General features: G+C 49.0%; 1 protein-coding gene across 2 annotated transcripts; it reads left to right on the top strand.

Annotated features, from left to right (window-relative positions):
* Positions 1-79110: 79110 nt before the first annotated feature.
* JUP (junction plakoglobin) lies at positions 79111-142278 on the top strand. 2 transcript variants are annotated; one of them, XM_075350196.1, is made up of 15 exons: positions 79111-79191; positions 118315-118535; positions 121321-121571; positions 121699-121937; positions 122032-122233; positions 124441-124585; positions 125927-126030; positions 129087-129425; positions 129623-129778; positions 131024-131143; positions 134413-134563; positions 134643-134764; positions 134902-134941; positions 137664-137812; positions 140265-142278. In XM_075350196.1, exons 2-14 carry the CDS (start codon positions 118322-118324, stop codon positions 137795-137797), a joined length of 2217 nt encoding a protein of 738 aa, XP_075206311.1. In that variant the 5' UTR covers positions 79111-79191; positions 118315-118321; the 3' UTR covers positions 137798-137812; positions 140265-142278. The 2 variants fall into 2 exon arrangements, with proteins under 2 accessions (XP_075206311.1, XP_075206313.1); XM_075350198.1 differs by lacking the exon at positions 79111-79191 and adding an exon at positions 98159-98177.
* Positions 142279-144179: the final 1901 nt, after the last annotated feature.

Genomic DNA, 144179 nt, shown 5'->3' with positions numbered 1-144179 from the left:
ACACACACACACACACACAATACATCCCCCCCATCACCTGCTACACACACACAAATACAATGCACCCCCCATAACCCCCTACACACACGCACCCACAATACAATGCACCCCCACTACTCCCCACACACACACACACACACACACACACACACACACAATGCACCCCCATTACTCCCCCCACACACACAGACACACACACAATGCACCGTCCATCAGCCCCTACACACACACAATGCACCCTGCATCACCACACACACACACAAAGCACCCCCTCATCACACCCCACACACACACAAAATGCACCCCTCCATCTCCCCACACACACACACACACACACACACACACACACACACACACACACACACACACAATATACATCCCCCATCACCCACTACATATACATATATACACACACACACACACAAATACAATGCCTCCCCCATCACACCCTACACACACACAAATACCATGCACCCCCATTACCATCTCCCCACGCACACAATACAATGCACCCCCCATCACCCCCTACACACACACACACACAATACAATGCACCCCCATCACCTCCTACACACACACACACTACAATGCACCCGCATTACCCACACACACAATACACGCTTCGTTACCCCCCCACGCACAATACATCCCCCCCATCACCCGCTACGCACACACACACAAATATAATGCACCCCCCATCACCCCCTACACACACACCCACAATACAATGCACCCCCACTACTCCCCACACACACACACACACACACACACACACACATAATGCACCATCCATCAGCCCCTACACACACACAATGCACCCCGCATCACCCCCTACACACACACACACACACACACACACACAATACAATGCATCCCCCATCACACCCTACACACACACACACACACAATGCACCCCCCATCACCCCACACACACACACACACACAATACAATGCATCCCCCCATCACACCCTACACACACACACACACAATGCACCCCCCAATCACCCCCTACATACACACACACATACAATACATCACCCCCTACACACACACACACACACACACACACAATACATCCCCCACTACACACACACACACACACACACACACACACAATACCATGCACCCCCCATTACCATCTCCCCACGCACACAATACAATGCACCCTCCCATCACCCCCTCCAAACACACACACACACACACACACACTACACACTACACGCTCTGTTACCCCCCCCACACACAATACATCCCCCTCCATCACCCACTATGCACACACACAAATATAATGCACCCCCATCACCCCCTACACACACACCCACAATACAATGCACCCCCACTACTCCCCACACACACACACACACACACACACACATAATGCACCATCCATCAGCCCCTACACACACACACAATGCACCCCGCATCACCCCCTACACACACAAACACACACACACAATACAATGCATCCCCCATCACACCCTACACACACAAATACCATGCACCCCCCATTACCATCTCCCCACGCACACAATACAATGCACTCCCCCCATCACCCCCTCCAAACACACACACAATACAATGCACCCCCCATCACCCCCTACACACACTACAATGCACCCGCATTACCCCCCCCACACACACACAATACACGCTCCGTTACCCCCCCACACACACAATACATCCCCCCATCACCCGCTACGCACACACACAAATATAATGCACCCCCCATAACCCCCTACACACACGCACCCACAATACAATGCACCCCCACTACTCCCCACACACACACACACACACACACACAATGCACTGTCCATCAGCCCCTACACACACACAATGCACCCTGCATCACCACACACACACACACACACACACACAATGCACCCCCATTACTCCCCACACACACACACAATGCACCGTCCATCAGCCCCTACACACACACACAATGCACCCTGCATCACCACACACACACACACACATACACACAATGCACCCCCTCATCACACCCCACACACACACAAAATGCACCCCTCCATCACCCCACACACACACACACAATACATCCCCCATCACCCACTACATATACATATATATACACACACACACACACACACACAAAAATACAATGCATCCCCCATCACACCCTACACACACACACACAAATACCATGCACCCCCCATTACCATCTCCCCACGCACACAATACAATGCACCCCCCATCACCCCCTACACACACACACACACACACACACACAATACAATGCACCCCCCATCACCTCCTACACAGACACACACACACTACAATGCACCCGCATTACCCACACACACACACAATACACGCTTCGTTACCCCCCCACACACAATACATCCCCCCATCACCCGCTACGCACACACACAAATATAATGCACCCCCATCACCCCCTACACACACACCCACAATACAATGCACCCCCACTACTCCCCACACACACACACACATAATGCACCATCCATCAGCCCCTACACACACACACACACACACAATGCACCCCGCATCACCCCCTACACACACACACAATGCACCCCCCATCACCCCCTACACACACACACACACACACACACAATGCACCCCCCATCACCTCCTACACACACACACACACACACACTACAATGCACCCGCATTACCCACACAATACACGCTTCGTTACCCCCCCACACACAATACATCCCCCCCATCACCCGCTACGCACACACACAAATATAATGCACCCCCATCACCCCCTACACACACACCCACAATACAATGCACCCCCACTACTCCCCACACACACACACACACACACACATAATGCCCCATCCATCAGCCCCTACACACACACACACACACACAATGCACCCCGCATCACCCCCTACACACACACACAATGCACCCCCCATCACCCCCTACACACACACACACACACACACACACAATGCACCCCCCATCACCTCCTACACACACACACACACACACTACAATGCACCCGCATTACCCACACACACACACACAATACACGCTTCGTTACCCCCCCACACACAATACATCCCCCCCATCACCCGCTACGCACACACACAAATATAATGCACCCCCCATCACCCCCTACACACACACCCACAATACAATGCACCCCCACTACTCCCCACACACACACACACACATAATGCACCATCCATCAGCCCCTACACACACACACACACACACACACAATGCACCCCGCATCACCCCCCACACACACACACACACACAATGCACCCCCCATCACCCCCTACACACACACACACACACACTACAATGCACCCGCATTACCCACACACACACACAATACACGCTTCGTTACCCCCCCCACACACAATACATGCCCCCATCACCCGCTACGCACACACACAAATATAATGCACCCCCATCACCCCCTACACACACACACACAATACAATGCACCCCCACTACTCCCCACACACACACACACACACACACACATAATGCACCATCCATCAGCCCCTACACACACACACACACAATGCACCCCGCATCACCCCCTACACACACACACAATGCACCCCTCCATCACCCCCTACACACACACACAATGCACCCCTCCATCACCCCCTACACACACACACACACACAATACAATGCATCCCCCCATCACACCCTACACACACACACAATACAATGCATCCCCCCATCACACCCTACACACACACAATGCACCCCCCAATCACCCCCTACATACACACACACATACAATACAATGCATCACCCCCTACACACACACACACACACAATACATCCCCCACTACACACACACACACAATACCATGCACCCCCTATTACCATCTCCCCATGCACACAATACAATGCACCCCCCCATCACCCCCTCCAAACACACACACACACACACACACAATACAATGCACCCCCATCACCCCCTACACACACACACACAATGCACCCCCATAACCCCCTACACACACAATGCATCCCCCATCACACCCTACACACACACACACACACACACACAATACAATGCATCACCCCCCCCCACACACACACACACACACACACGATACATCACCCCCTACACACACACACAATACAATGCATCACCCCCCCCCACACACACACACACGATACACACACACACACAGTACAATACATCCCCCATCACCCACACAATACAATGCATCACCCCCTACACACACACACACACACAATACAATGCATCACCCCCTACACACAGTACAATACATCCCCCATCACCCACTACACACACACAATACAATGCATCACCCCCTACACACACACACACAATACATCCCCCCATCACCCACTACACACACAATACCATGCACCCCCCATTACCATCTCCCCACGCACACAATACAATGCACCCCCCATCACCCCCTACACACACACACACAATGCAGCCCCCCATCACTCCCTACACACACACACACACACAATACAATGCATCACCCCCTACACACAGTACAATACATCCCCATCACCCACTACACACACACACACACACAATACAATGCATCACCCCCTACACACACACACACACACACACACACACACACAATACATCCCCCCATCACCCACTACACACACACACAGACACACACAATACCATGCACCCCCCATTACCATCTCCCCACGCACACAATACAATGCACCCCCATCACCCCCTACACACACACACACAATGCAGCCCCCCATCACTCCCTACACACACACACACACACACAATACAGTGCACCCTCCATTACCCCTCCCCCACATACAATACAATGCACCCTCCATTACCCCCTCCCCAGACATAATACATTGCACCCCACATCACCACCCCCTGCAGACACAAATTACACTACCCCATCACTACACACTCCTGCCTCCCCCCCCTCCCTTGGAATACAGTACTCCTCCTCTGCCTGTCACAAAGCTGTGTCTCCTTCACAAATGTTCCCCGTTATGTGTCCTCAGCCCCTCCCCACACATCTCCATTAATTACACCTGTCTCTTCGGCTCCTCCATGGAGCGCTCGCTTCCTGATGAATCCAGTGTGGTGCCCGCAGCACTGTGATGACGTCAGCAATGTGCTGATCTCATCACGTTGCTGCACGTCGGGGGCGGGGCCCAGTCCTGGCGCGCTGTTCAAATGTATTTACGTCTGAAAGACGCAGATACATTTGAACAGGAAGAAGCTGCGGTCACCGGCACCGGCGCGCTCCTCATCAGTGTGTGCATGTCAGGCACACAGCAGGGCTGGAACAGCACAGCGCGCTGCCTCCTGCTCCTGCTAGTGTGCCCGGCATGCACACACTGATAGATACAGGCAGGTGACTGGTAAGAAGAAGAGCCCCCCCGCACATACTCCCGGGGCCCCTGCTCGCTCCCCGGGGCCCCTGCAACCCCCCCGGGCCCCCGCACATGTTCCTGCACCCCCCCCCCCGGGGCCCCCGCACACCCCCCTCGGGCCCCCGCCTTCTATACTCACGCGCTGCTGCTCCTGCAGCCTGGCCTGGGGCGACGCCGGGTCCGTCCTCCGCAGCGCGATGCTGCCAGCACCTGCACAGGAAGGAAACAGTCATCGCTCTGAGACTGCCTCCTCCTGCTGCAGTGTTGCTGCTCAGATGAGTCAGAGCCACGCGGCACTGACAGTGACAGCAGGCAGAGCAGGGAGATCGCTCTCCCTGCTTGCCGCTGCAGAGGGAATGGGATTGTCACTAATCATATCGGCAATGTGCCAATATGATTAGTGAAATTACCGGCCGGGGGGGCCTCTCACACATATCCATAGGGGCCCAGGGGCGGTAGGGGGCGGGGCCTAGGGGGCGTGGCCATCAATAGCAGGGGCCCACCGGGGGTTCTCCCGACCTCCTGGTGGGCCAGTCCGCCCCTGCTCACCATAGACAAATTTCTGCATCTCCCTGACATTATGAACCACAGCAGCCTAGGCTGAAGCTATTAGATATGGCCTAACTATTCTCTCTCTCTCAAAAAAAAAAAATACCCTGCATCCAGTTTCCCACTTGCTCGGTAAGGCTACTTTCACACATCAGTTTTTTCCCATCAGGTACAATCCGGAAAAAAAAGGGTAAACCGGATCCGGTATCGCATCCGATTTATCCCCATAGACTTGCATTGTAACCGGATTGTACCTGATGGCTTTGCGGTGCATCCGTTTTTTTCCGGATGCGGCAAAATAATTAAATGCGGCTGCCGGATAGAACGTTCCATGTAACGTTTTTTTGCCCCTTAAAAAAAACGCATTCTGCCGGATCCGGCACAATGCGGCATTGTATACAATGATTGTTTATGCATGCCGGATCCGGCGCGATGCGGTTTAAACCGGATGCGGTCACCGCATCCGGTTTGGTAAACAGAGCATGCGCAAATTTTTTTTTTTCTTCATCACAAAACATATAAAAGTCTTCTGCACATTCTACACACTTCCTGCCGTTCGTTCCTGCCTTCAAGTTCTGCTGTCCTCCAGTCCAGTGCTCCAGGGAAGAGGTAATGTCCACAGATCACTGTTCTGAGCTGCGTACATGTACTTAGACATTATTTTTTTTTTTTTTTACAGGTGCAGTGTTGCGGTCAGCGAATATTCTGGTCCAGCCAGTTGCTGTTTCATCGCGTTCTGTCCTGTCCCGGTGTGCGTTTGGGGGAGTACAGTGTTCCTGAGGTAATGTCCACAGATCACTGTTCTGAGCTGCGTACATGTACTTAGACATTATTTTTTTTTTTTACAGGTGCAGTGTTGCGGTCAGCGAATATTCTGGTCCAGCCAGTTGCTGTTTCATCGCGTTCTGTCCTGTCCCTGTGTGCGTTTGGGGGAGTACAGTGTTCCTGAGGTAATGTCCACAGTACTGTCCACAGATCACTGTTCTGAGCTGCGTACATGTACTTAGACATTATTTTTTTTTTTTTACAGGTGCAGTGTTGCGGTCAGCGAATATTCTGGTCCAGCCAGTTGCTGTTTCATCGCGTTCTGTCCCTGTGTGCGTTTGGGGGAGTACAGTGTTCCTGAGGTAATGTCCACAGTACTGTCCACAGATCACTGTTCTGAGCTGCGTACATGTACTTAGACATTATTTTTTTTTTTTTTACAGGTGCAGTGTTGCGGTCAGCGAATATTCTGGTCCAGCCAGTTGCTGTGGAAGCGAGGCCTATAAAAAAAAAAGAGATGTCGTCTTCTGGTAGCCCTCCCTCCTGTTCACAAACTGAGGTATATTTTTTTTTTTTTTGGTGTTTTTGTTTTAAAAGAAAAAAAAAAGTTTTAAAAAAACTAAATTTACACAGGTTGCAGAAACATCACAGGAGATGCTGCCAGAAGTGGACGAAAGGGGTGGAGAAATCCACGGAGCGGGCGGTCATAGTGTAAGTTTCATACAGGAATTGTTTACCACAGCACACCAAACACATAAGTAAATAATGTTTTTTTTTTTTTCTTCACTAAAGGCTTCAACTTCTAGGGCTCACGATAGAGCTCCTCCAAGACCGTCCCAGGGTCGTCGTCGAGGTGGCGGTGGTCATAGTGTAAGAAAATGTTTTTTTTGTTTTTTTTTTCATGTCTGTGTGAATTGCTGTCTAATTTTTTTTTTTTTTATTTCTTTTTTCTTTCTTTGAACAGGCATCACAGCATGCTCCCGATTCTGACGGTGAGGAGGCCGGATGTATCAACATCGACCTCCTCATCGATGAAGTTAGAGAGAGGGAGCCGCTGTGGAACATGGCTGACCGCCGCCACGCTGATACTATCGTAACCCGTCGACTCTGGGACGAGGTATGCCACGCAGCGATAGAAGGTTGGGGGGAGCTCAATTCTCGGGGCCAGAAGAAAGCGCGTAAGTATTCACAGTTCAGTAGGTTATGCTGCAGGATTTAATGTGTTGTATACTAACCACTTTGTGCTATCCACTTTCAGGTGACAAACTTCAGAAGCAGTGGCGGTCTATCAGGGATCGCTTCAAAAAGGAGTTGAATCAAGAGATGCAGGCCCCGAGTGGATCCGGAGGACGCAGATCGAAATACCGTTATTTTAGAGCGTTGTCGTTCCTCCGGACAACTATGGTGTGCAGAAGGTAAATATTCCCCACAATATGTACAAAGTATAATAGTTTGTCTGATTTTTTTTGCCTTTTTTTTTAGTCAGTGCCAATGTATAGCAATTAAATTAATTATTGTTTTGTTTTTCCTCTTTTTAACAGCACTGTCTGCAGCACTCGGGAGCCTGCATCGAACCCGTCAGGAGCGATCCCTGAACAGTCCGCCACTGGGGAACACAGGCACAGACCCCACCCATCTGAATCTTCCCTTTCATCTACATCTGTCCCATCCACCTGCGCTGGAGCTTCCGGTGAGACTTCATTACCTGAAGCTGCTGGTGACGAGATAGCTTTTCCCCTACCCCACCCCTCTGACACTGCTGCCCTCAGTAGAACACCTTTGGGTTCTGGGCGTCAGCGTCATAGGGGTCAGGAAAGGAGCTATGCGCCCGAGTTCTTGCATCTAAATGCAGCCTTCCAGAACGCCATTAAATTATTAGCAGAACAATCTAGTTCTGGTTTTAGCTTCATGAAGGCCTCTATGGATAAAAATACACACGAATTGTGCACGCGTCTGGACAGGCTGCATTTAGATGCAAGTAAATCACCCAATCATTGTTTTTTTCAAGCCGTACTCGAGCGCATGGAAAACCTATCTCCTGACCAGCAGATGCATGTAATGCAAGCCACACAGCAGGCTCTGGCGCAGGTTTCCTCCCAACCACCTCCACCCACCCCTCGTCCAGCACCTGCCCCCCCTCCAGCCATTGTCCCTACTCCCCCTTCTGCCCAGTACCAGCCTTCTGCCCAGTACCAGCCTTCTGCCCAGTACCAGCCTGCTGCCCAGTACCAGCCTGCTGCCCAGTACCAGCCTGCTGCAGAGTACCAACCTGCTGCCCAGTACCAGCTCCCAACCACATCTGCCCCTACACTTCCTACCCACTACCACCTCTCGCCTTCCACACCCATCATGACCCCAACACAAGCCTCTAATTCACCCGCCACCTCTTCTGTCTCCCAATCCCTGCACTCAACCCCACAATCCTTAACACATCCCATCCCATCTCCTGGTTTCCCTCTTGGTTTCTCAACCACACCTTCACCTTCTGTTACTTCCCCACCACCACCACCAACACCACTTTCCACCCTCCATACTCCCACTGTGCATGTGTTCCCATCTGACAGCCCCTCCAGTACTATCTCCACCCCAAGCCCAAGATATACTAATTTATAATTTATTTATGTATGTAATAAAAAATAAAACATTTTTGTTGAAATGTATTTATTTGTTCTTGTTTTTTTGGGGGGGGAATATTATTTTGCAAGTTCAGTTAATAATAAGGTAATACAAAAACATAACATGTTATAATTTGACGGTGTAAAAATTACAAATTTTTAAAGATATTCAAAGATTAAAATTACCAAGGTTAACAAGATATTTTTTAATTTATTTTTAACTATTTTTATTTCTTATAAAACTAAAGATAAATCTTATACCATTTGATCTTGCCAATCTACTCTACCTTCTGGGGACACAAAATAGTCAGCATATTTGTCACGGATTGTTGAACAGGCAACACTACTCCTAAATCCAGGACTGGTGTAGTCAGTCAAAGAGGTGGATTCCAAACTCTGGTCATCCAAGGACAAAGGTTCCTTTGTTAAAACAAAATTGTGTAGTACCACACATGCTTTCACTATTTCATCAACAGTTTCAATGTTTAAATTAATCGCTGTTAACAACACTCGCCATTTGCTGGTTAGTATCCCAAAGGAGCATTCCACCATTCTTCTGGCTCTGGATAATCGGTAATTATATATATTTTTTGTGTTTGCGTCAATCCACGGCTTGCATATGGCTTTAATAGATGTTGGGAGAGTTGAAAGGCTTCGTCGGCCACAAAAACAAAGGGCATTGGGGGCTCACATGTGCCAGGAAGAGGTCTTGCAGGAGGGAAATCAAAAGTATTCCCATAGATTCGCCGACCCATTGGGGACATTTTAAAGACCTGAGAGTCATTGGATCTCCCATATGCGCCAATGTCCACTGAGATAAATTTGTAGTCCGCATCCGTTATTGCCATTAGGACAATTGAGAAATACTTTTTATAATTGTAGTATTCAGAACCCGAAGCTGCAGGTTTCACAATTCTTATATGTTTGCCGTCCACTGAGCCAAGGCAATTTGGAAACTGACAAATGTTGTAGTATTGTTCGGCAATTGCAAGCCATCTGTCCCTGGTGGGCTGGGGGATGAAATCCTCCTGGAGGCAATCCCACAAGGCTCGGCAAGTGTCTCTAATGATTCCCGAGATGGTGGAAATTCCTAGTCGAAACTGGTAGTGAAGGGACGAAAGTGACTCTCCAGTTGCAAGGAATCTGTAAAGGAAAGACAATAATTAAAAAAAAATAATAGCAAACACATTACAGTTAAAAGTCAATTTAACAGGAGGATACAATTAAAAAAAAAAAAAAAACTTACCTAAGCGTAACCAGCAAACGCTCCTCGGGTGTTATAGAGTAACGGCAGAAGGTGTCCGTTTTACGTATGTTGTCCGCAACAAGGCCAAGGAGGACGTCAAAATTATTCACTGCCATCCGGACATAGCTTGTGAATTTTTCATGGTTTCCACGGAGCTCCAGGTATAGGGTTGAAAACACCCCACGTGTCAGTCTCTGGGCAGTCAGGGGATGGATCCAAAAGCGTCGATGTCGCTGACGCCTCAGTCGCTGTCGCTCCTTTTCTCTGACGATGATACCCAAGCGATTTGCCTCAAATGTAAAATCTGCAGTGATCTTTGTGATCTTTTCAAGAATAACATCCATGGTTTCTGCTTCTCTCTGTCTTCATTCTGTCATATATGCTTCAAAATACTGTATATATACCATATTTTCCCAATAGCCAATCAGAATACGGAACGCATTAATTGTTTGTTTAGTGTTTAAAAAACGGATCCGTAAAAAAACGGACAAAACGGATGCAAAACGGATGCAAACCGGACCCACCGGATCCGTTTTATTCCGGATCCGTCCCAACGGATCCGATTAAAAACGGATCCGGTGGGTCCGGTTTGCACGAAAAAACCGGAAACGTTGGATACGGAAAAAAAAAGGACTGTACCTGAATACATAAAACTGTGTGTGAAAGTGTCCTCAAGCACAGTATGATACCCCACAGTGAAATTTTACTCAGCACCCTCTAGACACATAGTTTGATGACCTTATATTACCCCCCAACCCCGCAAAGTGTGATATTTCCACAGTCAGCCCAACGCAGAATGATAACCCTCTACACAGCCCTCCATACAGTATAATAGAACTTGCACCACTCCACACAGTATGATGGCACCTCCATATTGTATAATGGCCCATACACAGCCCTGCAAACAGTACAATGATCCCCATAAAGCCACTTCAAACAGTAAAAAGGGTCCTACATAACCATCCAAACAGTATAATTGACCCCAACACTGCCCTTTAATGGCCCACACATAGCCCTCCAAACTGAATACTTGCCTTGACATAGCCCCTCTAAATAGTATAGTGACCCCACACAATCATCCACACTGTATAATGGCCCCTACATAGCCCTCCAAGCAGTATAATTGGCCTGCTCAGACCTCCACATAGCCCTACAAATAATGCCACCCCACCTTCACAGCCCTGCAAACTATTTTAGGGACCCATTAATATTCACCTCTGCCAATTCCATCACACTCTAGTGTCTCTAGCACGTGGTCTGCACTGCTCAGCACAGTCGCTAAACTTGACATCCCGCCTCCACAGCCCCCAATCCTCCTGCTGTCATCCAGAGCCTCCATTCCTCTGTAGAGTGGCGCGAGCAGTTAGTTGAGGGTGAGGGATTGACTCCAGATGCCCCGCCACGCTACATGAAATACCTAGTCCTGGCTGGGTGTGTGGACTTTGGATGTGTGGGCTGTGAACCCCTGCAGGCCACATATTGCCGTTTGTTGGCTGGCTAGAATCGAAGTCACTCGCACAAGGAAAACCAGATGTGCACTTTAAAACACAACTCTTTACTCGACTGTTCAGTGTTGTTCCCATTCCAGATAGCGGGCATATATCTTCCAGAAAGTTATATTGGGTTGTGTCCAATCTAACTGGATCGGTAAGTCCTAGTGCAACCCAGTCAAGACTTACACTATTTTAAACGTGCTGAAGGGGAAAAAAAAAGGGTTTTACCCAAAAACAGAGTGAAAATAAATAAGGGAATATGCTCCCCTTAAGAAGTTGTGTATCACACAACTAGATATAAAGCCTGTAACCAGCTGCTGCAGAGTCCACTTGCAAGGAAAGCCCAAAAGCCGCTCAGGAACACTGTAAAAAGTGGATCTACCACTGCGCTGCTGGAGATACGACACACGTCCAGGAGAAGTATAATATAAGGTGGTTTCATTTGACGCATTTCGAAGTGTAGCCCACTTAATCAGAAAATCCCCCAGAATGACCTTTTCGCATTCTGGTGGATTTCTTGATAAAGAAGTGGGGTACACTTCAAACCGCGTTCAATTAAACCACCTTGCATTATATTTCTCCTGGAAGTGTGTCGTATCTCCAGCAGCGCAGTGGTAGATCCACATTTTACAGTGTTCCTGACAGTGCACACCCTGACATCACCATCCCTTCTTGCAGTTCCATGTCAAGGGGCCTGGATGCAAGGAGTCCATCCTACAATTCCTATAGCCTGAAGCCAGTGTCCAAGGATCGGCCTCTGGGGGGGACGACCTTATGACCTTATCATGGTCATTTCATCTTGTACCTGGGACTTGCTTCTTGTGGATACCACTATGTTTGATTTCTAACGTGTACGGCATTTATGGTTCTTCGCTTGTGTGAAGCCCCACAAGTGTTGTGTCGGTGCATTACCTTCAGGGACTCCACGCAGCTGGATCCTGTCACAGGTAGGAAATCTTCTATCTAGGATTGTCGTGACGCCACTCTCAGAATTGCGGTCAGTGGAGACCGCCACTGCAAGTTAGGGGTGCCTGGGGCTGATGGTAGGTGCAGTCAGTTGTAGTAGCCTCCTGAGAGTGAGGCATGCCCCAGGGTCCCGTGTAGGTGTGTAGAACCACAAGACGCAGAATAACTCAACACAAGCAGGATGTCTTTCAGGGGTTTTACTCACGGAAGGTGGCAGGGTGAGTAACCCGGGCGTAGCTGGGATGAACCAGGCTGGAACCAGGTGTCCTTCAGGCTGACTGATGAGGGTGGCTACCGACTCGCCTTCCTTAGCCCTTTACGTTTTGGGGTAACCCCGACTTTTAGTCCCTATGGGGGTCACCCAGGGAAGTTGCTGGCGCCTCTCTCCCCTTCTTTTTGGCCCGTTTGCTTGTAGCCTGGACCAGGACACTCCAGCTGCTTGCCTCCTGTGAACTATGGGCCCTAACTGTGGCTACGTGGCTGCGGACTCTGTAGTGTTGTCTTGGGGGTGTAAAGTGCCCCCTCATGCAGGTTTGGCAAGGGAAAGGTGGATCTATCCCTGCACTGGGACCTGCTACCCGTTGGGCCTGGTATCTCCCTGACAGTCTCCTTACTTTCCACTCCGTTGCTCTCTCTTTAGCTGTGTGTGGATTTCGGGTAGCACTCCCAGGTGACCGTTCTCCCCCGTCGGTAGTCACTGCGCGGACGCTGTTAGACTGCCACAGCCCCAGGGTCTGCTCCTCACGTCTGCTTTCCCTGAGCTGCACACTAAACCGGCTCACTCGTGGGACCTGCACTGCTGCTCCTGTCTGAGCTCCACTTCCATGCTCCTCACTCCTCCACACTCTGCTTCAGACTGCTCTTCTCCTCCTCCTTCCTCTTTTCCCTTTTGTGCCTGCCTACGCCACCTAACAACCAGGCTCTCTACCACACCCCTTGAGTGGAGATGGAGGCTTCGCCCCCTCCACCCCTCGAGTGGAGATGGAGGCTTCGCCCCCTCCTGGGATCCCCAGGGGTCCTCTCAAAGGTACATGTGTGAGACCTGATCACTATGCGCCTGTGTAGTCACACCTCGGTCAGCCTTCTGGATTACCTGTGTTGTACTGTCCCCAGCATGGGTGCAGTACTCAGTGGTGCCTGACCAGGTCAGGGGCGCCACATTCCCCCTTAGTTATCACCAGCACGTCCTCGGGCTGCAAGACAACATTTTAAAATGCGTAAAACATTAAAACATGGTAAAACGTTTTAAAACCATCAGGTACCATACATCACCACCCTCCACCCACAAGTCCGTTAACCCACCCTAAACCCTCTCAGGCGGCAGGTCACCGGTTTCTTTTGGTAACCATCTGCCTCTCCCGTTGGCCGCACCTTCAGCCACTTCTGGCAGGATGTAGAGGCGGCTTTCATGGTCTGGTGGTTTTCAGGGTATACCTGGCCTGATGGAGCCGCGCCTTCAGCCTCTTCTGGCAGGATGCAGAGGCGGCCTCCACAGTTGGTGCTGACCAGGTACCCTCTTTGTGGTGGAGAGCCAGGCCCCATAAACAGGCGTGCTCCCTGGTTGCAGGCGAGCCAGGCCCCTAAACAGGCTGGCTCTGGTGGTGGTACCTCTGGGGTAACTATTTACACTGCGAGAGTTTGTGGCTGTAGCCAGTTCATAGCCTTAAGGTTCATGGGTTTCTCACATTAGTTCATGTGGGCACATTTCTTGAACATGTAAACGTTGCAAAACTTCAAACTTTAACTTCTGTACTTTACTTTACTTGCTTTACACAGATTCCTCCTTACCAGGGCTTGGGCCTGTAGGGCTGCGGCACCTGTTGCTTTCTCCATCTCTGTCATCATCGGTAGTGGTCTCATCAATGGGTTCTTTGTCTTTTCTTTCCTCTTCTTCTGTGTCTGTTTCTTTTTCTGTGTCTGTTTCTTTTGCAGGATTACTGTAGGGACTTCTGGGACATGGTGTAACATCCAGTGCGTACCATCCGCGTTCTCCTTGGTGCATGGTGAATTCCACTGAGTCTCCCATCTGTAAGTTTCTTCCTGGATGTCCTCTGGGTAAATGTGCTCTAACATCCCTTCTGTTCACAAAGATGCCTTCTTTCATTCCAGGTACAACTATAAAGCCATATCCTGATTTTAAACTAAAGTCTTCCACAACTCCACGACAAAGTGGGCCTCTGACCTGTGATTTGGCTCTTCTTAAAGACCGTTTCTCTTCCAAGTCTCTGGCTGTTACTTCATCTTTTCTATTCGGAGATTGCTGTGCAGGGGAAAACTTTGTTCTGCTGCGGCGCCGTGTCTTGCGGGCTGGATTCTGCTGGGTTGCTACTTCACTGCTTGCAGGCTCCCAGGTGAGGTTTCTGGACAAATCTTCCTCAGCGGAGGGTGTCGGGCTCTCTTCATCCCAGCGGGAATATGGCAACATCTCTGGCTCTGGGGATGGATCCCCTGCTGATGGCTCTGGGGTCAGCTCCTCAGCCTTCTGTCCTCCTCTCCCCCTTAGTTCTTCTGAGCACTCCTGTTGTGGCAGCGCTGGGGATGGGTGTTCATCAGCCGGCCAGGGCAATGGACTTTTTGGCGTGGATATTGCCGGAATCCTCCTGGGGGTGTGCGGAAGGAGCAGATACCGGTCCACCATCTCCTGTGGGAACTGGGCCTCTAGGTCAGCCTTCAGCTTCCAGTATTCGGGGTCCTCCCCTATCAGGGACTTCCTAGCAGGGACTTCCTTAGACTGGGGAGCGGTGTCTGCTCTGGCCTTGCAGGCCGGAGTAAACAGTGGTACAGTCTTGTCTTGGCGGGCCGCGCCTGACATGGCGGCGGCCTGGTCTTGGCGGGCCGCGCCTGACATGGCGGCGGCCTGGTCTTGGCGGGCCGCGCCTGACATGGCGGCGGCCTGGTCTTGGCGGGCCGGGCAGGGCCTCGCTGCGGCGGCCTGAATTGGCGTCGCAGCTGTGATGGGATCTGTGCAGGCTGGGCTGGGCGTCGCTGCAACGATCTGGGCTTGGCGGGCCGCACCTGACGTGGCTGCGGCCTGGTTCAGCACCTCACTTGCGGCGCGGACGAGCGTCGCTGCTGCGGTGGGGTCTTGGCGGGCCGGGCCTAGCATGGCGGCGGCCTGGGTCAGCGTCGCACCTGCGGCGTGGAGGAGGGTTGCGGTGGCAGCCGGATCTTTGCGGGCCGGGCAGGGCATCGCTGCGGCGGCCTGGGCTTGGCGGGCCGCACCTGGCGTGGCTGCGGCCTGATTCAGCGTCGCCGCGCCGGGCGCCTCTTCAGGGATCGCGGGCGTGGCAGCAGGGGTCAGGGCACTCGCGCTGGCAGGGGCAACACTGGACTCACCCATCGGTGGCATCATCGGGGTCTGAGTCGTCGCCGCTCGGTCTGGCACTCGTCGCGTGGCTCTCCCCTCGTAGGCCTGAACCGCCGCAGCCATCTCCAGAAGCTCCGTGCGTCCCTCTCTGATCTGCTGCACGATCCTCGCCTCCAGTCGGTCACTGAACTGGGAAAGCTCCCGGGCCCACCAGGCAGCGGAACCCGGCTCTGGGCTCCTATCTTCAGACGCCATCTTCACCACGTCGTCGCTGCTCTCCAGGTCTTCTCTCAGCAGCAGACTTCTGACTTCTTCTTGCAGCCGAAGTGCCAATTCCTTCACTTCCTGCAACTCCTTTCCCAGCAGCAGGCTTCTGGCTCCCTTTCTGTCCCGACGTCTCTGAACGCCTCCGCTCTCATCACTTGCGAGGTCAGGACTCTGCAGGGGATCTCTGGGTAGCCACACCTCTTCGTGGGCGGTAACTTCTCCCAGCGCGGGCTGCTGTTGTTTTTCAGCGCGCTTTTCATGGTGGCAATATGGCGGCGCTTCCAATTTTCCAAGCGGACCGCCCAGGCACATGGTCACCTGTCTGGACAGGTCTAGTCCTTATCCTGTTCGTGACGCCAGATGTGAAGCCCCACAAGTGTTGTGTCGGTGCATTACCTTCAGGGACTCCACGCAGCTGGATCCTGTCACAGGTAGGAAATCTTCTATCTAGGATTGTCGTGACGCCACTCTCAGAATTGCGGTCAGTGGAGACCGCCACTGCAAGTTAGGGGTGCCTGGGGCTGATGGTAGGTGCAGTCAGTTGTAGTAACCTCCTGAGAGTGAGGCATGCCCCAGGGTCCCGTGTAGGTGTGTAGAACCACAAGGCGCAGAATAACTCAACACAAGCAGGATGTCTTTCAGGGGTTTTACTCACGGAAGGTGGCAGGGTGAGTAACCCGGGCGTAGCTGGGATGAACCAGGCTGGAACCAGGTGTCCTTCAGGCTGACTGATGAGGGTGGCTACCGACTCGCCTTCCTTAGCCCTTTACGTTTTGGGGTAACCCCGACTTTTAGTCCCTATGGGGGTCACCCAGGGAAGTTGCTGGCGCCTCTCTCCCCTTCTTTTTGGCCCGTTTGCTTGTAGCCTGGACCAGGACACTCCGGCTGCTTGCCTCCTGTGAACTATGGGCCCTAACTGTGGCTACGTGGCTGCGGACTCTGTAGTGTTGTCTTGGGGGTGTAAAGTGCCCCCTCATGCAGGTTTGGCAAGGGAAAGGTGGATCTATCCCTGCACTGGGACCTGCTACCCGTTGGGCCTGGTATCTCCCTGACAGTCTCCTTACTTTCCACTCCGTTGCTCTCTCTTTAGCTGTGTGTGGATTTCGGGTAGCACTCCCAGGTGACCGTTCTCCCCCGTCGGTAGTCACTGCGCGGACGCTGTTAGACTGCCACAGCCCCAGGGTCTGCTCCTCACGTCTGCTTTCCCTGAGCTGCACACTAAACCGGCTCACTCGTGGGACCTGCACTGCTGCTCCTGTCTGAGCTCCACTTCCATGCTCCTCACTCCTCCACACTCTGCTTCAGACTGCTCTTCTCCTCCTCCTTCCTCTTTTCCCTTTTGTGCCTGCCTACGCCACCTAGCAACCAGGCTCTCTACCACACCCCTTGAGTGGAGATGGAGGCTTCGCCCCCTCCACCCCTCGAGTGGAGATGGAGGCTTCGCCCCCTCCTGGGATCCCCAGGGGTCCTCTCAAAGGTACATGTGTGAGACCTGATCACTATGCGCCTGTGTAGTCACACCTCGGTCAGCCTTCTGGATTACCTGTGTTGTACTGTCCCCAGCATGGGTGCAGTACTCAGTGGTGCCTGACCAGGTCAGGGGCGCCACACTTGCATCAGTATATGATCATTTAAGCTTATTTCTCTGTACATGTGTTCAATCTCAGCGTGGCTGTGGTCACACTGCTGCTTTGCTTTGGTGCTTTTCCTTATTATTGTTGTATTGTAGGCAATTTTTTCTGAATACATACTCCTTAAAGGAAACCTGTCATGTAGAATATGCGTTCTGACCTATCAGCAGACGCATGTGTGCCCTAATTACACCTTCTTACCCATCCCTATATTATAAAATTGTGTAATATGAAAGTAATAAAAATTGTTTTATTACTTCCATATTTCCTATGTAAATAGCAGAGCTCGTCACCCTATAGGCGTCACATTGCCCTGTGGGCGTGTGCATACTTTCCATGTTATCACACCCCTGTGGGCGTGCTACCATGGATTCACATGAGTGACCTCCCCAGTCATTCCTTCAGATCCCGCATGTGCGCACTTACCATTCCTGCAGCCTTTTCCGGGTTTTCACTCGCTGGCTTCAGACGCGCTCTGCGCATGATCAGAAGAGTCTGATCATGCGCAAAGCGCGTCCGAAACGGACAACGAGCACCCGGAAAAGGCTGCGGGAATGGTAAGTGTGCACGCGTGGGATTCTGAAGGAGCGACGGGGAACGTCGCTCATGTGAATCCATGGTATCACGCCCACAGGGGTGTGATACCATGGAAAGTATGCACATGTCCACAGGGCGATGCAACGCCCATTGCGCAACGAGCTCTGCTATATACATAGGAAATATGGAAGCAATAAAACGATTACTTTCATATTACAAAATTTTAAAAAACACAGGCATGGATAGGAAGGTGTTATTAGGGCACACATGCGTCTGCCGATAGGTCAGAATGCATATTCTACATGACAGGTTCCCTTTAAGCCATTTCTCTGTGGGGGTCTATAACATGTTCCATGGTATTATTTATCTGAAATAAAGGGGGTTTTTTTTGGGGGAGGTTATCATGCCTTATTATATGCAAGCCCCATTGTGTGTGGGGTTTTTTTTTTTCTCACTTTTTGGAGTGTTTTAAATGTTTAATAGAATTTTGGTGTTCATGTAAATAAAGGGATTTTGTAATTTCTGCATAACGCTTGTTGATCTAATTTTTCGCACACCACCTTTCTCTGTTTCTTGGATCAAGGATCGACCTCTAGTTACAATGCTGTTCACAACCTATGTCTCTGGCCTTCCTTGAGAATCAGGCTATATTGCTCACTACGCCTTCACTGATACCTTCTACATCACAATTCAAATGGCACATACACATTGTAATATATATTATATATATTACACACACACACACGGGGCGATCCAAAAGTAATGATAATCAATAATAAACACAATGAATATATTAAAAAAAATATATATATATATATATATATATTTTTCTACATAGTCTCCTAACAAGTCTATACATTTAGTCCATCTCTTTTCTAAACTTAGAATTCCCTTCGAAAAAAATCTTGATCTTGACCCTCAAAAAAATCCCCACCAGCGGTTTATCTCGTCGCTATTGTCGTCAAATTTCTTGCCCCGGAGGTGTTCCTTGAGGCGAGGAAAGAGAAAAGTCACTGGGGCTAGATGGGGGGGGGGGTTCCACCAGTTCAAAGCCCGCTTCTTGAATGGTTGCCATGGCAACTGCAGCTTTGTGAGCCGGCGCGTTATCTTGGTGAAACAGCACTCCAGCCCGCAGTTTGCCGAGCCTTTTCTCCTTGATAGCCTCCCGCAATCTTATTTGTTCTGCATAGTAGGAGCCCGTAATAGTGGCTCCCTTCTCCAAATAGTCCACCATAATAATTCCTTCAGCGTCTCGAAAAACGGACGCCATAACCTTCCCTGCTGAGCTTGACACTTTGAATTTCTTCGGCGTCGGTTCGTCGGCTCGTTTCCATGTCATCGATTGTTGTTTAGTTACGGGATCAAAGTGGTGGATACAGGTCTCGTCCATGGTCAAAAAATGTGACAAAAAAATTCTCCTTGTCTGCTTGGAACTTTCCGAGATTTGCTATTGAAATGTCAACTCGTTTCTTCTTTTGCTCGTCGGTTAACATTTTTGGCACCCAACGCGGAGACTTTTCTCATATGCAATTCTTTTGCAAGGATTATTTGAATACTGCCATGTGACATCCCTGTGACCTAAGCTACATGCCTGATAGTCACTGTTTGATCTGCAAATACAAATTCAACTTTTTTCACGTTTTCTTCATTGAGGGACGTGGATGTGCGTCCTTCACGATGTTCATCTTCCATTGATGTTCTTCCCAGCTTAAATTCCTTGGCCCAGCGTGCAACTGTGGAATATGGAGGAGAAGAGTGCCCCAATGTTTCCACCAAGTCGCTGTGTATGTCTTTGGTAGTCATTTTTTTCAAGCAGAGGTATTTGATGACAGTTCTGAGCTCGTTTTTTCCATTTTGATGTTCACTCCTAGGCAGTTCATATTCAAATGAATGTAGCTCCCGGGAATCGTGGCCTATTTAAGTGATTTTTTTTTCCCTGGAATAGTGGGTACCTAAGAGAGAAGAAAACATTTTATTTTAATTTCTGTGTGCAATAGAAAAAACCGATCATTACTTTTGGATCGCCCCATATATTTATATATAATATAATATAATATATACATATACACACATACATACATATCAGGGTGGATAAAAATCAATGTTTTTTTTCAAAAAAAAAAAAAAAAAAAAAAAAATCGGATTTTTTTAATTTAAAATCGGATTTTTTTCAATAAACTGCTTTTTGAGGAAAATATTTTACCATCCAAAGGTTCTTCCATCATGAGATAAAGCTGAGTTGTTTAACTCAGTAGAATAAAGGCTGTATATATGTAACATTCACAATGCCATGCTCTTCCAGAGGTTTCTGTAGGATTAGTGGGCAGTTTCTCTCCTATATCACAGACGCTCGCTTTACTTACGCAGTTCTCAAAACTGAATTTGACTCCGCAGAGGTCCCAGCCTCTTCTTCACGGCAAAAATATTACAACATGAACAGAGTTGAGAAAAAGACCTTAATCCTATTGTTCTACAAACCTATGAATACAGAATCAACCCCTTCAGTGCCAAGTCCAAGAAGTTAGACAATATGTTTCTGATTGTTTGGAGTGGAATAGATCTGCACAACACAAGAAGAATGTGAATCTAAGTGTGAGGAGGAGAAAGGGCAAGCAGACAAGAAAATTAAAGTAAAACTTTGAGCACAATACTGCAGCATAGCCACAGACAGACAAGTCTGGATCTGTTTGTGTGTACGATCTGAGGTTTATTACATTCTTTCCTTATAATGGCAGCAGGCCGTAAAAGAAACCCAGTTTGGGAATATTTTAATGAAGCTCCTTCGCCTATCGGTAAGGCAGGCATGCGTGCAAAATGCAAACGATGCAACAAAGAGATGCAAGGTGGCGCGAATGAGGCAACATCATGAGAAGTGCGGTGATGAAGATGACCAAAGAAACACTTCTGAACAGGCAGGATCTTCAGGTTGGTAAACATTTTTATTGAATCCTATTTCTAAAGACTGAACTGTCATGTGTGAGAAAAATTATATTTCTTATTATTACTGCATGTTACTGTCATTTGGTACAGTTATGAAGAAAAACAAATATTCATTTTGGGCAGGGGCAGTGATGTGTTGTGTACAATAAGCAGAAATTGTATAATAAACAATAAAATAACAGCATTGACTTTTTTTTGTTTAGGGGAATTCATGGATTCTGGAAACTATCCACCTCCAAGATCACCATCATCCTGTTCTACAGTTTCAGAGTTATCCATCCAGGATAGTGCTTCATTAGCAGCAGCATCATCATCAGACACCCACAGCCACATATCACCCAAAAGGAAGAAAAAACCTTTACCTCCTGGAACCACCATAGATAGGTTTGTGATAAGAACTAGCAGATTAGAAAAAGAGTTGATTGATGAAAAAATTGCCCAGTTTATTTATGCAACAAACTCTTCTTTCCGTCTGACTGAGAACCCACATTTCATTAATATGGTTCAGTCACTAAGACCAGGATACAGTCCACCCAGCAGAGCCGATGTTGCAGGGAAACTGCTGGATCAAGTGTATGACAGAGAAATGGAGCAATGTGCAACAGCTCTGGAGGGTAAAATTGTTAACCTAAGTATTGATGGGTGGAGTAATGTCCACAATGATCCTATTGTATGTGCTTGAATAACAACAGAAGAAGGTAAAGTCTTCCTTGCACAAACAACTGATACGTCAGGAAATGCACACACAGCAGAATACTTACAAGAAGTGGCAGTAAAAGCTATAACGACATGTGAGCAAAAATTCAAATGTCTAGTACGCAGTTTGGTCACTGACAATGCTGCAAACATATCCAAGATGAGAGATTTAGAAGAGCAGGGAGGGAATACAAAGCTGCTAATAACATATGGTTGCAGTGCTCATTTGCTGCACCTCTTAGCAAAAGACTTAAGTGTTCCAGAAATAAAGGCTAATGTTGTTGAAATTGCTAAATACTTCCGTAATAATCATTTTGCTGCAGCAGCTCTGAAAAGGATGGGTGGAACCAAGCTAACGCTCCCACAAGATGTTAGATGGAACTCTGTGGTGGACTGTTTTGAGCAGTATATCAAAAACTGGCCTATTCTGATGACACTTTGTGAAGAAAATCGAGATAAAATAGATGGCACTGTCACGGCCAAAATCCTCAACATTGGGCTTAAGAGAAATGTTGAACATATGCTGAGCTTCCTGAAACCCATCTCTCAAGCTTTAAACAAAATACAGAAAAATAGCTGTTTTATTGCGGATGCTGTTGAAATTTGGAAGGAACTGAGTGAACACTTAAAAACAGAACTACACATGGACAGAATTAAATTACAAGCAGTAAACAAACGAATGGGACAAGCACTGACTCCAGCTAATTTTTTGGCAAATATTGTCAATATCCAATATCAGGGTCAAAACCTAAGTGCTGAGGAAGAGGAGTTAGCTATGACATGGGTATCCAGCAATCATCCATCTTTAATGCCAACTATAATAAACTTCAGAGCTAAGGGGGAACCATTCAAGAAATATATGTTTGCTGAAGATATTTTAAGGAAGGTCACACCAGTAAACTGGTGGAAGTCACTTAAGCGCTTGGATTTAGAGACTGTTCAAGTAATGATTTCACTTTTAACAGCAGTAGCTTCTTCTGCAGGCGTTGAAAGAATATTCTCTTCCTTTGGACTCATTCATTCTAAATTGAGAAATCGGTTGGGACCCAATAAAGCATGAAAGCTTGTTTTTCTTTTCCAGATTATGAATAGGAACAAAGAAGAAGATGATGAAGATGACGACAAGTGAGCTACAGCGGACAGCAGGGACAGTAGTATTTAAGTTTTTCATGTGTCGGCTGGGCTGACAGTCTAAGTTTCTTAAAATATATATATATTTTGTTTAGCCAAATTAGTTAACAAACATGGATGTTTGTTTAAGCAAATAACTTATGCTGTAATGTTATTGTTTCAGTTGAATAAATCTATTTAAATTGTTATTAAGGTCAGGATTATTTTTCTCCTTCCTAAGTACAACAGAACAGTGGTGTCCAAATATGAATGATTAACCCATTAAACTGGGGAGAAAAAAGTAATATAAAAAGTGATTCTAAAAATCTTCATCTACTTGCATGTTAAAGTAGCAAGAACTAGTTTAGGTAGAAACTTTGATTTAAATCACTGATTTAAATCAAGCCTTACTGACTAGTGATTTAAATTGTGATTTAAATCAGTTAGATTTAAATCAACTCCACCCTGAAACATATTACACACACACATACAATTTTAAATTACAATACATCGAGGTGTTGGTGTCTTCATGGGTAGGAATGCGGCCTCCATGAACCCACACTCTTAGGCTATGTGCCCACGCTACAGGATTTAACGCGGATTTGACGCGGATTTTGACGCGGATTTAGCGCGGATTTGCCGAAAATCTGCAGCACAGCTACTCCCCAGCCATTTCAATGGCATTTTGGAAATGCTGTGCCCATGCTGCGGATTTTTCCGCTGCGGATTTTGCCGCGGATTTTGATGCGGAACAAACTGCAGCATGTCAATTGTTTGGTGCAGTTTTGGTGCGGATTTTCTGTTTTGAATGGGGGAAAAAAAAAAAATGAAATCCGCATCAAAATCCGCGGCAAATCCGCGGTAAATCCGCGGTAAATCCGCGGCAAATCCGCGGGTGCGGATTTGCCGCGAAAGTTGCGGGTTTTCAGGCAAAAAAATCCGCATGGACATTCTAGCGTGGGCACATAGCCTTACACCTTCAGCTGCCCTCCCGCCTCAGGAGCCTGCGCTCCACCAGTTACCCTCCCACCTCAGGAGCCTGCGCTCCCCCAGCTGCCCTCCCGCCTCTGGAGCCTGCGTTCCTTCAGCTGCCCTCCCGCCTCTGGAGCCTGCGCTCCTTCAGCTGCCCTCCCGCCTCTGGAGCCTGCGCTCCTTCAGCTGCCCTCCCGCCTCTGGAGCCTGCGCTCCTTCAGCTGCCCTCCCGCCTCTGGAGCCTGCGCTCCTTCAGCTGCCCTCCCGCCTCTGGAGCCTGCGCTCCTTCAGCTGCCCTCCCGCCTCTGGAGCCTGCGCTCCTTCAGCTGCCCTCCCGCCTCTGGAGCCTGCGCTCCTCCAGCTGCCCCCTCCCATCCCTGAAGCCTGCGCTCCTCCAGCTGCCCCTTCCCACCCCTACAGAGTTCATTGCTCCAACCAGTTTGCCTCACTGCAGGAAAGTCATTAGTCTGTGATGCATTAAGACCACTCACCGGACAAAAGGCTCTGGAGGATCTGTAGCGCCCCTGAAGCCATGAGGGAGCTACAAGGTTCTGCATCCCCACCAAGATGCAGGACCTACCCCCTAGGGCCCCAGAAGACCAGTGCCGGTCACACACAAATACTCCAGGTAATCCCAGTTGTCCTTAACAATCCCCCATACAATAGTGCAAAGCTAGGGTCGGACCAATGACTGGCCGCCTAAAGGTGGAGCCAATCCAGTCCACTAGTTGACCAGGTGGGAGGGGCAGACAGTGGACAGTTGGTCAGAGGAGCGGGTGGAATGAGAGGAGTAAAAGGTGGACGTGAGGCGATGCACTGACAAGGAGTTGATAGTAATCTGGTGCCCAGGAGGGTAGTTGCCGATGGAGTACTCCCAGAACTATACACCAACGGGGTACTGGACCCTAGGTCAGGCATAAAGCTCCAGGCAGGCCTGAGAACACCTGCACAGCGAGGGGACCAGCAAGGACCTCACTGACCCTAAAAATCTGAGACTCAGTAGCAAAGAGAGAGCCAGGGACAGGACCAAAGGCTCCAACCCCACAATGTTCACACTACCGTCATACGGAGAGCAGCAGAAAGAAAAACCACCGGACGGGTACCCCCAGTTGCTCTACGCCAGGGGTGAGGAACCTCTGGCCCGCGGGCCGCATGTGGCCCGCCATGACCTTTTATGCGTCCCCCGGGCAGATTCCCGTGGGAGGCAGTGCTCGTGCTGTCACCGCAGTTTTGCAGGCCGCCGGCCCTTTAAATCCACACATTGCTGCTTGTGATCACCAATGTGTTCTCCCGTTGGCCAGTGCCAACATGATCAGGACTTACTTTGTGGGTGGGTCCCACAGCAACCTCACAGCTTCCAGCTTTGTGTGCCCGCCCCCTGCCCTCCGGAGCGGAGTACCCACCTTGTCCTTCTGATGCTGAGTGACTGCCCCCTGCCCTCCGGAGCCGAGTGTCCGCCTTCTCCTTGTGATGCTGAGTGACCGCCCCCTGCCCTCCAGAGCTGAGTGCTTGTCTTCTCCTTCTGATGCTGAGTGCCGGCCCCCTGCTCTCCGGAGCTCTGTGCCCGCCTTCTCCTTCCAATGCTGTGTGTCTGGTGCCTACACTCCGGTAATGTGAGTGCGATGCTGCTGTGAGTCTAGCGCCGGCCCTCTGCTGCTATGTGCCGTGCCCAATGCGTTGTTCCTCCCCACCCCAGTTCTGTAAACCCTTTCCCCCAGAGTTGCATGAAACGCTCAGCGCAGTGTGCCCCCCAATGTCCTGTGTGCAGCCCATCTCCCAGTCCTGTGTGCAGCCCATCCTCCAGTCCTGTGTGCAGCCCATCCCCCAGTCCTGTGTGCAGCCCATCCCCCAGTCCTGTGAGCAGCCCCCCCGTGATGTCTGTGCCTCCCCCACAGTGATGTTTGTGCTCCCTCCAGTAGTGTCTGTGCCCCCAGCCCCTCTTGTGGTGTCTGTGTGCCCCCAGCCCCTCTTGTGGTGTCTGTGTGCCCCCAGCCCCTCTTGTGGTGTCTGTGTGCCCCCAGCCTCTCTTGTGGTGTGCATGCCCCCAGCCCCTCTTGTAGTGTCTATGCATGCCCCCAGCCCCTCTTGTGGTGTGCATGCCACCAGTTAATTGTTTCACCAAATATAGCAGGGTCATTTTGTCGCGGGCGGAGGAGGGGACGCTGCGCTCTCCCACTGCTCGGGTCCGGCCGCTGGTGCTGCTGCTCCGTGGTGGCTCGAGCGGTGGGCCGGATCCCGGGGACTCGAGCGGCGTTCCTCGCCCGTGAGTGAAAAGGGGATTTGATTGAGGGGATCTATGGTCCGTGACGCCACCCACGGTTGTGGTGATAATGGTGACACCACCGCTGCTCTGGCCGGGGATCTCGGGAGCGGTGACAGGGAGCAGCTTGGTTGTTATTTCTCCCCTCTGTGGGTAGGGGGTTGGTTGTCCCGGGGCCCGGTGATGGGGTAGGGATGGATGGCAGGCGGGTTACGGGGCCTGGCGAGGTGAAGGGTCGCAGGGGCAGCGCTGTGCCGCACGGCACGGTGGTAGTCACTCAGCCCAATGATGAAGACACAGTTCTCGGTAAAACACTCGGCTGGATGGACGGGTCCCACAGACGGCTGCGGTGTTGTTTTCTCCCGGCAGGTTGATGGTGACTGCCTTTCCCTGCACCTAAGTACGGTTGATGGTTCCGATGGGTTCCCACCGGTAACCCGCTCCCCAGCTTGGATATGGGCTGGAGGAGCCCCTCTTTGCCCGCAGGCGCTGGCCCTGGGAACCGGTTGCCTTGGCGGTGGCGGTGTCTCCCTCTGTTGGTTGGACTGTTGCCTTCTGTCGGGACTTGACTGTTTGGAAACCCAGGAGGTCCCCTTCACTAATGGATTCGGCAAATTCACGGCGACTCCTAGCCTTGCCGGGGTCCGAAAAGCCCCTGCCAGATGGTGGTGGCTTCTCTTTGTGTACCGGTCCGGTACTGCCGGGCCACCGCCCATCCACGGTCCTTACGGTAACTCGGATAGGCCACTCCTGCAGACGGTCACCACCGACCTTGCTGATCTGTCCGGGCCACACACCCGGACCAACTTCAGGCTGCTCAACTACTATTTCCTTCTGCTCACTTTCACTACCAAACTCAATCTGCCTGGTTTTCCCGCCTCCAGGACTGAACTCCTCGGTGGGCGGGACCAACCGCCTGGCCCACCCCCTGGTGTGATCATCAGCCCCTGGAGGAAGGCAACAAGGGTTTTGTGTCTGACTTCGGTGTGCCTGCTGGGAGTGTGGGATGTGTTGGTGTTGTGCTCTGTGGCCCCAGGCTTGTCCAGGGCGCCACAATTTAAACATTGATAATTTTGTGCGGCCCCCGAAGGTTGGTAGAAATTTCCAAATGGCCCCCGGCAGAAAAAAGGTTCCCCACCCCTGCTGTACGCCATGGGGGCCCACTAACCAGAGACAGGTGCAGGGGAGGAAGGTACCAGATTATTACACTGGAACTAGGACAGTCATGGCGAACCTTTTACAGGCCGAGTGCCCAAACTGTAGCCCTAAACCCAATTTTTTTCCGAAGTGCCAACCAATCCTATCATGTAAATAATTGATTTTAACCTTACCATTGCCATCTTCTCTTCAGTAGGGGCATCACGCTCATGCTTACCACACATTGAAGTTGAGCCCCTGCCCTTTCCAGACAGCAGTTGGATTGATCTTTCTGGAAAAAATTGCAGCATATTAGACAGAGATTTTAGCCTGGAATGCAATCAGAGGTCACCCTGTAATCCACATCTACATTTCAAAGTCTGAACATCTTGAAATCCCATAAAGACGTACGAGTGGCTCCCCTCCCCTTCATTGTGTAGTTATGTCCCCCTTCCTCGGCCACTTCCTGGTAAACATGTCCCCCATCCTGATATATATTTCCTACATTCTGGTATATTTGTCCCCATCACGGCCCCATCCTGGTAAATGTCCTCCATCCTGGTAAATGTTACCCATTCTGGCATGTTCCCTCATGCTGGTAAATGTACCCCATCCTGACATATTGCCCATCCTTGTAAATGTTCCCCCATCATGGCATGTACCCCATTCCTGGTAAATGTCCTCCATCCTGGTAAATGTTCCTAATCCTGGTTAAATTTACCCCCATCCAGGTAAATGTACCCCTTCCTGGTAAATGTACCCTATCGTGGCATGTTTCCTCCATCCTGGCATGTATGTTTCCTCCATCCTGGCATGCATGTTTCCTCCATCCTGGCATGCATGTTTCCTCCATCCTGGCATGCATATTTCCTCCATCCTGGCATGCATGTTTCCCCCATCCTGGCATGCATGTTTCCTCCATCCTGGCATGCATATTTCCTCCATCCTGGCATGCATATTTCCTCCATCCTGGCATGCATGTTTCCCCCATCCTGGCATGCATGTTTCCCCCATCCTGGCATGCATGTTTCCCCCATCCTGGCATGCATGTTTCCCCCATCCTGGCATGCATGTTTCCCCCATCATGGCATGCACGTTTCCCCCATCCTGGCATGCACGTTTCCCCCATCCTGGCATGCACGTTTCCCCATCCTGGCATGCACGTTTCCTCCATCCTGGCATGCACGTTTCCTCCATCCTGGCATGCACATTTCCTCCATCCTGGCATGCACATTTCCTCCATCCTGGCATGCACATTTCCTCCATCCTGGCATGCACATTTCCTCCATCCTGGCATGCATGTTTCCCCACCCTGGCATGCATGTTTCCCCACCCTGGCATGCATTGTTCCCCATCCTGGCATGCATGTCCCCCCATGCTGGCAAGCATGTTTCCGCCCCATCCTGGCATGCATGTCCCCACCCCACGCTGGCATGTGCGTTCCCCCTCACCCACCCCATGCTGGCATGTGCATTCCCCCACCGCCACCCCACGCTGCCAAGTGCGTTCCCCCACCGCCACCCCACGCTGCCAGGTGCATTCCCCCACCGCCACCCCACGCTGCCAGGTGCATTCCCCCCCACCCCATGCTGCCATGTGCGTTCCCCCACCCCATGCTGGCGCTGCCTCCCCCATCCCCACCTTGGCACAGCCGCACACGAGTTATATATTTAAAAAAAAAAAAAAGCAACACACAACTTACCTGCACACGCTCCCCCACTGCTGGGTCCTCAGTTCCCACGCGGCCAGCAGACGGCGCCGCTCGCTGACACTCCTCCGTCTCCTAGGCAACACACCTGCAGCCTGGGGGAGGAGGTGTGTCAGAGCGGAGGAGAAATGTCTCCTCCGCTCCAACACAGATTTGATCTGCCGGCGCGACTGCACTAGCAGATCAAAGCTGCAGGGTCGGGCGACAGCACGCGTGCCAGCAGAATAGGCTCAGCGTGCCCCTGGTGGTAGGTTCGCCATCACTGCACTAGGACAAAGGGGACCTGAAGGTGAATCTAGCCGGCCTTAGGTGAGCAGTTACCACCGAAAGGGAGTAAAGAACCAGTTGCATTGAAGCCCTTGTGTGGACTACCTTCATCCGACACCCGTCATTACACATACCCCGTGGGGCCCGGCCCTGCTTGCGGAGGGGCTGACATCAGGCTGCCATTAACACATACCTCCCAACTTTTAAAGAAGGAAAAGAGGGGCAAATTTTTAGGCCACGCCCCCTAACCACACCCATTTCACAGTCACGCCCATATCCACTCCCCATCCACACCCATTCAGCACAAACACGCAGGCAGCCGGCGGGCCTCCAGCACGGACACGCAGGCAGCCGGCGGGCCTCCAGCACGGACACGCAGGCAGCCGGCGGGCCTCCAGCACGGACACGCAGGCAGCCGGCGGGCCTCCAGCACGGACACGCAGGCAGCCACAGTGAGGCGGCCGGTCGCCTTCACAGACAGGCGGCCGGCCGCCTTCACAGACAGGCGGCGGGCCGCCCGCACAGAGAGGCGGCCAGCCGCCCGCAGAGAGAGGCGGCCGGCCGCCCGCAGAATGAGGCGGCGGGCCGCCCGCACAGACAGGCGGCGGGGGGCGCCCGCACAGACAGGCGGCAGGGGGGCGCCCGCACAGACAGGTGGCGGGCCGACCGCACAGACAGGCGGCCGGCCGACCGCACAGACAGGCTCCGGCCGGGGGTGAGGGGGGAGGGAGGGAAATCAGCGCTGGGGAGATTAGTTTACTGTACCAGCAGCAGCACAGGCAGCGCTCCTCTCTATGCCACGTCTACTAGGATGGTAGGAGGGAAAAGCAGGGAGGCGGAGAGAGAGTGGGTGGGCGGAGCCCGGGAGCCGGCCGTCCCGCCCGTGGCAACGGGACAAACAACGTAAAGCGTGAAAGTCCCGCTGTATCCGGGACGGTTGGGAGGTATGCAGCATGTTAGAATGTGTACATAAGATCCTGCTGGTGGTGGCCGCAGCTTATAGGCCCCAAATCTGGTGACAGGTTCCCTTTAAAGTGAACCTGTCAGGTGCAATCTGCACTCAGAGCCAGGAGCAGTTCTGGGTACATATTGCTAATCCCTGCCTAACCGTCCCTGTATACACTAGCATAGATAAAGAGATCAAGAACAAATATTTTTAAAGATCTTATATCTTATGCTAATGAGCGCGGGGACTAGTCACAAGGGCGTTACTTCACTTGGCTAGTCGGCTCGCATAGCATGTTAGCATGTTATTACGCCCCTGTGTGAGTACTAACACGCTATGTGAGCCGACTAGCCAAGTGAAGTAACGCCCTTGGGACTAGTCCCCGCGCTAATTAGCATAAGATATAAGCTCTTTAAAAATACTTTTTCTATAGATGCCTTTATCTATGCTAGTGTATACAGGGACAGTTAGGGAGGGATTAGCAATATACACCCAGAACTGCTCCTGGCTCTGAGTGCAGATTGCACCTGATAGGTTCCCTTTAAAGGGAAACTGTCACCAGAAATTTAGCAAAAAAAATAAAAGATTCCCCTCTGCAGTTCCTGGGCTGCATTCTGGAAAGGTTCCTGTTGCTATTGAGACTTAAAATAATACTTTATGAAGTCTTACCTTTTTGTATGCAAATCTGTTTTTATGGTCACGGGGGCGGGCTGCCTGGCGTCCGTTATTCCCCCTCCTGCCGTTGTACGCCGTCCCCCATTGCTCATTTCCATACATGAGGACGCCTTCCTCATGTAACTGTCCTCCTGAAGTTTTGTGCATGCCCAGCGCCACTCTCGTGGGAGTAAGCACTGTGCAAAGTGTGAACGCTTTTGAGGTGATTGCGCAGGCGCGAGATTATGGGCGGCGCTGTGATTGTCATCAGCAGCGTCATCCAAGTACCCGCCCATAATCTCGTGCCCGCGCTTCTCACTCTGCCTCCACCGTTATGCGCAAGCACTGGCCATATGAACCACGTTACCTATTACCATGGGCGCGAGATTATGGGCGGCGCTGTGATTGTCATCAGCAGCGTCATCCAAGTACCCGCCCATAATCTCGTGCCCGCGCTTCTCACTCTGCCTCCACCGTTATGCGCAAGCACTGGCCATATGAACCACGTTACCTATTACCATGGGCGCGAGATTATGGGCGGCGCTGTGATTGTCATCAGCAAAGTCATCCAAGTACCCGCCCATAATCTCGTGCAAGCAGTAATAGGTAACATGGTTCATATGGCCAGCACTTGCGCATAACGGTGGAGTCAGAGGGAAAAGTGCGGGCACGAGATTATGGGCGGGTACTTGGTTAACGCTGCTGATGACAATCACAGCGCCGCCCATAATCTCGTGCCTGCGCAATCACCTGAAAAAGCGTTCACATGCGCAAAACTTCGGGAGGACAGTTACATGAGGAAGGTGTCCTTGTGTATGTAAATGAGTAATGGGGGACTGCGTAAAGCGGCAGGAGGGGGAATAACGGACGCCAGACAGCCCGCCCCCGTGACCATAAAAACACATTTGCATACAAAAAGGTAAGACTTCATAAAGTATTTTTGTAGGTCTCAAAGGGGGCACAATAACAACAGGAACCTTTCCAGAATGCAGCCCAGGAGCTGCAGAGGGGAAGCTTTTACTTTTATTGTGAAATTTCTGCTGACATGTTCCCTTTAACTGGTAGAGGAGCCAGGATAAAGCAGAGCTGAAGCTGTTGGGAAGCTAGGACCCAGCAGCTCTGCTCCACAGGCAGGAGACCACTGATCGGTAAGCTAATAGAAGCCTGCAGATGTCACTCTGCATAGGTTATTACTGGCCAGTGCTATCTGCAGGAGAGAGAAGAGCTGATTGCACGGTCTCCTCAGCTTCCTGACTCCCCGTGTGTCTGCAGCAGTGAGAAGCCGCACACGGGGAATCAGAGAACAGCTGCAGACAAACGCAGGCTCCGGGACTGGGGGGGGGGGTCGGCTCTGGTGCAGGGGGGGGGGCTCTGCTGCAGGGGGGGGGGGTCGCTCTGCTGCAGGGGGGTCGCTCTGCTGCAGGGGGTGATTCATACCTCAGCAGCAGTCACAGGAGTAGGTGCGCGCTCGGCTCTGTAATGAATAGTAGAAGGGAGAAACAGCGAGGCGGGGCTACAGTGGGTGGGTGGAGCCGGGATAAACAGCCTCACGGGCGGGACCCGGGATCAAAGGCTCAGAAGAGGGACTGTCCCGCTGTATCCGGGACGGTTGGGAGGTATGATTAACACCAGCCCCAGTAGTGCACATTGTGCAGCGGCGGCTCCATCCACATAGCCGCAACACCGCAAGTGGCGTCACATATGAACACTAATCTAATCCCCTGTAAATATAGCCCCTTTACAAAAAAGGCCCAGGGCACGGAACCGGGCAATGGCCACCAAAGTGACATTCCCAAGATATATCCTGCCCGGGACAGAGTACCCCATATTCCTGGCGAGACATAGCAGCCAGCATAGAGTTCAGCATTACACAGTGTTCATCTATATCAATGAGTTGTCTGTGTAACGCAAGTAAAATCCTCCCAAATGAGAATTGCTCTTTGCTGCCATTCTCTACTTTGGCTAAGAGATGAGCATCCCTCCCCCACTATTAATTGCATCGGCTATAAAGAGCGTATGAAAATGGGTTTATGAAACTGGAGAACCTCTTTAAAAATGAACTGTACTGGTTGTGTAATATTTGATAAAATAGATCAATAACTATTGATCTATTACACCATTCACATGCAGCAGTTTCATGGTTTATAAGCACAGTGGCATTGTTTAGAAACATCCACAGAGCATTTTCTGCCGCAGAATACAGTACCAGCTAAGTACATCAAATAAATGGATGGTCTAATATTCAGGTATTTCCACGTTCCCTTTGTCATTATTACAGTCTTCCGCAACACTGTTCTGTCTCAAACTCATGACGTATCTATAAGGGATAAGCGGGTCTCCAGTGACAAACTTCCCCTTAATTTAAATATATTAGTAACGACACAGACTCCGACTTTATTGCCGAATGGCCACAGCTTTATTAAACAGTATATATGTACCAAACTTGTGGCTCAACATGCCACCCCATTAACACCTGAACCTGTACATATATACATATTCTCCACAAAATGACACCTGATAGGTCCATCCGAGAGGGCAACCATCATTCCTATCCCCCGGCCGTAACCTCCAACCGGCCCAGGGGACCACCTCGGCCGTGACCAACCGACCCGAGGTGTGGGGTAATTAAAGTTCCATCGTTAATTACCCCTCCCCAGAACCTGCAGGACCTCCGCCTACAAGTTCCCATCCAACTCGAAGCCACTCCCCCTGAGTGGCTTCATACCAACAAACCTACTGTCGGTACACCAAACCTCTCTGAACGGACCTATCACCCCGCTGTGACAACAAACTCAAAAGAAAACAACATCTTTTTTTTTTTTCCCTTACATTATTGCAGGGCGGGTGGGCGGGACACGCTGTCTGTAGGTCAAAAGGGGCAGTGACCTCTGCACAGCCCCCTTTATACCCACCACACCAACCCTCCCATATCTTTTCCCTCACCCAATCCCTTTTCCTGACTCTCCCACCAATCAGGCAGCCCCTATGTACCTCCAACCTTAGCACTTAACTCTTTCCTACCCTAACCCTCCCGATCGTCATGGGCCTGTTCACCCCTATGGGGATCACTGCCCGTCTCACTGTGGCTTCTTATTGTTCCCGTTTCCCCAAATGTAGGACAAATATTGGCAAATTGTATTTTTATAACATCTTTAAAAAAAATTCTGCAGAAAAAAAAAATGTAAGTTTTAAAAAAATAATATTAAAGGGATTGTCTGGGCTTTTTACGGCAGGTGACCAGGAGAAGGCATATTGTATAACTGGTCACATGAGCGCTCAATCTCATCGCCGGCACCGGAGATTCATGAGTTTGAGTTACCCCTGTAAGTGTGTGGAAACAAAAAAGATGGAACCAGCTCACCAGATTTAGAGAAGACCAAATTCCAATGACTGCACGGAGGATTCACTATGGGGAGATAAGGTATGCACACCAGTGACTATGTAAGGGGAATATATGAAATAGCAGAAACTGCTGTGTGAATACTGACTTGAAAAATCCAATAGCTATATGCAAGAGTGAAAATGTGAAAAATGGAATAATAATAATAATAATAATAATAATTTTATTCATTTATATAGCGTTATTAATTCCACAGCGCTTTACATACATTGGCAACACTGTCCCCATTGGGGCTCACAATCTAGAGTCCCTATCTGTATGTCTTTGGAGTGTGGGAGGAAACCGGAGGACCCGGAGGAAACCCACGCAAACACGGGGAGAACATACAAACTCCTTGCAGATGGTGTCCTTGGTGGGATTTGAACCCAGGACCCCAGCGCTGCAAGACTGCGGTGCTAACCACTGAGCCACCGTGCCGCCCAATCTGCATTACTGCCATGAACATATGAATCAAGACAAATTTAGCTACTGAATTGATCAATGCAATAGAGCCCCAACACTACGCCAAAGTATTTCTCTACGTTGGGGTCCCTAGCTTGTGTGTGTCCTCTCATGCAGTTAAAAAAACTTACCGTGTATGGGAAGCTGAGACCCAGGCTATTTATGCGTATGATATGGATTGGCAATAGGTGTGGTTGGGGAGGGTTCACAAACGAAAAAATACTATTTTTGCACCCAGTTCGGACTTAGAATGATGTTCCAAACGTTATTCCTATTTGCACGGATGATTCAAGCCGGTCAGGCTGCATACACAAACCAAAAGGGGAAAAATCCAGCATCCAGGTCCAACGTTTCACCCTTATTCTTAATCTAAATAGAAGGTCAAGACATCCGAAATGCACACTATTTGCCCAGATGCAATTGTGTTTTTAAACCAGTGGAAATAATTTTTAATGCATATCCTATAAAACTAAAATATTTTAATTTTCCTCGGACCTGGATGCTAGATTTTCCATCTTTGGTCCCTTCAAGTGTGTTATATTACCAAGACCCCCACACCAGTGTTTCGTTCTGGGCAGGAGTTTCCATCATCTCCTTGCAAAAACTATACAAAACCACAATACATTCACAAATGGAGATGAAGCATATGCTACATATAAAACATGACCATATAAAGTAAGAAGAGACAGATTTACTAACAGAATATTTCTGTGGTTAAAAAAACAACAAACGTGGAAGAGTGAAGCCTCTAAAAATAAAAGTATAGAAAGAATAACAACACTGAGTGGAGAGTGCAATAAGTGCAGGGTGAGTAGAAGAGAGATGTGCTCTGCAGATGCCTCAATGGCGTCTAAACCCAGGGGAGGACGTTAGTGGAATGTGCACAGGGGCCCAAGAGTTAAAGGGGCAATTTCCCTTTCTAAAGCGGCTTCTGTCATTGACACATCAAAGGGGTCCATGTACTGTTCTGGCACAAGAGGTCTCCTTCATTCTGGCACAAGGAGTCTGCTTCATTCTGGGGCCCATGTACCGTTCTGGCACAAGATATCTGCCTGATTCTGGGGTCCATGTACTGTTCTGGCACAAAAGGTCTCCTTCATTCTGTGGTCCATGTACTATTCTGGCACAAGGAGTCTCCTTCATTTTGGGGCCCATGTACTGTTCTGGCACAAGAGGTCTGCCTCATTCTGGGGCCCATGTACCGTTCTGGCACGAGAGGTCTGCCTCATTCTGGGGCCCATGTACCGTTCTGGCACGAGAGGTCTGCCTCATTCTGGGGCCCATGTACCGTTCTGGCACGAGAGGTCTGCCTCATTCTGGGGCCCATGTACCGTTCTGGCACGAGAGGTCTGCCTCATTCTGGGGTCCATGTGTGACGCCCTGCACTAGCCAGGTAGTCACAGATAGAGCCCCGTACAACACTAGTCCCCTCACTAGGTAACACCAGCCAACCACATAAAACTGTAGTCACCTCGCTCAGGGCTGGATGAACACACCAGGGGGCGGAGCCAGGCGGTTGGCCACACCCACCGAGGAGTTCAGAGAGCCTGATGGAGGAAAAACAAAGTTCACAAAAGGAGTTGGTTCTGAGAGTGCAGTGGAGAAGGTCAGTCTTGTGTGACAGGCCTGTGACAAACTGACAGGTGCCAGGGTTGGAGCCCGGGCACCTTTGGCTAGGAGGCATACGGAGGCCTCTGCCTGCAGGAGCCAGGAACATGGCTCAGTGTTACCGTAGTGGACCGGGACAGGATAGTGGCCCGCCAGTACCGACCCGGGGAACTGACTCGGAAACCGGAGCACAAGAGGGGGAACTCAGACCCTGAAACGAGGTCTAGAAACTACTGGACTGAGTTAATTAACTGATTGCGGTCTGGACTTTAGGTCCTTTCCCACCCAAAGTCCCTCATAGAAGACAACAACCCAACGAGGGGGATAGAAAGCCACCGCCAAGGCTCAGAGATCCCACGGGCCAGCGTCTGCGGGCAAACGGGCTCTTCTGACATCCACAAGCCGGGGACCGGACTCCTGACGCTGCAAGCGCAGGTAGTCCAACTACTCAAACAGGTGCAGGAGAAAGGCAGAGACCACCAACCGGGTGGGGGAACCAGACTGCAGTCGGCTGCGGGCATCGACCATCTTGGTTTACCAGAGACGCGAGTGTTTCATTCTAATAGTGAGTACACCAGTGCCCTCCAGCCGCACATCTCCCTGCACCGCCAAAACACCCCAAATGGGTCCCGGGGGCCACCATCCCTGCCCACGGAGGGGTTAACAACTTGCTGCATACCATCTCCCCCGGGTGCCCCGTAACTGCAGCGGTAGTGTCCACTTTCACCACATCCCGTGGGTGGCGTCACAAACTTAAAACACAGCTCCGGCCGTACACCTACGTCCCCAAACCGCCAACCCCTTTTTGGTCGGAGTGACCGCAGGACCCCTGGGTCCGGAGACCCTCGAGCCACAGACTGAAGGTCCAGACCTGAGCGGCTCGGTTGCAGCCGAGCACGGGGCGGCACACCTGTACTGTTCTGGCACAAGGAGTCTGCTTCATTCTGTGGCCCTCTTCAATCTGCTGCCAATAGTATTGTATTTTTATGCTTCACTTTTTTTTTTCCTCAGAAACCATCTATCAGCAGCAGTTGGTCATAGCCAGAGTCAAGCAGGTACGCAGACTTTGAGTACGCAGGGCTGAAACCTCTCAGTGCCGCATCCAGGCACCGAAGGGGAAACCTTGCCCCAGGGAGACGCTTTTGGGGCTGAGATCCGCTGCCACGGCAGGTCATCATTATTCCGGCCACAGATTCAGCCCCGGGATAGCCGACCTTGACTGTGGCAGCGCCACAGCTCTTCTGGGTCTCCCATCCTGGGACAGGAAACCAAACTGCTGTGGTGGGGAGGTGCCACCCTTTTATTTCAGTGGGTTTCCTGTCCTAAGGTCCTGTCCTGACCTCTCTGGTGGCGCTGTCATGGTGAAGGGAAAACTATATAGGTTTTAAATTCAAAACCTGCAATTCCGCCAAGGTTAGTCGGATTTTGTTTTATGGCATTCATTTTACGGTGTACGATTCTCCAGGTCATTACCAAACAGTTACATTACCAAACTAATTGCAAAACTAAACAGTTGTTTGTTATATTTTAGTGGTAACTATCTAAAAAAAAAATTAAAAAATAAAAATTAAAAAATAAAATACTATTGGTTTCAGCCACAATGTTTTACTATTCCAATAATGGAGCTGTGTGAGGGCTTGTTTTCCGAGTGGCACGCTGTAGGTTTTATTGAAAGCATTGTAGGTGATATATGAGGTTTAAAGCACTTTTCATTTCACATCCCTAAAGGGTTGGAGTAAACAGCAATATTATTTGAGGTTTTCTTGTGTGCCTTTTATTGGAAGGGTTCATTTTTCCTAATCCAACAGATTTTTACAGGTACGGTGTTAAGATATTTTTTTCATACAATTGATTTTTTAATTCTAAAATGAGACAATTCAAAATGTATTTAGGTTTACATTTTCTAAAATATTTTTAGAAACTTTGTCTTCAATTTTTTTACTCCCCCTGTCCCCTTTGAACTTGTGATTTGTACTACATATTAGAATACCCCTGTACTGCAGCATATAGCACAGATGACGAGTGCCTGTGAATCGAAGCTGTGGTTGACCCATGGGTACAGTGATATTGGTGAAGGAGCCCAACTATCAAGGTAACATCAGTATCTCTGTGTTACAAAGGTGAAAATCAAAAGCGTCCTGCTGTGTACAAGGTGGGCTGATCTTGGTGACAATGCCAGGATTGGATTCCAGGATAACTGCCGGCGTGGTATAGGTGGTGGCAGGGAAAATAGGTTGAAATATTTCACTTCTGCTTTTCAATGCTCCGTAATTTTTCACAGACAATTTTTACCGTTTGATTTCAGTCAGTAAGTGACATCCGCTGACATATAATAGTAAATGAAAATAAGAATTATTCTTACAGTTAATTCGGTTTCTAGGAACCTTCCACGACAGCATAGGTGGTTGTCTCTCTATACCCTAATAGGGACAGAAAGCACAAGAGGTTAAAAGGACCCTCTCACCTCCCATTAGCCAGTGTCTTACAAGGAACCCATAGCACATGAGAAGTATAAAAACACATTCCAGGAAATATCGAGGAATAGGGAGGGAATTAAGTCCTGTTGTTGAAGGTTCCTAGAAATCGAATTAATGGTAAGAATAATTCTTATTTCTCTAGTCCCTTCCACGGCAGCATAAGAGGAATACCAACAAATTGATACCAAGGGGATACCACAGCCTGCAGGACTTTCCTGCCACAAGCCAAATCCCTGTTGAAATCCAGGTCCAGACGATAATGCTTTGTGAAAGCATGTGTCGCGGGCGGGGAGGAGGGTGTCGGCACACTACGCTCACCCCTTCTGCTCGGGTCCGGCAGCTGCTCAGTGGTGGCTCGAGCTGTGGGCCGGATCCCGGGGTTTCCCAAGCGACACTCCTCGCCCGTGAGTGAAAAGGGGTTTGTGGTTGGGTGTGGGGATTGTTCTAGTTCGTGACGCCACCCACGGTTGTGGTGATTTCACCACCGCTGCTCTGTACGGGGGCTCCCGGGGATGGTGATGCGGAGCAGCCAGGTGTTGTGTTGCCCCTCCGTGGGTAGGGGGTTGGTGATCCCGGGGCCCGGTGATGGTGAAGTAGGTGCGGGGCCTGGTGGGCGCAGGGACGCGGGGGCAGCGCTGTGCCTTGCGGCACTGTGGTACTCACTCAGCCTGAGACATGGACACAGTTTGTACGGTAAACCAAACGGCTGGTAGGACGGTCCCACAGACGGCTGCACCTGCACTCCCGGTAGGTGACGGTGATGTCCCTCTTCCTTGCACCTATGTTTGACTTGTGGTAGCGGTGGATTCCCTCCGGTTACCCGCTCCCCGACTGCAATCTGGGCCGGAGGAGCTCTACACTTTGCCCGCAGGCGCTGGCCCTGAGAAACTGGTGCCGTGGCGGTGGCGGTGTCTCTCTGCTTCAGGTTGGGCTGTTGCCTTCAATCGGGACTTGGTTGTTGGGGGATCTGCGTCCCCGTCACTGACGGATTCGGCAAATTTGGCGACTCCTAGCCTTGCCGGGGTCCGAGAGGCCCCTGCCCTGGTGCTGACTGTCCTTCGGAACACTGCTCCAGACCACCGGGCACACAGCCAACGGGGTCCTTCCAGGAACTTCCAAACGGTCCCCCTCCAGACAGTCACCGCCGTTGCTGACCTTGCTGATCTGGCCCTACACAAAGCTGGACCCTTCAGGCTTTCTTTCTTTGCTGTCACTTCACTTGCTTTCCTCCTTTTTCCACTTTTCTACTTTCACTTTCTTAACTCCTCCACTTAGCTCCTCACTCCTGCTCCTCCCTGAGCTATCTCTGTTCTTTACTCTTGCCCTGCCTGGGCTAATCTGCCTGGTTTTCCCGCCTCCAGAGTTGTGAGCTCCTCGGTGGGCGGAGCCAACCGCCTGGCCCACCCCCTGGTGTGCATCATCAGACTCCTGGAGGAAGGCAACAAGGATTTCTGGTTAGCTGTGATGTGCCTACCTGGAGTGTGGGGTGTAGTGGTGTGTGACCTGTGTCCCCTGGCTTGCCCAGGGCGACACACATGTAGCGAAGACCAAGTAGCTGCCTTGCAGATCTGCTCGGGATAAGCCCCTGCCCATTCAGCCCAGGAGACAGAGGTAGCCCTGGTTAAATGTACAGTAAATCCAGTCGGGGGTGGGTGACAGATGCTGGTTGAGGTAGGCTTTTTTTTTTTTTTAATGGCTCGCACAATCTAGTTGGTTATAATGCTTTTAACCACTTTTTTGCCCTTATTCCGACTGAAGGGTTGGATGAATAGGTTGTGATCAATACGCCAAGGCGCCGTCAGGTCTAGATAGTGTAACACCGCCCTGCGAACATCCAAAGAATGGAATACTTCCTCTCCTGGAGTCTGAGGATGCTGACGGAAGGAAGGAAGGAAGGAAGGAAGGACAGACAATGGATTGAGAGCAATGGAAGTCAGAGACCACCTTGGGAAGGAAGGGTCCAGTCGAAAGACAATGTTGTCATCTCTGATGGTCAAGTATTGTTCCCGGATGGATAATGCTTGAAGTTTCCCGACTCTCCGAGCAGAAGTAATTGCAACGAAAAATGCAGTCTTATGACAGCGATAGAACGGATACTACAGGATGACAGAGGTTCATAAGAAGACTGAGAAAGTCCAGTCAGGACCACATTCAGGTCCCAGGATGGTGTGAGGACCCTCTGCCGTGGGCAAATTCTACTAGCAGATACAATGAATCGGCGGATACAGCGATAATTGGCCAGATTCATATCGAAGACGGCACTGAGAACTGAAACCTACACCTTCAAGGTGCTGGGTTTAAGGCCCAAGTCCAATCCACTCTGAAGGAAGTAGAGTATTTGCAGTATGTTAGGCAGGTGCGGGTCAGGAGGATGAGAACCACACCAGGAGGAAAATATCATCCAGATTTTTAGTGTAAATACTGTTAGTGACTGGCTTACGGTTCTTTTGCAGAGTAGCTACGACTTTTTCAGAAAGGCCCTGGACCCTTAGTGCCCGGGCCTCAGAAGCCAGGCAGCCAACTTAAGCTTCTGGGGATCGGTGTGGAATAGCGGACCTTGGGATAGTAAACTGGGGTCTGGACTCAAGAGAATCGGCCCACCGACTTTGAGAGCCATGATCACGTTGTACCAACTCCTCTTTGGCCAGAGGAGCTACTACAATAGTTGTGACTCCATCCTCCCTGATCTTTCGCAGGGTTCTTGCCAGTAGAGGGATAGGCGGAAAGGCGTAGGCGAGGCGAAAGGACCAAGGGTGGCAGAAAGCGTCCAGCCCAATCGCGTTGTCCCATGGGTTCAGGGAGAAAAATGTCGCGACCTTTCGATTTCCCTCTGAAGCAAACAGGTCGATCTCCGGAGTATCCCACCTTGTCACCAGAGAGCAGAACACCGCTTGGTCCAGGCTCCACTCGCCTGGGTGAAAATGCTGACACCTTAGAAAGTTTGCTTGAAAGTTCAGGGACCCCTTTAGGTGGACCACAGAAAGGGACAGCAGGAACTTTTCTGCCCAGAGGAAAATAAGGAAGAACATAGACCTCATGGCGCCTGATCTTGTACTGCACTGATGGCTTGTCCAGGGCACCACACATCTCCGCCAGGGGCCACAGAGGACAACACCAACACACCCCACACTCCCAGCAGGCACACCGAGGTCAGACACAAAACCCTTGTTGCCTTCCTCCAGGGGCTGATGTTGACACCAGAGGGTGGGCCAGGCGGTTGGCCCCGCCCACCAAGGAGTTCACAGTCCTGGAGGCGGGAAAAGCAGGCAGATGAGTTGAGGAGTGGAGAGAGATCAGTTTTGAGGAGTTGAGAGAGGAGTAAAGTGACAGCTAAGCAGCCTGAAGTTGGTCCGGGTGTGTGGCCCGAACGGATCAGCAAGGTTGGCAGATGGTGGTGACCGTCTGCAGGAGTGGCCGATTGGAGTCTACCGTAAGGACCGTGGACGGGCGGTGGCCCGGCAGTACCGGACCGGTACACAAAGAGAAGTCAGTACCATCTGGCAGGGGCTTACGGATCCCGGCAAGGCTAGGAGTCGCCGTGAATTTGACGAATTCGTTGGGAAACACAGGAGGTTCCCTTCACTAACAGCCAAGTCCCGACAGAAGGCAACAGTCCAACCAGGAAAGGGAGACACTGCCACCGCCAAGGCAACCGTTTCTCAGGGCCAGAGCCTGCGGGCAAAAGGGGCTCCTCCAGCCCATATCCAAGCTGGGGAGCGGGTTACCGGTGGGAACCCATTGGAACCATCTACCGTACATAGGTGCAGGGAAAGGCAGTCACTATCAACCTGCCGGGAGAAAACACCGCAGCCGTCTGTGGGACCCGTCCATCCAGCCGAGTGTTTTACCGAGAACTGTGTCCTCATCATTGGCTGAGGAAGTACCACTGTGCCGTGCGGCACAGCGCTGCCCCCGCGACCCTGCACCTCACCAGGCCCCGTAACCTGCCTGCCATCCCTTCCTACCCCATTATCGGGCCCCGGGACAACCAACCCCCTACCCACGGAGGGGAGAACCAACATCAAAGCTGCTCCCAGTCACCGCTCCCAGGATCCCCGTCCAGAGCAGCGGTGGTGTCACCAATATCACCACAACCATGGGTGGAGTCACGGACAATAATCAAAACCCCCACAATCAAAATCATCCCCTTTTCACTCACGGGCGAGGAGCGCCGCTTGAGTCCCTTGGATCCGGCCCACCGCTCGAGCCACCACCAAGCAGCAGCCGCAGCAGCGGCCGGACCAGAGCAGTGGGAGAGCGCAGCGTCCCCTCCTCCGCCCGCGACAGATGCACCACCGTGGTGACATGGTCAGAATAGACTAGAACATGAGCTTCCCTGATGAGATCCTGAGCTGCCGGGAGGGCTTCCTTGACCGCCCTCAGTTCCCAGTAGTTGGAGGACTGGGAGCTGACGTAATGACTCCAGAAACCTTGAAATGGGGTGTTGGCAACCATAGCCCTCCACCCCCTCGGGCTGGCATCTGTCGTCAGGGTAACAAGAGGCGTCTGGGTCCATGCAACCCCTACCAGCAGGTTGTTGGGATTCAACCAACAGAGAAAAGATGAGGTGACAGTCCTTGATAGGTGAAATCTTTTGTTCAGGAAGGAAGAGAGTCTGTCCCAATGTGACAGGATATGATCCTGGAGACAACGAGAATGGGCCTGAGCCCACATGACAGATTGAATCCAGGACGTCATTGAACCCAGAGCTGACATAGCTGCTCGAAAGGTCGGAGAGGTTTGCCGATGAAGAGCCGATATTTTGGATAGAAGGGTCAACCTTTGATCCTCTGGGAGAAAACCCCTGCCTGTCCGAGTTTAACAGTATCCCGAGAAAACTTCGAGTGGAGGAGGGTTGCAGCTGGGACTTCATGAGATTGGGGATTCAGCCCAAGAATTAAAAACCGCTTAAAGACTTCTCCACATGGCTCCTGAGGGTCTGAGCGGAGGGAGCAATGAGAAGCAAGTCGTCCAAATATGGTACCAGACAGACGCCCTGAACACTTAGGAAGGCAACTACTCCTGCCATGATCTTGGAAAAAACCCTTGGAGCTGAGGAGAATTAGCACTTCCTTGGTCTTACTTACTTTGGGATGTATTCTACCGGTCTAGATTTTGGCGGCTGTTCACATTCAGTCATCTAGCCCTGTCCACAGGCTATTTACTTCATGCAGCATTTGCTTGGGTCTGTCCCGCCCACAGCCATGATTCAGTCATGGGTACGGGATTGAAAAAGACCAAGTAAGTACTGCTAAGAGCTGTTCTACCATTTCATATGTGAGGCCGTTTGGCACATTTTATAAAAATATTTGAGTGTAGGACTGCCCCAAAGATTTGCAGTGACGTGGCGAGGCAGCTCAAGAAATTGCAATTTTTGTCAAAAATCTCAAATTTTTATAATAAGTACAGTTTGGAATTTTAGTGCTGTAGTGCACATTTAGTGCTGGCTTTTTTGTTTTTTTTTCATCTTTGAAGTCTATTGTGGCCATCTGGTGGTGCAGTTCTATTAATGGAATTGCTGATTTTACTGACTCCATCTTGAAACGCTGGTACCGAATTCGTTGGTACAGACGTTTCAAATTGATGATAACCCGTACGTCGCCAGACGGTTTTCTGACCAAGAAGAGGCAGGAGTAGTGGCCTACCCCTTCTTCCTGACTTGGAACCAGGGAAACAACCTTTGAATGCATCAACTCCTGTACCTTTGAGTACAGGAGATCCTGGGAACCCCGTGAGGACAGGGCCGTTATTCGGAGGCCTGGTGAGGAATTCTATTAGGAGACCCTCTGATTTTGTGCCGCCCCTGTGCCAGCAGCCGGCGCTGCTCGGATCCGGGCCTTCAGGGGTGGTGGCTCGACGGTCTCCGGACCCGGGGGTCTCACGGACACGCCGAATAAATGGGGGGACGTAGATGTACGGGCTGGGCCGTAGTAAGTTCGTGACGCCACCCACGGTGTGTGGTGAGGTGGGACACCACTGCTGCTGTTATGGGGCACCCGGGGGAGATGTTGTGCAGCAAGTTGTTAACCCCTCCGTGGCAGGGATGGTGGCCCCGGGACCCGGTGACTCGGTGCAGGGGATAGCAACCGCAGGCGTACTCACTGTTAGTTAGACACACAAGTCACTGGTGAACCAAGGTGATGGTGGCCGGTGCCGCGGCCGGTTGCATTCAGGTCCCGCACCTGGCTGGTGGTCTCTATCCTTTTCCTGCACTGCTTTGTGTAAGGTGGAATTTCCTAGTGTGAAACTCAGGAGTCCGTTCCCGGCTGGATGTGGCCTAAAGAGCCTTGCCCGCAGACGCTGGCCCGTGGGATCTATGGGCCCTGGCGGTGACCTCTTATCCCTAATCGGTGGGCTATTTTCTTCTATGAGGGCCTTTGGGTGGGACAGGACCTCTAGTCCTGGCCTCAAATCGGTGAATTAGCCAGTCCGCTTGTTTCCGGTTCTGGCTTCAGGGTCCGAGTACCCCCTTTGTGCTACGGTTTCCGGGTCGGTTCCCCGTGTCTGTACCGGCGGGCTACAACCCTGTCCCGGTCCACCTCGGTTCTGCGGAGCCGTCTTCCCGTCTTCTGCTGACGGAGACAGTCTGCCTCCTAGCCAGTGGAAACAGGGGCTCCTACCCTGGTACCGTTCAACTTGAACTCTCCTGCTGGAGCTACACTTAGCTCCAGCGCACACTCCTCTACAAACTGAACTTCAGACTACTCTGCCCTCGACTGCTTGTTTTCCTGCCCGTGGCTGTCTGGACCCCTGGGTGGGCGTGTCCCAATCGCCTGGTCACGCCCCCTAATGTGTCTATCTTTCCCTAAGGAGGGGGGGGTGACTAGGGTTTCTGGTTTGCTGTGTGTTTCCTAGTGGGGGAACGGTGTAATGCGAGGGCCTGACTGACTACCTGGTTTTGCCAGGGTGTCACAATATGATCTTCAGAACCCACTGGCAGCTGGTGACGGTCCGCCACTGGGGAAGAAAGTCTGAGAGTCGTCCCCCCACCAGAACAGTCACTGCTTGTCATGCTGCAAATAATGTATGAGTCCCAAAAGAACCACATACACATAGGAGTGTAAATTTCCAAAAATACATCAATTTTTATTAAAGATTTACATATACAAAAATCTAAAAACACATGATTCATTAATCAGAAGGTATAAGGAGGACCTCTACCAAACATCCACCCCCCACAAAAGTGGAGCAGTGTGTCTAGCTAGCATAGAAATATGGGAGAAATAGTAGATTAAGCCCCATATCTTAGTTACAGCTCCCAGAGGTGTAAGCTGTCACTAGACAAAAGGTAGCTCCCAGCTACTGCAGGGAAAATGCCGTCTAACAGGATCAAACAATTAGTATAAGATAAGATTCACGGCTTACCCATAGAGTAAACAATAGTAGGAGCTGACACAAAGCTGAGGGGGGAAGGAATGCAGCTCTCAACCCGGACGCGTGTCGCTTAATGCTTCTTCAGCAGGATGAAGGCAGGGGCGGAAGTGTGCTCATTCCCCAGATGTCCGTACTAAATACCCATGTGTCAACTAATTAAGCATCAGGTGATATGTGCGTGTCAGCGTGGGGTGCACACAGTGAACGGCCCCAGGTGTTTGTGGAACAAGCCACAGCACTCCTACTCAAGCACACAGACTCAGGGAGAAATCTCCCACTGACGTCACCGAGCATGTGCACTGGATCAATGGAGGCTGTGAAGTGTCTCATCACCTAGGGACTATCAGAGAGCGCGCGCCCAGAGACGCACACATCACCAGGAGGTAAACAGGGGCTCATGAAAAACAAGATCACATCACACCTATATTCAGAACGTCCAATCTATATTAATCAACAGATTATAAACCATGTACATAGCATAGAGATAGTATCAAGAATGCAAAATTGCAGTCCTACCACATACACACTGTAACGGAACCGCATCAATCAGATAGAAATATCACTTAAGACATAATTAAATCTTTATGATACAGTTTAATCCTTCAATAGTCCCAGATATAGCTACCATCCAGAGACAGCCCAACATAATATATACAATGTTTCATTGTTACAATTGCCTGGAGGTTACATACATCTCAATTAACAGCCCTAGGTTTTATTTTAGTCTCTCACCAGGGTTTAGGAATACAAAAGGATTACAGAATGACTCTGCATTCATTTTTCTTCGTCTATATGTATATATCTATAGACACCCCCCCCAAACACCCCCCACCCAAACCCCCCCCAGGCAATTGTAACATATTAACCACCAGTACATGGTTATAGCAATAAATCCATAAGGGTCAGTTCCCCGACTCTTCCAAATCCAGGGGCCGTTACACTCCTATGTGTATGTGGTTCTTTTGGGACTCATACATTATTTGCAGTCTGTTGATGGAGTTATTCCATTTATTTTTCCATACATAAAGGGAAGTAGATGAAATTACTACTATGATATTGCAATTTTTCCCTTTGTCCTTGATCTTATTCATACTGCTTGTCATGCTGCTGCTGGGAAGGGATCAGAATATTCTTCCCTCTACCTTTCGGGTAGCTCCACCAACCTGACTTCCCTTTCCCCTTGGGCTGGGAGGTCAGAGGCACCGAGGAACAAAAGGACTGTTTCCTGGGGGGGGGGGGGGGGGGGGGGTTTGATCCAGAAGGCCCTTCCGATCAGTTGCCTTATCCAGAATGTCATCCATAGTTGGGCCAAATACATAGTCCTCTTTAAGGCCCGTTTCACACAACCGGCATTTTGCTGGATGCCGGATCCAGCATGCATGCAGTACAGTACATTCATTTATAGTGGAAGCGCGACACCATGCGGACAAATGCGCTTGTGCATGAAGCACGCAACCGCATGGTGTTGCGCTTCCACTGCAAATGAATGTACTGTACTGCATGCGTGCCGGATCCGGCGAAATGCCGGATGTGTGAAACGGGCCTAAAGGGAAGAGAGCAGAGCCTCATTTTGGAAGTGGAGTCCCCACTCCAGGCCTTAAGCCACAAAGCCCATCTGGCAGAGTTGTATAATACAGAGGTCCTGGCCGCCAGGTGGACTGACTCTACAGAAGCATCCGCCAGGAAACTGGTAGCCCTCCTGAGTAAGGCAAGGGAATCCAGTAGATCATCCCTAGGGGTACACTGGGAAACATGAGCTTCCAACTGGTCAAGTCACTTAAGTAAGAACCGGGAGACACAAGTGGAGGCAATATTTGCCTGCATGGTGGAAGAGGACGCCTCCCAAGATTTTTTCATAAGGCTCTTGATTTTTCTAGCCATCTGGTCCCTAAAGCGGGCTTTACACGCTGCGACATCGCTAGTGTCGCGGGCGGAGGAGGGGACGCTGCGCTCTCCCACTGCTCGGGTCCGGCCGCTGCGGCTGCCGCTCGGTGGTGGCTCGAGCGGTGGGCCGGATCCCGGGGACTCGAGCGGCGCTCCTCGCCCGTGAGTGAAAAGGGTGGGGGATTTGATTATTGCCGTGACGCCACCCCCGGTTGTGGTGATATTGGTGACACCACTGCTGCTCTAGACGGGGATCCCGGGAGTGGTGACAGGGAGCAGCTTTGTTGTTAGTTCTCCCCTCCATGGGTAGGGGGTTGGTTGTCCCGGGGCGCGGTGATGGGGGTAGGGATGGATGGCAGGCGGGTTACGGGGCCTGACGAGGTGCAGGGTCGCGGGGGCAGCGCTGTGCCGCACGGCACGATGGTACTCACTCAGCCAATGATGAGGACACAGTTCTCGGTAAAACACACGGCTGGATGGACGGGTCCCACAGACGGATGCGGTGTTGTTTCTCCCGGCAGGTTGATGGTGACTGCCTTTCCCTGCACCTATGTACGGTAGATGGTTCCAATGGGTTCCCACCGGTAACCCGCTCCCCAGCTTGGATATGGGCTGGAGGAGCCCCTTTTGCCCGCAGGCTCTGGGCCTGGGAACTTTAGCCTTGGCGGTGACTGTGTTTCCCTCTCTCGGTTGGACGGTTACCTTCTGTCGGGACTTGGCTGCTGGGAAACCCAGAAGGTTCCCTTCGCTAACGAATTTGGCAAATTCACGGCGACTCCTAGCCTTGCCGGGGTCCGTAAGCCCCTGACGGGGTCCGTAAGCCCCTGCCGGATGGTGCTGGCTTCTCTTTGCGTACCGGTCCGGTACCGCCGGGCCACCGCCCGTCCATGGTCTTTACGGTAAGCTCCGATAGGCCACTCCTGCAGACTGTCACCACCATCTGCCAACCTTGCTGATCCATCCGGGCCACACACCCGGACCAACTTTAGTCTGCTCAGCTGCCACTTTCCTTCCTTCCACTTTCAATTCCCTAGCTAGACTGTCTACTTTTCCCGCCTCCAGGACTGTGAACTTCTCGGTGGGCGGGGCCAACCGCCTGGCCCAAACCCTGGTGTGAATATCAGCCCCTGGAGGAAGGCAACAAGGGTTTTAGTCTGACTTCGGTGTGCCTGACCGGGAGTGTGGGGTGTGTTGGTGTTGTTCTCTGTGGCCCCTGGCTTGTCCAGGGCGCCACACTAGCATCGGCTAGCGATGTCGAGCTCGATAGCACCCGCCCCCGTCGTACGTGCGATATTGTGTGATCGCTGCCGTAGCGAACATTATCGCTACGGCAGCATCACACGCACATACCTGTGCAGCGACATCGCTATGACCGCTAAACAATACCTCCCTCAAGGGGGAGGTGCGTTCTGCGTCATAGCGACGTCACTGCGGCGTCACTAAGCGGCCGGCCAATAGAAGCGGAGGGGCGGAGATGAACGGGACGTAATATCCCGCCCACCTCCTTCCTTCCACATTGCCGGTACAGGCAGGTAAGGAGATGTTCACTCCTGCGGTGTCACACATAGCAATGTGTGCTGCCACAGGAACGACGAACAACATCGCTAATAAGCAATTAGCGATTTTTTGATTCAGGACGACCTCTCCGTGGCGAACGATTTTGGCCACTTTTGTGATCGACTAAGGTCGCTCGTACATGTCACATGCTGCAATGTCGTTAACGTCGCCGGATGTGCGTCACAAACACCGTGACCCCGACGATAATACGTTAACGATATCGTAGCGTGTAAAGCCCGCTTAAGCTGGGAAGTCACCTCAAAGGGGAGCGCTGTCTTAGCGACCCAGGCTACCTGCACGTCTACACTTGGGACCTCCCAGTGGATTTCATTATTCTCTGAGGTCGCTCCTGAACAGTTTTTCAAGAAATTCGCATTCCTGAGAAATAAGATCCAAAATATTGGCATGGACCGGAAACGCAACATGTTTAGTTGATTTCGGGCCAGCAAACATTTCGTCCAGGACAGAAGGACCTGCTCTTCTTCCAAGCCCATAGTGCTCCAAACTGCCCCAATAAGATCTACCAAATCATCCAAGGAGAATAGGAAAGATCGGTCACTCTTCCTGGAGGAAGAAGCTTCATTGAGTCTATCAGAAGCGTAATCGAGGGTATCCTCATGATCTGTCGGGGCTGTTTAGAGCTTCCTCTTAGGGAAGGAAGGACCAGCAGCAGGGAGGGAGGCTAGTGAGGTTTGAATTACTGCCTCACTATGGACTGTAGCTCGTCCACCAGGGAAGGCTGTTCAGCCCGAACAATCTGGGCTGTACACTGCTGGCAGAGCTTTTTGTCCCAGACCATATGGAGTTTTATTAGCACAGACTGGGCATTTAATTTTTTCAGACTTCCTAGGGGCCGGTTTGTACTCATAACAAAAAAAAAAAAAAAACCCCACACAAAAAACAGTTTAAGGTCTCCGACACACTCACGTGAGAATCACGCACGTGCCGCGAGGCACATATTTACCCTGCGTGTAGGCAAGTACGTATCTCTGGTACGTGCGGACCATGTGTGTTCTCCGTATGCTATCCGCGATAACACATGGAGAACCGGTCATTTTTTTTTTACTCTGACATGTGTCTTTTCTCCGGCGAGTGTCACACGGGACCGCATCAACACTACATCCGTGTGGTACGGGTCCGGGCCGTGTGACACCCCGTGCTGCCGGAGCAACACGGACATGTCAGCATTTTTAACACACGGAGACACGCAAGTATGGAACGGACACAAGTTCCGTTCCAAAATACTTACGTGTCTCCTAACCATAGGGATTACCTAGGTCCCCGTGTGCATGTGTCTCCGGTCCGTGTAAAAAAATGGCACACACGGACAGGCGGCAAGTGAGTGTGTCGGAGGCCTAAGGAGCCATTAGTACCAGCCTGCATATCAGGCATAAGGGATCCACCCCCCTCCTAGACTTACTGCGGCAGGGGGAAACACTAGGCTCTGCAGATGCAGGGGACGACATGCCAGCACAGCACAGCAGAATTACCTTACCGTGGTTCTCATGCCTTCAGGACAGCCTTATGTGGAAAGGCCTGCCCCCCCCAGTGTTAGGGAAATGTTCCCCGCATCGGTCCCTGAACAGGCCACCGAAATCGTTGGCATGTCCAACACACACTGTCCCTACCACCGGAAGCGCTCCCCTCCAGGGAGAGCGCGTGACCCGAAAGTCCCACCCACAGCAGGACGTCTGGGTCACCTAGGACAGCACACATACAGGAGGCGGCCGGCGGGTTCATGGAGATCTGCCAGCCGGGAGCTCCCATCCCGCAGGGGGTCCGGAAGGCTGGCGCGGTGGTTCCCTACCAAGGTGAGGTAAGCAGTAAGAGGAGGAGCAGAGCCCGACCAATACTACCCGGCTGTAAGAGAAAAAAAAACAAAACGCTGCAGTTTGCCGGCCGCCACAGCATAGGGGGGGGGGGGAACAAAAAAAAAAAAAAAAAAAAAAAAAAAAAGAAAACCACTCTTTCCTGTCCCCATGGGGCATGGAGAGGTTTAATAGAAGGTGGGAGGGTCCTTTTAACCTCTTGTGCTTCCTGTCCCTATTAGGGTGTGGAGAGACAACCTCCTATGCTGTTGTGGAAGGGACTAGATATATATATATATATATATATATATAATTTTATTTAATAATTAGTGAACTACCACGCTCGGCACTAGTGAGGAGCAACCACTACCACGCTCGGCACTTGTAGCGAGCAGTTGGATACTCAGAATGGCACAACTCAAGTACCAGAGTGTAATGGAAGTCAATGGGGAACACAAGCATTTTTTTCCAGAGATATCTGGAAAAATGCTTGCGTTCCCCCTCTGACTTCCATTATATTTGAAAGACAGTATTGTGACACCCTGGACTAGTCAGGGTGTCACAGGGAACTGTACTCCTTTTCTTATAGTGCAGAACCCACCCTCCATGGTTCTGGGATCCTAACCTTTGGTGTTGCTTCTTTCAGCATTCAAATCCTAGTTACCTTACTAGGCACACCAGTGGGTGGTCTAGCCGGAATAGGGCCACCCGCCTAGGGGTCAGGCAGACTGGTGGGAGGAACTTAGGTCAGTTCAGTGTCAGCTTTCAGTGAGAGGAGCTCAAGTGGCAGCTCCTGGGCAGCTGGGAGACGAGTTGAGTAGTAGCCCTCAGAGTGAGGAGCTAGGGGAGTTGGAGCTCCCTGGGAGACACTGGCTACGTCGCAGACGATGGTCTGGGACCGGAGGAGTCTGAGACCCGATCACAGGGTATTGAAAAAAGGAGTCAGGCTTAGTTTTGGAGAACGGTCAGCACCGGAATATCTACTAACCGGACTGGTACCGAGCACGGTGGGGTACTGGACCCTAGATTAGGGAGTAGCTTCACGCAACCTGATAGACTATCCTCTACAGGTTAATTATGAACTGTCCTCAAGAGCTCAGAGATCAAAGGCACCAACACAACGATGGGGATAGGGCATTTCAACCCATGCGGCCCACTGAAATCCAAAGTGTCAGCCATCAAGAGCACAGCTCCCCTATCCGAGTATAGGGAGCGGGACTCTGAAAGCTTCAGGCTGAGGGGTCACTCAGAATATCTACAATTAAGTGCAAGGAAGCAAGTCAAGACCACCCGCAACAGCAAAGGGAGCAGATTCCCGAACGAGCTCCCCCAGAGAGGCAGCGGCACTCAGAGACTTGGTTTACTTATGTGTCAGAGTCTGTTTGATGGTCACACCAATACGCACACAGCCTGAGTACGCTGCATCCCCCCCTGCGTCCGGCCTGCTGCGCAGCCTGCACCCCGCATCCCTGCACCACCATATAGAGTCCCGGGGCCTTCCCCTACCCGTGGAGAGAACGTCATCTGGCTGCCCCGCTCCATCTCCCCCGAGTACTCCCATTGGCGGCAGCAGTACTCCCATTGGCAGCAGCGGTACTCCCATTTACCGCGAACCACGGCTGGCATCACAAACAATAACTAATTCCCCCCCTTTCATTTTCAAGCGGCCGCGAGCCCCCATGTCCGGAGACCCTCGAGCCACGGTAAACCCCGGATCCGAGCAGTCCGACTGCTGTAGGGGCGGTACAGTAGCACTACTGGTAATACATCCATCATGGTTGTAGTGCAGGGACAGGAGCCTACGATCTTGATATACAGGCAGGCTCCTGCTGCAACGCTTAGGATCAGAGATGCTGCCAATCCCAGGTGTTTAACCCCAGAGATGTTGGTTGATTCAGAACGTTTAGAAGGCGAAATGGGAAAATAAATAAAATAATGAATGACATTTCCTTCGGTGTTAAGCAAGTTTTCTCAACCTTCAGACACCAAACTAAAAAAAATAAATAAATAAATCTTCCGAGATACCGGCAGTACCCCTCAGTCCACTATACCACTGCACAGCCAGGTGTACCCTCACCCATTCCCCTCATTCCACTATACTGCTACAATACCAGCTATGCCCTCACCTACTGTACCCCCCACCCATCCCCCTCAGTCCACTATACTGCTGCACAACCAGCTGTGTGTAGCGCCCTGGAAAACCAGGTAGTTGTACATGTAGGCCCACGCATAACACCTATCCCACGAAGGGTTAAATCAGCCGACCTGAAACCCTAGTTACCCCTCTCAGGGAAGGATGGACACACCAGTGGGCGGGACCAGGCAGATAGGGAACGCCCACCTAGGGGTCTGGGCTCTCCAGGGCAAGAAAACAGTCAGATGAGATTAGTTGAAGGTTAAGTTTGGAGTGGAGGTGCGAGCTGACAGGTGCCAGGGTCGAAGCCCTGACACCTTGGCTACGTGGCAGATGGTAGCTAGAGTCTGCAGGAGACGGGAAGACGGCTGCCGGAGAGCCGAGGTGGACCGGGACAGGGTTGGAGCCCGCCGGTACCTACACCGGAGAACTGACCCGGAAACAGTGTGCACAGAGGATGTACTTGGACCCTGAAGCCAGGACTGGCACAGACGGCCTAGCTAATTAACCAATTGAGGGCAGGATTTTAGGTCCTTTCCCAACCTAAGACCCGATAAGTAGAAAAAACACCCACAGAGAGGGATAGGGCCCGTATATCCCAAGGATCAGCGTCAGACGGGCACGGCTCCCAACCAGAGGACCGGGAGCGGACTCCCATGTTTTACACCGGGAAGTCCTACCTACAAACAAACTGAGTGCAGAGGAGAGAGACTGACTACCAACCCGGGTGTGGGATCAGCTGTGCGGCAGCTGGCCACCATCACCTTGGTTTACCACAGTATTTGTGTGCTTTAGTCGACCGTGAGTAACCTCCTCGGCCTGGCCGGGTGCGCCGGCCCCTGCACTCACCATCCTCAACATAGAGACACTGGGCCCCAGGACATCCATCCCTGCCCATGGAGGAATTAACATCCAGCTGCCAGCCCAATGTCCCCAGGAGCCCCACAACGGCAGCAGTGGTGCTACATCTCACCACACACCGTGGGTTGCGTCACAGACATTTTACAAGCAATCCCGTATAAATACGACCCCTTTTTATTCGGAGTGTCCGCGCGACCCCTGGGTCCGGAGAACCCTTGAGCCATACCGTAGATCGTAGATCCGGATCAGAGCAGCACCGTCTGCTGGCACGGGGGCGGCACACCCCGAAACTTGGCTTCACGAACAGGATTCTTACCCATTCACTTACCCGGTGAAAGTGCGCCTAGTTCTGGACTGTCAGCGGTGCTCCACTGCAACATTTTTGAAAACCGCCATCTTTGCCACTATTTTTGGGCGCAAAAACAACAACAACAACAACAACAACAACAACAACAACCCAGCGTCTTCATCCTTGAGAAAGGGCGTGAAGCTGAAGCCCCGCCCCCTGGGAACAAGGCCGGAAGGAAAACCCTGAGGCCGAAATTGAAACTAGCAAGCCGCATCACAGGACTGCTCCCGAAAAACCAAAGGGGGAGCAGTGGGGCGATGTCCGCCCCAAACGTCGTCGCTAACGGGGGTGGCGGTGCCCGCGAACGAAGCGGCAGGCAAAGATGCAGCGGCCCCCGCTCTGGTCGCAGGAGCGGTGGGGCCTATGGTTCCAGCAGTCACCCAAGTCATGCCGATCACCTTACCTTATGTATCCGGCGCTGCCTGGTTACCTCAGTATGATTGACGACCCGATGGATGGATGGATGGCTGGACGACCCGATGGACGGACGACCCGATGGACGGACGACCCGATGGACGGACGGACGGACGACCCGATGGACGGACGACCCGACGGACGGATGGACGATCCCGACGGACGGACGGACGACCCGATGGACGGACGGACGGACGACCCGATGGACGGACGGACGGACGACCCGATGGACGGACGGACGGACGGACGACCCGATGGACGACCCGATTTACGGACGGACGACCCGATGGACGGACGGACGGGCGGACGACCCGATGGACGGACGGACGGACGACCCGATGGACAACCCGACGGACGGACGACCCGATGGACGGACGGACGACCTGACGGACGGACGGACGGCCCGACGGACGGACGGCCCGACGACCCGACGGACGGCCCGACGACCCGACGGACGGACGGACGACCCGACGGACGGACGGACGACCCGACGGACGGACGGACGACCCGACGGACGGACGGACGACCCGACGGACGGACGGACGACCCGACGGACGGACGGACGACCCGACGGACGGACGACCCGACGGACGGACGGACGACCCGACGGACGACGAGTGCCGTTCTTGATATGTACGCCATGACCAGCAAGCAGCGTGCAGCGGTGGTGTTGGGGCAGCTGACCGGCGCCGCTGAGCAGGAGGTGGAGACTTGGGCTGATGCTGACCTGGCCTCGGTAACCGCCATTTTTGACAAGTTGTAGGTCGCTTTTGAAACACGCACAGAAGCGGAGTTACGAATGCAGTTCTACCATTGCCGACAGCATCCCCAAGATAGCATCCGGGACTATGCCTTAAGGGTGCAGATTGCCTTGCGTACATTGAGGCAGATGGACTCCATCAATAAGGTTGAGAGCAATAAGATGCTGGTGGAGCAGTTCTTGCAGGGGCTGGGGTCCGCTGAAGATCACAAGCAGCTGCGGCTATGGGCCGTGGAGCACCTGGACTTGAACTTTGCGGTCCTAAAGGACCGGGCCGAAAAGGCCCTACAACCATCCGAAGATAGTACTCCTGCCCTACCACCCTGGCCGGCTGACACTGCTCATGTCTTGGTGGCGGCCCCTCCCCTAGCCTTACCGGCGCCAGCCGCAACGTCTGAGGCTTCAGAAGATTTATCATCGCAAGTTCAGCGCCTGAGCAAAGACGTCACAAGGATCCTCGACGCCCTTCAGCAAAGGCCAAAGCACCGGAGAAGATTCAGCTCACCGACAGCCCGGAAGACGTCCCTTGGATGCAGAGAGGGAGGAACAGCAACAGTAAACGGTATGGACCACCCGTTTGCTACAAGTGCAACAACACTGGCCATTATTCCCGCCGGTGTCCTTTAAACGAGCAACCCCTGAGGCCAAGGGCCAGTCCTCAGGAATAGACCCTCAAGGCCCAGCCAATTGGCGTGACCGGTATGTTGCAGGACGTCCCATTATCTCCCTTGCGGTGGATGGTATCCCAACATTTGCCCTCCTGGACACTGGCTCGCAGGTAACAACCATTCCTTATGTACTGTACAAACGTTATTGGTCTGACAGTGAACTCTCCCCACCTGATGCCAGCTTAACCATCATTGCGGCCAACGGGCTCCCTATGACCCAAGTTGGGTTTAAGGAGGTAACTTTGAAGGTGGGGCGAGCGGAGTTGCAGCATCAAGGACTCCCCGTGTGGTACAAAATGACCCTAGTGACCGTAACCCGAAAATGGTCCTAGGGACAAATGTGATTGAGAACTGCATGGGAGAAGTACTACATTTACAACTGTCTGCCACGGCAAGAGCGGGCCAGCAGAGGGCTCTGCAACGTGAAATTCGGGCCCTCCTGCAGCGGCAACAGGTGAACATGTCAGGTAGAGAGATTGGTAGTGTGCGGGTGATTGATGTAGCGCCTCTAGTGGTGCCTCAGCGGAGTGAAATGATGATTTGGTGCATGGCAGCAGTAGGTCCCAGGGGACAGGATTACCCGGCAGTGGTAGAACCTCTACCTTCAGAGCACTGGCCCACAGTAATGGCAGCCAGAGGGGTGATTGATGCCCGGAAGGGGAGAGTGCCAGTGAGAGTGGTACACTGCAGAGAGGAAGAGGTTAGGCTACCCAGTTATGCCACCATTGCTAAACTCTTTACAGTAAACACTGATGCCATCCAGGTGGCAACCTCCACAGTCACCGCATCACCATAAGACAGTGAACCAAAGCAGCTAGAAGAGTGGTGTAGAGAGTTACATGTAGGCACAGACTCTACACCCACACATCACAAGGGAGGGGTGTACAGGGTAGTGCAGGAATACGAGCAGGTATTTAGCAAACACCCGCTAGATTTTGGAAGGATCAAGAAGGTCCATCACCACATCCCTACCGGTACACACCCACCCATCATGGAGAGATATAGGTCGATTCCACCTGCACATTACCAGTGTGCCAAGGACATGTTGAGGAACATGAAGGAGGCAGGGGTCATCCGTAATAGTTGTAGCCCCTGGGCAGCCCCGCTGGTCTTGGTAAAGAAGAAGGACGGCACCATGACGAGGTATGTTGATTACTGGAAGATTAACCAGATAACACATAAGGATGCGTACCCTCTTCCTCGTATTGAAGAATCGTTGGCTGCACTGAAAAAACAGCTAATTATTTCTCTACCCTTGACCTTACTAGTGGCTACTGGCTGGTGTCTGTTGCAGAAGAAGACCATGAGAAAACCGCTTTCGCCACCCCGATGGGTCTCTGCGAGTTCAACAGCATGCCTTTTGGGTTGTGTAACGCTCCAGGAACCTTCCAGAGGCTGATGGAATGCTGCTTGGGACACCGCAACGTCGAGACGGTTCTGCTGTATCTGGATGACGTTATGGTCTACTCCAAGAAGTATGAAGCACATCTGGAATACCTTGCTGAGGTATTTGAAGCCCTCTCTAAATACGGGATGAAACTGAAGCCCTCCAAGTGCCATCTGCTGAAGCCTAAAGTACAGTACCTCAGGCGCGTGGTGAGTGCCGAAGATGTAGCGCCGGATCCAGAGAAAGTTACAGCCATTCAGGACTGGCCAAGGTCTACCACGATCAAAGTGGTGAGGCAGTTCTTAAGTCTGGTGGGCTATTACCGTCGCTTCATTAAGGGCTATACCAAAATGGCCGCTCCCATGCAAGACCTCATGGTGGGACAAACCAAGAATGGCCAGATCCTGGGTCCCCCGTTTACTTGGGGTGAAGATCAGGAGAGGTCCTTCCAGCAGCTGAAGATGGTCCTGACTGGAGAAGAGATCCTAGCCTATCCAGACTACGGCCTCCCGTTCATTCTATACGCAGATGCCAATAATGAAGGCCTGGGAGCCGTCCTGTCTCAGATGCAAGATGGCAGACAGAAGGGGATTGCCTACGCAAGCAGGAAGCTCCGACCGACAGAGAAATCCCGAAAATTATAGCTTTCAAGCTGAAGTTCCTGGCACTCATCTGGGCAATAACCAAGAGGTTTAAGCATTACCTGGCTTCTGCAAAGTTCACTGCCTATACAGACAACCCTCTAACTCACCTGGAGACGGCGAAACTTGGTGCCCTAGAACAACGCTGGTTGGCTCTGCCAGCAAATTATGACTTCGCCATCAAGTACAGAGCCGGCCGTAAAAACACCAATTCAGATGCCACACTCACCTGATGGGGGGAGTGGATGAAGACGAGTTGGAAGAACTTGAGTTGCCTGCGTTCCATCAACTGGACAGTGAGAAAGAAGCCAGGCCATATAGTGGCCAGAAGGAGGCGACCTTCAACCCTTTGCCCCACTATGGGTGGCAGGAAGCTCAGGACAAAGACCCTGCAGTCTAGTTAATCAAGATGCTAATCTCAGACCCATTCCACGATAGGCCCCGATGCCCCCACAGAAGCACAATGACTGTGGAGAGAAAGGGACCGGTTGTACTTACATCAGGGCAACTTGTACCGAGGGCTGATTAATCCTAAGACACATGAGAAGGTCTGCCAGATCGTAGTCCCACAAGCGTATGTGTCCGTGGTCTTGGAAGCTTACCACGATGGAGCCGGACACTTTGGCTGGAAGAAGTTGGAGATGCTGCTGAGGGAGCGCTTTTACTGGGTCGGCATGAGAGAGTCCATCGAAGCATGGTGTAGGGATTGTGGTCCCTGCGTGCTAAGAAGGAAAGAGGGAACCAGCCAGAAAGCCCCGTTGCGGCCAATTGTCACTCATCAGCCACTGGAACTTGTCGCTTTGGACCACGTCAAGCTCACGCCAAGCCGAAGCGGCTATACCTACGCCCTCACCATCGTAGATCACTACTCCTGGTTCATGGTGGTGGTACCAATCAGATTTAACAGCTCGTACTGCAGCCAGGGTCTTCCAAGCATACTTCTGCCGACCGCATGGTTACCCAGAGAAGGTGCTCACCGACTAAGGTAATGCCTTTGAGGCAGAGATCTTCCAGGAGTTCTGCAACCTGTAGGGTGCAAGAAGATCCGTACCACCCCCTATCATGCCCAAACCAATGGGATGTGTGAAAAGATGAACCACCTGGTCCTCAACCTTCTCAAAACCTTGCCCCTCGACGAGCGGAACTTGTGGCCTGAAAAGCTACCTGATTTGGTGGACATGTACAATAACATACCCAGCAGCTCCACTAAGTGCACCCCCGCATACCTGATGAGGGCGAGACCCGGAAGACTGCCAGTGGATCTGGAGTTGGATGTGGAGGTACCCGAGACCATCCCATCAACAACTGGAACACCAAGTGTCAGAGGCAGTACCGACAGATCCAGCAATATGGGGAGAGAAACTTGCGCAGAAGAAGATTGGAGTGGTGATTGTTCCAGTTATAATGTTCCCACAACTGTGGAAGATAGAGCCAGAAAGGTCTATCAGCGAGACACCAGCACCAGCGCCCAGGGATGCACCTACACCACGCCCCCATAGGTCTCTACCAGCTATACCTGACACTAGGGAAGAGTGACCCGTAATTCACTCTCCCCCACCAGTCCTAAGTGAAAGTCGAGGGCTCAGAAGGTCCACATGCCCCAACTTAGGCTAGCTGTCACTCAGGTACAGAGAAACCCATGTTTAGTGAGTGGTGTCTGTCTGTTGTGTTAATAGTGTGTGAATGCATTCCAATCAACAGAATACTTCACCTGATTAGCATAAGGTTGTTAAGGTAGTGGTTCCCGGCTACCCCAGTTACAGTTAACCCTGTTACAAGTTTTTACAGTTCATGGTCCATGGCTTTGGACTGGAAAGCCAACCCAAAAACTATTGGGCCTTGTAAATAATTCATGGCTAACTTTCTTGCTCCCGGCAGCCACTGGAGAGGCAGATTGGAGGAAGGGCCTGTGGTGTAGTCGGCCGAGGCCCAGTCACTACCAAAACCAGTGACTAACCTCCAGGCCAGGGGTCCCCGGACTTGGGAACCCGTGACAAGGACTGCCGGGTAAGGAACCTTTTACACGACCCGTGTGGGCGTCACCCGAACCCGTTCCTGGACTTAGGAAAAGGGGTGACAACCAGTTCTTAGAGGTGGCACCAGGGTCAGGTTTGTTTGGGTGGGAGCAACAAGGTGGCCCGGTCCGTCCCGTTCTGTTTAAATGTGCAACGTTTCAGATATGTGCCTCCCGTAAGGGAAGAAATTGTGAATAGGTTATTATAATTGTAAATTTGTTTTTCTACTTTTACAGTTCCCGTTAAAAAATAAAATGGTGGTGGTTGGACAGCCCGTGGGCAGTCTCTATTCAACCAAGGGGGAATGTAGCACCCTGGAAAACCAGGTAGTTGTACATGTAGGCCCCCGCATAACACCTATCCCACGAAGCGTTAAATCAGCAGACCTAAAACCCTAGTCACCCCCCTCAGGGAAGGACGGACACACCAGTGGGCGGGACCAGGCAGATAGGGAACGCACACCTAGGGGTCTGGAGAGCCCAGGGCAGGAAAACAGTCAGATGAGATTAGTTGAAGGTTATATTTGGAGTGGAGGTGCGAGCTGACAGGTGCCAGAGTCAGAGTCCTGACACCTTGGCTACGTGGCAGACGGTAGCTAGAGTCTGCAGGAGACGGGAAGACGGCTGCCGGAGATCCGAGGTGGACCGGGACAGGGTTGGAGCCCGCAGGTACCAACACCGGAGAACAGACCCGGAAACCCCGGGAGCCCCGCAACAGCAGTGGTGGTGTTAAATCTCACCACACACCATGTGTGGCGTCACAGACATTTTACAACCAATCCCGTATAAATACGTCCCTTTTCATTCGGAGTGTCTGCGCGACCCCCTGGTCCGGAGAACCCCTCGAGCCATACCGTAGATCCGAGCAGCATCGGCTGCTGGCATGGGGGCGGCGCATATGCTCTTACCCATACTCCTCAGTCCCCTACTGTATACTCGCCCATCCCCCTCATTCCACTATACTGCTGCTCAACCAGCTATGCCCTTACCCAGCCCCCTCAGTCAACTACACTGCTGTACTAAGCAGCTCTAGCCTCCCCTACTGTATACTCACCCATCCCCCTCATTTCACTATATTGCTGCACTAACAGCTATGCCCTCACCTACTGTGCTCCCACAGATCCCCCCTCATTCCACTATACTGCAGGCGGGGCTTCGGCTTCGCGCCCTTTTGCGGGGATGATGGCACAGTTTTTAGGCGCCAAAATGGCAGGAAAAAAATGGCGGCAAGCAAATGGACAGTCACAGCACAGTTTTGAACAGTTCTGTAAGGCACACGTCACCCGGATTAATGGGTCCAGTCCTTATCCTGTTCATGATGCCACGTAAGATTCAAGGTGTACCGCCCCGGTGTTGGTCGGGCTGCTTGGATCCGCGATCATGGTGGCTCGAGAGGCTTGGACCTGGCTTGGCGGACACTTTGTTCCGTGAAAGGGGATATTTACAGGGGATTAGTTTGTGACGCCACCTGAGAGTTGTGGTAATGGGAGTACCTCCGCTGCTGGAAGGACTACCGGGGCAGATTGTGTTGGACAGCAAGGTGTCAGTCCCTCCGCAGGTAGGGAAGGCCCCGGACTCAGGGTGTTGGTTCTTTAGGAGGACAGGGTGCAGGGGACCAGGGTACTGACTGTGGGTAGGCGTGGTGCTGGATGAGGTTTAGAAAGGAGGAGACACACACACACTGCAGGTAAACCAAAGTCTCTGTGTACAGCTGCCGCGAGTCCGTCCATGTACCCAGTCCCAGAAATGTCACTTAGTGATCCGGAGCCTGCCTCCGTGCACAATTTGTGGTCCGTTAGTGGTCCCCGTGGCTTGAAGCTGTTGGGGCCCTGCTCACTATTTGTAGTGTAGCTGTGCTCTTGAGGGCTGGCACGCGGGACTTTAGTGGGTTACGGTGTCTGGATACACCCATCCACCTCATTGTGCTGATGCCCTCAACCTCTGAGCTGGTACGGAAGTCCTTGAAGGTCCTCACCCTTACAGGTGAATTGTCAGGACGTTGAATAGGCTCCTGAACTAGGGTCCTGTACCTTGTCGTGCTCGGTCCTGGTCAGTTCTTTTGAGCCTTCTGGTGCCGACAGTCCGCCAAGACTATGTCCGTCACTCCCACGTCCAGTATCCCTGCTACCGGTCCCCGACTCCTCTGGACCCGGATAACCACTTGCAACCCAACCAGTGTCCCTAGCTCCCCAGGAGCTCACTCTCCCAGCTCCTCTCTCTTTGAAGCCTATTTCCCTTCTCTCTTTCTCCCTCTTAAAGTCTGCTCAGTCCCCCAGTGGCCGGCCCATTTCCAGTTTGTCCACCCTCCTGGTTTGTCTGGCAATGACTGCAGTGAGGTGATTGGTTTTGTGGTGCAGATGGGCGCGACATCGGCTTCTTGGGTACCTGGAACCATGGGGGTGGGCCCCGCACCCTGGGTAAGGATGCAGTACAATGTGGCACCTTGATGTATTCAGGGGCGCCACATTACTCATCTCTCTCAGTCAACTATGCTACTGCACGGTCAGCAAATGCCCTCACCCATCCCCCTCAGTCCCTATACTGCTGTACAACCAGCTGTACCTTCACCTACTGTATGCTCACCCATCCCTCTCATTCCACTATACTGCTGCACTACAAGCTATGCCCTTACCCATCCCCCTCAGTTCACTATACCGCTGCACGACCAGCTCTACCCTCACCTACTATACCCTTACCCATCCCCCTCAGTCCACTATGCTACTGCGCAGTCAGCAAATACCCTCACCCATCCCCTTCAGTCCACTATACTGAAGTACAACCAGCTGTACCCTAACCTACTGTATCCTCAACCATCCCCCTCATTCCACTATACTGCTGTACAACCAGATGTACCCTAACCTACTGTATCCTGAACCATCCCCCTCATTCCACTATACTGCTGTACAACCAGATGTACCCTAACCCATCCCCCTCAGTCCACTATACGGCTATACACAACCAGCTCTGCCCTAGCCCACTGTAGTGTAACCCATCCCCCTCAGTCCACTACATGGCTGCACGACCAGCTCCGCCCTCACCCATCCCCTTCATTCCACAATACCGCTACATGACCAGCACTGCAAATCACTTACTGTACCCTCACCCATACCCCTAATTCCACTATTTTGCTGCTTGACCAGCTCTTCCCGCACCCATCCTTCTCATTCCACTATATCACTGCACGACCAGCAGTTGTCGCGGGCGGAGAGGGTTTTTTGGGGAACGCCGCTCGCCTGGGGAATCTCTGGCACTCGGGTCCGGTGCTTCTGCTCCTCGGTGGCTCGAGCACGGGGACGGACCCGGGGGCTCGAGCAGCGCCTCCTCGCCCACTAGTGAAAAGGGGGATGTTTGGTGGTGTGATGTCGGTTGTGACGCCACCCACGGGGTTGTGGTGATTGGCACCACCGCTGGTGACGGAGGTTCCCGGGAGCGATGGCGGGGAGCAGCTGAGGTGTTGGCCCCTCCGTGGGTAGGGGCTGGTGTCCCGGTAGGAGGGAGCGTGCTGCAGGGCGCAGTGCGGTGCTTGATGGCCCTGTTGTACTCACAATTGAACCACACAGAGTCACTGGTAAACTAGAAACTGCCGGAGTCCGCAGCCTTCGGTACGGAGGGTGTTTAAGTCCCACACACGGTGAAACAGACCCCTGTTCTTTCCCTGCAGTCAGGTGCCTCTTTCTCCACTCTCTTTCTTTCCTCCTCGTCCGGGAACGGGGAGTCCACTCCCCTGCAGTGATCCGGGATCTCTTTCGATACTGGCGGGCCACTACCCTGCCCCGGTCACCTCAAGTCCCTTCCTCACTAACAGCCTGTCCCGGCCCTTTTGGAGCACGCTTCTGTAGCAGCCCGGGAGCTACAACTCCGGACTCCTCTCCTCGCCCTCTCCCCACACACTCTGCTCCAGCCCCTCCCCTGCTGCTCTGTTTTGCTCTTACCCTTGGGGGGGGGGGGGGGGTCTGTCCCGCTGCACTAGTGTGGGATCTTTGGCGCTCTGGACTAGCCATGTCGTCACCGAGGAGTTCACAGGCCTGGAGGCGGCAAAAGTGACAGTTTAGTCTAGGAGGTGGAAGTGAGAGGAGTAAACACTTGGGTGTCTGGGTTTGTGGCCCAGGCACTGACAACAAGGTTGGCAGACGGTGGTGGCCGTCTGCAGGAGTGGTAAAGCAACGCGGAACCGTAGGACCGGGGTTGGGCGTTGGCCCGCCAGTACCGACTGGGGAGCGAAGTGAAGCCAGCACACACATGCAGGGCCATCGGACCCCGACCAGGCTTGGAGCCGCCAATAGTCAAATCCGAGTGTGACCGGAACCCCAGGGGTTTCCCAACAGCCAAAGACCCGATAGAAGGCAACCACCCACACCGTGAGGCTATACAGCTACCGCCTAAGGCTAGAAACCCAAGGGCCAGCGCCTGCGGGCAAACGGGCTCCTCCGGCATCCATACACCGGGAGCGGACTACCGTTGGGGATCCATCGTAGTCAAACAAGTATATCAAGGTGCAGGGATAGACAGCCGCCATCACCTGTCCGGGGAGAGACACTGCAGCTGGCTGCGGGACCCGTCCATCCAGCCGTTTGGTTTACAGAGGACTTTGTGCATCTCTTACTGAGCGAGTACACCCGTGCCATCTGGCACCGCGCCGCGCTGTCCCTGCAACTCACCAACCCTGCCTCCCTGTCACACCACCGGGCCTCGGGACCATCAACCCCTACCCCCGGAGGGGGAAAACATCCCAGCTGCTCCCTACCATCGCTCCCGGGATCCCCGTCACCAGCAGCGGTGGTGCCCATCTTCACCACAACCCGTGGGTGGCGTCACGGACAAAATCCCCCAAACCAACCACCCCTTTCACTCACGGGCGAGGATCACCGCTCGAGTCCCCGGATCCGGCCCACCGAGCAACAGCAGCGCCGGACCCGAGCGTTAGCGAGCGCGCATCAGCGGCGGCGTCCTCCCCGCCCGCGACAACTTGGCATCACGAACAGGATTGAACCCATCTACTTACCAGTAGAAGTGCGCCTTGTGATCTCCGCTGGCGGTGTCCGGCCGAAAATTTTGAAGCGCCGCCATCTTGGCGCGAAAATCTCCCGCTCGAGCATCCTCACCGAGCAGGAACAGCACGAAAGCAAAGCCCCGCCCCCAACAAGCAGAAGTGCTGAAGAGAACCAAGGGGGGGGGGGGGACGTTCTCCCTGCCCTATGTGCCCGGTGCTACCTGGCTACCGCAGTACGATGGGAAGCCTGATGCTCTGCAGGTGTTCTGGAAAAAGATTAGCCCAGTCCTCGATTTATATCCCTTGGCTGATAGGCAACGGGCAGCGGTAGTGCTAGGGCAGCTAACCGACGCAGCTGAGCAGGAGGTGGAGACCTGGACCGACGTGGACCGGGCCTCGGTAACTACCATTTTTGAGAAACTACAAATCGCTTTTGAGACCCGCACAGAAGCGGAGCTGAGGATGCAGTTTTATCAGTGCCGACAACGGCCTGCGGACAAAGTAAGAGACTAAGCCCTGCGCCTGCAAACAACCCTCCGTACGCTGAAGCGGGTGGACACTATTAATGATGCGGACAGCAATAAGATGCTAGTAGAACAATTCCTGCAAGGGCTGGGGTCCGCGGAAGACCGCAAGCAGCTGCGGCTGTGGGCCCTAGAACACCCCAATCTGGACTTTGCCGTGCTGAAAGAGCGGGCCATCAAGGCCCTGCAGGCCCCAACGCCAGATGCTCCTGAAGCGGCTTCATGGCTGGCTGAAAACGCTCCTATCACGGTGGCACCTCCACCCCCGGCTCTACCGGCCGTGGCAGCGCCCGTCGGGATGGTGGAGGAACTAGCGGCCCAGGTCCGCCGCATGGATGGAGACCTGGCCAAGATCCTCGCCGCACTCCAGCTTCTGACGAGAGTCAAGCTCCCAGGAGGGATCCAGCTCGCCGACAGCCCGGAGGACGTCCCCTGGATGCAGCGGAGAAGGACCAAGGATATGGCCCCCTTAGTAGTGCCACCCAGAAGTGAAATGATGATCTGGTGCAGGGCAGCAGTAGGCCCCCAGGGGCGCGACTACCCGGCGATGGTGGAACCCACACCTTCTGAACACTGGCCCACGGTGATGGCAGCCAGAGGGGTGGTTGACGTTAAAAAGGGGAGAGTGTCTGTAAGAGTGCTGAATTGTGGAGAAGAGGAAGTCAGGCTCCCCCGTTACGCTACCCTCGCCAAGTTGCTCACCTTAGACCCTCACACCATTCACGAAGCTGTCCCTCCTACCTCAGCATCCCCTGCCAGTAACCATACACCCCCTGAACAGTTAGAGGGGTGGTGCCAGGAACTACACGTAGGTACTGAAAACACAACCACGCATCACAAAGAGGGGGTATACCGGGTAGTGCAAGAGTATGAACAGGTTTTCAGCAAGCACCCATTAGATTTCGGGAGGATTAAGAGGATTCAACACAATATCCATACAGGCCTACACCCACCCATCAAAGAGAGGTATAGGCCATTCCGCCAGCACACTATCAATGCGCTAAAGACATGTTAAGGAACATGAAGGAGGTGGGGGTCATTCGGGATAGTTGTAGTCCCTGGGCAGCCCCACTGGTGCTGGTAAAGAAGAAAGACGGCACCATGAGAATGTGTGTGGATTACCGGAAGATCAACCAGATCACGCATAAAGATGCCTATCCTCTCCCCCGTATCGAAGAGTCGCTAGCTGCACTGAGAACTGCTAACTTCTTCTCTACCCGCGACCTCACTAGCGGGTACTGGCAGGTAGCGGTCGCGCCAGAGGACCATGAGAAGACGGCATTCGCCACTCCCATGGGACTTAGTTTAACAGCATGCCGTTCGGGCTGTGCAATGCCCCTGGAACCTTCCAACGGCTAATGGAGTGCTGCCTGGGACATCTCAACTTCGAAACAGTCCTACTGTACCTGGGCGATGTGATCGTGTATTCCCAGATGTACGAGGCCCATCTGGAACATCTGGCTGAAGTGTTCGCGTCCCTAGCCAAATATGGGATGAAATTGAAGCCCTCTAAAGTGCCACCTACTGAAGCCCAGGGTGCAGTATCTTGGACACGTGGTGGGCGCGGAAGGCGTCGCCCCAAATCCCGAGAAGATCACTGCCATTGAGGACTGGCCGAGGCCGACCACGGTGAGGGAAGTGAGACAGTTCCTGGACCTGGTGGGCTACTATCGTCGTTTCATTAAGGGATACACGAAGATGGCCGCCCCCATGCAAGACCTCCTCGTGGGACAGACTAAGGGTGGCAGGCCCTCTGGAACCCCGTTGGCATGGGAAGAGAAGCACGAAGAGTCCTTTCGCCAGCTAAAAAGACGGCTTTGACCGGGGAAGAAATCCTGGCGTACCCCGACTATAATCTCCCATTCATCCTCTACACTGATGCCAGTAATGTAGGCTTGGGAGCCGTCCTGTCCCAGGTCCAGAACAGAAGGGAAAAAGTGATTGCCTATGCCAGCATAAAACTCCAGCCCACGGAAAGGAACCCTGAGAATTACAGCTCCTTCAAGCTTGAGTTCCTAGCCCTGGTGTGGGGCATTACTGAGCGATTCCGCCATTACCTCGCAGCAGCTAAGTTCACCGCCTATACGGACAATAATCTGTTAACCCATCTGGACACGGCCAAGCTGGGCGCGTTGGAGCAGCGGTGGGTGGCCAGGCTGTCTAATTATGACTTCACGATCAAGTACCGAGCTGGCCGCAAAAACACCAACGCGGACGCGCTATCCTGGATGCCCCACCTATCGGATGAGGGGCCGGAAGGCGATTATCTCGCAGAAATAGAGCTGCCTGCATTCCACCGGCCACCAGTCAAGTAGTTGCATGTCAAGCAGCAACAGGCGAACCTGGACCCGCTGCCAAGTCATGGATGGCAAGAAGCCCAAGACCAAGCGCCTGCCGTCCAAGTGGTCAAGACCATGATTGAACAAGGTTCCACTAGACTGGACCCTGCTGCTCTGCCTGAGGCCCAATGGCTGTGGAAAGAACGAGCCGCATCTGGACCAGGGGAAACTATCGGGAATTGATCAACCCGAAGACCCATGAGAAGGTTCGTCAGCTGGTGGTTCCTCAGGCTATTGTGCCCACAGTTCTCCGGGCTTACCATGACAGTGCTGGGCACTTTGGGTGGAAAAAGCATAAGATGCTATTGAGAGAGCGGTTCTATTGGAGTGGGATGCAGGAGTCTGTGGAGGCCTGGTGCCGAGAATGTGGTCCCTGTGCACTGAGAAAAAGGGATGAGGCTAGCCAGAAGACCCCTCTACGCCCAATCATCACTCATCAGCTGCTGGAGTTGGTCGCCCTGGACCACGTCAAACTCGCCCCTAGCCGAAGTGGGTACACCTACGCCCTGACCATCGTAGACCACTACTCGAGATTCATGGTGGTTGTCCCAGTCAAGCACCTGACCGGCCGTACCGCCGCTAGAGCATTCCAGGCCTATTTTTGCCGACCGCACGGGTACCCGGAGAGGGTGCTTACCGATCGGGGTTCGGCTTTTGAAGCAGAGGTGTTTCAAGAATTCTGCCAGTTGTACGGCTACAAGAAGATTCGGAACACGCCTTACCATGCCCAGACTAATGGCATGTGTGAAAAGATGAACCATCTGGTCCTGGGTCTCCTCAAGACACTACTGCTAGAAGAGTGGAACCTGTGGCCAGAAAAGCTACCTGACCTGGTCGATATGTACAATAACATCCCTTCTAGCTCTACCAAATGTACACCAGCGTATTTGATGAGAGCTCAGCCAGGCCGGTTGACCTAGAAATGGGCTTGGAAGCGCCAGAAGCCCTCCCTTTGACTGCTGGATGGGACACTCGGCGGAGAGCGCAGTACCGACAGGTCCAGGAGTACGTAGAAAGGAACCTGTGTCTGAGACGGGAACAGCAGGAACAGTACTTCAACAAGCGGGCTCCAGCTGGCCCCTTTAAACCTGGGGATGTAGTGCTGAAACGAAAAAAGAAGAACCCATAAGCTTGATGACCAGTGGGAAAAGACCCCGTATGTCATACAACCCACTGAATGGGAGAATGAGAAGGCCTACCAGATTAGTCGTGACCAGGGAAAGAGTTCGGCCACGGTTTCCAGGGACCACCTGAAGAGGTGCCCATCTCCGTTGAAGGTGGCAGCTGAAGTTCCAGCCCCCAGACCAACCGGGGAGAAAGAAAAAAAAAAAAAAAAAAAAAAAAAGGAGGTGATCCATACAGTTATGGGTAATTTCCCAGCGGACTGGCCTACACAGAACGGCGTGGTGCTTATTCCGGTAATAATGTTCCCACAACCCGTCTCCTTTTCCTCCACGGAAGTAACCGCCAGTGAACCAGTGCCCAGGGCTGCACCTGTACCCAGTCCCCCTGAGTCTCCGCCGGCCCCACACAGTAGATGGGAAGAGGAACTGACTGTCTTCTGTCCCCTTGCCCTCCACTGATAGCATTGGACCCAGAAGGTCCACACGCCCCAACCTAGGCCAACTCCCATTTAGGTACCGGGAAACTACCATTTAGGGGTGTCATAAGTTAAGTGTGTAAATATGTGAATGAATGACAAAAATCAACCGAAGATCATCTGATTAGCTACAGTGATTATCCCGGCCGTTGCCGGCAAGTTGTCCCCGGAGGTACTCTGTGTTTTTACTACCCACATGAGGAACTACTCATGAACACGGCCGAGAACTGGCAGGCCACCCACGAACTGGTGGGCTTGTAAATAGTTTTATGGGATGGAAACCGTTGCTGCCTCCGGAGAGGCAGATTGGAGTAAGGGCCTGCAGCAGAGCAGACTGGGGCCCGGCCACCACCAGGACCGGTGGCCATCCTCCGGGGGTCAGGGATCCCCCTGGACGTGGGGTCCCATGAAGTGACAGCCGGGTGCGAGTAACCAAACCCGTTCCCACTCGGGCAGCCTGAACCTGAACTGGGGTCAAGGGGTGCTGCCCACTTCTTAGGGGAAGCATCAGGGCTAGGTTGCTTGGGTGGGAGAGCGGAAGACATCCATCTGTCCGTTATTATTAACAGTGTTTTAAATGTTCAATGTTTAAGTGATCTAACAAAAAAATGCTGTTTGAAATGTTTACGTGTTATTTATGTTTTTACAGTTTTTTGAAAACAAAAACAAAAAAAACCAAAACAAACTGTGATGGACGGGCAGCCTGCGGACGGTCTGCATTTCACCAAGGGGGAATGTGGCGCCCTGGACTAGCCAGGTCATCACAGGTAACACACAAACACCCCCACCCCCATTAGACAGTAACATTAGCCAAACACAAAACCCTTGTTGCCTCCCTCCAGGGTCTGATGTCCACACCAGGTGGGGCGGAGCCAAGCGGTTGGCCCCACCCACCGAGGAGTTCACAGGCCTGGAGGCGGGAAAAGTGACAGTTTAGTCTAGGAGGTGGAAGTGAGAGGAGTAAACACTTGGGTGTCTGGGTTTGTGGCCCAGGCACTGACAACAAGGTTGGCAGACGGTGGTGGCCGTCTGCAGGAGTGGTGAAGCAACGCTGACCGTAGGACCGGGGTCGGGCGTTGGCCCGCCGGTACCGACCGGGGAGCGAAGTGAAGCCAGCACACACATGCAGTGCCATTGGACCCCGACCAGGCTTGTAGCCGCCAATAGTCAAATCCGAGTGTGACCGGAACCCCAGGGGTTTCCCAACAGCCAAAGACCCGATAGAAGGCAACCGCCCACACCGTGAGGGTATACAGCTACCGCCTAAGGCTAGAGACCCAAGGGCCAGCGCCTGCGGGCAAACGGGCTCCTCCGGCATCCATACACCGGGGAGCGGACTACCGTTGGGGATCCATCGTAGTCAAACAAGTATATCAAGGTGCAGGGAAAGACAGCCGCCATCACCTGTCCGGGGAGAGACACTGCAGCCAGCTGCGGGACCTGTCCATGCAGCCGTTTGGTTTACAGAGGACTTTGTGCATCTCTTACTGAGTGAGTACACCCGTGCCATCCGGCACCACGCCGCGCTGTCCCTGCAACCCTGCATCTCACCAACCCTGCCTCCCTGTCACACCACCGGGCCCCAGGACCACCGACCCCTACCCACGGAGGGGGAAAACAACATCCCAGCTGCTCCCTACCATCGCTCCCGGGATCCCCGTCACCAGCAGCGGTGGTGCCCATCTTCACCACAACCCGTGGGTGGCGTCACGGACAAAATCCCCCAAACCAACCACCCCTTTCACTCACGGGCGAGGATCACCGCTCGAGTCCCCGAATCCGGCCCACCGCTCGAGCCACCAAGCAGCAGCAGCCCCAGCAGCGCCGGACACGAGCGTTAGCGAGCGCGCAGCAGCGGCGGCGTCCTCCCCGCCCGCAACAGATCAGGTTACCAAGGAGGAGAATGGCCTGCACTTTGCTGGATTTCTGCAGGCTCTGTGACACCCTGGTTTTGCCAGTGTGTCACACACTACCTTCACCAACTGTACTCTCACCCATACCTCTCATTCCACTATACCGCTGCATGACCAACTCTTCCCTCACCTACTGTACCCTCACCCATCCCCCCTCATTCTACTGCACAACCAGCTCTGCCCTCACGTACTACATCCTCACCCATCCCCCTCATTCGTCTATACCGCTGCAAGACCAGCTCTGCCCTCACCTACTAGATACTCACATACCGGTAGACTGAACCCTCGCTGGCATGGTCCTCTTTCCTCCTGTACCAGTGTGAGCCTTGTATTGTTAATGATTATTATACCTGTTTTTATTATGTATACCCCTTTTCAAAAGTAAAGCACCATGGACAGAGGTGGAAAGATCACATGGAGCGTAGTCCCAGAGCGCACATCCAGCTGAAATGAAATCGCAGCACAGAGAGCAGTTGGGTCCCTGTGCTGCAATACATGCTGCTGGCCAAACAGAAGCCGGCAGCTTTCATCGGTGTCCCAGTGGAGTCATGCGCTGCCAAAGCACTGATGCCGATGAAGCTGGCAGCCACTGTGCAAGACATGGGAGCCAGGGAGGGAGAGTACAATATTTTAGGTTTTTTTTCCGTTAAACAGAATGGAGGCATTTACCAGGAGGGGGACAGTAGATACCAGGAGAAGGGAACATACAGTTGAAATCAGACGTTTACATACACTATCTAAAAAGACACATATGCATGTTATTGTGACACCCCTGACTATATCAGGGTGTCACTGGGGCCTGCATCCTCTCTTTTTATGATGCAGGACCTACCCCCCCCGCCCCCATCGTGCCAGGTTCTTGAAAACCGGTATCACTCCCATCAGCACCACAAATCCCAACCACACCTTACATCATGACCTGTCAGACACCAGTGTGTTGGTCTAGCTGGAAAAGGTCCACCCACCTAGGGGTCAGGCAGACTGGTGGGAGGGACTTGGACAGAACAGTGAGAGCTCCCAAAGAGTGAGGAGCTGGGAGTAGCAGCTCCTGAAGACCAGCAGTAGCCCTCAGAGTGAGGAGCTGGGGAGTTGTGACCTAGGTTGAGTCGCAGACAGTGGTCCGGGACCAGAGGATTCGGAGACCCAGTCGCAGAGTATTGGGAGAGGGTGTCCAGACTTAGTCTTGGAGGACGGTCGGCACCAGGAAATCCAGTAACCGGACTGGTACCGAACACGGCGGGTTACAGGACCCTAGATCAGGGAAGAACTTCAGGCGCCCTGATAATTAACCTGTGGAGGAAAGTCTCTTTATGAAGTTTCCCCAAGAGCTCAGAGATCGAAGGCACCAGCACAACGAAGGGGATAGGGTTTTCCAGCTTATGCGACCCACTGAGATCCCAAGTGCCAGCCATCGACAGCATAGCTCCACTACATATAGGGAGCGGGACCCTGACAGCTTCAGGCCAAAGGGTCACAAGAACAACTACAATTGTGCACGAAGGCAGGCTCTGGACCATTAGAGTGATACCGGTGGGAGTGGACACCGGGACGGGCTCCCCGCAGTGGTGCCTAGAGACTTTGGTTTCCTACAGTGTATGAGTCTGCTTCATTGACTGCATCAAACACCACAACAACCTGAGTGAGTACACTGCCCCTCTCTCTGCATTTTGCCGACCCAGCAAGCCTGCACAGCACCATCCAACAAACCTGCAGAGTCCCGGGGCCTCCCTACCTGTGGAGGGAACTGTCACCTAGCTGCCTCCACGTCATCCACCCCAGTACTCCCCTCGGCAGCGGCGGTACTCCCTTATTACTGCACCCCGCAGGTGGCGTCACGAACTAATCCCCTGTAAATATCTCCTTTTCAAAATAGAGTGGCCGCTGAGCCCAGGGACCCTCGAGCCACAGCAATCCCAGATCAGAGCAGCTCGTCTGCTTAGGGGCGGTACATTATTCTCACATGAAATCAGAATAAACCTGTCCCCTTTGAGAGAGCGGAGAGAAAATTTTAAGGCATTTTTATGACTTTCTGCAACGTCAAAAAGTTAACAAATTTCATTAGAATTTGCTGGCATTGCCCTTAAACTGTATGGCTTGGGTCAGACATTTTGGATCTCCTTCAACAAGCATCTCACAGTAGAGGATAGAAATTTGGGCCTGGATGTAACAGAGCCATGTTTGTAGGTCATCTTGCTCGCACCTGCCTTTTCAGCTTTGCCCATAAATTTTCCATAGGACTGAGATCAGGACTTTGTGATGGCCACTCCTAAACATTGACTTTGTAATCCTTAAGCCACTTTATAACCATTTTGGCAGTATGTCAAATTGTCCATTTGGAAACCCATGTCCGCCCAAGCTTTACGTTCCTGGCTGATGTGTAGAGATGTTTCTTCACTATTGCCACATAATCTCTCTTTATGATGCCATCTATTTTGTGAAGTGCACCAGTCTCTCCTGCACAACCCCCCCCCCCCATCATGATGCTGCCACCCCATGTTTCACAGTTGTGATGATGTTCATAGGCTTCAAAGCTTCTCCCTTTTTCCTCCAAACGCAACGATGGTCATTATGGCTAAACAGTTCAATTTTAGTTTCATCAGACCACAGGACATGTCTCCAAAAATTAAGGTCTTTGTTCCTGTGTGCATTTTCAAACCAAACAATTTGGCTTTTTTATGTTTCTTTTGGAGTAATGGCTTCTTCCTGGCAGAGAGGCCTTTCAGCCCATGTAGATACAGTACTCGTTGGGATAATGACACCATCATACCAGCTTCAACCAGCATCTTCATAAGGTCTTTTACTCTTGGATTGATTTGCACATGTCTGATCAAAGCACGTTCATTTCTGATACATAGAACCTGTCTCCTTCCTGAGCAGTACGATGGCCGGACATTCCCATTTTGTTTGTACTGGTGTATAATTGTTTGTACAGATGAACGAGGCACCTTCAGGTATCTTGAAATTGCACCCAAGGATGAACCAGACATGTGCAAGTCTACAATTCTCTTCCTATGATCTTGGCTGATTTCTATCGACTTTCCCATGATGCTACAAAAAGAAGCGGTGTGTTTCAGGTGTGCATTAAAATACATCCACCGGTGTGTCTCTAACTCAGATGTTGCCAATAAACCTATCAGACGCTTCCAAAGACATGACATCATCATATGGGCTGTCCCATATTGTTTAAAGGCATAGTACTCTTAGTGTATGTAAACTTTTCACTTTGTAGAAAGTAATAAAAATGCCTTAAAATATTCTCCCTCATTATTCTGGCATTTGGCAAATATAAATAATTTTGGTTCCTACTTGATCTAAAAACGAGAAAGGTTTATTCTGATTCCATGTCAGATAGTGAGAAAAACATGCAGATATGTCTTTTCAGATAGTGTATGTAAACTTCTGGTTTCAACTCTATATACCTGGATGGGGGGACATATATACCCTGAACTGGACATGTATACCAGGAGGGGCCCAAAATGGGGACATATATACCAGGAGGGGCCCAGGAGGGAGGGCATTTTTACCAGGATAGGGAACACATATACCAGGACAGGGCACTATACTGCATAACGGGGGGGGGGGGGGAGGAACTTATGTCTTTATCGGATTTACATCTGACCAACATGCAGGGGGCGGGGGTATTGGACCAACTTTAGCACTGGGCCTGATCAACTTCTAGTTACGCCACTGGCCATGGAATAAGGCTAGTTTCACACTTGCGTTGGACGGGATCCGTAGCATTGCGTTGTGTGACGCATGCAACAGATGCGTTGCATATAGTGGCACAATGCATGCTACAGATCGTACAAAATAAAGCAATCCGTTGTAGTTTTTTTTCCTTGACTTTACACATCTGAGCATGCGCAGTTGAGTAAAGACAGCTGCGTTAACGGAATCCGTCAAATGACGCATTCTAACGGAATCCGCCACCATAGGCGTCCATTATAAAAACAACGGACGCGTTTTTTTGACACTCCGCCAAGCACAGAAAAACGCTACATGCAGCGTTCCATCCGCCCGACGCAGCGTCAAAATAACGACGCTGCGTCGTCCAGCGGATGCAACGCAGACACTTGCGTTACAGTGCGTCGTCTATACAACTCTATGGAGAATAGCGCAGTCCGTTAACAGACTGCGCTATTCTCCATAGTGACGGAATGCACTGAACGCAAGTGTGAAACTAGCCTAAATGGCGCTATAATAGTTATTTTCCACATCATTGGTTGAAGATTTTTTGTTCCATTAAGGGGCCACTAATGGCTACAACTGGTATCCCCTCCAGATATATAATATATAAATAAAAATAATTATATATATATATATATATATATATATATATATATATATATATATATATATATATATATATATATATATATATATATATATATATATATATATATATATATATACACATACACATACATACTTACATGAAGGTGGCCCGATTCTACGCATCGGGTATTCTAGAATTTACGTATTGTGTAGTTCATGTATGATTTTTGTTATATAGATGTTGTTGTGTGTAGTTACCAAGTGTTTTTGTAGGGCGCTGTACATGTTCTGGGTGTTGTCTGGGTGTGACAGGGGGTGAGAGCGGTGTTGTATGTGTGTGTTGCGTTGTTTGTGGAGCGCTGTGTGTCTGTAGCGTGTGTGTGTTGCGCGGTTTGTGTGGGTGTGGTGTGTTTTGGGGGGAGGTATGTTTTGTGCAATGTGTGTGTTGTGCGGTATGTGCGTATATTTGTGTGTGCCGCGGTGTTTGTGTGTTGGGTGTTGTGTGTGCAGCGTTGTCTGTGTGTGGGTGTCTGTGTAGGGCAGTTGTTTGTGGTTCCCAGTGTGTGTGTGTGTGTGTGTGTGTGTGTGTGTACTTCCCATCGTGCTCCATCCCCCATGCTGCGCACTCCCAAACGTGCTCCATCCCCCATGCTGCGCACTCCCAAACGTGCTCCATCCCCCATGCTGCGCACCCCGCAGCATCAGCCTCTCTCCGTCCCCAGCATCAGCCTCTCTCCGTCCCCAGCATCAGCCTCTCTCCGTCCCCAGCATCAGCCTCTCTCCGTCCCCAGCATCAGCCTCTCTCCGTCCCCAGCCTACCCCAGCCTCAGCCTCTCTCCTCCCAGCATCAGCCTTTTCGGTCCCCAGCATCAGCCTCTCTCCTCCCAGCCTACCCCAGCCTCAGCCTCCCCCAGAATCAGCCTCTCTTCTCTCAGCCTCCCCATCCCAGCCTTCCCCAGGATCAGCCTCTCTCCTCCCAGCCTCCTCCAGCACGCCGTGCTCCTCTGCCGACACTCACAGATCCAATCGCATACACCCACACACACCCGATCGCACTCACACACACCCGATCGCATACACTCACTCACACACACACATTGACGATATTGCACATACGCGCTTATACTCACAACATCCGGGGATATCACATGCTTCTGGCCATGTGATCCTCTGGCAGGTCCTGGAAGCTCACAGCACAGTATCGCAGCCGAGAAGCAAGCGATATCCCAGGATGTTGTGAGTGTGTGGATGCGATCTGATGTGTGTGTGCTGTTATGTGTGTGCGTGTGTGTATGTTCCGCCGCTGCAGGACCTTGATGCGCTGGTAACTATGCTACCATGGTTACCAGCGTATCTCGTCCCCCGCTCGCACGGGAGCCCACACCAGCATACGCCGGCCAGCCCCAGCAATGCGAGGGTATGTGTCGGCTGGTTTGGCGGCGTACGCTGATGTGGGCTCCCAGGGGTACAGTACTCACCTGGTAGTCGTGGCTCTGTGACCGTGTCGGTTCGGGGAATGCGTGGGGGGGCGGGGCCAGAGCTAGCGTGCATTGCGTGAGGGGGGCGGGGCGTGGCCGAGTTGCCAATGCCTGCAGGGTGCCGGGGCGAGAGGCCAATCTGTGGGGGGGCAGAGCCTGGGCGAGCGGCCGGCCAATCCATGTGGGGGCGCAGCCTGGGCGAGCGGCCAATCCGTGCGGGGCCATGGCGAGCCCAGCGGACAATCAGCTTTGTGTCACTGTAAGGACACAATTTTGGAGCAAGACAGACAGACAGAATAAGGCAATTTATATATATATATATACACACGGTGCACAGCTGAAAGGACACAGACAGTGCAGTTTTCCTACGTCTGGCTGCATGGTGACTAACTCCTGACTCACCAGCTTCTCACCTGCCCAGGTGAAACCATGACGTAATCCCAGGGCGGAGTCCCGTAAACATGCACTAAGGCGTCTCCAAGAGTCTTATAGGCTCACCTTGATTTAAATGACATGAGAGCTATCCAATCAGATTCCACTGTGTGAACTTGTAACCAATAATAATCCAGAAAAGAAAAAGAGCGTAAGTCTTAACCAATCGAGTCCAGAATGGGCGGGAAGAGCAAGAAAGGTGGCGTAATGACTGATGGATGTATTGTCCAATGTGATAGCAGGGAGGTGCAATAGGAAGGTGGGGACAGGAGAGGGGCGGCTCCCCATTGGCTGGGAGGTGGTTGTCGCTGTCAGCTATCGCTGTGTTCGGGTTAGTTGTTGGAGCGCTGAGGTCTGGGCGAGTCCGGAGCAGAGTGCGAGGATAGAGGCGCTTCTTCCAGCGACTTTCACCGCAGGGTAATGACCGGAGCCGGCTTCTATGTGTACTGTGGCTGGGCCCTTTGTGTGCCGGCAGCGGAGGGGGAGGGGACTTTCGGCGCATTACCTGTGTGGCCGATCCAGGGAGCACTGGCGGTAACACCTGCCCTGGATCCCAGCTGTGTGCACTGGGGCGCTGCAACTCGGGAGGGAACCACAACTCCCAGCGCGTCCTGGAAACGTGAGAGACTTGGCAGGCTGGGAGTTGTAGTGCTATATCTGCAGGCAGAGGTTTCAGTGAGCACTGTGCCGCTTTGGATGTGTATGTGTGTAAAGTGTGTGTGTGTGTATATATATATATATATATATATATATATATATACACACACACACACACACTGTACCTGGGGTGGGCGCCCCCTTTTGCCTGTACCTGGGGTGGGCGCCCTGTCTCTGTGTCTGGGGTGGGTGCCCCCCTGTACCTGTAACCTGGGGTGGGCGCCACGTCTCTGTACCTGGGGTGGGCGCCCTCTTTTGCCTGTACCTGGGGTGGGCGCCCAGTCTCTGTGTCTGGGGTGGGTGCCCCCCTGTACCTGTAACCTGTGGTGGGCACCACGTCTCCGTACCTGTGGTGGACGCCCCCCCTGTGCCTGTACCTGTGGTGGACGCCCAGTCTCTGTGCCTGGGGTGGGTGCCCCCCTGTAACCTGTGGTGGACGCCCAGTCTCTGTGCCTGGGGTGGGTGCCCCCCTGTAACCTGTGGTGGACGCCCAGTCTCTGTGCCTGGGGTGGGTGCCCCCCTGTAACCTGTGGTGGACGCCCAGTCTCTGTGCCTGGGGTGGGTGCCCCCCTGTAACCTGTGGTGGACGCCCAGTCTCTGTGCCTGGGGTGGGTGCCCCCCTGTAACCTGTGGTGGACGCCCAGTCTCTGTGCCTGGGGTGGGTGCCCCCCTGTAACCTGTGGTGGACGCCCAGTCTCTGTGCCTGGGGTGGGTGCCCCCCTGTAACCTGTGGTGGACGCCCAGTCTCTGTGCCTGGGGTGGGTGCCCCCCTGTACCTGTAACCTGTGGTGGACGCCACGTCTCTGTGCCTGGGGTGGGTGCCCCCCTGTACCTGTAACCTGTGGTGGACGCCACGTCTCTGTGCCTGAGGTGGGTGCCCCCCTGTACCTGTAACCTGTGGTGGACGCCACGTCTCTGTGCCTGAGGTGGGTGCCCCCCTGTACCTGTAACCTGTGGTGGACGCCACGTCTCTGTGCCTGGGGTGGGTGCCCCCCTGTACCTGTAACCTGTGGTGGATGCCCAGTCTCTGTGCCTGGGGTGGGTGCCCCCCTGTACCTGTAACCTGTGGTGGACGCCACGTCTCTGTGCCTGGGGTGGGTGCCCCCCTGTACCTGTAACCTGTGGTGGGTGCCACGTCTCTGTGCCTGGGGTGGGTGCCCCCCTGTACCTGTAACCTGTGGTGGGCGCCACGTCTCTGTGCCTGGGGTGGGTGCCCCCCTGTACCTGTAACCTGTGTTGGGCGTCCCCGTCTCTGTGCCTGTGGGGGGCACACCGTCTCTGTGCCCAAACCCTTTCTGTTCCTATCCATTACCTGACCCTCTGACCTGTTCCTCTGGGTGACCTCATGGGCTGCCTGGTTCCCTTGTGATGGCTCCCTACCTGTTTTTGTCCTGCAGGTGACAGGCAGCAGTTCTATTACCCCCAGTGCTCTCACAATATTGCTTTCTCTGGTTACTTCAATGTAGGGTGCAGCCTGTGTCCCCCCTTCGCTGTCAGGAACGCGGCACATCCCCTTGTTGTGCTGTGAACTTTGTACATAGTGTTTGGGCAGGGCACCCGCCCACATACCCACTGCCACTAATGGGAATATTCTGTAAAGTAACCAGCTTTTATTTGCTGATGGAGCAGGACAATGGCTGCTTGTGTGGGGGGAAATTCTGCCTTTGTCATCAGTTGGAGCAGGATTTAGGTTGCTGGATGGCCCCAGGCTGCGCTTTGTGTGAGATGGGTATATGTGTACAAGGGCGGCATCACTTAGACATGGCATTATGGGGGGGGGATGAGTGAGACTTGTATCTGGGTCCTGAATGGGTTCATAAGACTTGCCGTTAATAATCGGGTTGTGTTAAGAGGATCCCCTCCCCGCCAACCACTTAGAATTCAGCCCAATAGTGAAGACCCCCTGGGAAGATATAGACAGCCACATATGTTCCCTTCTAAATGTGTATATGGCGTCCAGTCTGTACTGTGTGGCGGTATTAAATATTGTTTACAGCAGGGTAGCCCCCTTTATATGTGTGTGCCCTTCCCCTTAGATACAAGTAAAATATATCTTTGTACCGTGTTAGCCAGTAGAGATAAAAAAAAATTGTTTAAAAGAACTGAGAGTCCTCAGTGGTTGATACCTTTTAATGGCTAACGGAAAAGATGGTAATAATTGCAAGCTTTCCAGACTACTCGGGTCCCTTCATCTAATCATCCCTTCCCCTTAATATTTTGTGGTTTGTTTGCTGTTATCCAATGGTAACCTGCCGTTTGTAGCAGGAGTTTCCCTTTAAATGATACCTGGGTGTTAACTTCAGTACAACAGTGAAGAGCCACCAGCATAGGGCGTTATTATGGGATATCCATATGCTGCGGTCAGGGTGGACGGCCTGTACCCTGCTGATTGGCTGGTATATACGATTCCTACAGACAGGGCTTGTGTCGTCTGATGGGGTCCCCAATGGTTACGTATACTGCCATATCCAGTGGACATTATGGCCAGACATCAGTACAGGGTAATGATTAGCCATCCATATGCCCCCTATTGGGGTACGTGTGCGTCATCGAGGGGGATTGCTCTCCAAAGACCCTTACGTGAGCCACTAAACCTGTTCCCATTATGTAGGATTAGATCTGACCATATTATCCACAGATTCCCTCGGATCATAGGATGTCTGACGATCAGATGATCACCGAGCCACCTTGGGTACCAATTGTGTGTGTCATGGTGACCGTCCCTTTAAGACTTTTTATATTTGGGGGATAATACACCTTTAGAAGTCCAATTGGGTCCTGCCTGATCCCCTGTAGGTACAGATGCTCCCCTGGTGTCGGGGACTTTGTGGAGACGTATTGCAGAACAGAAAACGCGTGTGGTTGCTTCCAAATTGGGAACAAATGTGGAGCTTGGTTAATGAGGTCATTAGATTCTTCTTACTTTCTAACCCCTCATAGTCTCAAATGTGGAAGTGATTGTCACCACAATGATGAGAACATAGAAACCAGTCTGGATTTCCTGTCGCCGTGCCTGGTTGGGTTTGGGCCCGCCGGCGGTGCAGGGGTTAACACGGCTGAGCTTTCCATATCTCATCCATGTGAGAAATTTCAGGGTTACTCCCTGGTTTAGTCATGGGAAGGTTTCTCACTACAAAGAGTAATCAGACAAGGGCAGGGCCTGGGGTGAGGCCGAGACGCTGCCAGGTAAGAGCTGCGCTGTAGGAAGCTGACGGCAGCTGGGCGAGGCTGGCTTGTGCTGGTGACTGGCTCCTAATCTCACTTACCTGCAGGCGGGCGGACACCTCACCTATTCATGGGCGGAAGCAAATCCGTGTCCAGCTTTCCTGAAATTTGAGAAGACCTTAATAAAGAAATTTAGGGGGTCCCCTGCAAACAAGTATACAATCTAAAGGGTTGACCAGTGCGTAAAATCTAAACTGATACAATGTTCCTGTTTTCCACACACCAGGCTGCACCTCTATTATTTCCACAGCACTCTTGGCTGTCACAATATTGATTTTCCCCTGTTGTGTCAATATAGGGTGTAGACCATATCCTCCCCCTCCACAGTCAGGAACGCAGAGCATCCCATCTTTTGTGCTATGACCATATCTGCTCCTCTTCCAGGACTTCCACCTTGTTCTGGACACTGGATAGCTTCTTGTGTCGTGACACCATCTGTGCTGTCGGTGAAGGGGGCTGGCTGGCCACCTCACTTCTATGTCTGGGCCACACCCCTTCTTGGTCGCCATCATCCAGACCCCTTCTGATGGCCCAGATGTTATGACGCAGTAAACGCCAAGACTGGCTCATTGTACTATGGATCAGATAGCGATATAAGTTGTATAATTTATGAGTTTATCCACATTTTGCGCTTTTATTTTAACCTGACAACCAACAAACTGACTTTGGCTCTCCTGACCTAACTTTAACAGCCTGATATTTGCCTATGAGGCTGTTGAGTTTGGGTCATGAGAGCCATTGCCAGTAGTGTACGGGGGCCGTAAAATACGGATGCATTATTACATTCACTCTGCATGCGCTAACTCCTGGTGAGCTTGTGTTAACGCACCGTATACAGAGCAGCCAATCAGAGGAGGGTGAGCTGCTTGTGTTAACGCACCGTATACAGAGCAGCCAATCAGAGGAGGGTGAGCTTGTGTTAACGCACCGTATACAGAGCAGCCAATCAGAGGAGGGTGAGCTTGTGTTAACGTACTGTATACAGAGCAGCCAATCACAGGAGGTTGAGCTTGTCTTAATGTACCGTATACAGAGCAGCCAATCAGAGGAGGGTGAGCTTGTGTTAACGCACCATATACAGAGCAGCCAATCAGAAGAGGGTGAGCTTGTGTTGACGTACTGTATACAGAGCAGCCAATCAGAGGAGGGTGAGCTTGTGTTAACGCACCATATACAGAGCAGCCAATCAGAAGAGGGTGAGCTTGTGTTGACGTACTGTATACAGAGCAGCCAATCAGAGGAGGGTGAGCTTGTGTTGACGTACTGTATACAGAGCAGCCAATCAGAGGAGGGTGAGCTTGTGTTAACGTACCGTATACAGAGCAGCCAATCAGAGGAGGGTGAGCTTGTGTTAACATACCGTATACAGAGCAGCCAATCAGAGGAATGTGAGCTTGTGTTGACGTACCGTATACAGAGCAGCCAATCAGAGGAGGCGGAGGTGAATCTGAGGGAGGGAATGAACCAATAAGGCTGTTGGCGGGTCTCAGACTACCTCAGGCTCCCTGTAGACTGTTGACAAGTTGTAGTCACAGATTAGCCCTGATGGAGATGATCTAAAAACACAAATAGCAGGTAGCCTTGACCTACCAGTACTGGCTTGTGAAAAATTACTAGAAAACTCTTTGCAAGTCGTAAGGTTTACTTTATGCTGATAAAGTAATCTCAGTTTCTCTCTGTGGGGGAGGGTATTTGTGTGACAGGCACAAGAAGTGCAGTATTTCGTATAAACCGGTGCCGAAGCAAGAAGGGACTACAAGGTTTTATTTGTGGGGATATGGCATTTAAGATGCTGTCAAAGTAGTGGAGAAACCCCCTTTAATGGTCTGTATACAGAGAGTAATGCCAGTGTGCGGTATCTGGGGCAGTGATTTTGGTTTGGGAGACGCTCGGTATATTTGGGCATTATGATCTATATACTGATTGTACAATACGCCCGTTTTGACCCAACCTTAAAGTAATAGACCCGATTCATTGTGACTCGCGGTTTTTACACCAATCTTAATGACGGGCGTGCAGGAATAATATGCACCTAATGCATTAAAAGGCGTGGCATACGCCTTTTAATGCATTAGGTGCATATTATTCCTGCACGCCCGTCATTAAGATTGGTGTAAAAACCGCGAGTCACAATGAATCGGGTCTATTACTTTAAGGTTGGGTCAAAACGGGCGTATTGTACAATCAGTATATAGATCATAATGCCCAAATATACCGAGCGTCTCCCAAACCAAAATCACTGCCCCAGATACCGCACACTGGCATTACTCTCTGTATACAGACCATTAAAGGGGGTTTCTCCACTACTTTGACAGCATCTTAAATGCCATATCCCCACAAATAAAACCTTGTAGTCCCTTCTTGCTTCGGCACCGGTTTATACGAAATACTGCACTTCTTGTGCCTGTCACACAAATACCCTCCCCCACAGAGAGAAACTGAGATTACTTTATCAGCATAAAGTAAACGATCTAGATCAGTGTTTCCCAAACTCCAGTCCTCACGGCCCCCAACGAGTCATGTTTTCAGGATTTCCTTACTATTGAACAGGTGATTGAGTCATTAGCAAGGCATCACCTGTGCTATATTAAGGAAGTCCTGAAAATATGACCTATTGAGGGTCGTGAGGACTGGAGTTTGGGAACCACTGATCTAGATGCTTGTTCTCACCACTGTGCGGCTCTCCAGAATACTCTGGTCGGGGCCTGGAGTTACATTTCTGGTATGAGGTACGCCGCCACTTTTAGGGAATTTATGGGGCGCGTGTTGTCACATTCTGGCTCCTCCTTGGCCGAAAGTGGCCTAAAGTTGATATTTTTCTGTACAGGTTTGTGTTGTTCATTTTTTCTAGTGACTTTTCAAACTCTTAGGTCAGAAATCTGGCATAAATACTTTGAGTCAGGGCCATTGTTTTTTTTTTTTTAATTGCTTTTCAGGCTGATCTTGGATGCCAGCCACCACTAATAAAGAAGCGGGGTCACTCTTTCCGGAAGGGTATCGCCTCTGTAACCGGATTAGCCTAAGGAACATATGTCACCTGGACACGGGTCTGTACACGTAGACCCCTGCTCCATTACAGAGGTACAGGGCACCCACCCTAGTGGTCATGGATCCCCCAGTCATCAGACATTTATCACCTTTCATGACGTCCTTTTAATGTATATGTATGAAGAAATGGCCTGGATTCTCTTCAGCCTGGTTGTGTCTGAATCTGGTTGACAACCAATATGGCCACCAATACAGCTCCCGCAGGCTTGGCTGGCAGACCTCCTGTGGCCTTCTCACTTTCTTATTATCCACATAATTGGGCTTACTGTTGAACTCTAGGAAAGTTGGCTGACCTCCTTATGTAATGGCGGCCATACTTGTTGCTTCCCAGTTTTCCCATTTCACATGTCGGAGCAGTAACTGTTGCAGTAGTATTGGACCCGCGTGCTGTAAACCATATTGCCCCCCTATTGTTTTGCTGTTATTAGCCGTCCCGTCCGCTCACTTACAACCTCCAGTTTTGGCAGCCGCGGCCTCCCCAGGCGGCTGCAGTACATTTGCGCTGGCTATTTTTGGCACGGTCGTCCTGCCAGTTGGAATCTTTTTGTTTTGCTTTTCAAACAAATGGAAATTCTTTTCCTGGCAGCTTCTACTGCGTCTGAAATCTGATTTCATTGTGTTCGGCGTGATGAACTTCCTCCTTGTTAACCCTTACCATACTATTGCTCGCATTATGCCATATTTACGTGCAAAGTAACCACTATGGCATCTAGGCTACATTTATGGTGGTTTTTATTGTGTTTGTGAGGAACCAAAGATGGGCCTTCAGTCTTTGTCCTCCTCCCCCACCCTCTGTTTATCTTGAGATTTATGGTAGCTGGGTGAAAAGGCTAGAATGCTTTTGCTAAGTTTCTGACAGCAAGCCCACACAATGGTCACTCGAAGTTGCGAGGGGATATTACTGCCATGACCCTTCATGGAAGAACGTCCTTTCTCCTTAGTCAATTTTGTGATCACTCTAAAAGGTGTCCATGTATGATGGCCTCTTTGGACTTAGATCTCCGTTTTTGAGATCAGGTGGCTACAGACTCTGATATTTTTAAGGGTTTGGCACCAATTCCTGGTGCTGATGGCAAGCATACACGTACAGGACATGTTGTAGACATGTACACCTTCTACACAGCTCATCAAATCCAGCATGGATAGGTGATGACGATCTTCACTGGACAACCCCTTTTAAGGTTTTCTATGAGAACAGACTTGAAGATGCCATATTTGTGGTTTAGGGTGAAATGGTCTATGGTAAGGGGCACCCAAGGATTAGTCCTGAAGTGATCAGGGGGGGCATTAATTCCACCCTATTATACATTAATGTCTTGAATTGTATTTTCCAGTCATCTCCAAAGCAAGAGTACAAACTCCTCGTGGTCTGTACTCTCTCTAGTCTGACATATAACCTAACTAGTCCTATGGGTAGCCCTCGTTCATACTTGCCAACATTTCGACAACCAGATTTGGAATATTTAATTCCTTCCCCAGAAATAGACACTTTTGGCCATGGTTTTCCTAAACCCTGGCCGCCTTTGCTGTCCAGTTCCAGGGATTGGTTATGAGCAAGATGCCTTAAACTCAATCCACTAGCAGGACTTGGATTTATAATTGCAGCTTTGGGTGAGAGCAGAGCAAATGCAGTTCTGGAGTCACTGGATACAGATCTGTGGGTTAAGGCCTATTCTGGAGGTTGCCACCTTGTAGTCATTTTAGAAGGATGATCTCATAAATGCTCGCTTCATTGGCGTCTGGACCGGGTAAAGCAGGTTTGTCTTGCAAATTACTTTAGGAACTGATCAAATACTGTGGCGCACAGGTGTATTTGTACAGAGCAGGTGGCAGCGGATGTTATCCTTGGTGTTCTGCTCATAAGGCCTAAGACACACGGCGTGAAAATCGGTGCGAGTGGAGTGCGATAAAACATCGCATTCCACTCGGACCAATATTAGCCTATGTGTCAGCACACATGAGCGATTTTCTCAGCCCCAATCGGACCCAGAAAACAATTGCAGCATACTGCGATTTGTAATGCGATCCAGGTTTCCCTCGTACCCATTCAAGTCTCTGGGGCGAGGAACAAATCGCACTGCACTCGCGGTACACCGGTGTACTGCAAGTGCAGTGCGAGAATGGCAATAAATAGCTGCGGAGGAGAAAGGGAGATAAATCCCTCCCTCTCCTCCCTGGCGCCGGCCCGTCTCCCGCAGCTTAGGTCTGATCGCATGATCTGACCTCAGTCGCAGTGACACTCACATGACACTCGGCTCCTGCTGTACTGCCAGCGTGAGCAGAGTGTCATGCGAGGATCGCCATAGATCCCCGTGTGGCCCCGGCCTAACCTGGATTCTCATCTGATCATTTCTTTGGTCCCTGTGACCCTGATTTTATCTCCGGAGTCCATCTATGGCATTTATTCTTCATAAGCCCACAGCCACATTATGTTGTCACCATGGAGGTGCCCTCGGAAAGTTACCTCAGAGCTCTCATCCAGTCATTGATGGTTCACCCCTTTTCATTACTGGCCACGTCGATATTATGTTGAGAAACAAGGTTTCACTGAAATACCTTGTGTTGCCAATAGTGCCTGTGAGCAGCGCTATTGCGGTCCACTCACCCCTTTTGCGTGACCCCCGGGCTCCGTGACCTCTGATGTCCGGTGATGTCACGCCAACTGAGGCGGGCCACAGTCTCCGTGAGTCACTGGTCTGTGGGTGACGTTTCATCGCTTGTCACAGTCCAGCGTTTCCCTGCTCTCTCCTTCACTGCAGAGCGATGCTGGGCTGTGCTGAGCGGTGAAACGCCGCCCACAGCTCAGTGACCCCTGCAATAGTTTTAGCTGGAAAATATTAAAAAATAAATGGGGGGGGGGCTGTGCTCAAAAACAGGCAAAATTTGCTATTCCTTCTATGGTTACCTCTGTTTTCCGGTTGGTTTCGGAGGTGCTGAATTTTACAGCCTGTGTGTGGGTGTATCACCATCAAATTTACAAATTTTTCCTAGAACCAGTTATTGTTGTGATCTGAAGCCAATCGGGGTTCATTGACCGGTAAGCCCCTGAGATCCAGGGCGGCCATTACTTCGAATATATAGTTTTGTCCCACTTTAGGCGATATGTGGGTGGTTTTGCTGCTTGTGGCCCCTGCGGCTTTCTAGAGACTGCACCCATTGCTCGCATTGTTTTGGTTCCTGCAGGAGGGGGAGGCAGAAGGCCCCACATCAACCTGTTTTCAGGCTACATTCACATTCCTCGCATTCTAACAGCAGGGGCCCGGCCTCCCTTTACCATCGAGTGTCAACAAGCAAAACTGCCCAGCCCTGCCCTGCCCAGAGCTCGCATCTCCTCGCCGATCTGGGTACGAGGTAGAGGGATCTAACTGGTATGGACTGAGGACACCACCATGGACCTAACGATAATAGATCTGTAATTTTCTGGGAGACTAGCTGTTCCTCACCCTTTCAGATCTCTGCTTCCTTGCAATGAACTGAAACATTTCTGGTTTCGTTTCCATAAACAGACACCAGTGCCTGGCTACTGACCTGAAAAAAGCCCTTTGAGGCAGAAACGTTGTCTAATTGATTTTATGCTGTTTTTAGGCAGATAGGAAGCCAGAAACAATGTAACGAGTTCTGCTAGTTGATCTTTTCAGCCCCTTGATATAATTGTTTCCATTCACTCACTGCCTGCAGGCATATATCTTGCAAATGATGATTTAATACAAAAAACTATATTTTATTATACAATGATTAAAGGGGTTGTCATATTGATCCTAGGTCCCTGGAGAATCATGAGATCATCCCATGGCCTGTAACCCTCGCGAGCAGCAAACCTCGCAGGGGAATTATAATATTTGATCATTTAGATCAATGGCAGTCCTAACATAAGGGCAGCTTCAGTTCAATAGAACAGGAGTGCTCCAATTCTGGCTTTGTGCTGGGATTTCCCCTCTAATGTCCATTTACTTTAACAGGGCGTTTGGACTTGGGTTGTCTTGAAAAGGCAAATTCCACTAAACTACAGCAGTCACTTATATGGGCAGTACCACATGGCAGTGGCCAGTAAGTTAAAGGGAATCTGTCAGCAGATTTTTGCTACATCATCTCGCAGCAGCATGATGTAGGCAAAGAGGTCCTGAGTTCAATGATGTATCACTTAGATCTTTCTGCTCCCAGTAATCTCACATTACATGTAGCAGAGCTCTGAGACCTGCCTCACCCACACCAGGCTTTCAATGTGTACATTTTCATAGACAAGCTGCTAATCAGAGGGGGGCGGAGTCTGACTACAGCTCAGTGCTGCTGAGACCCACTAATGAGAAATATAAGAGGCTTAAAGGGAACCAATCACCAGGATTTTCGTACATAACCTAAAGCCAGTGCTATACTGGCACTATCAGGCTGATTCTATACATACCTTTAGTGGTCAGCTCTGATGTTTAGGTTTTGAAATCCAAGAAAGTAAAGTTTGTAAAATGAGCAGCTTCTTGAGTGACAGTTGCAGCGGAGCAGATACTATGAATATATTATCTGCTCCAGTGCAACTGTCACTCAAGAAGCTGCTCATTTTACAAACTTTACTTTCTTGGATTTCAAAACCTAAACATCCGAGCTACCACTGCAGGTATGTATAGAATCAGCCTGATAGTGCCAGTATAGCACTGGCTTTAGGTTATGTACGAAAATCCTGGTGATTGGTTCCCTTTAAGCTAAGATTGCAGGTAAACAAAAAAAGACTGAGATAACAGACACACAGCTGAAGTCTGTTTTAACACTTGCAGCATGCTGTCTTCAGGTTACATTGCAGATATCTGCTGACAGAGCCCCTTTACATCCTCACACTGCCAGTATAACCAAGACCTTTCCAGAAACCGTGCCATTTCTGTCCACAGGCCATACGTGGCATCAATCCATATACTGGATACTGCACATAGTCCTGATATTGGAATGAAGGGTTGTTTTCGTCACCCACTTTAGTTATATTTCTAGCCTACTTCTGTTTCTTTCTTTGTGGTATGTATTTGAGGCCTGCACCCATTGTGACTTTGCCAGTGATGAGCTAGTGATGCCGCAGCTCTCTCATGCCTCTGAAATGACCCCGCAGCAGGCTGTACGGCACACTTTTGCTTTAGTGCTATCAGTGCGTCTGTGACTGACAAATTGTCTTTTAAATTGCCCGTATTGACCTCTAGATGTAATCGCCGTCAATACCCGCCACTCGAGCTGATATGAATATATGGATTTTTGAATTCTGCCATCTCCGCCTACTTTGTATTTTTTTTTTTTCAGCTTCTGAGACGTTAATTAATAGATTTTGGGAGGTGGCCGCTTGACGGTGTAAATGATGGGAAGCTGCACATTCATCACAATGCCTGTCTGAAAACGCGTCTAACCAGAGAGGTCACATTTTCAGGCTTGTTACTTCAAGCAAATGTCAGGCTGACAGCAAGTCAGAGTATAGAGCGATATATAATTGTCACTTGGCTACATATACTGCGAAAGCTGGGCTCATGAGTATTACATATTTGTGCGCCATATTGTATGGTTCCATAATATGGCATCAATAGAACGCCTGTTCTGTGCCTAGGTGTGACCTGTTACAGGAGCTTCTAAGGGAGACCGGTGCCATACTGTGACTATGCTACAGCACACTGAGTACTGTAGCGACCCTACGTACCGCTGTGCAGGATTACCGCTAATTTATTGTGGATTCCTTTTGATTTGGGAAAAGGTTTTCTAAAATATTGTATATGACCTCAAAATGACTTTGATCGTAAAGTTTCTGACAACCTTGGTCCTATACCCTTCATGCAGATATCGCCCTGTGATGACTTCTGTGGGGTTTGCCCATCATGAATGACCTATTGGGGATGTGACCCAGATAGTAGGCAGCTATCATTGCCGCTGCCCTCTGTTTACCGCTGGCGCATATAGCATTACATAATGCATTTACTAGTTGTATACGAGCAGTTGTTGTCAGATGCATTGTGTGCTAATGATTGGGAATGGGATAAAGGTCTAGCGGGGGCTCTCCATCTCTACGAGAGCGGAAAGCAAAACACCAGTGTCCAATTAAATAGCCCTCCTATGCTGAAGTCTGTAATTCTTCTGCAGATCTGAGAGGCCATTATCCAGATTTATGTGCATTTCTCACTCCATTCCTTGCTGCTGGGGGGAGTTGTTCTAGCGTGCCTGTGTTGAATACTTTCTTGATGTTTTAGTGCTGAGCTAGCGCATGTTTGCACAATCTACATTTTTCTTCCCGACACAGTCCAGACTGACAGTGTGATAGTAGCACCTTGTGTTGATCCTGTTTATATAGCAGTGTTGCCTGTTGTGGTGTTGGGGCCCTTTAAGAGCAAGTCTCCAGCCCATATGGCACTATTTGTGTCCATTGGTTTTGAGTCCCCCACCCCTCCACAAGCAGATCAGCCGCCTGTGCGTGTGTGGGGGGCGGGGGGGGGTCCAACATCTGCAGTCAGGGGTAGAAGAATGGAGCATGTTGATTTCAATTCTTTGTACTCAAGAGCACTAGCTAGAGATGGGCAGCTTAATTGGCGCTTCCCTGGTCCGACGTCCAGTTGGGTCCTCTGTGGCTGCCGTTTTCACCATCCTGGGCTCTTATGTTGCTTACTAAGGCCTACGACATTGGGTTTCAATGGCAGGATACTAGGGGCAGAAGTGAAGAACGTCTACGGAGGACTGGACAGGGTGATGGACCAACGTAGTAAAAGTCAAAGTGATCATTTATAGCACTAACCTACTACCCAGTTTTTCCAAAAGTAAGCCCTACCTTGATTTTTAGGGATTTTTGAAGTAGGCTTTATATAGAAGACCTACTCAAAAAATAAGCCCTAGTTAATCAGCACCTCCAGGGCTAGGTTATGTCACTAACATCACGGAGACATAACCTAATGCTGGACACACTGTAAAGGCTACTTTACACACTGCGATATCGGTCCCGATATCGCTAGTGTGGGTACCCGCCCCCATCTGTTGCGCGACACGGGCATATCGCTGCCCGTGCCGCACAACATCGCCCACAGCCGTCACACATACTTACCTGTCCGGCGACGTCGCTGTGACGGGCGAACCGCCTCCTTTCTAAGGGGGCGGTCCATGCGGCGTCACAGCGACGTCACTGAAACGTCACTGAACCGCCGCCCAATCGCAGCGGAGGGGCGGAGATGAGCGGGACGTAACATCCCGCCCACCTCCTTCCTTCCGCATAGCGGCCGGGAGGCAGGTAGGGAGAGTTTCCTCGCTCCTGCGGCGTCACACGCAGCGATGTGTGCTGCCGCAGGAACGACGAACAACCTCGTTACTGCTAAAGTAACGATAATTGGGAATGGACCCCCGTGTCGCCGATTAGCGATTTTGCACTGTTTTGCAACGATGCAAAATCGCTAATCGATGTCACACGCAACGGCATCGCTAATGCGGCCGGATGTGCGTCACGAATTCCGTGACCCCAACGACTCCGCATTAGCGATGTCGTAGCGTGTAAAGCCCGCTTAAGGCTATGTGCACACAGTGCGTTTTTCGCTGCGTTTTTGCACGTTTTTCGGGTGCGTTTTTGACCTCAAAACTGCATGACTTTGCTTCCCCAGCAAAGTCTGAGTTTTAATTTTTGCTGTCCACACACAACTTTTTTTTTTAAGCTGTGTTTTTGAGCTTAAAAAAAAAAAATGGACATGTCAATTCTTTCCTGCGTTTTTCTGCGTTTTCCCCCCATGCAATGCATTGGAAAAACGCAGAGATCAAAAACAAAGCAAAACGCAGCCAAAAATGCACCAACACGTGCTAAAAACGCATGCGTTTTTTTCCGCGGGTGCGTTTTTGTGCGTTTTTCGAGGCCAAAAAACGCACAAACGCAGCGTCAAAAAAACGCAGTGTGTGAACTTAGCCTAATAGTCATAATGTAGCTCCAAATCATCCTGCCACTTCCTCCCACCATGGCAGGGTAAAATCTGCTCACCCACTCCTGAGTCCCGCCTCCTGAGTATTGTCACCTGGTTCCCACCTCCTGTGCTATATTTGCTTGGCTGCCGCTCCTGAGTCCCGCCTCCTAGATAACGTGTCCCAGCCGCTACTGTGCTATGATGTGGGCTTGGCCACCACTCCAGCCGCGTGCCGCCTCTTGGATGCCGCCTCCCAGCCAGCCCTGCTCTCCCGCAGAAGCAGCCACCTGTAGAATCACAACCACCGTTCCCAAATCCCACTGACTGCCCCTCCTGGACGTATAGAGAAGAAGAGTGCCACTGCCACACAAAGTGTTTTGCGTGCCAGTAAGTGTTACCATAAGAGACACTGACACTGCACCAGAAATTGTGAATGTAAGGGTACCGTCACACTTTAGCGATGCTCCAGCGATCCCACCAGCAATATGACCTGGTCAGGATCGCTGGTGCGTCTCTACATGGTCGCTGGTGAGCTGTCAATCAGGCAGATCTCACCAGCGACCAGTAACCAGCCAGCAGCGACGCGTGGAAGCGACGCTGCACTTGGTAACTAAGGTAAATATCGGGTAACCAAGCGCTTGGTTACCCGACATTTACCTTTGTTACCAGCGCACACCGCTTAGCACTGGCTCCCTCCACTCCTAGTCAGAGTACACATCAGGTTAATAAGCAAACCGATCTGTACTCCAGCTACATGTGCAGGGAGCCGGCACTGGCAGCCTGAGAGCGGCGGACGTTAGTAACTATAGTAAATATCGGGTAACCAAGCTTCCCTTGGTTACCCGATATTTACCTTGGTTACAGCTTATCGCAGGCTGCCAGACGCTGGCTCCCTGCACATTCAGATCGTTGCTCTCTCGCTGTCACAGCGATGTGTGCTTCACAGCGGGAGAGCAACGTCCAAAAAATGAACCAGCACTGTGTGTAACGAGCAGCAATATCACAGCAGCGAGATCGCTAATGAGGTCACTGCTGCGTCACAAAAACCGTGATCTCGCTATGTGAGAAGTACCCCTAAGTTAGTAACCCTAAAGCTGGCCATACACCCTCAAGGTAAATTGAGGTATAAATGTGTGATTGTTATTGGGAAAAAAAAAAAGCCCTCCTCTTCCTAAATCCCTAGCCCTGTGGAAACAAAAATAATACAAGACCCTGTCTTATTTTTGGAAAAATACGTTATGATCCTTTTTGGGAGTGGCTTATTACCGTTTTCCCATTGAGAACACATAGTGAAGGAGAAATCAAATGAGTATTCACCTTTTTAAAGTGTGTGGTCATCATTAAGGGGTTGTCCACTATTCGTACAACCCTCTTCTCTTCATGTTTGACCCCATTCAAAATAAAAAAAAGCCTATACTCTCCTCCCAGGCTCCAGTGCTGTTCTAGCAATGTTGGCATTTGCGTTCCTGGGGCTCACGCGAGGTTGTTACGTCACACCTTCAGAGATATATACAGAATTACGAGGAGATGAGCAGCCATCTGCAGCTCTTATTGATTACTTATGTCTGAGGGCGGTGAGAGAGAAGCCGGCGGTGATTGTGCATGGGGCTCGCTTGTTGTCACAACCTCCCGTGAGCCACCGGGAGAGAGAGTGCCGAAACTGCTGGAACGACACTGGCACGGGAGGTGTTTAAAGGCACTTTTTATGTTAATGGGGGCAAACATGGCGAATGAGAAAGAGTTGTTCTTGTACTGGACAATCCCTTTAAGACCTGAATGGGAAGCTATTTTTTTTTTAAATGATATTCTTTAAATTAGTTGCTGTTTGTTAGATGTATTTATAAAAAAAATAATTTTTTTCATCATTACACAAAATTAATCAATGTGCGTTTTTAGAGTCTTCCTGTTCTTTCATGAAGAGTTTTCAGCAGCTTCTTTATCATCAGAGGCAGGATGTAAGTGACGGATAAACACCTGTATGCACAAATAACACAGAAACCACCATTTACAGTGATGTCACATGTGACTTTGTTCCTTCTCCCTCCATAGTGACCTCTGCACAAGCTCATGAGATGCTTCAATACAAAAGAGGTTCATTTTTTTCCTGAAACAGGAAATTTAGTATAAAAGAGCCCCAGTGTCCAGGGTGATAAATGCAAAATTTCAATTTTTATTTTTTTTTTTTTAATATAGATTGTGATGAGGGAAATAGAAAATAACAGCCAAAAATATGGAAACCTATTTACCACAATCACCTGACTTAAACAATAGGTCATGTTCTGATGATGGCTTCCCCTATCTCCTGTACTTGTAATTTTTTTGGTGGCCTGGACTTTACACCTATTTCTCCTATTCAAATGGAAGGGTCAGGTGGGATCCAGAACGTGTTACCGTAATCCACCGTTTATGACCTCTGCCTGTATTGTGGACTGAAGCTCCTGGAATGTTTTACAAGGCTAAGGCCTTTGGACTTAAAGTTTAGGTGAGGAATGCTGACCCACATAGCGATCGTTTTTCTTGGTTGAGTGTCTTTTCGAACATCTTGGTTGTCAGTCTTGTAACCACTTCAAATAATATGTTTGGGGTCACACCTGTCTGCTTACTCATCTAAATTAGTGGAACGTGGCACGGGTTAGTAGTGTTGGGCGAGGTGCTGGTCTCTCGCACCCCGGCATACTTCATGAAATATGGGATCCTGACTAGGTTTGTGGATTTGTCGTGAGGGGGCTACGCCCGTGCAGGCCACATGGTGCCAATGGCTACTGCTTGCCAAGACCAGATATTGACTCATTCAAGAAGAGACCACCAGTTCTTTAAGGGTCTGTGCCCACGATAAGCTTGTCTTGAGTTTTTGACTCTGGGTGTTTTTGCTGCGTCAACACTGCAACATTTTACAGTACAAGTGAATGGGATTAATAGAAACCTCCTGCCCACCGTGCTTCTTTTTTTACGCTGTGTAAACTGACCCGCAGTGCGTTTCTCAAATCCACAGCATGTTCATTTAGCTTGCGGAAACGTTGAGTTTTCTGTTCGGAATTTCCTCATAGATTTGCAGTAGATGCAGAAAATCTGCAGGTAAAAAATGCATCAAAACCAGACGTAACCCGCATCGAAGAATGTCTCTACTAGAAATCTTCAAAAACAAAAGCAGTGTTCTTAAATCATGACGCACCAAACGGAGGCTAAAAATGTAGCGTCATAATGCAATGAAAACTAAATGGAAAAAAAATACAAGTAAAATAAAGTGCAGAAATTCTGCTGCGTAAAAAAACTCAACGCTGCCTAAAGGCAACATAGATTTACTTGACTGTACTTTGACCGCTATGTACAATGGATAGCGAGTACACAACTTCTCATGTTTCAGTAACACAAGCCACCATTAGGCTATGTGCCCACGCTGCGGAAAATGTGCGGATTTTGCCCCGGATTTCTTGCGGAAAAGCCGCAGATTTTCCAGAAATCTGCAGCACAGCTACTCCCCAGCCATTTCTATAGCATTTGGGAAATGCTGTGCCCACGCTGCGGATTTTTGTGCGGAAAAATCTGCAGCATGTCAATTATTGCGGATTTTCGTGCGGATTTTGCCTATTCAATTGAATTAAAAAAAATCGCAAAATACGCAATAAAATCCGCATCAAATCCGCACCTATGAAAAGGTGCGGATTCCGGGGGAAAGCTGCAGATTTTGATGCAGAAAAATCCGCAGATATAGAGTCCCGTGGGCACATAGCCTTGCACACACTTTCTCTACTTCCATTTAGGTTGTGTCTGTCTTCTCAGAAGCAGCACAAACCAACCTAGCACCACAGTACAGTTCATGGAAGTCATTCTTTCTTCCTGCAGTTCTGCGTCAAATTCTCCTCATAGAGAAGTGGGTGTTCCAATATGGCCAGACTCAAGCTCGAAGCATTTTGATGCTTGGGGAACTCCCATCCAGGACCCTCACTTCTGCCCAAGTACTATATTGTTTCGGCCTTTTGCCTTTAAAGAGCTGTAAACTACTGGGGGCCTTGCTGCTAGGCGTTCTCTCTCCAGATCCTCTTTATTGAGTCACATTGTTTTTTTCTCAGTTCCTATACCTGACACTGTTGTTCACTGTGTCTGTCCATTTTTTAGGAGCACTCTATGGCTGTTCCGCTCTCCTTTCTCTTGTTACAGGTCACTCACTGCATGTGGCCTTGACAGCCTTTCAGACCATAGGTCTGTTTGTGCCACAAGCTGGGCCCTGTCTGAATTTATAACAGGAAACCGTTCCTGTACCTGCATGCTAACCCCTCCCACTGTGGGCTAGTCCCAACCATTAACTATTTCTTGCTCTACAGTCTGGCAAAACCCATACAACAATGTGACACGTTATACATGACATCACAATTCACATGGCACATTAATTCACAATGATGCAAGACACTATTCACATTACAACAACGCAATTAGTGTCTTCGGGGGAGTGGAACATGACTACCAGTCCATCTCCTTACATTAGATACAAGCAGTAGCCATGGTGTAAGATCACTCTTGTACAGGCCTACAAGATGCCTTCAACCTTTATAAGCGTGATCAACTTTTTGTTGAAGATGAGAGAGCATGGTTGGCATCGTCATAGTAAATCTCTTACTTGCCTTTTCTCTGTTGCTTTGGGTTAAATACAAATGGTTGAAATCTACTACATGGCAACTGATGTAAAATGTCTGGTTGTTAGGTAGTGTGTTCCTAGCAACCAGATTCTCTGTCAGTTGTGACCAAGATGCTCAACCTAAAGCTGGATTAGGGGAAAAGTCAGCTTTCATCAGTCTAGTCATGCCAGCCACCCATACCACACATCCACGATATGGCCACGTTTTTACACCCATGGTATATACAGTATATTTATATTTTTTTACCTGCAGCATTCTTAATAATATATATATATATATATATATATATATATATATATATATATATATATATATATATATATATATATATATATATATATATATATATATATATATATATATATATATATATATATATATATATATATATATATATAATATTTTTTTCTTTTATTGGTTCAGCGCACAGGTTTCTCCGGACCAGAAAGCTCCAACGTCGTTTTGATTGTCCTAGGGACACATTACAGCGTGGCACGATTCATTAACCCGTTCCCTCCCACCGGGTCCATTAACAGATTGGACCCATCACTCTAATTAAAATATCTTGCAACCGCATGGGCACAATTTAGACTTGCTCTTGGTTTATACCCCAAACATCTGTAGCTTGGCATCTGTTTTAGCCGCACTCCGCTGCCTTAATCTCTTGCAGCAGGGAAGGTGGTGATTGCACCGTAATTGCTGTTCAGCAGGATGGAAGAATGGATCGTGTGACCTTATGAGACCTGAATGTATGCGCAACTTTATAGGAAAGCACAATGCCCCCCCACAGAGGGCAGATTGAGGTTCACGTGATCAAATGGTATCTGTGACACCTAATGCAAAGTAGATAGAGGGTGCAGGGTCCTGGCTGCTTGTCGGGAAGAAAACAGTATAAAACTAGGTGTTTTATTACAATATATAGGTTTTCTATATAAAAGCTTCCAGATTTAGTCACGTAGGCACAGGACACGTGAAACTGATCCCTTATACCTGTCATGTGCCGTGAATATACATTATTTTTACCTGGTGTGAATGCCGGTTTTCTGACGTGGTTTACCTTTTGTTGCTGATCTTCTCCACTACTGAATTATGGTCGCCTCTTCCCTGCATATAATTTTAGTCCTTTTCGCTATTTGGGTGTGGTCTTTAAGAAGAATTTTATGGAGAAGAGTTAAGGACCATGTCCATTTGGCTAGAAAATCCTAACATAAAGGCCCCTTTACACACTGAGACTTTCTAGCGATCCTACCTGCGATCCCAACCTGTCCGGGGTCGCTACAAAGTCTCTGGTGAGTCGCTGGTGAGCTGTCAAACAAGCAAACCTGGCCAACGACGCAACAGCGATCCGGACCTGCAGAACGACCTAGCTAGTCATTGGGGACGTTGTAAAGCAGCTTTTTGAAAGGGAAGTCGCTAACGAAGTCGCTGTAAAGTCCCCTTTACACACTGAGACTTTCTAGCGATGCATGCTGCACAGCGGGAAACAAAGGACCAAAGAATGGTCCTGAACGATTTGTAGCGATCAGCAACTTCACAGCGGGGGCCAGGTCGCTGATGTGTTTCACACACTGCAATGTCGCTGGGGAGGTCGCTATTACGTCACAAAACCGGTGACGTTACAGCGATGTCGTTTGCGATGTTGCAGTGTGTAAAGGGGCCTTAAGGCAAAAGGGGCTATATCTTGAGAACGTTGAGGTGTGGGAACAGTGGAAGATAACACCAGCATTTACACCAGGTAAAAAGAACAATGACATATCTATGCCAAATAACTGGAAACCCCTTTACAGAGGACATCTGCTTTTCCCTGAAACCATGTCACCCTTTTTCATGACTAATGGAGTCGAATAGGTGAGAATTGTAATACCATTAATAGACCAGTGAGGCGCTATTTTAGTAAAATTGGGGAGACATTTCCCAATGCCTACACAATCCTTGAGCTGATCTCTATACTAAAAGGCTACGATAGCTCTTACTAATCCATTCTCCAGTATGGCACCAGTAGCTGTACCTCTACCAGCTGCTTTTGACCTTGTTGCCGCCATTACTGGCTAGCCCACCATCATTGGTTACTTGCTCCATTGGTGTAAAATGGCTGTGTTCTGTCTGGTCTTATTACGGACCTTCATAGTTTCTCTATGGTATGTTTATCAGCTCTTGGTTATAGTACAAGCAGTATACTAGGTTGTGTACATAGTTTGGTCTCATCTGCCTTTTTATACCAGTGCTAGTTTCCGATGTCACCCAACTTTTAGGTCAAGGAAGCCCCCACAAGTCATTGTGCATTTCCACTTGCGTTTCTCTTTAAGTCTAGATATACGATCCGCATCTCATTCACTACTTTTTTTGCCTTGAAATGAAACCTATTAAGAAAAAGTAGATTCCTAAAAGCCTTGAGGCAGCGAGCCGCCCCAATTCTGCCGAATTCACACCGCGCTCCACAATGGATCTGTACAGTCAGTTCTCTGCTTTATACAATGCCTTATCTAAAGGATACAGAGAATTCAGTGCATATTCTGAGTCATCCTGTTCTTGCTTCTTTCCTTATTGTCTTATGACAAAAAGCCCCAGAGCTTGCTCAGCCACATATACAATGGTAGCCCTGCACGCTGACCCGTGCCTTCCCCACTGCTTTTTATAGCCAGCTAATTGCTAAAATCTCAATGCTGACTCTGAACGGTAACGGGAGCTCTAGTGCGTAGGATCGCATGTAAAGATGGCTCTAATGGACACGTTTTATGAGCGTCTGAGGCTATGGGTCCTCTACATTTACTGCTTTTCTTCTACCTTTGAGTATCTGGAGTTGATTACACAATAGCGTACATCCCTGCAAAATGTTCAGAACTGAACTTGAGGTTCTTAGATTAACATTTTGATTAGACTGTAGAAGCCACTGCCACGTCATGGCAATCTTGTACATGTCCCCGCTTAATTGTAAAATGCTGCGGAATATGTTGGTGCTATATAAATAAGTATTTATATGGCGCCAGCATATTCTGCAGCGCTTTACAGACCTAATCACTGTGCCCATTGGGGCTCACAATCTAAATTCCCTCATTAGTATCTCTGGAGTGTGGGTGGAAACACACGCAGATGCGGGGAGAATATACAAACTTCTTGGAGATGTTGTCCTTGGTGGGATTCCAACTACAAAGCAAAATTGCTAACCACTGAGCTTATTATTACTATCTTTTCCATGGGCGCCTAGTCTGTTAGGTTTTACCACTGCAACCATCATCTCCACAACACCGCGCCAACATGGGGAGTGACCCAGGTGCCTTACAACACCCATGTTGACATGCAAAGTCGCCATATCTTTGGGCCACACCACCCAACAGGCACAGCAACAATGGCTGACACGCCAACCAAAAAGTGGACAGATCTAAAAACTGTGCCATACTGCTGGGTACATTATTGGTTTAGCCTAATGACTTCGGGCTGCTTGCTTGGTGCCCTTTCTGGGGCTACTGCTTTGCCATTGTAGGGTGAACGTGGCAATCTATATTAGGTTTATTTGCCATTTATGACTCATTTCCATTTAGCTGACATCCAGTGACTGAATTACAACATTGTATAGATCCATATAATTTGCCACTTGAAAACTCCATTTTGGTCTCCTTTTGGCAACCTTGTGTTTGCACCTATTTTTATAGGCTTTCTGCTCGATATACATAGGATGCACTTTGTTAGTGGTATATTTATCCAGTGTTGGTGCAGTTATAATGCTACTTATTTGGATTTTATGTTAAGTTTAAATGTCAGCCTCTTCAGTTAATGACAACTAGGTGACCTCACCATAACTGGGATGGTGACACCACTAATGTGAGACACTTGGCCTCTAAATTGGCCAGGGTCAACCAGTAGGCCATATTCCCGCTCTCTCGCCTGCTATGCCTACCCCCTCCAGTATCTTCAATAGTTAATTTTGCTCTTCACTTGGATTCCCTTCCGTACTGTAGTTCAGGAACTAACAATAAGCTACAGACTTCTGGAGCCAGACTAGATACAGACGTGATTCTCTGATGACGAGAGACCTCAGTGTAAGAGCCGCCAAGTACCCGACAATTAAAGGGATCTGCAAAACTTATGGTCCTGGGTTTTTGATTATGGGTGAACTTGTTAAGCGACTTCAGTGGTTAATTATGACTTTCTGCTATTTCCTATGGCACGATGAGTGAACCAATTTGCCAAAAGTATGCCTTCTGAGGACATGTGAGGTAGGTAAATATTTGCTTATGTTCTATGGCCTTTGATGCTTTCATACTATTGATGGCATAAATGCTAGATAATTATATGTGTAAACACTCACATGGTCGGCGTGCTCCTCATAATGATGTGCCAGCTTCCTTGCTTCAGTAAGAAGGACTGCAAGTGATAAGAGCCTACAAAAGTGTCTTAGGGGGGGCTTTGCACACTACGACGGTGGGGGCAAATCGAAAGTGACGCACATCCGGCGTCGCAGTCGATATCTTAGTTTGCAAATCCTTTTTGATACGATTAACGAGCGCAAAAGCGTCGTTATCGTAGCATCGGTGTAGGGTCTGACATTTCCATAACGCCGGTGCAGTGACGGGTGCGATGTTGTTCCTCGTTCCTGCGGCAGCACACATCGCTGTGTGTGAAGCCGCAGGAGAGAGGAACATCTCCTTACCTGTGTCCCGGCTGCAATGCAGAAGGAAGGAGGTGGGCGGGATGTTTACGTCCCGCTCATCTCCTCCCCTCCGCTGCTCTTGGCCGCCTGCCATGTGTTGTCGCTGAGACGCCGCACAACCCGCCCCCTTAGGAAGGAGGCGGATCGCCGGCCAGAGCGACGTTGCAGGGCAGGTTAGTGCATGTGAAGCTGGCGTAGCGATAATGTTCGCTACTGCAGCAATCACAACAAGATATCGCTGCTGTGATGGGGGTGGGGACTATCGCGCTCGACATCGCAGCAGCGTCTTGCGATGTCGCAGCGTGCAAGGTTTTTCTTTCTTCTTTGCCCTTTTGTTCCAAAGGCCCCGGTAATAAAGATGCACATCTTATCTTCAACTGGGCATGTACAGCAGAGCTCTTCTATGCCTGTTTGTTTTTTTCTCTTCTGACGTGGGCCAATCAAAACACAGAAGTTCTGTAGTATACGACTAATTGGCTGAAGGTAAAATTTGCCGCATTATTACCAGGGGGCATAATTTTGGAATGGAGGGCCACTAAGAAAACAAAACAAAACACTGGAGCAGCCCCAATTGGAGGAGGTACTGAGTTTAAATTAAAAAAATCCAGTAAAGGTCCCCTTCTTGAGGTCCTTGCCTATTGATTTCATTGAGAGACAGGTGCTATTTCATTCCTCCTGTGGGGTCAGTGCTGGAAAATTGACCACTTGATGTCACCATAAAATACACGTAATCGATATTTAAAGCAGATTTTCAAAAAAAAAAATGGACAACTTGTTTATTGATATTGGATGTATCTGAAATTTGTTCATATACCCCATCAGCTTTTTTGTGTAGACCTAAAATAACGCCCATTTTAGAGCTAAGTGAGCTGTCGTTGGCGCAACAATAGTAGAAACTTAAAATTCCTTCCCTGTTTACTCAGTCAGCCATATTTGTATAGCTCTGTCTGGTTTCTGTCTCCACAATGGAAAGTTTACACCACTGTTTGGCTTCGGCTTACCCCTTGTTGACTTCCTTCCGTGATCAATGTGGTAATTTGTGACCCCTTACAGGTGTTTAGTCCCTCACACACAGCTCCTCAATGTGTTTTTTTCTGACCCTCAGAAGTTTGGAAACCTGTTACCTGCACACAGTGATGTCAGACATTTTATGTTTTTTGCACTGGCAGCCATTTTATGTGACAAGAGTCCAACCTCTAAATTATATGATCAAAATTGTTGGTAGTTTTCTTTATTCCTCCTTTAACACGACGGATAACATCTGATAACATATCATTACGGAGAGTGAGAACCCAAACAAGACACGGGACATCCTGAAGAAACTCATTGTAGTGATCAGACGGTGTTACTCGGCTTAGCAAGCGTTGTATTTCATTGCGTAGATGGAAATGAAGTTTTCAGGAGGATTACCCTCGTCCAACAGATGAATTTCCTAAGCTGTAGCTTCTCGGGGTACTTTGATCTTTTAAGTGAAAATCTTTGGACTTGAAAACCCCATGAAGTGAGTGACCGCGGTGGATTTTGCTTTTCATTGTGCTGGAGTCTGTCCGGCCAAACAATGTCGCTTCCTGCCCCTCTCAGGAAGGATCATTCTCATTTCCATCTGTCTCTCCACAGAAACGGTATCCTATTTTAGGTTAACTCCAACAGTACCACAACCTACTCTTGACCCACCAGGAATAATATATGTCCTGTGTAATAAAGAGCCTGAATGCCATGGCGGCAGGTCATGTGGCTGCTAAGGGGCCCAGTCCTGGTGGGTTCAATCTCTTTTGGAGGAACAGCATTGTTGGTGAAGGTTGCCAAGGGGTAAAATATTGGTGGCTAATACTGATGGCTCCGACTCTGGCACTTCCTCATTCGTGAATTCATATCCGCTATATCTTGCATGTAGAAGGCCGATATCTTCATTCTGTTAGATTCTTGGGTTTGACGATTTGACCTTCAGACTTTGTTTTGAAACTTCTGTAGATATGAACCAAGTGGAGATCATAGTGATACTAGTCATATGTATCCCTAGGCGTCTTCATACCACATAGGCGTCTTCATACCACATACCAATATATGTTCCTAAGAACATATATTACCTGTTCCTTTATTAGTACATCCTCTCTCTTGCCATGTGACCATTAAAGGGATTGTCTACTAGTAATAAAATATAAAGGGCACCACAACTGTGCTTGGGTAGTGTTTGGTAATGCCGCTCAGTCTTTGAAGGGAATCTGTCTGAGCTGCAATAATTTACCCTTGTGCAGGTATAGTGCTGTTTTTTTTTTTTGGTTTTTTTTGTCGGAGAGCAGCAATGCTTTTTTGGTCCTGACAGCCCCTTAAACATTTTAATAATCACTAGTTCTAGTTCTCGGTGTCTTGAGGTAGAACCCACCACACTCCACACCACTATCTGGTGCACACAATACCTTTTTTAGATCTTCCTGGCCTATGCACTTTTACTTTGACAACGATTCCATCTCCTGACACTTGTGTTCTCTCCCACCACAGCATGAGATTAGAGTATCTGCAGCTACATCTCCCTCCTCCCTGTTTTTGACTTATTTGTGCACTGGGGACCTCCAGATTACTTGGATGGTTGCACAATTTTGAAATGATTGTATCGTCAGATCTCATCTATAGGACCACAAATGTGGACCATTTTTGGTTAGATTGACCGAATTGTTGGCTTATTTATCTGCTTTTAACATGACTATTCTACCGTAGGAGGCAATAAATCTAGACATCTCGCCTCATATCACCATGTTAAGTGCTGCTAATTGATGGACTTGACATATCTACATTTTTAAAAAAAAGATTTTTACAGATTTTTAATTTTTGGGACTTAGTTTTTAAAAAAAAATAAAAATTTTGAGGTTGTTAAAGAACATGTCCTGGATAACGGCGTCTCGTCTCCTCCCGCCATGCCCTGCAGAAAGGCTCATTCTGTTCCCATTAAGTAGATAATTGTAACAAGCAGCAGTGAGTAGAGGCAGTCAGGGCCTGTTAATCAGAATTAGCCTGACATCTTTGGGGTTTTCAGAATCGCAGCTCATGCCTGGGCTGTCACATATCCACAGTTACCGGAGCTGTCAGGAGCTGTCAGCGGTGCTGGGGGACTCGCTTCTTTCCAGAGCTGGTAACTCATCAACCGCTCAAGTTGAGAAGACCAATTTGTCTCGTAGCGGAGTGGGGGGAGGGCAGTACAGACAAACCCAGAGTCAAATCTAGAATTTAGGGAAAATGTAAATGTATGAACAAATTTAGTTTAAAAACTACGTTCTGCCTCATTAAGTTCAAACGTTTTTTTTTTTGTTTTTTTTTTAAATAAATGGTTAGATGTCTCATTAACTCGATTTGTTTACGGCCTTGATAGGAATCAGGGGCCGGAATATTCAGTGACTTCCTAGCCAGTAATGAATATAAACACAGAAGCTGAAAGCTCGGGGAATTTTTATCCCTTGTACAGTCATTAGTGTCTCCTGGGGGTTTACCATCATTGATGGGTGCTTTTACATGGGCAGATACACTTCTCCTAATGATCAATATGGCAAGTTGATCGATCATTTCCGAATACTGGCATATATAGTAGGATTTCTTACATGCGATTTGTCATGGGTCTCCCCCAGCCACCCACTTGCCCCTATTTAGTTTTCGTGATTGGCAGCACGTATACATGGGGGAGTACGCCGCCTACGAGCAAAAAGTGTCTGCATCAATAACAAAAGAGCACATTTATTGCTTCCTTTGATCACCATACATGTTTACCCCGGGAGATTGACGCTTGCAGACAGATTGCTCAAAGGAGACTGCTTTTTTTAATTTTTTTTTTTAATCTTTTTGCAATGCATATAATACAATTCCATCTACATTGTGTGGCAATCCCAAAAAGTCCGATATTTCGTAACTTCTTTCCAGCCACACATCCAATTGTTATATGGAAGCAGATTTTGTATTGACACTTTAGCTTTTTTTTTTCTTCTTATTGTCTCCTTTTTAAGTGAGCTGTATATAAAGATTTATTGCCTTGACAATCCAGAATATTTCCTAATTCAGATGGCAGGTTATAAACATAACACATACACAGAGCCTGTATGGCAGCAAAGTCCATATGGCTGGTCCATTTGGGAACATATTCCACTATGTACCAACATAACACAGATAAACAGCAGAAAGTGTGTTTTTTTGTTTTTTTTTTATACCATTTCCCTCATAGATTTCATATGGTTTAATATGCATTTGGAGGCCTGGGACAGTATCCTATATGCCAGGGGTAGGCAATTAATTTTCCCTAGGGGCTACATGAGAGACAGTGATTGGTGTGGAGGGCCGAACTAATAGGCTGAAATTCTAGCCAATATTAATATTAACTTATTAATTATATCACTTAAAATAGAGCAGAATTAAGTATGCTGACATCCCCCTATAATTCCACACCCCGTCCCCCCATATACAGCATGAGCCCTCACATAGCCTCTATATACAGTGTGAGCCCCCACATAACTCCTAACCAAACAGTATAAGCCCCCACATAGCCCTTATATACAGTATGAAACCCCCACTTAGCCCCTATGTATACAGCATGTGCCACACATAGCCTCCTATATAGAGTATATCACAAAGGTGAGCACACCAATCACGTTTTTAAAAATATTTTATATAATTTCATGGGACAACACTGAAGATATGACACCTTGATACAATGTAAAGTAGTCAGTGTACAGCTTCTATAACAGTGTAAATTTGGTGTGCGCTCTAAATAACTCAACACACAGCCATTAATGTCAAAACTGCTGACAACAAAAGTGAGTACACCCCTTAGTGAAACTGGCCAACTTTTCCCTAAAGTGTCAATATTTTGGGTGGCCATTGATTATCTTAAAGAACTGCCTTAACTCTTTGGTATGGAGTTCACTAGAGCTTCACGGGAGCCTCTGGAATCCTCTTCCACTTTTCCATGATGACATCATGTAGCTGGTGGATGTTAGAGACCTTGCGCTCCTCGACCTTCTATTTGAGGATGCCCCACAGACGCTCAATAGGATTTAGGTCTGGAGACATGCTTGACCAGTCTAGTACCTTTACCCTCAGCTTCTTAAAGGGAACCTGTCAGCAGAAATTTCCCCTAAAACCTAACAGATTCCCCCTCTGCAGCTCCTGGGCTGCATTCTAGAAAGGTCCCTGTTATGATTGTGCCCACTTTCTGACCGAAAAAAAGTGTTTATAAAGTTGTACCTTTTTGGCTTCTGATTCTGTAAATCCGTCACGGGGGCGGGCAGCCTGATGGCCGTTATTCTGCCCCCTGGTCCTGTATGCCGCCCCCATCGCTGATTTCAATACTTCTGGACGCCGCCCACTGCTCCAGCCATCCCCGCGCATGCCCAGTGCCCATCTCTCGGGGATGAGCACTGTGCCCAGCGTCACCGCTGGTGACGTGCACGCAGGGTTAAGATTATGGGCGGTGCTGTGATGTTTATTCCTAAGCAACCGCCCATAATCGCGGGACCGCGCTTTCCCCCTCGGCCTGCTTCTTTCTGCGCAAGCGCGCTGCTGCTGACCTCACTTCGCCTCCTTCCCATCTTGCCCCGAGGCAGGAAATAGATGGGAAGAGCGCGGAGCAGTGACTACACCGAAAGCGCGGTCCCGCGATTATGGGCGGTTGCTTAGGAATAAACATCACAGCACCGCCCATAATCTTAACCCTGCGTGCACGTGACGCTGGGCACAGTGCTCATCCCCGAGAGATGGGCACTGGGCATGCGCGGGGATGGCTGGAGCAGTGGGCGGCGTCCAGAAGTATTGAAATCAGCGATGGGGGCGGCATACAGGACCAGGGGGCAGAATAACGGCCATCAGGCTGCCCGCCCCCGTGACGGATTTACAGAATCAGAAGCCAAAAAGGTACAACTTTATAAACACTTTTTTTCGGTCAGAAAGTGGGCACAATCATAACAGGGACCTTTATAGAATGCAGCCCAGGAGCTGCAGAGGGGGAATCTGTTAGGTTTTAGGGGACATTTCTGCTGACAGGTTCCCTTTAAGACCGTGGTAGTCTTGGAGGTGTTTGGGGTCGTTATATTGGAATACTGCCCAGTTTCCAAAGGGAGGGGATTATGTTTTGCTCCAGTATGTCACAGTACATGTTGACATTCATGGTTTCTTCAATAGACTGTACTCCCCACAGCCGGTAGCACTCATGCAGCTTCAAACCATGACACTACCACCACCATGCTTAACTGTAGGTAAAACGCACTTGTCTTTGTACTTCATCCTCACGTTTTTGCCGTCACACAAGCTTGACATCATCTGAACCAAATAAGTTGTTTTTGCCTCATCAGACCACAGGACATGGTTCTAGTAATCCTTATCCTTAGTCTGCTTGTCTTGAGTAAACTGCTGGCTTTCTTGTGCATCAGCTTTCTGAGAGACTTCCTTCTGGGACGAAAGCCATGCAGACCAATTTGATGCAGTGTATGGTCTGAGCACTGACAGAATGACCCCCTCCACCCCTTTTAACCTCTGCTGCAATGCTGGCAGCACGCTTACGTCTATTTTGAAACGGATAGGACGCTGAGCACGTCCACTCAACTCCTTTGGTCAATCATGGCAAGCAATAAAAGCTAATTTTAATGAACCTGCTTTCCATTCACACCTGAGACCTTGTAACACTGAGTCACATGACACCGGGGAAGGAAAATGGATAATTGGGCTCAATTTAGCCATTTTCACTTAGAGGGGTACTTTTGTTGCCAGTGGTTTAGGCATTAATGGCGGTGTGAGTTATTTAGAGCGCACACCAAATTTACGCTGTTATACAAGCTGTACACTGACTACTTTACATTGTATGAAAGTGTCATATCTTCAGTGTTGTCTCATGAAAAGATATAATATTTGCAAAATGTACTCACTTTTGTGATATATTGTACATCAAAATATACCATACACATGAAAATACAAAAAAACCCACCACATATTCACCTTGCTGCTGTTCTTCCGTTAGTCTGCTGTGGCCTCCAGGAATGAAGACCAAGAACAGATCTTGGATAGTGATTTAACGCGTTTTAGAGTAAAAACTTCACTTATTGTGATGGTCCTAAAGAGGTCAAAACGCGTTGACAAATCACTATCCAGGATCTGCTCTTCTTGGTTTCCATTTCTACGTTAGCTCGGATTAAACCCTTCTCTCCAGCTGTTCAGCCTTTACTGTACCTTTTATCATAGATCTTTTAAGAACCAATGGTTTGCTGAAACCCCCAATCTTTCTTCTGTATTGTTTTGTGATAGAAATTGAATCTAGTGAAGTAAAAAGAATGGTAAAACTATCAAAGAATCAATCTAGGTTCAAAATCCGTTGTGAGAAGGTGGTTCCAATCTTCTTGCTCCACAGAGCGGCACCGTCATCTGATGGGACTTTGATCCTCAAGAAGTCTTTCTTAATCTCATTTCCAGCCGCCATCATTGTCTTCGTTTCTTATAACGGCCAGGCATCAGCTGCGTCTCTCTCACTTGGATACAGCAGAGATCAATCTGACAGGTCCCTCCAGGGAGTAGCACCTCGTATTCTATGTGGCAACTTTCACTCACATCTATAATGAACAGAAAATGGAAGTTTTCAGTCTACAGCGTCCAAGTGCTGGAAAGGATTCATTAATTCAGAATGGAGCTGTCTGCACGATATGTTTTAGGTAGACGCTAGGTCTGTCCATTCATGTAGAAAAAAAAAGGGCACTGCCGAAGCCATATTACAGGTGTTGAATGTTTGTGTGTTAAGGATGAGCCTATGTAGGAAACCATATTACACCCCCCCCCTTCCCCTCTTCATTCTGTACAGTAGAGATGTCTTAAGTCTTGTTCACATGTGAGATTCAGACAATCCCACGATGGGGGGCCATAGAATGCAATTTCAGGAATGGCGTTAACGTGACCTCAATTTTTTTTTTTTCAGGAAACTGAAGCTTGAAAAGTCATATATTTTCCAAAAAAAAAACCCCAAAACATAAAAGGGTCTCACTTAAACTTTGCGTCCTTGCATTCTGTTGCCCTGTTGGGGATCATGTGCAATCTCGTGTTTAGGTAGATTGAGGGGAATAAGTGGCCACACTGCAGAAAAGCATTGTGAACATAGCCTTCGTAGTAAGACGACTATTGACTTGGCCGAGTAGGTCCCAGACCAGTTTCAGCTGACAAGCCTCCTATGGTGACCTTCCACAAGGAGTCCATCCAAGTAATGATGGCAAATTACATCCAGAAGTTGCACATACTCAATTTAAGAAACTGATGATTATTGTGGCTGGGGATCCAATTAGAAGCCATTATTCACAGATGACTACAAATCCGCTTAGCTCACCTAATCAGGGCCGGACATTGGTGCAACATGGGGTCCAAGAGGTAAGGTGGACACTAACCCCTCCAAAGCAGCATCTGTCAGACACAATATTAGTCTGCAAATGTACATTCCCTGTTCTTATAGTGTCCCTCTTCTGCCTCTGTCCACCCTTACAACCAGCCTATGGCTTGGTAACACCAGAACATAAACATGTAGTTTGTGTTGTAGGACAGGTACTTCTCATCCATGCCCCACTGGATTCCAGCAGCCTGGCCATATACATACGATGAGTCTTAACAATGGAGTTTGGGTAGTCTTCCAGATATTGGAAGAGTTTGAAGGGTATGTCCAGGACTAAATTATTGAAGATCTATTAGGGTTAATGATTAGTATCACATCGTAAGGGTTCGACACCCAGTTTTCCAACCGATCTGCTTGTTAGTAGGTTCCACTTTATCAGGAGGTACATGGTATATGGTATATGGATTTAGTGGCCGTTCTCTGGTCCTGCAAGGTCCGTTTCCATTCACTTCAGTGGGAGCTGAGCTGTAATACCCGAGAGGGCACTACACAGTGTAGGGTGCTGTGGGATTTTGCCGCTTTGCACTGTATAATTTGCTTTCCACTGTATAATTTTGACCACAGCCTAATGGCTGATCTGGGGGTCGAACACTTACGGTATCTTAATTATTTCTATAGCGCCAACATATTCCGCAGCGCTTTACAATTCAGAGGGGACATGTACAGACAACATGAGACAATACAAATTAATAAAATTCAGATAGCAGGAGGAGTGAGGCCATTGCTCGTAAGCTTACAGTCTATGAGGAAATAGGGGAGGCACAAAAGGTGAATGGGGGGAGAAAAGCTCGTCATATATGGTCCAGCCATCAATTTCATAGGGGATTCAAAACCAGCTGCATGGACCGGTCGCCAGCCAGAATTTATACAGGTACAGAGTGTAAGAAAGTACATGGAGAGGAATGGAATCAGAAGATACAGGGGGCAAAACTTGGAAGTAAGTTTTATGAAGGGCAGAAAGGGACTAGATTAGATGAGGGCGGTGAGGTGATGGGCTAGTCTTAGTAATAATGACCTACCCTAAAGGTTAGATCTTCAGTATTGTAGTCCTGAAAAAAATGTTGGCCATGTTTGTTTCCAATACGTCACTGTTCCCACAGGACATTCTCCTTGCTCTGTGGTTTGGCAGTTTGCTTTTCTCTACCGTTTTAAGAAATCATGGATGTCCCGCGTAGATGTCAATTTTATGGTGTCAAATCAAACCCTGTCCCTATAGACACCTTAAGAGTATGGCTAGCGTTTTGCCTCATTCTCTAGTGACGCCAAAGAATAAAATGTCCTAAACTAAGATCTTTATGAAAGAAATGATCTGGATACCCCTTGTGCACTTTTTATTTTTTTTTATTTTTGGGACGGGAGAAGGATACAGTATGCGTCCTTAAACTAGATAGATAGATAGATAGATATGACAATCCTTCTAGACAAGATGCTTATCTGCGGATTGTTGGCAGATCTGGCTAGATTTGGTGAGTTTTGCCGCTGAAATGAGCTTGATCTGCAGATAAATATCTTCTGTCTATGGCTTTTTACTGTGAGTTGTGGCAGACCTGGTGATTCATTGCCGCATTACTAATTGTATATCTGACCTGACAGATGTCACTGTGGTTTGGCTTCATAATGTCACCCCCTCCCCTCCCCCAGCTTCCCCCAGGAACATTCCTGTCAGCCCTGGGTGGTTTACAGTGCGGTAACACATGTATACAATGCACATGCAATATGAACGCCGGCCACTAAATAATTAATGCTGCCATTTGTAGTTTCTAATTTGGAGGAATCGCTGTACTTGAGTATTAAGCGAGCCGGATCCCCTCTGACTGTCTCTGTCTCCTGTCTCCGATGGGAAGTGAATGTGTCACTTGGTGCATTATTTAGCAGTATGGCGGTGCAGGATCATGTGCTCGACAGTCAGCCCCAGGTTTGTCATGTTGGGGGGAGGCATCGGAGTCCAGCACTGGGCATACCATTTCCTGAACAATCATCTGCATATAGCACCGTGCCAGTCTCAGAAGACCATGGTCACAGGGTGAGTGCCAGCAGCCGGAGCAATGTGTGACTGTGTCACTTGTGATCCGTTTTCTGTAAAGGAATGTATGATTAATATGAGATCTGTATGAACTTGTTGATGATGCCCCCTCCAGTCCTGATAACGCAGCATTCCTGGTGTGTCATAGTTACAGGGTGGCGGAGGGTCGGCAATTGGCAGAAGCCCTTAATGCCCCTAAGCAGAAATAAGAACTTGTATGTGATGAATCGATAAATTATTAGGGGTGGTCCCAGACCACTCGAAGTTCCTTACCCCCCCCCCACCTATTGTGTGCCATTTATCATACTATTGCCTTCTTCTGTGGCCTAGGAGCCCTTTGCACGCTGTAAAGCTGTGACCCTTCCACTAGAACACATGTTGGCATCCTATTTCCACGTATGCTATGTCTTTACACGATCCTGGGACACTCCGTCCCTTGTTCTGCCAGCTGTAATCATTTGATACAGCCAGGTGGCTCTCACAATGGCAGCACACAGATAAGTGCCCTCAAATCCTGGCATCAAGCGTGCCCTTTTTGTTCCCCGTATACTGGGAGCATGTCCGCATTTTGCAGGCTAACAAAACCTTGCAGCGGCTCATTGAAGTAACATTGTGTTGACACACTCTTCATTGTGCGACTGATCAGCGCATTGAGTGGCCCTTTGTCCGCCAGTCCCATGGGGCGGCAGAGAGATGAGCCTGTGCCTGGAGAAAGCCCTGCAAGCAATTCTCCATGCCTTCCCTGCCTGTCTAGGTAAACCAGCTTGGCTGCTTCTCCCCCACCCTGTAACTCCAGAGGAAGCCCTGAGCAGGGACTCTGTGACAGGCTGACATTCCAGATCAGGGTGTGCCGTCCTCTGACGAGCAGCTGGCTTTGTCTCTGCTTGTTTATTGTCTTGCTTATTTTTCTTTTCTCCCTGCACCCCCATTTGGCACATTATTCTCTAACAAGGCGTCTTCCCCCCCCCCCCCCCCCCCCACCTCCCATCCCTGTCGTCATACAACAAGAAAAGCAGAATGATTCTGTAACCAGGAGAAAGTTTTCTTAGAGTGGCCTTATTTTTGTCTAAGAACCTTCGATAGATCAGGATCCTACCCACCCCTGTAACTTTTAAAGTCTTTGTTTTAGTGGCTGTGAGTGCGTGAAAGCTCTTCTCCAATTCATCACGTCTGGTCTTCACCAATCTCACCACCTTCTGCCACCCAAGCGTTTGCATTCACAGTCTTCAGCTTCATCATTTTGGCTGTTTGGGTCTTTCCTTCACCAGTGTCGCTCATTGGACTACAGACTTGTACTAAGGAACTTCTTCAATTGTCTGATTGCCTCTGATGTCACCCAAAGTGAAATGACGGATTTGCTCCAGATTAGTAGGAGAGGCCAAGGTGTCGCCAAGGAGTCTCCGTACTTATAACTGTTGGCTTTAATCAACGGAAAGGCATAGACTCAACCATGTTGGCTGAAAAGCCAACGAATGATTTCGCCTTAACATTTTTTCCCTGACCAATCCCTGAAGGATCGGTTAGAACTTACTGACCTGCTCCTATCGGTAGAACAGGGATTTATTTTTTTTTTTTTTTTTTTTATCCTCGACGGGGCACTTTTATTCCTGTTTAAAAAAAAAAAAGAGCTGTCCATTTAATCCCTGTGGGACTGTCAGAAAATCAGAACGCTGCTCTCATCCGCCCCATAGGGAGTGACTAGAGCAGCGGTCGACCATGTGAAAAGGAAAAAAGGTGCCCAGTTCTGTCAATCGGAGCTGGTCCTGGCGGTCTGACCCAAACCGATCCACAAGTTATCACTGGACAACTTCTTTCATTCTCTGTTGTTTTATATAGGCCAATGGGCCCTTTCACGTAATCAAACATGGCAGTAATACAGTAGCTAGAAGCTAATCGGTTTGCTTGTAGTGTGGCTTTAGCACCACTCAATGAGCTTAGAATAAGGCATATTTTCCAACTTTCCCATACGAAGGGGAGACCTTGAGAAAGAGGCTGCAAATCTCCCAGACTGCGCCAAACCTATATGAATCCTTCCAGTATTGCACTTCCAAATACATACTAGTCCTGGAGGCTTGCTGCCCAAGTATGTAATCAGGCCGTTTCGCTCCACACAAACCATTTCTCAAAGTTGGCTAGGTCTAGGATATAATCTTCTCTTAGGAAGGTTTATACACCAGGCAATGCTTCCCGAGAAGGTAATTGACTTTCCTCAAGAGGAAAAATACAACTGGACCTCTGGTGCCACCTATAGAAGTGACCAACTTGCCCAAACCTCGTCTTCCACTCCTATCCAGACTGCTGTAACTAAGGCCTCTCCCCCCACCACACACACACACACACACACACACACACACACACACACACACACACACACACACACACACGTTTTTCTACGCTTTTTTCAAGAGTGTAAAAAAAAAAAAAAAAAAGTCGTGCAAAAGTGAACTGATACTTTTTACTTTTGCAGACTTTAACCATTGAAGTGTCTGTCAGTTCTTTCAGGATTTATCACAATTTCAATGAATGGGGCAAAAAAAGTACATATTTTATGTAGCGGTTTTCCTGCCAATACCGTGTTTTTAGTGCTGAAAAATCTGCCACAAATAACAAACTCGTGCACGGTCCTTAAAGGGAACCGGTTACCACTTTTTTGGCCTATAAGCTGCGGCCACCACCACCGGGCTCTTATATACAGCATTCTAACATGCTGTATATAAGAGCCCTGGCCGCTGTGTAGAACATAAAAAACACTTTATAATACTTACCTAACGGTCGCGCTGTGGGCCTTATGAGGGTCTTCGTTGTCCGGGGCCGGCGCCTCCTCTTTCGGCCATCTTTGTCCTCTTTCTGAAGCCTGGGTGCATGACGCGGCTACGTCATACACACTCGTCGGTCCTGCGCAGGCGCACTACAATATTTTGAAAGTGTGCCTGCTCAGGACCTGAATGCCAGTGACTGTGTATGACGTCGGACCAGGAGAACAAAGATGGCTGAAAGAGGAGGCGCCGGGACCAGACAACGGAGACGCCCATAAGGCCCACAGCGCGACTGTTGGGTAAGTATTTTAAAGTGTTTTTTTATGTTATATATGTTAGAATGCTGTGTATAAGAGCCCGGTGGTGGTGGCCACAGTTTATAGGCCAAAAAAGTGGTGACAGGTTCCCTTTAATGTCGGTTCAATCCTCCTAAGCAGTCTATATGGGCACTTAGGTAATAGGAAGCTGAATAAATACTTTGATATCTGCGATATGATGCTTTATTCCAGAGAAATCCATGTTTTTCTTACATGTAAATGTGCTGATCCTGGCTATTGGCCGGACACAGATCTGTATGATAATCTGCGTGGGGCTTAGGGGGAATTACTAGTGTGAGACATGTAACTAACACAGAGCAGTACCACAGAGCTTTGTCTTCTTCCAAACCCATTAGCTGCAGTTCTCACAGCTCTTTTGTATTGCAACAATATAGCAGCACTGTCTGGCTGTGAGATGGAGGCTGAAGCTGAGAGGAACCTGCAGATGTGTCGATTATAATCGAATATAGCTCTGCAGAGAGCGGCCATCACAATGGTAACTCCTATTTAATACAATCTCTGGAGGCAGAGTCTCATACAGATCTGACCCATAACCTAGACCAGCTCATTTACATATAATAGAAACATGAGTTTCTCTGGAATAAGACATTGGGTCACCGATATCACAATATCATTTTTTTCAGCTTCTTAGGACATACATGTCCATGTAGACCACTTGGGAGGGTTCATCCTACTGACAGCTCAACCATACTTAAAGGAAATCCATCTGCAAAAAAGACGCATGGCTATTTAGGTGTTTTCCAGTCTCTTCTGACAGGGAGATGCTTCCATTCCTCATTATTGGCAGAACTGAGTGCGAACACTACTATGACAAGTGACGGCGTTGATGGGGAGGAGAACGCTCTGGAGGATCTCAAGGTTCTGATATATAGCCAAAAAATGAGACCATGAATGACCAACATTCAAAAGAAACTATACATCGCTTCTCTCCTGTTAACTGCTGCCATGAATATAGAGAATTGTAGAAAATTTTGGCAGATCTGTGAGCAATCTGAAGTCTATGACCAAGTAAAATTGGAGGGATGTGACCTTGTCAGGAGAACTTTGACCAACTCTTCTGTTCTATTCTATCGACGTCGTATTGTTCGTTTGCTCTGAAGTCTCGTCTTTTGCCGTGACAACTCACTGATGAGGTTTTCCTCCACGGTGAAGGAGATCAGGGGCATAATAATGGGATTTTTGGCTTGCCAATTCCTTTAGAGCCCTGAGACTGCTTGATTTCTTCCCAATTCCAAAACCATCTTTAAAAATGCATTTTGCAGAGCATCTGCTGATATCAAACTGGGAATATTGTCTTCCAGCATCTGTTCTTTCCAGGCCCCCATCGTAAGCTGCAGCTACCCGCCTGTGTATTCAGCCATTAATGGCGTTGGTTAATGAGTGTATTGCAATTAGCATGGTGATGATAAACATAGTGTATAGCGTCGCCTGTGTTACTCTAACTTTCTGTAGTTATATATACGTCTGTACGTTCGGCGGAGACCCACACCGACCTTTGTGCCACCCAATGCGTTGTCTGTGCGCGGAGAATCACTGCCGCTTCTTTCCCATCCCATTGCTACACGCCAGCTGTCTCCTGCATAAAACATTTTCACCATGCACGCCAGCTGTAAATGGCTTGTGAGCTTTTTGTTTTTTCCTCTTTGGAGCAGCTGAATGTGTACCAAATGCCAAAACTCTCCCTAAAAGGGGCAGAACATATTTAGTTTCTATTACCTGCTTACTCCTCATTGTAAACCTATACTTGTAGGCGTCGTTGACTGTACTGTTTGCTTCATGCATGATCTATGGATTGTGTTGTCTCGTGCTTATGTTTAGCTTCTGGTTCTTTTTGCAAACAGATGGCTTCCTGCGGACACTGTGCGCTCTGTGGATTGCGGGTAGATTAGTTGAGCAGACGTACTGATTCTCGCTGTTTTCTTCTCCACAGAAGTAGAATGGAGTTAATTGAGGTAGCGGAGCGGCCTATTAAGGTTACGGAGTGGCAGAAAACTTACACCTACGATTCCGGCATCAACTCTGGAATTAACACCTCGGCACCATCGCTGAACGGCAAGAACGTGCTGCTGGAGGATGACGACATGGGCTACTCTCAACAGTTCACCACCATGAAGACCACCACGTACACACAGCAGCAGCAGCAAGGCCCAGGTATATTCTGTAGGAGTCACTATGGCACTTTACTGAGCTTAAGGCCTAAGCCACACGGCGAGAAAAACGGTGCGAGTGGAGTGTGATAAAACATCGCATTCCACTCAGACCAATATTAGCCTGTGACAGCACACATGAGCGATTATTTTCTCAGCCCTAATCGGACCGAGAAAACAATCGCAGCATGCTGCAGGTGGAATGCGAGACTTTCTCTCGCACCCATTCAAGTGAATGGGGCGAGAGAAAAATCGCTCTGCACTCACAGTACACCGGTATACCGTGCGTGCAGCACGAGAATCGCAATAGCTGGCTACAGAGGAGAGAGGGAGAGAAATCCCTTCCTCCCCTCCTCGGTGCTGACCCGCCCCCCCCCATTGCTGACCTGCCCCCCGCAGCTGAGGTCCGCTCGCACAGTCAGACCTCAGTCGCACGGACACTGGCATGACACTCGGCTCCCACTGTGCTGCCAGTGGGAGCAGAGTGTCATGCGAGGATCGCAGTAGTGTCCCGTGTGGCCCTGGCCTAAAGGGATTGTCCACCACTAGCTAAATAGCCCCCCTTTTAAATGAACACCTCACATACTTACCACCTGTGCTGGTGCCGTTCCAGCAATTTTCTTCATTTAAAAAGGGGTTGTTGATGCGGCGGACAGCCCTTTTAATGTCTATAGGAAACAACAATTTTCCACTTATTGTATTCTTACAAGGGTTTTCCAAGTATTACATTTTATTTTTGTTTTATCCTTTAGGCTTCCACTGTCTATAAAGTAACAAACCGAACTTTACTCACTGACTATTTGTCCCCCCCCTTCTCCTTCAGTACAGCCCCACGCTTCTGCTCTTGTTGTAGACTGCAGGTGTGACATCACTGTCGCAACTCACATGAGCGCTGCAGACAATCATTGGGTTCAAACCACTGAGCCCAGTGATTGGCTGTATCAGTCACATGAGCTGTATATGTGATGTCTCATCTGCAGCTTGTCACTGTAGATCCTGGACTGTCTGTAGTGATGGCTAATGTACGAACCATTGTTCAGCAATCGCCTATCTTTCCAGACTCCTACCATGCACATGAACATTCGGTTTTGTGGAGTGTACATGTGTTTTTTCTTTCTCCTCCATAGATCTGGGGGTGACTGATCTTCCCTAAACGATTTGACACTCACTGCTAATCCGTTCTTTACCCTGACCTCTTCTGTCGGGAGGTACCCAAACACATCAGTTGGTTGGCTGCGCCCGCCGTAAATGTCAGATTTGGCCACTTTTAATGGGGCTCCTAAAACAACAACTTGTAGGCATGGTCATTGGTTTTTCTAAGGGTAGTATATTTGCTTGTAGCTGTAGTGCTGCTTGATCTGGCATTAGTGGTAGAACCTATTGGGTATATTGAGATGCCATCTTTATACAGAGGTGAACCCTATACGGTGGCAGCCTGTTTTCCTCTTTGTCTCCCGGTCTTGAGTCTGGCCCGGAGGGTGTCCATGGATTGGCCGTACCATACAAGGCTATTGTTTGCCTGTGGTTCACGCAGCATGTCTCTTCCGTGTGAATTTCCAGGGTGAACTGTAACATTTCCTTTTATTGCAGCTGGCACCAGCAGCCCTAGCGTGGCAGCGATTCTGACCTTGGGCAGCGGAATAAAGGCTTCATTGTTACCCCGCACTTGTCTACAGCATATTTAGCAACCTCTTTAGAAGCTGTTTGGGTCCTTATGGCGGCTTCCCATACTGACAGCCTAGTCTGCAGCGCTGAGCTGGCCATTCCTCCGGTATCGTACCCCCGACCTGGCTTTTGGAACTACGTCGGTAGCTTCCATTAAGACCTGATGATCTTGGTTGATCCAGAGTTACCTTGATGCACGTTTTAGCCCTTTTGTCTTTATCCAGCCCATACTATTCTCCCTACGCAGTCACAGCTTTGCAAGGAGAATTTTAATGGACTGTTTTTGTGTAATGCATTGTATGTTTGCCAAGTGCGTCTTGTTAGCCATTTTCTTTGTTGCTTTTAATTAACTCCATGATTCTCCCGTCTGTAACAGTTTTGGGTAATTAGCCAACTGCACTGTAAATAGACTGTGAGGCTGTGCCGCCTGAGAAGACGGTGCCAGGTCTGTCCGTATCTAGGGTGGCTAGCAGGGGCTCAGGAAGAAATATTCCTTTTATATGGTGAAAAACTGTTATCGCAAATCCTCATTTACTTGGCGCTCCCTGTAAAGGGGTATTCATTTCTAATATATATGGCTCCTTTGGGAACCACAGTGAGAAATGGAGCATTGCCATAGGACTCTACTCATGAGTGGCTTGGCACCACTGTGCAGGGAAAATGGACAATGGGTTGCAGTGCTAAACTGGTCCTGCATCCACTTTTCCCAAATGTCAGCCACTAATTGATAGCATACCCCAGTAATACTCCATCACATAAGATGGGAAGAACCCTTGGTGTTGGTGTCAAGTTTAGAAGTTAGCCTTTGTCCGCTGTATATGGGTCCAGTTTTCGATCACTGAGGGTCGGACTGCTGTGGCCTCCATTGAGCCCCGGAATTGGGTTCTAAAGAGCTCTGTGTAAATGGAGTGGAGGTTGAGTATTTGGCCCTCTACTCCATTCATTCTCTAAGGGACTGTCGGAGATAGCCGGGCATGAACCTGCTTCAGGTAGAGGGTTCTCTTTCCATCTATTGTTTTGGGTTTTTGTTTTTTTGCATTTTCATACATTATCCTTACCTAATTTGGACATTTTTTTTTTTTTTTTTTGGGGGGTTTTCATCTTTTTTTTTCTTCATCTCATAGACATGGAGTCCCAGCTTGCAATGACACGAGCCCAGCGTGTTCGTGCAGCCATGTATCCAGAAACTGTGGAAGACTCCTCTTACCTATTGACAACACAAATTGACGGGCAACAGACCAATGTGCAGAAACTGGCCGAGCCTTCACAGATGCTGAAATCTGCCATTGTCCACCTCATCAACTACCAAGATGATGCCGAGTTGGCCACCCGCGCCATCCCTGAACTGACCAAACTCCTGAACGACGAGGATCCGGTAAGGTCACATCAACTGTAAAGAACTGCAGTTAACGTTGAGTAGAGTGAACTTGTGGGATAAAAAGTTGCAATTCAGGAATGTAAAGGATCTAAGTGACACAAATGTCGTCATTTTATTCCCTCAGGTGGTGGTGAGCAAGGCCTCCATGATCGTTAACCAGCTTTCCAAAAAGGAAGCATCCCGCAGAGCACTGATGCAGTCCCCACAGATCGTCGCAGCTGTTGTACGTACCATGCAGAACACAAGTGACATGGAAACTGCCCGTTGTACCACCAGCATTTTGCACAACTTATCTCACCATCGAGAAGGGCTTTTGTCCATTTTCAAGTCTGGAGGAATTCCTGCTCTCGTTCGAATGCTTAGGTAACCTTCCCAACAATTCTTGGTCTCGGTTAGACCATTAAAACCATTTTTTTTTTAATAGTCATCACAATTTAAACTTTATTTTATGTTCCAGCTCTCCTGTGGAGTCAGTGCTATTTTATGCTATCACCACTCTCCACAATCTCCTGCTCTACCAGGAAGGTGCCAAGATGGCCGTACGTTTGGCTGATGGATTGCAGAAAATGGTCCCATTGCTTAACAAGAATAACCCTAAATTTCTGGCCATTACAACAGATTGTCTACAACTCTTAGCTTACGGAAATCAAGAGAGCAAGGTGAGCTGACATGACATAGTGAAAACTGAGACTCTATAGCTCCCATAGTTGAGCGTGGATTTAACTAGATGACTTGCAGCATTAAAGAAGCGACGTCCGACTTCATTAAAGCCAATTGGTGGTCAGTTAGGCAGAACGACTACACCTTCATACTCAGACCATTTAGTAATATGATCTTTTTGTACACATACTGCCATTATTCTCAGCAGTTCAAGTCCGATTTACATTGGAAGATGTGCTGCCGAGAATGGTAATATTCACGCAAGTGTAGATATTATTTCGCCCAAGGCGTAAGCATTTTGCTTTTTCATTGGATGATGGGCAGCCCTATTTACTGTGCTCATTTCCTGATAATCAGCCATTTTTAAGAAAGCTTGTTGCTAATAATCATCCAGTGGAAAGGTGCCCAATGGGGCCACTACCTTTTATACTCAATATGTATTGAAGGGCTCGCTTGAGTACGATGCACTAAATTCGCTGAGGTGTATGCCACTTGATTTAGGCCCATCTTCTCAGTAGCTGGAGCCTCCACTGTGCCTTGCCAGAAATGCTACTCCATGCGGAGACTAAAGTAACATTCCTGCGACAAACAAAATGCTGACACTTTTGCAGTTGACGGGTTGGTTTAGCCATGTCCTGACTGCTCCCAGTTCCACATATTTTAGTGGAATTGCTTCAAACTGGTGCAAAAACCTCAATTGTCACTATTTTTGCACAGCTTTGCATTGTATAAAAATTTAGCATCTTCAGCTACAAGTCAGATCTCTGGCAATGCGTGTTGGTTCTCTGCACTTACTTTGTCCTTGACTGTAATAGACAGATGCATACCGCACCTATTGTAACAAGACTGTAGTCTAAACCACATAATAAAGCATAAAAGGGTTTGAAATCTGTTTTCGGAACCTCTGCAATGTCAAATGAATAGCTATGGAAAGAGACAAATTGCCTCCTCCTCCATCCTCAAAAAAAAAAATCATATCTAGATACAGAGCATGGTGGTGACAGCAATTTTGGATGTTAGCGGGATCAATTATCTATAAATATCTACTTATGTATCTAGATAATGATATCCCCAGTGTATGCGCACTAATCAGTGCCTTCCGCATTCCCAATTTGGCCTTTCCACTTAGAATCTGCTGTAACGTGATCTTGTAATAAACATGATTTTATCATCAATTTTGTGCACAGACCAGGTGCGGTCTTACAGATCAGATCCATTCACTTCAATGGAGCTCTGCTGCATCACCGGACAGAACCCATGGACAAACGAGGCACTATATCTTGACAGAGCAGCCATGGTTTTCCTAATCTTGGAGATTCCATTTTAACCTAGTGACGCTACATTTTCAAAAGTTAAAAATCGTATCCTCTTGGCTATGGCTGGGTCTGGTATCAATGCTTGGGCCCATTCAAGTGAATCTAGTACCAGTCACAAACCATGGACAAGAGTAGTACCACTTCTGGGTCAAAAATGGATTGCGTTTACAAGGTTTAAAGGCGTTGTCCCATTGACAAAGTATTTTTTTTGATCAGAAGATCTTAAAAAAAAAAAAAAAAAGTTTGCCCCCACAATGTGCTCTTTAGTGTCTGAGTCTGACCGTGCAGGGAATTGGTCTAACCATACCACAACCCTGGGCAGGCGAGGAAGCAAAAGAGTATAGACATAGGAACGCATTGGATCACAGCTGCTGCTTTCTGTAAGGTAAAACATGTTTAAAAACAGGAAGAGAAATGTTTTGCCTCACAGAATCCACTGCAATCCCATGCTGTCCAGTCTGTACACTGTTTTGCTTCATTAACTGTCCATGACATGTGATACGTTCAGAACATGTCCCTGTACGGTCAGACCCAGTACATAGCAGGAGCAAAGTTAGATTATTATCTCGGCACAGGAGCATTTAAAAAAACAAAACAAAAAAAAAAAAAACAATTGTGGAAATGTTTTTTTATTCCATGACTTATTGATTAAAATGTACTTTATGGGTCAACCCCTTTTTAAGTACCTCTATATTTAAGAGAGAGAAGATTCCAATATCTTGACTATAGAGGTCTCCATTTTCTGATCAGCCTCAGAAGCTCTTTTTAGAAATGGGTATCACTAAAGGGGAAGATATCCAAGAGGCAAGCACAGAAATTACTGGAAACTGGGGTGTGGTATTTTTTGTTTTATGTGTTTTAGTAACCATTCCCCCCCTGCATCTCCACAGCTCATCATCCTGGCCAACGGAGGACCTCAAGGTCTTGTGCAGATCATGAGGACCTACAACTATGAGAAGCTTTTGTGGACCACCAGCAGAGTGCTAAAAGTCTTGTCCGTGTGCCCAAGCAACAAGCCCGCCATAGTTGAAGCTGGTAAGGACGTTGTGGTGACCCACTGAAGTCTGTGTGGTAGACAAATGTACTTTTCCCCCTTCTATATTTTTAGTCACAAAGTGGTGAGGATAGTAAAGGATCTCAGAGGAATACTTTGTAATTACAGCTGTGGATATTGCTTTCCATGGCTTCTTGGTTGTGGCCACAGCATTTCCTCTCACTTTTTTGGTTTGGTTGTAAAAGGTTACAGTTGGAATTTGATCTACTTATTCTGCTTAGCTTTATGTGAACATGCCCATGTCCACTCGGAATGATGTGCCATGGGTAGCCATTAGTGATGGACGAACGTGCTCATTACTGTTGGGAGTTTGAGAGTACTTGAGTTTCCCATTGACTTACTTTGTGCTTGCCACGAGTACAGAGCCTATTCAGCCATTACTAGTAGTCATGTAAAGTCATAACCTAGAGGGAAACGGCAATGTTTTTCTAATCCCTTAGTACCCCTTTAAAATAAGATCATTGTGACCTCTTGCTAGTGGGAGTGGGGCTTTCTTAGTTTCTAGTGATGTGTGGCTGAAACTTCTGCGTTCTTGCAGCAGAGGAGGAGGACAATTTTCCTTTAATCTCGCTTATATTGTGTTTTGGTTTTTCTTCCCCTCGTAATCCTTCTCCACTAATTCCGCTGCTTTCCACTCAGTGAGTCAGCTGCTAGTCCGTCTGTTCTGAGTCGTCAGACATCCCTTTGTGATGTGCTCTGGCATGGCTTGAAGGCACTAAGTGTACAAAAGCTGCTCCATAACCTGTCGTACATGTCTGCGTGCAGTACTGGCTCACAAGGGAAGTCTAGCTATGTAGTCCTAACCCCAGGAGTGGAGATCCTAGTAGTCATGTGTTATGGTGTGGAAGTGATTTGACCTTCTTGTGTGCACTGCTTTTATACAGATCACCAGAGTCCAACTTTCCACATCTGCATTCATTTTCATATTTGGACAAGCTGTCTTCAAAGGTTGCAGTGCTGTGATGTGATCCTTCTGCTCATGGTCTAAAGGTCTAATCGGCTTTTACCATTGTCAATAGCATAGAAACTTTATTGGATATGTCGACCTTGTGTAGCTAAAGGATGAGCTTATACCCCTCCCTCACTAGTGATATTAGATCTCTTCGTGATCCAAGATGAAAGTAAAAATTACCACTTAGGAATGTTAATAGCACAATTTTAAGTTTTGGCCTGAAGGATCCTGTTACGTTTCAGGCTGTTGTAAACACTAGGACCAGGTACATGTCAAGGCGTGCTTTTTGTGGTTGCCTTGGGTCTCGTCAGCCTTTTTATCATTTCTAATCATCCTTAGGTAGCTCTTTAATTGTCATCTTTGCTTCCAGGAGGAATGCAGGCTCTGGGGAAACATCTCACCAGCTCCAGCCCTAGGCTTGTACAGAACTGCTTGTGGACTCTGAGAAACCTGTCTGATGTGGCCACTAAACAGGTGAGGAACTCTGTTATTGGAAGAGTCAAGGCTGACCACTAAGGCTATGTGCCCACGCTGCGGAAAATGCGCAGATTTTGCCGCGGATTTCTCGCGGAAAAGCCACGGATTTTCCAGAAATCTGCAGCACAGCTACTCCCCAGCCATTTCTATGGCATTTGGGAAATGCTGTGCCCAAGCTGCGGATTTTTCCACAGCGGAAATCGTGCGGATTTTCGTACGGAAAAATCTGCAGCATGTCAATTATTGTAGCGGATTTCTCCGCAGGGTCCCATATACTTACCTGCCTTGATAGAGACCCGAGTCACTTTCTCCGTCCGGTATAGCGGCAGCAGCGCGGTAGATCCAGCCAGGTACAGGAAGGAAGAGGTGGTCATGTGACAGCCGGAGCTAGTTCAGGCCCGCCCACCTCCAGCACAGTGAACCAGACGCTGCCTGACAGTGACCTGGCCGCCGGAAAGCGAGGTGCTGCACGATGGAGGCAAGTATGGGCACCCCGATCACTGCAGCACTTGTTCTCCATTGAGGATGCAGTGCCGAAGCCATGGTACTGTATCCTCAATGCAGAATGCCCGCACCATATCCGCACGACATTCCGCTCTATATCCGCAGCATTGAAACAGAGAAAGTTCTGTTGCGGATTTCTGGGAGCACCTGCGGAATGTCTTGCGGATATATCCGCAGGACAATGTCCCCGTGGGCACAGCCTAAAAGTAGCCAGTAGATTGACTGATCCACTGGTGTACCATCATTCCTCTGGTTGCTGATTTAAAAGGCATGACTCTGCTGTTTGGGGCTTCTCTTCACCCCGTCATTACCACATGCGTCCCCCCCCCGCGCCCATTACAACATGCGGCATTACCACACAAGGAGCTGTAAACCCTTTGAGGGGGGGGGGGAGAGCTGTATACCCTTGGGTAGGAGAGCAGCTGTATTCCTTCGGGGGAGCTATATACCAGGAAGGTGAGCTGTATACCTTTGGGGGGAGGAGAGCTCTATACCGTTGAGGGGGTCGGCAGTATACCTTTGGGGGGAGCTATATACCAGGGAGGTGAGCTGTATACCCTTGTGGGGGTGGGGGGGGGAGAAGCTGTATACCCTTGGGGGGGGGGGAGGAGAGATGTATACCCTTGTGGGGGTGGGGTGGGGTGGGGGAGGAGAGATGTATACCCTTGGGGGGGGGGGGGGAGAGCTGTATACCCTTGGGGTTGGGGGGGGGAAGAGAGCTGTATACCCTTTAGGGGGAAAGCTATATGCCCACAGCAGAGTCCTGCATACACTGAGTAGCTGATCATAATGGGCGTGCCGAGCGTTGGCTGGCTGGAAACAGCTAGTTAGATTATATAAGCTGATGGATCCATACTCTATATTCAAGTGTCCAAATTATGTCCCAAGAAAATGCTCATGTTCAAGTAAAAAAAAAAAAGTATCTTTCCAGAACCATATAGAAAGTCAAAAGGTCTTCAGAGAAATATCTGGTTTCCCTATCTTACAAAAGGGAAGTGTTTTTCAGAAGTATTCGACTTGTGATAAATGCAGTAATATTGTTTATAAGGAAGTCAATGATTACACCACACGTTATCAGTACTGTGACCTCTTTCATAAAATTACATGTGACAAACTGACCTGGTGTCATGGGGAGATGAAATCAGCAGATTCCTAACACATGTAGATCATAATGCTGAATTACAGACATAGATCAGGATCAAGCATGTTGAAAGCCAGCGTGGTTGGTGTATTTGTATCCCATAGAAGAGTTCAAATACCCTGGTATCCATTTACATAACTTCAGGACAGCGGATTCAGCTCTTTCCTCTGGGTATGGGTACATACAAAGGCATGAATTCATACTGCGACGCTTGTGCGATTCTGGTAAGATGCCACAATTTGTGGAAAGTCATCTCCCTCTGGTTTCACCATTCCTGATGAGCGCCTACCCAGTTCTCATCTGATTGTTGTGTCGGGGCGTAGTTTCGGGCAGACCTGTTTTGTATAAATCCCCACTTGGACTTTTATAAGGTGTCCAAATATAATGTCTATCTGCAGTACAATCTTGATTCAGCGATGACAGCAGGTATATATGATCCCATAAAAATGCAGGAGTTTGAGTCGCCCTCATTTCACTCCTGTGACGAGCTGCAGAACAATATTACAGGCAGCAATTAAACCAAACATGGGTGTGTACGCGGCTGAGATACAGCACACACCTTACATGTAAGCCTGCCTAGGTTTGTGGTTTATAAGCCGACCACACCTCAGCGTGTGTTGGAACACTCGGCCCTTGTGTCCTGTCCCATTTATCACCACTTACTCTTTTATTTGTAGCTGCGTAATCCGGAAAAGCGGATACCATTATGCAGCGTTGACCTAATCTGTCATTAAAAATGAGCGATTCCTTCAAAACTTTACCCTTCACTAGTCCTCTGTATACCGCAGGTGCATGATACAATCATTCCTTCATGTTTTACTCTGCAAGAAAAAAAAAACATTTTACTGGGAAACCATAATCAAGGAGCTGTTGACAGATCTGATCCATATTCTATTGTTTAGTGCAGATGTTAATGAACCTAGAAAGTCTTGTGTGAATTCCGAAACCCGAATGCTTGCAGGTGATTATGGGCAGGGGTGGCGGTGATATTTGTACGTTATGTCGGCCATACACACTACACAGCTGTCAGCTGAACATTTGGCAGATCTTTCCCAATTTCCACATAGACAGGAATGAATGTTCAGTTCTGCCTGTCTCACCTGGCAGCGAATTATCTATCTCCTGAACAACTGTGGAAGGGGTATACATTTATCGAAACAGTGATTACATTTTGACCACTCAATCCTGATGTCCCTTGACATTTGTTGCGTGACCAACAAGAGACCCCCATACATGTTTGATGATCAGCAGGTTTGGTGACTTTTATCCAATGTGTCTGGGGTCCTTCAGGGTGTTATGCCACCATGTGGTAAATGTGTATATAATTTTCCATGTTTTGTCATGTAGATCCCAGGAACAATGCTCAGTGTGCCTTCATAGTTACAATGACTATTGCTTTCATTTGCAGGAGGGCCTGGACAATGTCCTGAAGATCCTGGTGAACCAGTTGAGCTCAGACGACGTCAATGTCCTGACCTGCGCTACTGGTACTCTGTCCAACCTGACTTGCAACAACAGCCGCAACAAAACTCTGGTGACCCAAAGCAATGGGGTGGAATCTCTGATCCACACCATCCTCCGAGCAAGTGACAAGGACGACATTGCTGAGCCTGCAGTCTGCGCTCTACGACATCTCACTAGCCGTCACTCTGACGCAGAGGTGGCTCAGAATTCAGTGAGACTTCACTATGGCATCCCAGCCATTGTCAAGCTGATTGGCCAACCCTTCCAGTGGCCACTGGTCAAGGTAAGATGGTGCTACGATACACTGCTTGCAGCCATGACCAGAGGAGCCTATATAAGATCATCTTGTACCTCTCCCATAGATCGCAGTAATAAACAGTGTTCATTGAGCTGCCTTTGTATTATTTACCTCTGTATCAAGCAGTATTTCAATCTGGTCTTTCTCCTCCATTCTTTTTAATTCTTTGGTCGTATTTTCAGGCAACCATTGGTTTGATCAGAAACCTGGCACTGTGTCCTGCCAACTATGCTCCACTTCATGATGCCGGCGTCATCCCCCGTCTGGTGCAGTTACTGGTTAAAGCTCACCAGGATGCCCAGAGACACGCAGCTTCAGGATCCCAGCAGCCGTACACGGTGAGTTCAGGGGGTAATGGTCTGTGGGTGCACTGTCCTGTGGCATGCTTGATAAACATTGCACTGGTTTCTGGAGGAGCGGTAATATGTCCACGGGCCACTGCAGATTGGAAGAGCCATCACTCCGATAATTCCACTGAATAAAGTGACTGCTGGATTTTAATGTTGTTTTTAAATATGGTTATGGCGGATATGAAATGTTCCAATTCTAGTATATATAGAGACGCACTGGGACTGTTGGATTGCATTTGGTGGTGGCAGAAGTCACCTAAACACTGGTCGGCTGTTAGAGGGACTTAAGGAGCTTGTACGTGATCAGCAAAACATGATGGCTGTTGTATGTTGGGAGAAGGAAGAATTGGGCATGTTGGATGTCAGCATGTCTCATCCTTTGGTCCCCTGGCTGTAGCTTACATGTCCCATCTGCAATGGAAAAGCATGCAACCCACAAGAGCTTACTGGATAAGAGAAATGAGACTATTATTTTCTTTTAAAAAAAATCACCCCTGTCCATGGACTGTATGTGAACTTACAATTCTTCACTTTCACATCAATGGCGCTGAGGTGCAATACATATACAGCCTGGTGTGGCGCCATTTATGGGAGAAAGTAGCCATTTCTGTGTAAGTGTACAATACCTTGTGGTGGATTCTCGGAGCCTGAATTATTGGAGCGTGAGGAGCCCATATGATGGTCTTAGAAGGCTCTTTGATGAAGAGGCAGAGGATAAAAATCTAATTTTGACTTTCCTTATTGGTCCACGTGCACACTTTGAGTATTTGGTGAGTTTTTTTACCTCAGTATTTGTAGCCAAAACTAGGAGTGGGTGATAAATTTAGAAGTGGTGCCGTGTTTCTATTATACTTTCCTTCTGATTGTCCCACTCCTGGCTGTGGCTACAAATACTGAGGTAAAAAGCTCACCCTATACTCGCATACGTGGCCTGACACTCCCGCATGGGTGCCGTCCTCTCCATTCTGTGGATATTGGGATCCATTGCTGCCAGAATTACTCGCTGACGGTCTCATTTGCATGTATATATTTTCTTCAGAGCCGAAGTCTCGATCACATCCCCAAGAACAGTCATCCAGAATGTTGTCACAGGCCCTTACATCTGACAACATGAATTTTTCATGTCCAGTCATTCCCTTGATTCAGGCTGCTGTGTATAGTGATTCTTGGTGCTAAGTAGAGTGGAAAACGGTCCGGTTAGTCGTCATCTGCTGTCACATACTATTTTCCCAGGATGGTGTCAGAATGGAGGAGATTGTGGAAGGCTGCACCGGAGCCCTGCACATCCTGGCCCGCGAGCCCATGAATCGCATGGAAATCTACAGGCTCAACACCATTCCCTTGTTTGTACAGGTAAGGATGCATGACACCTACGTGAGAGGACGGATGGGTGCTAGAGTGTGCACAGGCTAACATATTTACAGGATTGTTTCATAAAGATAAAGACTTAAGTGTTTACAATATGCCTTATTGAGGTGTATTTATGTCTTAAAGGGGGTGGAATCTCATGTTTGGGACTCCTGTTAGCGCAAAGGTTGGTTCTTAAAGGGGTCGTCCTATGCTGTTGTCAAAAAAACAAAATGAGCATTTCCTGCCTGCTAGGCAGAGACGTCAGCCAGTGAGCAATGAATTTAAAGAAGCTTGGGGCTAGGCGGAGAAACTACCTCTAGAAGGAGGCTCAGAAAGTGCTTCATCACGCCCAGAGAACTTAAAGGGGTATTCCCATCTCTAAGATTTAATCCCAATATGCAGTAGGTATAATAATATTAGCAAATGCCTCCAATTAGAAATGTAATATAGTTCTCCTGATATGGCCATGTCTCTTACCTCATCTGCAGGGCATTGCAGCTTAAAGGGAATCTGTCACCAGGTTTTTTGCTACCCCCCTCTGAGAGCAGCATGATGTAGAGACAATGACCCTGATTGCAGCTATGTGTCGCTGAGCTGTTTGCTGTATTTTTGATTAAATCAATGTTTTTTCTGCTGCAGATCTAGTAGTTATACAGAGTTCATGAATATGCTGGACTATCTGGCATTACGCCAAGTAGCCCTCTAATGATAATCTACTGCTGATTAAACAGTGACTTTATGAAAACTTCAATAAGCAGCCTAATAAGTGACACGTCGCTGGAATCAGAATCTCAGTCTCTACATTATGCTGATCTCAGATTAGGTAGTAAAAACCTGGTGAGATTCCCTTTAAGTATCCATGGTTACGACCACAATCAACTGCCGTTATGCGTAGACGTAAAAAAAAAATTGTTAAATGGCTACTGGGCACTGAACTGCACTGAAGACTTGTCAGATAGGCGGTTCCTGGCTGCTTCTCCCCACCCACTGCCCTTGAGTGACAGGTCTCTCCCTGTACACACCTGCAGATCGACACCTGTCATTCCAGGGCAGCAGGTGGGAAGAAGCTGTCTGCCTGTCTGACTAGTTTCTTGTGTGGCTCGGACCCCGGTGGTTATTTAATATCTTAGATATTTAAGGCTGAAATCATGCAGCCAGTGCCTGATACATGTTTCCCGATCCACAGGCAGTATTTATCTGCTGTCAGGTTCCTGTAATATACTATTATTAGCCAAGCGTCAGTACAGAGTACAGACTGTCATAAGACAGTCTTTAGTCTTCTGAGGAGTTAAAAAGCAGATTGCAAGGAATTTGGCTGAAATGGTTTTACGGCCAAACGTTTTGTAATTTAACACTAGAACTACTGAGGTAGTCATTTTGACTACTTTGCACCATGTATTTCTATATAGGTGTCACGAGTCCAGTAGTTCTAGTGTTAAGGTGTGTGATATATCCTCTTGGGCTTGTCATCTCGGGTTAGGCAAGATGCAAGGAAATTTTCAAAAGCTAAATACTCCATATGCTCCACAAAAATTACCTGCCTTGCACCACTCTGAAAACTTGCTAATACGGCTGTATGAAGCTCGGAATACAGCGCCACTCTTGTGCATGGCCTTGTCTGGTATTGCGGGTCAAGTGAATAAGCTGTAATATCCAGGGCAATCCATAATGATGTGGTTTGTAGAATAAATTCCTTTTAATTATCTGAATATTTAACCTTGAGGATAACATATTGCAGTAAAGTGTTTGTCGGGTTGCCAAGAGGTGGGTTCTTACAATAAAGTAGGAGTTCTATGCGCACCCTGCGTGACATGATCTGATGCAGAACAGTCACCGCTCTATGCCCTTTCCCTGACCTTGGCCATCAGGCCGGCGTGAACTGCTGGAAGCCTCCATACAGGCAATAAATGCTGACAAATGTGGCAGCCGCTCTGCAGAGGAAGTGTTGTGCGGCCGTGGTCCCTGGATATTCCGCCACTAGCCGCTGCACACTGTAATTGATTAGTATGGAAGTCCTGCACTGGAAGAATACCGCCTCATTAATTAGTCATTTGTGCATCTAATTGCTCCATTAACTTGATCCATATTTCCGGGATGTTGATGGGCAGAGTTACTGTTAAAGCCCAGGTTTCTTCAGTGAGACATGGAGGATCAATACGTAGTGTATGAGATCTGCTTATATAGCGCATATAATCCGAGACAGCGGGGGATGGAAGATGGAGTAGGTGCCTATAGGAATTGTGCTCTCATCTGATGTAACAGGCAAACAGTGCAGTATGTTACATGCCATACACATACGGACTTGGGTATATAAGGAACATATAGGGCATTCCCATTGTTGTATTGTCCTGCCTATATAGCAGACGGTCAATAATGACCTGACTGCTGGGAGGCTCCTCTTATTGTGCACAAATTACGGGTGAGCCAGATCAGACACCCCATACTTTGCACTGACGAGGTGCAACCACCCCGAAACACTGTGTCTGCAAATTGGGATTCTGATCTTAGGATATACTAAGTCATATGTAAAGGGTTGTTAAAAATCCACATTTGACTTTTAGGATCGCTACTTCCAATAGGTGGCGCTGCGCTAGAGTTTGTATCCATTCCTGGAGAGATAATTTGGGTATGGTCAGCTATTTTATATGTTTAGGGGGTCTCTAAACTCTCCTTTCACCTCACTGGAAGTAACATTAACACCTGACTAAACAGTGTAAATAAATAATACTGCTACATGGTGCTGAAATAACGCTGATCCTGCTATGAATCATCCTGAGGAGTGTTACAAAGTCCATAGGACTTTTGAGCCTACCTAAATCCATACATTTGCTGTAAAAAAATTTTTTAAAAAAGTGCCAAAAAATAATACCGCCACCCAGTGCTCAAATAACACAAATTGTAGTTTTTCAATCTAACCGTAAATGTCTAATCTGACTCATTCTGAGGAGGGTGATGGAGTCCATGGGTCATTTATTTTTCTGCCCTCCCTAAAATCCAGGTTCTAGGCTGAATAAAAGCGGTAATAAATAATAACGCAGCCCTGATTAGGGCCTATAGTTTAAAGTTTGTAGTTAACTTCTACGATGAATCCTCCTGAGGAGTGAATTTGCATCCACATGGTATTTGCCCCTTTTGCCTTCCATAAATTTCTGTTTTTTTGAGATTGAACGACCCGTAACATATTGGCGGCATGTGTACTCCGGCATAGGCGCACAGCTGGAGGCTTTATGATCCCTGTCCCTACTAACATATGGCTTCTTATCCCCCTACAGCTCCTGTACTCCCCAGTAGAGAACATCCAGAGAGTAGCGGCCGGAGTGCTGTGTGAGCTGGCACAGGACAAGGAGGCCGCAGAGACCATTGATGCTGAGGGAGCCTCCGCTCCACTTATGGAGCTCCTGCATTCCCGTAATGAGGGCACAGGTGAGACCCGCGGGGGTACTGGCGTGTGATGTAATGGGGTTGCATAGCAGTTAACCTCGGTTCTTCCCTTCTTACCCAGCCACCTATGCCGCTGCTGTCCTGTTCCGTATCTCCGAGGACAAGAACCCTGATTACAGAAAGAGAGTGTCTGTGGAGCTGACTAATGCAATCTTCCGCCAGGACCCCGCAGCCTGGGATGCGGTAAGTAATCAGAGCTCCGCTAGACTGCTGCTATTAATATTCCTACCATTAGGATTTCCAGGCACGTTCCATCTACAGATCATCGCATCAGATTTGTACGGGTTACACTGACTATTCTCATTATTATTCTCTTGTAGGCTCAAAGCATGATCCCGATTGGAGATCCTTACCCAGATGGTAAGTTCTAGCTGGGCACCTGTTAGATGTAGCAGAACGGAGTTTCTTTACAGAGAACCTGTTACCCGGATTATGCATGTTAAATGTATGACCATAATGGCGCTGTTATACTGATTTAGTAGGTAGCCTCAGTGTAAAAATCCACATCCTGATAGAAGTATTATTATCCTTTGAAGTTTGGGTTTCTTAAGCTTTCAGGGCATTTGGGTGGGACAGTGGCTCTGCCTCAGCCCCTCCAGGGCCTCTGGTGTCTGTAGCTTCCTCTGTGCTTTTAAGCTCGCATCAGCCCTGTCCATGCCAAGGATAGCGATTGCACAAACAGATCTCCCACCAGTCCTCAGTAAAATGGCACCAGTGGAGGCGCATGCACAGATTGACCTCCTGGTGATCTTCAGTAAAATGATGCCAGTGGAAGCACATGCACAGATTGACCTCCGGGCGATCTTCAGTAAAATGATGCCAGTGGAAGCACAGATTGACCTCCGGGCGATCTTCAGTAAAATGATGCCAGTGGAGGCCCATGCACAGATTGACCTACGGGCGATCTTCAGTAAAATGGTGCCAGTGGAGGCGCATGCACAGATTGACCTCCTGGCGATCTTCAGTAAAATGATGCCAGTGGAGGCACATGCACAGATTGACCTCCTGGCGATCATCAGTAAAATGGTGCCAGTGGAGGCGCATGCACAAATTGACGTCCCAGCAGTCTGCAGTAAAATGGTGCCAGTGGAGGCACATGCACAGATTGACCTCCTGGCGATCTTCAGTAAAATGATGCCAGTGGAGGCCCATGCACAGATTGACCTACTGGCAATCTTCAGTAAAATGGTGCCAGTGGAGGCACATGCACAGATTGACCTCCTGGCAATCTTCAGTAAAATGGTGCCAGTGGAGGCACATGCACAGATTGACCTCCGGGCGATCTTCAGTAAAATGATGCCAGTGGAGGCCCATGCACAGATTGACCTACTGGCGATCTTCAGTAAAATGATGCCAGTGGAGGCACATGCACAGATTGACCTACTGGCAATCTTCAGTAAAATGGTGGTGGCACATGACGAAATATAAACAAGTATAGTTTTCATCAAGCCTGCTGGGAGATCAATCTGTGCAAGCTCTACCAGAGGCTAGGATGGCGCCAGTGCTAACTTAAAATAGGAAATAGAGACACCAGAGGCAGATGAAGGGTCAGGGGCAGAGCCACCGCAATACACTGAGAGCTCAGGAAACCCAGACTTCAAAGGCTGACTAAACCACAACCAGGATGTAGATTTCTTCACTGAAGGTATCTATTTAATCAGAACAGTGCCATTATGGGCGTACTATCTATATTCCTCAATATGTAGTACAAGTTGTGGTTGAATATGGAGCTCACCCTTTGGCTACAAAGATGGCAGCAATCAGGTTGTTCAGTAAGCCCCTGCTGGCATGATGACCCATAGCTGTCCTGCAATGAAGTCTTGGTGGAGCCAATGGGAGTCAGTGCACCCCTTCACCAGTGCACGTTCCATTTAAACGCCACTGTCAGACTGACTGCAGCGGTCAATGCAAAGCTCCACTCACCGCGGATAGACACAGATACAGCTATATAACAAAGCCAGCATCTACTGCATATGGAGAGAGCTTGGCTACTGAGCCCTTCCCTTACACTGGAGGCCACGCATTAAGGGGTTAAAAAAACCTGTCACTTGCTATAAAGATGTATCTTTTATCTGGTGTATATGCCACTGTTCTCCTAAATTTGGCATAGTGAAATTGTCGTTCCTTTATCGGTCTATTCCCGAGAAATACCCTCCTAGAAATTTAGTCATTTTAGTCAAGTGGGCGTGATCTCAATTTTTTTCTATGGGAGTTTTGTGGACCACGCCCATTTGTCTGAGAAGACTGGATTTATATACAGGGAAGAGAGACCCATAGTTCAGTATGAGAAGCACAGAAACCAAATTCAGGAGAACCGCTTCTGCCAGGTAACCGATTAGTTATTCATGGTAAGATTTATGTTAGACAACTTTATCCTGAAACTGTTTATGCCTCAACAAGCTTGGTTTTTGTAAGACTAAAGCCCCCGTCACATTTAGCGACTTACCAGCGATCCTGAAAACGATGCGACCTGATAGGGATCGCAGGTAAGTCGCTGGGAGGTCGCAGGTGAGATGTCACACAGTCAGACCTTACCAACGACTCAGTAACGATAGAGGTCGCAGTAGCGACCTGTATAACGATCTCTGTCATTGGGACCCTGTCACACAGTGTCAAACACAGCGATGCGTCCTGCCCAGGAGGACATCGCCTTTGAAGAAAATGGTCCAGGACATTCAGCAACGACCGGCGACCTCACAGCAGGGGCCTGGTCGTTGCTGGATGTCACACATTACGAGATCGCTGTTACGTCACAAAAACCGTGACTCAGCATCGATGTCGCTTAGTGAGACGTGGCCTTTATGTGAATCTAAACACTCACAATCTCGCTGCACTCAGTGGCCCTTTGTTTAGCTTTGGTGGCCCATGGTGTAAATGTAAGTTTCTGGAATGGATTGTAGAAATGCTGATTTCTTATTGCACTGGGGACCTCTGCTGGTGTCTTGTATTATAATGCACAATATAAATTACTTGTCTCCTCTGTACAATGAAATCATTATCGCCATTTCTGATTTTATCCATTTTGTTTTTCTTGGTCTTCAGAATTCTGTATTTATTTCACATGACTATTCAATCCTTACAGAAATGGAGAATTATCGTGCCATGTATGCCGACGACATGCCACCAGACAACATGGGAGATCTGGACCCAGAATATGCCATGGATGGCTACAGTGATCATGGAAGGCTGGCATACAATGACAACATGATTTCCTGAATCCACACGCTCAAGGTTTGTAGGCAGGAGGTGATGCCCTTAGGCTGTGTTCACACATCGCAGGAATCCGCACAGCACTACCAATAAATGGGGTTCTAGAAATCCTGTTCACACATTGCGGGGATGTTTTCCGCAACGTGTGAACATGGCCTTAAAATCCACAGCATGGTGTCCAAAGATTCTTGTTTGTAGATTAAATGTCATCTTTTCCCCTTTAAAGGAAGAGGGTGGGCTTTATAGTAGGGCCTGGCTTATGACAACCGGTACCGAAACATGTCACCCCGGCCTTGTGAAGACCACAAATGGTCAGGTTATAGGAAAGGGCACCTGACATACCCACCCCCTATAATGTTAGATCTGCCATCTTATTCTGCCAAGGAGACATGGTGACGGATACAAGTCGCCCCTATTTCGAAGTCGATGATGATATTCACATGTAACAACTGCTGTGATTTGGTTTTTTTTTCGTTGTGTGCAGAAACTCTGTGCATAAGGGCGCTCTCACACATCCGGCTTTTCGCCGGTTTGACGGATGCGGGGCACGCCAGTACAGTGTATACAGTACAGTGGCAGCGCAACAAGCGCCGGTCACATGCTGTCATGTGACCGGAGCATGTGACCCGGAAGCTGCAGCGCTGCCACTGTACTGTATCATACTGTACTGGCGTGCCCCGCATGCGTCAAACCGGCGAAAAGCCGGATGTGTGAGCGCGCCCTTAGGGTCTCTCCACACACTGCAGTTTTGTCCGTGGTTTTTTTTTTTTTCTGTACAGATATGTTACAAAACCTAAGACTTACTAGTCCCACCGAAGTGAATGAGATTCCGGAAGTCTCGTGCTCACATTGCTTATTTTTTTCTTAACCAATTTAGCAAAAAAGGAACCAGAAATAAGGATATAGGAATAATCTTTATTATCAGAATTTTTTTAAAAAAAAAAAGGGGTGTCAGTACAGAATGATACACAAGGTTGCAGCGCTCATCAACAGGAGGAGAAAAGGGGAATCGCCAAAATGAGAATTATGTGTGCAAGCATATAAATATGAAGCTAGATCCAAATCCCAGTGTAGTAATGCCCAACACAATTATATGTGGCTAAAAAATAAAGGAATGGATGTGCTAATGCAGCAGTAAAAAAAAAAAATAATGACTAAACCTGTTAACGTCGCCTCCTGATGGAATGGCGTCACCTGCACCCAACGCACGTTTCGGCCAAAAGCCCTTTATCAGTTGAGTTTTGTTTTTTCTTGCAAATTTAAAGCTGCACCATATCAATCCTTTCGCATTTTTGCTGCAGATTTCACTATATTAATGAATGGGGGAAAAATCTGCAGAAAAAGAGGCAAAAATGCACCTGTTTTATGCAGCGTTTTTCATGCCATGAGAGGCAGAAATTTCTCCTGCATATACGGAATATGTGTACATCCCTAACCGTCCAAGCAAAGTGGAAAACTCTGCCACTTGTGCATCTGAAGACACTGTGGAACTTTTTTTTTTTTTCTAGTGCATTTTTTTTCCTATCTGTTCTATGGAAGCCTAAAAAAACCCCATACATGTAGAACAATTTTTTTTTCAGGACCATACAAAATGCATTAAAAGCACTTCTTCAGATATGCACTAAACGCTTGAAATAAGAGGAAAAAAGCATAAAGAACACAATGATCAGAAAAGATGCTTATTGCTTAGTTTGGTGCGGCCATGTGTGAACACGGCTGAAGGGAGTTGCCAGTTTTCCTTTCTTTCTGACTTGCATGGATCACTTTTGTTTGTGGTGGGTATATGATGTTGCTGTGCCAGGCTTTGTCCCAGGGGCCTCCACCAAACCTAACCTGGTCACAAATTGTAGTTCTGTAGCCATATCATATAGACATGTGCTACTGCTAGATTAGTTTATCTCTGGCGCCTTGGTTTGAGCACTCTGTGGCGCCTTGGTTTGAGCACTCTGTGGCGCCTTGGTTTGAGCACTCTGTGGCGCCTTGGTTTGAGCACTCTGTGGCGCCTTGGTTTGAGCACTCTGTGGCGCCTTGGTTTGAGCACTCTGTGGCGCCTTGGTTTGAGCACTCTGTGGCGCCTTGCTTTGAGCACTCTGTGGCGCCTTGCTTTGAGCACTCTGTGGCGCCTTGCTTTGAGCACTCTGTGGCGCCTTGCTTTGGGCACTCTGTGGCGCCTTGCTTTGGGCACTCTGTGGCGCCTTGCTTTGGGCACTCTGTGGCGCCTTGCTTTGGGCACTCTGTGGCGCCTTGCTTTGGGCACTCTGTGGCGCCTTGCTTTGGGCACTGTGTATATACAGAAACTTCATGTTCAGTGTTTGGTGCTGCTGGAGATTTTTATACCGTTATACGCCCAACAATCACTGAGCACTTTAGTGTATGCTACTCGTAACAAGGCAAGAAGGGGGATGTCGTCCGTAAATTACTGCTCCATTATTGAGTTTTCTTCTGATCCTGTTTTTCTTTTGTTCTCTTCTAGCTCCTCACTGTGGAAGAATACAATCCAGACAGAAGTGCCTACAAAGACCCTGTCCCTGCACCTCCTCTTACCCCGATTCTCCTTTTTTAAAAGAAGCTTTTATTTGATAGACTTTTGCATGGGGTCTTTTTTTTTTTTTTAATATATATTTTCTAAGTATAGGGAATTTTGCTTTTTGGAGGCGGTGTATTAACCCCTTATCTCCTGGGCCTTGAATTTGATACACTACTCTGCGCCGTGCTAGTTTTACATCTTAAAAAAAAAAAAAAATCCCATTGGTCTCAAGATTTTTTTTCTAGAGTTTTTATAAATACATTCTTATTTTTTCTTTTATAATTTTAATATACCAAAAGCTTCTCCTTGTTTTGCAGTGTATCTCTATCATCTAGGAGCTGTAGTACAAGGTTGTTTTTCCTCCCTATTTACCCACCTTTTATAGTGCTTTGTACCTGCCGGTAGTGACGTGAAAGGCACACGCTTGCTTGGTGTTCCTCTTGTCTGTACACAGCCATATGCACAGTGTCACTACAGCTATTGAGGGTTTGGGTTTTTTTTTCTTTTTTTTTTTTAACTTGATGGTAATTGGCTTTTTGTGATTATATCCCACGACTAAGACTTTTTATATCCCACGACTAAGACTTTTTTCAGAATTTTTTTTTTTTTTTTCTGCCGGTTCTCAGTTTATCCAGCTCGTCCTTTCACATTGTGGAAATTTTGAGGTGAAAAAGCTGAGAATTTTTTTTTTTATTTTATTTTTTGTCCATGTTTGCTAATCCAGTTCTTTGTGATTGGGACCATTTTTTTATTCTAATAAGTCATCTCAAACATACTCACCGGGGTTGGTTGCTTTAAGGGTTGTCCGTTAGAAGTGGCGCCACTCCCATCCATTGGTTTTCTTCTCTATGGAACTGAGCTGCAATACCACATCCAGGGGTGGCGCTGTTTTAGGGACATAACAGCTATGATGACCTAGACAACCGTTAGAAAGGCATCTAATTCAAGTAGATTAGTTTTGGATAGATTAGAATATATATATATATATATATATATATATATATATGTATATGTATATGTATATGTATATGTATATGTATATATATATATAAATAAATAATCTCCAATACAAATCTGCTAATATAAAGAAATATTAAAATGTTGGTGTTGGTTTTTTTTGTTTTTTTATCCACACAACTATCACTTTTTCATTATTTTTTTGTTTAGCAGGATAAAAAAAATGGTTCCTTTTTTAATTAATGTAAGAGGCACAACTGTAAAGTTTTATTTCTTTATTTGTAAAAACCATAAAAAAAATTACCATTTATTTTTTTAATCCAATAGCCATTTTAAATCGCTGTAGCCCGACCCATTTCCACACAGTAACCACTTTTTTTTTTTTTTTTTTAATAAAAAATTGTGCAAGTGCTACTGCTTATATCACCATGTTGGAGACTATAGAAGAGTCAGATTATTGCTTTATTTTTTTTTTCTCCTTTTTTTTAATCTTTGATAGTAATGAATATGTATAGTAAATAAAACTATTAACACATAAGTGTGCAAGTAATATAAGAGTCTTCAGATTTTTTTTATTTTTTTTCCTCAATGTCATGTGAAGCCTAACACCCTACACTTGGACAAAAAGTCGAGTACCATGGTGGTTGTCTTTTGTGTGGGCAAAAGGTGCACTTTAAAGCCTATTTCTCCTCTTTAAGTGATACCTGGACTATTAAAGTATTGCCATACTATCTCCGAGCATTGACGTTTGAGTCCAGATGGCGAGAATGTTCAGAAATGCACATTATATTAGTAACTTGTGGAAATGTTTTGACCATGTATATACATTCCCCTATTCAGTTTCATATGAATCTGTTTTGGCAATAAATCTAATCTGCTGCTTTGTGTCAGACTTTTTTTTTTTTTTTTATTCACTGTTAAGGGTGAATGAAAGTTGGAAAATGCTTACCTTTATACTGTAATATTTGTATAGACTCAAAGCAGCTAATAAAACAAATAAAAAAAAAAATGTTGGTTTCTGTGTTTTATTTTTCACCATTTCACACTGGTCCAACAGGTCAGGAATAAAAAAAGAAAAAATTGGATCTGACTTTGTACTCAGATGCGCAAGACAGCTTCTTTTTGTTGGTGGAGGATGTATTCAACTTTGTGTCGGCAGCAATCGATACAGTATATATTGGTGCTATAAAGAAGTACAGTGTAACCTTTGTTTACGAGAACAATCCGTTCTGGGAGTGTGCTTGTATACAAAGTTTTTCATCTAGCAAAGCAAAGGTTCTCATAGGAAATAATGCAAGCTCAGACAATTTGTTCCACAACTTGTTCAATGTCCCATCCTGGTCCCCTATTGTGCCATTCTCCCCACACACGCGCACACACACATTATGCTCACCTTACCTTCCATTCCATCGTTGGCCTCATGGTTCTTGTAGTTCACTGATACAGGATGTGTATCAGGTAACCATCGCGACCGACGCAGGAGCTTCCGCTGTCAGAGCGCTGACGTCAACGGCATGAGCTGCCTACCTCTGGTCAGCGTGCTGCCTTTGAGTAGCGGCTGAGGGTGGAAGTTCCTCCATTGTCGTGATTATTACCCGATACACATCCTGTACTGGCGAACTACAAGAACCATGAGGCCGGTGATGGAACGGAAGGTAAGGTGAGCATAATGTGTGTGTGTGTGTGTGCGGACTGCAAGAGCGGGTCAGAGCGCAGTTAAAAGCACGGAACCGGAAGTGTGTTCGGTGAGTATTTGCTCGTACGCCAAAGATTGCTCGTAAACTGAGTTACAAATTTACAGCAAGCTTTGCTCGTAAACCGAGGTTCCACTGTATAGCAATATACAGATCTGCTTAATGAGCTGTCCACCAGCTATACTTTTAGCACCAATATATTCTGCAGTTCTGTACAGTTTGGCACCATTCATATGTGCATATTCCCAACACAGCTCACAATTTCCCTATTTCAGGCATGAAAACAACAAAACGTTCAATCAGCAGGTGTTCTTAAATTTTATTATTATTTATTTCTAGAGTACCATTAATTCCATGGTGCTGTACATGAGAAGGGGATACATAGAGTACATATACAAGTTACAGTAGACAGACTAGACAGAGGGAAGAGGGCACTGCCCTTGCGAGCTTGCATTTTATAGGATTTTGGGGGGGGAAGACAGTAGGTGGGGTGTAGATTGGGCGGCAGCTCGGCACGGTGGTCGGGCGGCAGCTCGGCACGGTGGTCGGGCGGCAGCTCGGCACGGTGGTCGGGCGGCAGCTCGGCACGGTGGTCGGGCGGCAGCTCGGCACGGTGGTCGGGCGGCAGCTCGGCACGGTGGTGAAGCAGTGAGGTCATTGTAGATTATAGGTATTTCTGAACAGATGAGTTTTCAGGTTCCGTTTGAAGCTTGCAAGGGTAGCAGATAGTCTGACGTGTTGAGGCAGCGAGTTCCAGGAGACTGGGGATGCACGGGAGAAGTCTTGGAGTCTGTTGCGTGAGGAGCAAATGAGAGAGGAGGAGAGAAGGAGATCTTGGGAGGACCGAAGGTGACGTGTTGGAGTGTAGTGGGAGATTAGTTCAGAGATATACGGAGGAGACAGATTATGCACAGCTTTGTAGGTCAGTGTTAGTAGTTTGAATTGGATACGGTGGAAGATTGGGAGCCAGTGGAGGGACTTGTAGAGAGAAGTGGGGTGCTATTGAGAGGTGGATCAGTCGGTGAGCAGAGTTAAGGATGGACTGGAGAGGGGCGAGCGTGTTAGCAGGGAGGCCACAGAGGAGGATGTTACAGTATTCAAGGCGGGTGATTGAGGGCATGCACTAGCATTATTGTAGAGTGCGAATTGAGGAAAGGACGGATTCTGGAAATATTTTTGAGTTGAAGACGGCAGGAGGTGGTGAGGGATT

This window comes from Anomaloglossus baeobatrachus, chromosome 5 (assembly GCF_048569485.1).
Source record: "Anomaloglossus baeobatrachus isolate aAnoBae1 chromosome 5, aAnoBae1.hap1, whole genome shotgun sequence".
Lineage (NCBI taxonomy): Eukaryota > Metazoa > Chordata > Amphibia > Anura > Aromobatidae > Anomaloglossus > Anomaloglossus baeobatrachus.
The sequence above is the reverse complement of the archived record's forward strand: the minus strand, read 5'-3'. Positions and strand labels throughout refer to the sequence as shown.

Bases quoted from the DNA above. Each gene is read 5' to 3' on its own strand.
- JUP (XM_075350196.1), top strand. From the start codon at position 118,322: ATGGAGTTAATTGAGGTAGCGGAGCGGCCTATTAAGGTTACGGAGTGG. The intron at 118,536-121,320 runs GTATATTCTGTA...TTCATCTCATAG, and splicing joins GCAGCAGCAGCAAGGCCCAG to ACATGGAGTCCCAGCTTGCA. The intron at 121,572-121,698 runs GTAAGGTCACAT...TTATTCCCTCAG, and splicing joins TCCTGAACGACGAGGATCCG to GTGGTGGTGAGCAAGGCCTC.